Below are 143,200 nucleotides of genomic sequence, written 5' to 3' on the forward strand. Positions count from 1 at the left end.
ATGAAGTACTGCCATGTGTCCATCACCACCATAGCTATCAGAAACTGGACCATAGTTGTGACAAGCGTCATGATCATTGACCCACAATTATTTTGACCTGTCGCTCATAAAACCCACAATTAAATAATATTAATTGGAAAATTTCCATCTCCATCTCAATGAATGAAGATTAGGCCTACAAAACTCATCACCCCAATACCATACCCAATAAGAATTCAGTTGAGCTGTACTTGGGAAGGGTAATCTTTCTTTCCTTTTTTTTATTTTTTATTTTTATTGAAGCTTTTAAAGAATTGAAACCTATAGTTATGCAACTCTTTCTTTTCCAATAAAAAGATAATGTGTAATATATAATTTGAATTAACAATTCAACTTTCTGGATTCTTTTGATAAAATAAAAAAACTTTCTGGATTCTCAAAACGGAAAGAAAATTAGAACTCGCTGAACTCTCGTCTCTTTCTCCATCTCGACGCTCGTTCGCTCTGATGGACTCTCTGCTAGCAAACTACGCCCCTTCCAACGAAGAAGAAGATCAAAAACCCCACCAGCACCAACTACAACTACCGCCAAAACCCTCTTCTTCCTTTCTTTTCTCTTCTCTACCCCAACCCAAACCCAAACCTTCATCCTTCTTCAATTCCCTTCCTCCTCCAAAACAAACCCAATCAAATCTTCCCCTTCAAGAAGACCAAGACCAAGACTCAAAACCCACCTCAAGATCGTCTCTTTTCTCCTCTCTACCCAAACCCAAACAACTCGACTTTCTGGGGACAAATCTCCATCCTATTTCTGATTTTAAAAAGTGGGAATCTGAAATCTGTAGTAAAACTCCGTCATTCCCTTCCCTGATTTGTCCTCAACTTTCCCCAATTCAGGTCACAAATCTAAATTAAAACCCGGCCCTAGCCGTACGGATTTTCGCCATCCCTTACCCGCAATCCATTTTGCTAGAGAGTTCTAGTGTTACACTAATGGATGATTTAACATGCATATAATGAAATAATAACCTGTAGTAGAAGTAGTCACAGAAGCAGCAGCATCATTGTCACGGTTTGTCAGAATATACAAGAGTGTGGCAGTGCAAGCCTGCAGTGCTTGCTGGAGGACAACACCTTTGATTACTGTCCCTTTGGAGACGAGGTGGTTTCTCTTGTCTTGCTCCTCTGAGCTTCGCAGTTTATACTTAGGGACTAATTTTTCAATGGATATAACTACGGCAGCGTAAAGCCAGTACAGTATTATGGGGATAAACGTCCCCAGAATTTCATCAGAAGCTATTCCCATCAGTATAGGCTTATAGCGATCTAGTTCTGCTCTGGGTTACTAAACAGGATTGATAGTTATAATTGATTCGTATTCCTATTTATAATAGGGTGAATAGTCACTTTGGTCACTCAACTATGACTTATTCGACACTTTGGTCACTGAAGTTTCAAATATATCACTTTAGTCACTCAAGTATTACACTGTCATTCACAAAAGTCACTTTGTTGTGAGAAAAAATGCTACTTGGGTGACTTTTGTGAATGACAGTGTAATACTTGAGTGACCAAAGTGATATATTCGAAACTTAAGTGACCAAAATGTCGAATAAATCATAGTTGAGTGACCATTTGTGGAATTCTCCCTTTATAATATGATAGAACAGAGCTCTCAAAAGTTTTGGAGGCTACGTGTGAAATTGCAAATATGGCCCTCTTTACGCAATTATATATAAATATATTATTAAATTTTGTTGTCATGTACAAACAAATATAAATACAAAATTAATTATTTTAGTTTTTGTTACCTCTTATCTAATATTATTTTTTCCACTTCTTTAAAAAACAAAAAAATTTAGAAAGAGAGGACTAAAGCTTTTAAAAAAAATCCATTTACAAACAAAATGACAATTCAATTATGAATTATTAATGAAAATAAATATAATACTATCTTAAAAAATGAAAAACAGAAATAAATGAAACATGGATCAAGAATAAATGTAGAAAAGACAAGAAAATGGAGGCAGGAAAAAGGGCCCCAAAAAAAGAGAAACAAAAAGCAAATCAACTGTAATGAGAATCGAATTGGTACAAGCCTACAAGGTAGTTGGAAAGAGAGTTAGTTCCCGACTGAACTATAAGAATCTCAAGTACTGAAGGCCCTTTCTTATATTTATATAAATATTAAGAAGTATACATAGGGCCCTAAAATTTGGGGGTCTTGTTCCATCACTCACTTTGCAAAGCCTCTAAGCCGGATCTGTGATAGAATATAATTACACATACATTAACTACTAAGAAGCACCCATTCAATATGATATAATACAAAAAAGTGGCAAATCTTAAAAATTTTAGAATACATGTACGAGAAAGACACGAAGAATAAAGTTTATAAAACCTACATCCTTCGAGTGATCTAATGTTCAAAGAAATTACCACATCTATTGGAATTAACAACAAAACAATGCTATCTCCCTCCATCAACCAAACCAAACGAAAACAATCCTGCTTTAATGAATTGAAACCAACTTCTGTACCTTTTTTCTAATTTTGCTCTCTTTTAAAGTTTTTCATATTTGAATCTTAATGACTATGTTGTCCACGTATATTACTGTTTCCTGTAATTTCGATTTGATTTGAGTTTTCCTTTGGACTTTCTCATATTTGAAGTCTAATTACAACAAGATTGATGTTGTTTTCTTTTTGGTATAATTTCGATCTGCTTTATACAATTTGGAGGATTTGCTGCAATGAATTTTTCTCTTTTGTTTCATTTAAGCTGTGGACATGCAGATCTTAAAAAGTAAGAAACACAGAAGAATGAAGTTTTTCCTGAGAAGAGAAGACTTGAGAACAAGCCGTGGGGAGGAAAAAGAGTAGAAGACAAAGCAGTAAAAATTTTCTTAGTTGAAGTGGCAAATTTTCAATCGTTAGATCACTCATAGGGAGAAGATTTTATGAACTTTTATAAAACTTCACAGCCCTCTCACTATAGAGGAGCTGGATCAGATATTTTATTTATTATTTGTATATAATTAAAAAGGACAAAATACTGTTTACTCCCTATACTTATAGGGAGTAGACGTTGTTTGGACCCAAAATGAGCATTTTGGCCTGACAAGGCACGTCTTGGAGAAATTGAGCCATTGTCAGTGGCTCAAGCTATATTGTCGACAAGTTCGAAATATATATTTAGAGGGCTAAATAAAGCCTACTATGGAAGCATGAAAAGTCAACTATAGCACATTTTCCTACTTCGGCTAGGAGAAACCGAGCTAAACAGAAGGAGCGGCCGCCTGACCAAATGAACTCTAAATGAGCTGAAACTCTGCATATCCATTCTAGACAGTCCAATGATCATTTCTTATGAAGAGTGCAAGAGCTAGTTTTGAGTGGAAGGCCTTCAAACAATCAATCCAATTTTCTGCAGAAGCAAAACTGGAAAACTGGACCTGTAAGAGGTCCAGCAGCATTTCCGGCCCAACCACATGGAAATAAATTCTGAAATTTTACCACAATAATCTACATTCATGGTGGATCATTTCATATGAAGAAATCGAAGGTTGAATCTGAGTTCTTAGTGGAGATAAAAATTGAAGGATAAGGGAGCAGAAAATGACTTAAACCTAACAAATTCCATTAAGTGTTTAAGTATTCAAACCTAACATTCCATTAATGTTTAAGTGCTAAAACCTAACCCATTATGAGTTGTTTAAGGCCAAATAGTGTTGCTTGGTAGCCTATATATAGAGGCTACAACAAGTATCATCTCACACAAAAACGCAAATCAAAACATCTCTAAGATGATCTAAGTTCTCTCTAGAGCAACCTCTCTAAGAGCAACTCCTTTCCTCCTCTTTCTCTTATAGGTGATCACACTTTAAGTCCTAGTCTCCTCAATAGCCGACTATCAGTGCCACCAAATCCTCTGTCAACGTACTTCGGTCCTAGTCTCCTCGGGAGCCGATTGTAGTACCACGACCACAACGGTTACGAAACTATCCAAGCAAGGGTAACGCCCTCGCAAACCAGCCAAGCTAAAGTCACGCTTTAGCAAGTTCTCTCTACTTCCCAGTGGTTCTCACTCTGCTCGATCTACAACATCGAGTATCGATTGTGATTTTCAAGAAGCTCAGTAAAAGTCCTCGCCACGAGGCATAAAGAATCCCACGACGAGGTTGGTGCTCTCCTCGTCTACAATTGCTTGAAAGAAGTCAGGTCAAGGGACACCCCCGACGACCGCACCGGAACGGTGCTGGCACGCCCGCGCAGAAAAGAGACTGTTGACCAGCTGCAACAAAATTGGAGCCAAACATTTTGGCACGCCCAGTGGGACAACATCAGAAGTTTTTCTCTTGCAGCACATTCAACCACCGGGCTTCAAAACAAGCATTTTGGCACGCCCAGTGGGACGATCTGTGAGCCGTAAATCACACCACTATTAAGAAGTTGGGGTTAGTAAGGGGTTGTGAATCATAACGGAATAGGTGAAGTCTCTTTTATTAATATTGACCTAAACTCCTTATTGATGCCTAGTTCAGGTCCCTTAAGGTTAAGGGCGGTTTTTATTAACACTTGTTGAACTGTCTTCACACTTATGATCTTTCTCATCTTAGTAAGTATAGCCTATATGAAATGGTCTCTAGAAAGGGGACAACGTTCATAACAGGTTATTGAATCCAGAAGTGCGTACAAATGAGCCTAAACCACTATGTGGGAGTAGTTCATGCCAAAATGGATTCTGCCTCTTTTGTTCGCCCTCCCCCACCTGGCCATTTCAGTAAGGTTGCCCAAAGGATTTGAAAGAAATTTTGTGTCTAGGCGACTATACTTGGGCCGCACGTCTAAACCTTGATTCACAGTGTCTTATTGAATTCAGCTACTTTCAATTCAGACTTCCAGAAGCCATTGGGAAGTCAAGCGCAAACCCTTATCAAAAGGTTTACGTTAACTGCCCGAAACATAAGACCTCCAGTTACAGACCGCACTCGCGAGCAAACTGTCGTGGTCTTTCCGAAGAACAAGTAATCCAAAGATTTTCTCCCCACCCTCCATCGACAGAGATGTCAACTGAACGAGGAGGAAATCAACATCCTACTACTGAAGGCGATCGAGAAAGTTCCCACCACCCAGCCTAATGAGGCTGGAGGAGCGTCTGACATCACCAATACGGTTGAAGACGAGGTGAGAACAATTGACTCTGGATCCACTCTCTACTTAGAGAACATGACCTTGGAGGAATGGATAGCTATCTATCAAAAGGATACTGCCGAATATCATGAACAGATGAGGAAAGACCTTGCAGCAGACCGGGCAGCAGACCGGCGAAGGGTTGACGAGCTTTCAACTGCGGTTCAAAATATTGACGTACGCTCGCAACAAACCCAGGAACGGATGTGTTAATGTCTAAAAGTCTGGCGGTAGCTGAACCTTTGTTAACGCTGATCCGGTGAGCGGATCGATACCTGCGGTACTCTCAAAGCCTCCGCTACTTGTCAAGTAAAATACAAAGGGCATCAAAGGGAGACCGCGCTGGGCGGTCTTCAACTCTCCGATGCCTAAGTTAGTCAATGTATTTATGTTGACAAAGTAACAGTAGGTAAGTATTGAAAGCGTAATTAATGAGGAGAGAGGAGAGAACCTTTTATAGGTGAGGAAGAGGTTGATCTTCTCTTTGTTTTCGATGTGGGACTGATATGCTTCAGTTCCCAGTTTCGGAAGCTTCTGATGCTATCTTGGCGCGACGCGTGGCGGCGTGTCGGCGGCGATCTGGAGGTGATCCGACGCTGAGGCTGTAGCCCGCCTGGCGGTGTGTCTGCATGTCATTCCTTTGGTTGGAATTAGTACCTTTGGCGGTACAATGAGCGTGACCCATTATAGCTAATTATGCTTGCAAATGTACATGTATGTACAGGATGGAGCATTACCACGCGAAGAGCGAACAACACCATAAGGTGCTCGTGGACATGTTGAACAGTCAGGCTGCCCAGAGCAAACGCATTTCTTCTGACATCGCAAACCAAGCCAAACATACTGCATCTGAATTGGTAGTTATTCGCAACGAAGGGTCCAACCTTTCGACCCAGGTCGCCATGCAGAAGGCTGATTTAGACCAAGCTAAAGAGGTTCTGAATAAAACTCTCGGAGACTCTAATGCTATCCTTGGATCGCTTGGCCAACCCTCGGGCTTTGGCAAGTATGTGCCACCGAATGCTCGGGAAAAAGGAAGTAGCAGCGCTGCTACGCCTGCTACAGCCGTTAATGCAGCGGCCGCTGCTACATCCGTTAATGTCGCGGCCGCAAGGAACAAAGAGAAGACCTTGGTGATCGAAAATAAAGACAAGATTACCCCACCAGCTGCACAGCAAACCAAGGCATCAGTGACATTTGAAGAGGTTCCTGCTAGCATCGTCGGGTTTACTCAATACGACAGTGATGGGACAGAGAATACGTTCCTAGAATTGCCAGGAGACTATTACGGGATCGATTAAGCAGGGAACCCTATCAGAATAATAGCTTTGCAGAAGGCTGAAGGTGCGACAAAGGTGGTTCTCCACGAGTCGCCGGTTCCGCGAGTAGTCCATCTAGGTGGAGGAACAGTACCCACTGGTCAACCTACCCCTGCGGTACAAGCAACTCGCCCGGTTGCAGCGAGACCTCCTCTTCCAGGACTTGATTATGTGAGACGTGATGAGGTGGAGGAGATAATTAGGTTAGCCAATCCTAGGGTCCACCTCGATGAGGTTTATGAGGGGCCTTTCCCACCGCATATTACACAGGCACCTTATCCTAGAGGATACAAGAGCATTACGTTCTCTACTTTCTCGGGAGAGGAGGTCGAAAATGCAGCGGCCCATTTGGTCAGGTTTCGAGTACAGTGTGGCCAGTACCAGAACGATGACAACCTGAAGTGTAATATCTTCGCCACTTCTTTGTCAGGGTCTGCCTTCACTTGGTTCACTAAGCTGCAACCAGGATCTGTCGCGAGTTGGCCCGCGAGGGAAAAACTGTTCAAGGAAACCTTCGGGACCATCGAGCCGGAGGTAGATTTGGCTTCACTTACTCAGATGGCTCAGCAGCCAACTGAATCCGCTGTTGCATACCTTTAACGTTTCCAGATCCAAAAAGGGAAGATGAACGTGATTCTTCCGGAGAAAGAGCTAGTCAAGTTGGCAATCAAAGGCTTAGAGCCTCGCCAACGCAAGAAGCAGCATGGAAGCATGTTCAACTCTATGGGGGAACTGATCACAGAAGTAGGAAGCTTTGAGCATTTGCTTAGAGAAATGGACGCTATGAAGAACTCCTCCAAAGGAATATACATTCCGGGGAAACAGAGAACTGTGGCAGCAGTGAACCACTACTCAGGTTCCTTTGATCCTTACTATAGGAGTGAGGAATCCGGCCTGGCAGAGGCTGAAGAGTCCGAAGAGGACGAGGTAGCAGCGCTCGAGCTCACCGGGAAGAAGGCGTCAACTTTAAAGCAGTTGAAGCTGTGTAAAGAGCCAATGAAACTCAAGTCGGTGGTCTTCACCAAACCTGAATTCGCAAGTTACACCTATGATGCGAATAAAGCTCATGAGATCTTAGATGAGATGATCGCTGCAAAGATGGTGAAGACCGACTTCGGACCATTCCCCAAACCGGAGCAGTTAAGGGGGAAGAAATACTGTAAGCTCCACAATTTGTGGAATCACAACACAGCCGATTGTGTCAGGTTGAAGGATCAGATTCAGATCTGGTTGAATAATGGTAGCTTACAGGTTGAAGCGCCAGCAACAGCTGCGGCGCTGGTAGATTTGGATCCTTTCCCAGACACTAGAGTCAACATGGTTGACGTAGTTTGGGACACAAAGGATCAACAGAGGCTAAGCCCAGATCGTACCACTGGGGACTTAGAAAAGGTGATGGAGCAGTCTGTGAAGCGGAGATCAAAGCCAGCTCCACCTGTCGTGCTGTGTTCAAGGTGCAAGCAGGAATGTGATATCCAGGCATCGCACGAAGAGGAAGAACAGACCGTTCGCTTTGGTACTTTACCACCAATAAAGTTACCAGTACATTCTAGAAGCTTCCAACCAGGTAGTCCGAGAATGCACGCTGGGTCAGGAACTTTTTCTCCAAGGGACTCTAATTTGTTCAAGAAATTGAAGGTTGTGAGGGAAGAAGAAAGAGCAAACGAGCGGTCAGCCGTTATGACCAGACCGTATATTCCTCCGGCGCCGACGTCCACTATCAAGGAAAGGAAATGGTATACCCAGAAGAAGGGCAAGGCAGTGGAAATGAGCCCTTCAAGGAAGAGAAAACTCCAGCGGAGGTTTGGAGAAGCAAAGCGAAACTTGGAAGCGCTGGATCAGGGGTTGATTAAACCATCGCAGTTGGTGAGATCTCCAGAAGAATACCAGAGACAGGTAGAGGCACTGACCTCTAAAAGGTTCATCGCCCCACGGGTTCTCCAGCGGCGTCCTAAGATGTCGCAACAGGCTTCAAAAACCAGCGCTCGCCGGAAGGACAGTCAGGAGAAGTCCCTAGCTCCCGTGAATCGAGAATCGCCGCCAACCCGCAAACCTAGCGTTTGGCGGAGAATATCTCTCGAAGGAAGAGATAGCAAGCCTTCAATCTTTGACAGGCTGGGGGGCAAAGACAATCAGTCCATGACTGTGCAGTGGAGGCCTAAGAAAGTTCAAAGCATAGTGGTTGCGAAATCCAAAGAGGCTTCATCAGCGAAGTAGGGGCCACCGAAGAGGGGATGTCCTTTCGCAGCAGATCAGCAGGAGCAGATCATGGTCCAAAAAGAAGGATCGCTGGCGGCTTACGTCACAAGCAAGTTCGCAGAGGAAGTTGACCTGAGCTCCCCAGCAGCGGAATCAGAAGAGGCGGGCATGCCGGACGTTGTTTGTAACATGGTATTTGTCCTGTCATCAAGATATGCCTTGCCAGTGGCAGCTCAGGAATGTCAAGCGGAGGAAGGCGAATCATCTGACAAACTGTCGCTCGAGATCACCTCAGCGGCATCATCTTTCGCGAGGAAACCCACACCGAAGGAGGCTGAAGCAGTAGAGGCTGCAGACACCGACGCGAGAGATCAGGACATGGGTTTTAGCAAGCCGACACCAGCAATAGCGCAACACATGAGGCCATTATATATTACCGCTGATATGAACGGCACCAAGGTTGGCAAAATCATGGTAGACACGGGCACTGCAGTCAACGTCTTGACCACCAGAACCATGCAGCTATTAGGAATCAAGAAAGAAAAGATCCAATCCACGTCCCTGACATTGAAGAACTTCGTGGGGACTGTGACCAAAACATTGGGTTTGATCTTCCTACAAGTCAAGGTGGGTCCAGCAGAAGGGGTTTACGCCTTCTTCGTCACAGACTGTCATGCGGCATATAGTGCAATTCTGGGCCGCGACTGGATCCACCGGAGTTATTGTGTCCCATCCAACCTTCATCAGGAGCTGATCATATGGAACAGAGTCGCGGATAAGGCGGCAATAGTCAAAGCAGATCCACGACCTTTCTCAGTCTCCGCAGTCTACGTGGACGCAAGGTACTATTTAGAACATATCTCTCCGCTACAGGTCCGAGGAATTGACAACAAGGGCCGCCCCACAGGGGTGACGGCCTCCGAACTGGCACAATGGGGGCTCGCAGTCGCGAATGGCGACCTCGAAAGGCCCGGACATGTGGTGCCAACTGTTTGGACCCAAAATGAAAATTGGAGCCAAACACCAACTCTAGGTCCTAATTGATGGATCAAGACCTCTCAAAGGAAGAGGTGCAGGCCTTTCATTCTTTATATGATAGATTATCTTCATATTTAATTGAAAAGGAGGCCTGCGCACAAGTGGCAACATTGGAATACGTTAACGAGAATCTCTCCGATCATGAGGAGGAAGAGGAGCACATTCAATTGGCCCCAGCATCGTTAGACGATACCCCTCCAAAGGTCAGGGATCCTACAGAGAAGGTGAACTTGGGGAATGAAACCGAGCCAATGGAAGTGGCAATTAGTGCAAACTTAGAGCCCGAAGAAAAACAGGGGCTCATCGACTTACTGCAGGAGTATAAAGACTGTTTCGCGGAGAGATATGAAGATATGCCAGGTTTATCTCCTGACTTGGTCTGCCATAAACTGCCGATTATCCCAGATCAAAATCCGGTGAGACAGGAATCTAGGCGGATGAATTCGGAAACTCAGGTTTTGGTTAAGGAAGAAGTCGAGAAGATGCATAAATCAGGAATCATCAGGGTCGCCAATTACAATCAGTGGCTATCTAATGTCGTCCCAGTTCGAAAGAAGAATGGCAAAATTAGGGTGTGCGTCGATTACCGCGACCTCAATAATGCCACTCCCAAATATGTTTACCCCATGCCGGTCGCGGATATGTTGGTAGATGCTGTAGCTGGTCATGAACGCCTATCTTTCATGGACGGAACTGCCGGTTATCATCAGATTCCAGTGGCAGAAAAGGATAGACACAAAACTGCGTTCAGATGCCCAGGCTTCACCGGAATTTTCGAATATGTAGTCATGCCTTTCGGTTTGAAAAATGCGGGGGCCACATACCAGCGAACAATGAACCTAATCTTCCATGATATCCTGGGAAAGATTTTAGAGGTTTACATTGATGACGTGGTCGTCAAATCTAGGCAGCAGGGAAACCACATCGCGGATCTGCAAAAGGTTTTCGAGCGCATGCGAATACACAAGCTGAAGATGAACCCCGCGAAATGTGTATTTGGAGTCCAAGCAGGCGACTTCCTAGGATTTATTGTACATCAGAGGGGCATCGAAGTATCCGAGGATAAAGCTAAAGCAGTGATCAATGCTTCACCCCCGAGGACGAAGATGGAGCTACAAAGGTTATTAGGAAAGATCAATTTCTTGCGGCGGTTTATCTCCAACTCCGCCGGCAAGATTCAGCCTTTCTCCTCCCTCTTGAAGCTACAAGGGCAGACAAAATTTGTGTGGGAGACAAAACATCAAGAGGCCTTTAACAGCATAAAGGTATATCTAGCAAATCCACCGGTTCTTATTCCTCCAAAGCCAGGTTACCCACTGAAGCTCTACATTTCAGCGGCAGAGGCTTCAATTGGCAGCTTATTAGCCCAGAACGACGAAGCGAGAGTGGAACATGCCATTTTTTACCTAAGTAGAACGTTAACGGATTGCGAAACCAGGTACACACCAATGGAAAAGCTTTGCCTAACGTTGTATTTCTCTGCATGTAAACTTCGCCACTACATGTTGTCGTTCACTACATGCATAATTGCCCAGACCGACCTGGTCAAATACATGTTGTCGCGGCCCATTCTTAGGGGCCAGATTGGCAAATGGGTTTTGGCTCTTTCAGAGTTCTCTTTATAGTATGTACCCCAAAAAGCTGTGAAGGGTCAAGCCATCGCGGACTTTCTAGCACATCATCCAATGCTGGATACTAGCGAAATTCCCGAACTTGAAGTCGCCGCGAATTCTTTAGAAGACCTGTATGGAATACCCAGACGGGAGATCTACGAGAATTCATTGGCAGCTGTTATGCTGCAACCTTGGCTATTGTACTTCGATGGTTCAAGAACAGATACCCTGGCCGGAGCAGGCATTGCGCTGGAAAATCCATCCGGAGATCATTTTTCATACTCTTTTCAGTTGGAGTATCAATGCACCAATAACCAAGCGGAATATGAGGCCTTAATCATTGGCCTAGAAATGCTCTTAGAAATGGGAGTCACGGCGGTACAAGTACTTGGAGATTCGCTTCTGGTAATCAATCAGCTGCTCGAAAAGTTCAAATGCTCTAGTTTCTCGCTGGCCCCATACTGGGATAGAGCCCTGGAGTTGTTGGACCAATTTGATGATGTGGACCTTGAGCATATTCCGCGCGAACGAAATTTCGCCACAAACGAGTTGGCTCAGTTGGCAACAGGGATAACTTTGAAGTATGGCATTCGTGAGAGAATTCTGAAAGTGGAACGCCGAACACTCCCGTCCTGGATGGCAAGAAAAGATCCACCAGAGGACGCCGCGGTAGCAACCTTAGATTCCATTGATTTGGATTGGCGGGTCCCTTTGATCAACTATCTCAAAAATCCTGATCAGCCCACTGACAAGAGGATCCGCTACCTTGCTCTCAATTATTTCCTCTGAAACGATGAACTTCGTAGGCGAGGGGAAGATGGCATAGATTTCAAATGTGTATACGGCGGCGAAGCAAAACAGCTCATGCGGGAAGTACATGCTGGTATCTGCGGGGCTCACCAGGCAGGTCCAAAAATGCGTTGGTTGCTCAGGAGACATGGATATTTCTGGCCAAGTATTTTGAAAGATTGCATCGCATTCGCGAAGGGTTGCTTGGATTGCCAAGCTCATGGGCCGGTACAACATATCCCCAATGTCCCAATGCAGCCTATTATAAAACCTTGGCCCGCAAGAGGATGGGCGCTGGACTTAATTGGGATGATTCACCCGCATTCATCGCTTCAGCACAAGTTTATCATCGTCGCTACCGATTTCTTTACAAAATGGGTCGAAGCAGAACCTTTGAAGGAAGCATCTGGTGGTACGTTGCGACAATTCCTGTTCAGGAACATCATCTGCAGATTTGGTATTCCAGAAGTTTTCGTTTCAGACCGGGGAGCTGCTTTCATGGGTGGTGAAGTTAATAAATTGGCAGAGGAATGGGGAATACAGTTCATCCATTCTAGTCCTTATTATGCGCAATCTAACGGTCAAGCAGAGGCCAGCAACAAAATCATCATCACTTTGCTGAAGAAAATGCTGGAAGCTAATCCGCGACAATGGCACGAGACCCTTTATGAGACTCTTTGGGCCTACCGCACATCGAAGCGGAATCCCACCGCGACAACACCTTATGTTTTGATGTTTGGCCATGATGCAATCCTACCTTTGGAGGTCAACGTCCAATCATTACGAGTTCAAGAGCAGCATCATCTCATTGGAGAAGACTACGTTCAGGCTATGTGGCAGGAACATGAAAACCTCGGCGAAAAGCGCTTGGAGGCTTTAGATAGTTTGGTCATGGAAAAGCAGCGAGTAGCTCGCGCCTATGACAAGCGGACGCGGGGAAAGAGTTACAATGAAGGAGAGTTAGTTTGGAAAGCAGTTCTCCCGCTTGGTGAAAAGTTAGACGGTCGCGGCAAATGGACTCCTAGATGGGAAGGCCCATACATCATTTATAAGATTTTAGAGAAAGGAGCATTTCATCTCAAAGACTTAGATGGGGATGTCCATCACAACCCTATCAATGGCCGATACTTGAAGAAATACTTTCCCAGTGTCTGGGACTCGGAAGAGTCGTAGACAGTTTCTTCGCATAAGACATGGGGGGCAATTCTAGTGTTCCTACACTCGCGAAGCCCATTCATGAAGGCCTGTTTTTGAGGCCCATAATCGTTTCTTCGCTATGCCTAGCAACACTAGGGGGGCAACACTATACAATACTAAACCCATTTAGCCTAAAGTAAAAAAATAAAAATGAAAATAAATAAATAAATAAAAATAAAAAAATTCTAAGGGGAAAAATTCTAAGTGTTCCTACACTCGCAAAGCTACTAAGCCGAGTCAGCGGCTCCGAAAACTTTTTCCAGCTTTGCCCTCGCAGGAAAGGCTGAGCTCAAGGGAAATGTAAGAGCCACCACCGTGACCGCCACCTCCATCGGAAGTAGTCTTCATGTTGCCAAAGATGTCCTCACCATGCATGGGGAACAGAGGAAGGGTTTCAATCTCCATGTTCATAGATCCCATAACCACCATAGTTCCCCATCTGCCCGTTAAAAGCAATCACACCAGCTGCAGAAGCAGAAGATCCGAAGTTAATATACTGATCCTCAGGTTTCCAATTGGTAACATTGTCATCACCAACAAGCCCTGATCTTTGCATGGGCACATGAACATCCGAAGTGGACCTCTTCTTCTGCTTCTCCCGAGCCCTTTGGTTCACGAACCAAAAATAGACGTTCTTGAACTCGATCTTGCCGTACCATTTCACCTGGAGATAGATCCTCTGAACCTGCTCTACAGTTGGGGACCTAACTCCCTTATTGTAGAAAAGCTCCTTGAGGATTCTTATCTGATCTGTAGTGGGAGTCCACCTGCTCCGCCTACAAAGCATGTTAGCACTACTCCCGGCTGCTTTGTTGCTTCCTCCATCCTCGGTTGGTTGCTGGGTTTGTGGTTCCATTGGTGATGGATTGAGAGAATGCGAGAATTGAAGAGTGATGATGATGAGTAATTAAGAAAGATTGCTGTTAGAAATATTCGAGTTGATGATATGATTTTGGGATTGGAAATTTGGGTTTATAATGTGGAGGAAGATATAGGCATGCAAATATCCACCCTTGGATGGACGGTCAAAGAGGAGAGTCAAACTAAGTGTCAGTAAAGCGTGATTAAAGTTGCCTTAAATCTCGGAAAAAGAATGGATTATTGGCGCGTGGGGAAATCGAACGGTTGTCGAGGAGGTAACTGTTCTTTTCACGAGATTATTTTTCACGACCGTTGTTTTTCAACGAGTGATTAGTGCCTTAAATCTCGGAAAAGAAGGAATTATTGGCGCTAAGAGTTTTGAGTTGGGAGCCAGCAAGTGGATCCAAAAGATACATATGTCCTCAAAAACCTCGCCGCGAGGCTTTTTTTGATGCGGAGCATATTTTAAAAGTTCATATTATTTTCAATATACAACTATGGGGGCCTATATTTGGGGCCTTGCGAGACACGTTGACTCAGCTTCTCACGGATATTTGAATATCAGGATAAGATAATATTATTGTATTCATAAAGTGGCTTTATGGGCAAAAGCAGTACATTCATTACAAAGCCAAAAGTGGCTAGAATACAAAACAGGAACATTCGAATATCTTCTTAATTTTTTCTCAAGTGGAAGCAGCTATGGAATCCAACGTCGGGTTGAGCCGAGCCATTATCCTAAGGAGGGGCAAACTTCAGGGAAGGAAAAAGAAGAGGAACGGAGCCCTCGCGCCCCCTTTACAGGGAAGCTGCTAAGAAACCCAACGTCGGCTTGAGCCGCGCCATTATCTCCTGGAGGGGCAGAGAGTGAAGGAACAGAATATCGGCTTGAGTCTCTGCACCCCCTTTAGCCTTGGTAACCACCATTAGCTGGACGTGAAGTACAGGAACAGCCATTCTGTAGCTTGAACCCATTCCTTCAAAGAGTCCATCCCTTCTCATCCCTCCAAGAGTCTATCAAGGAGAGAAAGGGGGAGAATGAGGTGAGAACCAAAGCCCCTTCCATCTGGAGGGCACAACACGGGCCAGGTCCAGAAGGAAGGAAACAGAGGAGGAAAGACGAACCTCAGAGTGGTCGTCCTCCCTCTCCCCGTTTCGCTCCGTGTATGGGATTTTCTCAAAAAATGATCTTACATGACCGGAGATCCCACACTTGGAGCCCCCTCGTGTTTCTAAACCAATCTGAAGCCTGACATTTTCCATCCAGACTCCCAGAAGGACGAAACAAGGGATTGCCTAAGATTACGCCATGAGGCTTAACCCAGGCTTAAGATTACGCCATAAAGCCTAAAATTTAGAGGCTAAAGGTCATTTCATGAGGGGAAGATTTGTGAAGAATGAGAAAAAGAAGCAAGGACTGAAAGGCCATTTCTTGAATATTTCAGAAAAGTTGTTGTGAGTATTCCCTTCCCGAAATACAACTATTTATAGGGACTTCAGGCAAATCCCCACCCTTAGATGAAGCTCAATTTCAAAACCGATGTCAGTAAATCGAGATTAGTGATTCCAAATCTCGGGAAAAAAGGGACTAGCAGCATGTGAGGGGCGGTTTTTGAGGAGGTAACTGTTCTATTCACGAGATTATTTTTTCACGACCGTTGTTTTTCAACGAGTGATTAATGCCTTAAATCTCGGAAAAGAAGGGATTATTGACGTGTAAGGAGACCGAACAGTTTTCGAGGGGGCCTACAGAGATTGGCCCATGAAGCTCAATTTCAAGCAAAGTTCCTCCACGCGGAGTTCCGCCACAATGACACCAGCTTCGGCCTAAGTGGCCCGTTCTCTGACACGGGCCAGGTTGTGGCCCATTTCTTCAGAAGCAGCCAAAGGTTCATCGAGTTGGGCTTCTTTTGCAGCAGTTGCATTCTCAACAGAGAGCTAGCAAACAAGGCAGATACTTGCTGCTATACACATGGCGAAGCTACCACCAAGGAAGAGAAGGATCCTCATTCGCGATCAAAAGTAGTCTCCTTCGCATGGGGGGCACACTAAAGTTCTGATCTCCTACAACCTACCTAAGTTTCGCCAATTCACTACATACCAGACATCAGATACATAGGGGGCAATAAAGTTGGCAAAGAAAGCGTCAGTTCATGACAAAGACAATCCGAATTGTGGCATTCAAGCTTTATGGCCTATTTAGAGGCCTATATGGAAACAGTCAAGCCAATACAAGTGGCTTTGGAGCAACAACATTATAAGAGTAGTGCTGATTCAAGACCTCTTCAGTCAAGACGAAGACCTTTGACTTCGAGGTCTGGGGGGCAATGTTTGGACCCAAAATGAGCATTTTGGCCTGACAAGGCACGTCTTAGAGAAATTGAGCCAATGTTAGTGGCTCAAGCTATATATTGTCGACAAGTTCGAAATATATATTTAGAGGGCTAAATAAAGCCTACTATGGAAGCATGAAAAGTCAACTATAGCACATTTTCCTACTTCGGCTAGGAGAAACCGAGCTAAACAGAAGGAGCGGCCGCCTGACCAAATGAACTCTAAATGAGCTGAACCTCTGCATATCCATTCTAGACAGCCCAAGGATCATTTCTTATGAAGAGTGCAAGAGCTAGTTTTGAGTGGAAGGCCTTCAAACAATCAATCCAATTTTCTGCAGAAGCAAAACTGGAAAACTGGACCTGTAAGAGGTCCAGCAGCATTTCCGGCCCAACCACATGGAAATAAATTCTGAAATTTTACCACAATAATCTACATTCATGGTGGATCATTTCATATGAAGAAATCGAAGGTTGAATCTGAGTTCTTAGTGGAGATAAAAATTGAAGGATAAGGGAGCAGAAAATGACTTAAACCTAACAAATTCCATTAAGTGTTTAAGTATTCAAACCTAACATTCCATTAATGTTTAAGTGCTAAAACCTAACCCATTATGAGTTGTTTAAAGTCAAATAGTGTTGCTTGGTAGCCTATATATAGAGGCTACAACAAGTAACAAAAGACCAATTCATTCATCAAAACATCTCTAAGATGATCTAAGTTCTCTCTAGAGCAACCTCTCTAAGAGCAACTCCTCTCCTTCTCTTTCTCTTACCGGTGATCACACTCCTAGTCCCAGTCTTCTCAGAAGCCGACTTTCAGTGCCACCAAACCCTCTGTCAACGTACTTCGGTCCTAGTCTCCTCGGGAGCCGATTGTAGTACCACGACCACAACGGTTACGGAACCAGCCAAGCAAGGGTAACGCCCTCGCAAACCAGCCAAGCTAAAGTCACGCTTTAGCAAGTTCTCTCTACTTCCTAGTGGTTCTCGCTCTGCTCGATCTACAACATCGAGTATAGATTGTGATTTTCAAGAAGCTCAGTAAAAGTCCTCGCCACGAGGCATAAAGAATCCCACGACGAGGTTGGTGCTCTCCTCGTCTACAATCGCTTGAAAGAAGTCAGGTCAAGGGACACCCCCGACGACCGCACCCGAACGGTGCTGGCACACCCACGCAGAAAAGAGACTGTTGACCAGCTGCAACAAAATTGGAGCCAAACAGACGTTTCAGTCCCTCGCATTTCAATTTCACCTAAAAAGTCCCTAAACTTTCCAATTTCACCCAATTCTCACACATTAATAAATACATATAAGCCCACCAATGTAAACTAAATTGAACAACAAATAGGGATTGAAAACGAACAAAATGTTCCAATTCAGGTGCGAATTTCTGCGATTTCAGTTCAGCAGCTTGCTTGCTCATTAGAAAACCTCGTGTCCTGATCAGCTGACGTACCTTGATGAACACAATTCAAAAGAAACACCACCTAATCAGATACTAAATCAATCGAAATTAAGAATTTTGGAGAAGATCTGAGTAACAACAGATATTGAATCCAATCAAAAACAAGGAAGCAAAAGCAATTCAGAATCATTAAACAAACTAACCCTAAAAAACCCGCCAGACATGATTTAGGATTTGCGATGAAAGCCGAGATTGATTTCGGCGATCAATAAGAAGAAGAAAGTTTGAGACGATTGAGAGAACAGTAAGGTGTGTAGTTTGAGTTTCATGGCATTGGCTGTAGTTATTGGGTTACTGTGAAGCTTTGAAAAGACTCAAAAGAGGGGTCGAATATGAAATTGTGGCTCAAATCCAGACCTGATTAGTATGAGTATCAGGTACATTGATGCTCCTTGAACACGGCGTTGTTCACCTCCCGGAGCCCCGAATTTGGGTCGGGTACAAGCATTTCCGGCGGATCTGCTCCGCGAAAACAGTTCTCCTTCTTCCGCTCCTTCTTCTCCTTCTCTTTCTCACTACTCTCACTCTTCTTCTTGAACATGTCCCTCCACCGCTTCGATGCGGTCAGCACCGGAGCTGTAGTTGACACCAGGGCCTCTGGTTCTGGGTCCAGAGCAGAAATCTCTTCTGATTTGGGTCGTAGGTTCTGGTCGGGCGGCTTCTCGTGGGTAGGGACGAGGCGGAGAGGGAGAATGACACCGTCGACGAATAGCTCATCAGCAGAGGTGAGATCAAGTTGCGGGCAAGATGGGTTTTGGAGCCTTCAGAAGTCAAATTCCAGGGAGCTGGAGTCGGTGCTGGTTAATGGAGGGTGATCATGTTGAAGAAAGATAATATGACCTCTCCTCTCCTCTGCTCTCTCTACCCTTTTTGTTTTTTTGAGTTTTGAATCTTTCTCTTCTTTATTGAAGGTCTGGAGATGGAGAGAGAGCTGGTTGTTTTTGGAAGAAGACGAGCGAGATAAACAGAGGAGAGAGAAAGCTAGAAGAAGAGTAGGTAAAAAGAAAAAAAGAAAAAAAGCAAAAAAGCAAAAAAGAAAAAAAGCAAAAAAGAAAAAAAGAAAAAAAGAAAAAGAGAGAGAGAGAGAAATAAATAAATATAAAAGAAAATAATAAGTGAGGGTATAATAGACATTTCAGGGTGTAAGCATTGCCACGTCAGCAGTTTAAAGGAGATTTAGACGGAAAATTGACGACAATGACCAATTGGGTGAAATTGGAGAGTTTAGGGACTTTTTAGGTGAAATTGAAATGCAAGGGACTGAAACGTCTACTCCTTATAAGTATAGGGAGTAAACAGTATTTTGTCCAATTAAAAAAGATAAAACAAAAACAACATAATAATTTATTGCAATGAACCATCATGTTACCAAACGAAATCCATATGAGTTTTTCTATTTGAACCTCCAAATTTACTCACTTGACCTCCTTGCTTTTTACACCTCTTATTAAATTTTCAAATGCTAAATTTACTCACTAAGCCTCACTCAAGTTCCTGAAATAACCTCACTCATATAATTTGCAAACATACTATTAATTACATACTCATTCCTTAATTAGATTACATAAATCTCTTATCCAATAAAAAAGAAAAACACAAGGTATTGGGCTTTAAAAATTAATTTTTAATAAAAAAGAATTGTTTTTTTTTTTTACTTTTTTTTTCTCTTGTAGATGTGCAAAAAAAAAATGAAGAGTAATTTTTCTTAATGTTTAATTATTTTCTCTATTTTCTGTACCTCATGATTAATTATGGGTGTTTCTAAATGTACCCAGCAAATTACTTAGTGAACCCAGCCAATTATTTATATTTAAATATTATTTTTAGAAATCTACTTAAATCCAACAAGTTTCCCAAAATACCCTCCATCTTTAACAAAACCATGCACCCAGCAAACATCCTTCATTAATGGTACTCCTCGAGACGGGGAAAAAAAAATTAGGTAACCCTAACTATTCCCTCTAGTCAATTGGTGATATTGGTATTAATTTTAAAACGTATGATCTTGTTCAATAAGGATAGAGACTTTGAATTCTAATCTCTTGAAATGAATATATATATAGACTTAGGATAAGAATTTGATGGAGCTCATGGATAATCATGATTATGGGTATGAACTAGAACTAGTAGAAGTCTTTTGGCTGTTGTAGAGGTTGGATCTGGGTCTCTATCCCAAATATCATCACGAGTCCCTACTCCTTTTCTTCTCTAACAACTATAATCTCATCTTTCCTCTCATTGCGATTTGTTCATATATATTCATTTAGCTGGGTACATAAACATCAAATTTGAGAAGATGAACAAATCACAGGGAATATTTTGGAAATTTTCACAACCGCAATCTCATTTAGACAACAGGGGATATTCAGTTTTCTAACTGTACTCTCATATATTGCAATTTGTTCATATGCATTTAGCGGTAATCACATCTTTCCTCTCATAGCGATTTGAGGAAGAATTGGTGGATCAAATCTTAGGTATGGCTTGGAGAAGATCATCAAATTGGTGGAATCTGACGTTGATTGGAGAGATCGGGTTTGTTTTCTTGATTTTGGGAACAAATCGCATGAGCATCAGTTTACTTGGATGGGTATTTTGGGAATATTTGCTGGGTTTAATAAATATTTTAAATATAAATAAGTAGCTGGCTATACATAGAAATTTGCTGGGTACATTTAGAAAGACCCTTAATTATTTAATAGTTTTTTAGATTTTCTTTTTAGGGCTAGCTCTTTTTTTTTTTTTTTTTTTTTTTTTTTTTTTTTTTTTTTTTCAAATATAGATATCTATTAGACTAAGATTTAGGTCATAATATGAAGGGCTAAGCACTTAAATGGCTGGGGCAAATTTACAGTATAGTACTGATTGCAAACTGCATTACTGTTTGTATTTTCGTTTTGGATTAATTAGCTCTCTTGTTTAATAAAGTTTTTCAGTGGAGAGATTACAAAAGACCAGACCCCCTAGAAACCCTAGCCCCTGTAACACCTGCCCTACCTTCACGGCGGCGGCACGGCGCACCCCCAGCCGTCACCCCACCCCCCTAAGCCTTCCTTTGCCTCCCTCCTATCAGAGCTGCCTTCCCCTCCACTTGACTTCAACATAGACGAGCTGCCCACTCCCGTTCGTGACAACGGCGTTGTCTCTGTGCAGATATCGGAGGACCCTTACCTCCGTGGATTGGAGCGTTGTAAGACCTATCTGGTTGGTCGAGTCGTCCTCCCACCAAAAACCTCCCCTCTAAGATCCCACGAGGTGACGTCCCAGCTTAAGGCTCTATGGCCGGGTTTGAGTAATTGGTCTGTCACTCCCTTGGGAAGGGGGTTCTTCATGCTTCAGTTTCAGTCCTTGGAGGATATGCAGAAAGTTTGGGCAGTTGGCACATCTTCGTTGCAGCAAGGGCTCCTACGTCTGATAAAGTGGACGCCAAAGTTCTCCCCTTCAACGTACAGGAACACGTTTGCGCAAGTCTGGGTTCGACTTTGGGATATGGGTTTTGCGTTTTGGGAGCAGCAGATTCTCTTTGAAATTGCGCGGGGAATTGGGATACCCATAAAGTTGGATCCGAGAACTACTGATCGATCTGTTGGTCTCTACGCGAGGGTTCTAGTGGATGTTGACTTATCTCAGCCTCTTCTTCAGCAGCTCCGTGTAACTCGTGCAAATGGAGAGCAGGTTCTTGTAGGGGTTGAATATGACGCTCTCCCGAGTGTGTGTTCTAAGTGTGGTCTTGTCGGGCATTTGAGTGACAAATGCAGAGTGGTGCACCCAGCTGGGCCTATTGCTTCTACGGCTACTCCCTCCCACCGTGGCCGTTCCTCCACTCGGAGGTCAAGGAGAAGGGGCGCCAGAAATTCAGGGCCTCCTTTACGTGATCAGACTGATGCTAATGTACAAGTGATCAGTTCATCTGTTGCTCCAGTTCAGGTTGATGTAGATAAAGAGACCTGTATGGTGGATGGAAGGCTTGCACATGTGCAGGCCGAGCAACAGATTTCTGATCAGGCTTCCTCCTTCGCTAGCGTACCTCCAGGCTTTCAGAGGCTTGTCCCGGAAGTTTTAAAGCCGGCAGCGATAGAAGTGGCTCAATCTGCAAGTATTAATACGTCGCCGGTGGTTGACAAAGGCAGTGGAGCTTCTTTAGTTTCTTTTGATTGTGACTCTATGCAGATAAACCGGGTGCTTGGCGATGATACTTCAGCGAGGGAGGAGGGTGAGTTCACGCCAGTTGTCGCCAAGAAAACTAAGAAACAAATTAAAAAGTCCAGCTTAAAAGTTCCTGCTCATAAGTGTGTTACTGCTCTTGTGCAAAAGGGAGCAAAGCAGAAATCTTTTTTATGAAGGTTCTATATTGGAATGTGCGTGGCGTCGCCAATGATGACACTCAGAATGCGTTAATAGAGATGGTACGTGTGCATCGTCCTTGTTTTGTGGCTTTATCTGAACCTTTTGTTCCAATTAACTCTATAAACAGGTCTTTTTGGAGGTCGTTGGGTCTCTTTCCGTTTGCTACTAATGATAGGGGTTTGCAAGCTCCCAATTTATGGGTTCTATGTCATGAAGCTCTCCAACCTACTGTTCTATCATCTACTTCTCAGCAGGTTACATTTTCCTGTATGATTGATGTCTTGTTGTGCATCTTTACCGTTGTTAAGAAAATTAGAATCCTTCCCGTCAAGGCTCACAGAGTAGACCGATAGAAAAGTAACAAACCACAAGACAAGCAACAAGAGAACACCGAGATTTAACGAGGTTCAGCATAAATCTATGCCTACGTCCTCCCGAGAGATACCTGTTCTTCACTATGAGAATAATTACAGTACAAGATACATTGAGCTAAATCACCATAACCCAAACCCATAACCCTTGTACACCCATACTCATAGAATTTCCCAAGAACTCACTCTCACCCAAGAGCTGTATTCACTCTTGACATCTCTGCTCCCTTACCCAAGAGATATACACTCTCTTGTTGATGATCGCATGCACCGACCATACCTTGGTTTACTACCCATGCCCTCTATATATAGGCACCCCAATTATAATCCAATTGGTAGTAGGAAAACCAAACCTTCTTGTACAGGAGAAAGATCCTATTCCTTATAGGAATAAACTTTGACATCAACCATGTCCAATTAGGAAGACTAACCAAGTCCAACTAGGACTTGCCTTTCCTAATTAATTCTCATCACATCCTAACAATCTCCACCTTGATGAGAATGCCATGCAAAATTCCCTTGCACCATCTTTAACCATTGGCCTTTTTTTTTTGTACCAGCAACACATAGCCTGAATCAAATTGTGGTCCTCCCTGATTCGTAACGGCCAATCCTATGTGTAAATGCACCGAATCAACAATCAACAGCTGACTCTGAAGAGGGACCTCAAAACAACCCCTTCCCTAGCAGGATTTCCTTCTCACCATCATCTGAACTCGGAAACTTGTCAACGACGTCTCTGCTGTACCCGCAAACGAGACTCGCCTATGCGCACTCCTGTTTCCCATTATCCATTGAGGTCTGACATACCAGATGATACCTACCACACTGTTCTCCCTGTATGAGGACCGTACCGCCATGTGTGATTTTTTTCGGCTCCACCTGCTATAAACACTTATAGCCTTTGGAAACCAACTAGCTCCTGAATATCAAATTCCTCTGTAACTTTGGGACATTGTCACACCACCCAAAGTACGCCAATCCCAAATCTAATATCCAGTCAAAGAACATGTGTCACCTATGGAGATTGTGAGAGCATCTCCATATGAAAATTGGTTTTTGCTACAGCAATGCCATCCAAGCCTTTCGCTTCATATGACCCTAGTCACGACACTTGTAGCATTCCTGCCTCTGGATTTAGACCTGCTATGATCACTAAATCCCCGACAGTTTTCCGTGCATTATCCGCTGTCTTCTCCGGTTTCACATCCTTTCCCTTCAACACTTTACTAAGCCCCGTTGAACTAGGATGTCTTTCACTCACTTATACCCAAAGAGTGAAACTTCCTTTTCTGTCAAACTACTCCACCTCAAACTATGAGGCAATACTTGAAGCCATGACGAACAACCACGATCAACATGCAAACCTTCGGCGAACGAATACCACGAACGACGAACAAGCACGATCGTTGACACCACGAACCACCTTAGTGAGATATACACTCTCACCAACCATCATTCCCTTGAGTCATATCCTGGTCTCTTGCAACTCCACCTTTGATTAGGATTTTTCCTGAGTCTAGCTCGCACCACCTAGCCTCCGAGTCACTCCACCTATCGACTACCTTCGATTAGGACTTTCTTGAGTTTTTGACCCGCTCCACGTTGCTAGAAATTTTCCCGAGCTGGCTCCACCTAATGCACTTTGAGTTAACACCTTAACCATCTAATTGACTCCACCTTGAATGATGAGGTGTCCCAGCCGAACCTTCGGCTCTGATACCACTTATTGTGAAAGCCCCCTTTAGGATCTTTGTGTTTTACAAAAGCAAAATCAGAAATAGATGAACTGAAAACAGAAACAACCCAGCAGATTTTAGAGTGGTTCAGCCAAAACTTTAGCCTACGTCCACTTCGTGATCTCTCTTGAGAGATTCACTAGCACTATGAAGAATTTAGGTGTTTACAAGTACTTATTGCAGATCCCTCAAACCCCTCTGACTAGTTCTTATCTCTCTATCACCTTGACTCTCAGTTTTCTGCACTTTCTGTCTTCTATATCAGAAAACTGACTGCAGCTCCTATTTATAGGGCATAGAGGCTGCTGATACAACATGGGATTAGGATTCCTAACCCTAATAGACTAAGCTTTTAATACAAATCCTAATAGAACTTGAAAGACTAACTTTCCTAGAACTTATAGAAAAGCTGCGCGCAAACCTCTTTCCTTTCTAGACTTGGATTTGAATTCTGCATCCTAATTTTCAGATTGTATCAATGAGCCAAAAACACAACAGCTCTCCAACCTACTGTTCTATCATCTACTTCTCAGCAGGTTACATTTTCCTGTATGATTGATGGCTTGTTGTGCATCTTTACCGTTGTATACGGCAAAACCTCTACAGTTGGCAGAAGGGCTCTCTGGAACAATGTTTTCAAAGGCGAAAGCGAAGGCGAAGGCGTCTTGCTAGTGCCTCACGAGGCGAGTGCCTCAAGGCGTTGAGGCGACCGCCTTTCCCGCAAATATTATTCTAATATATTACATTTATAAATAATATGAAAACACATAAAAATATAATCTAATAAATAAAGTATCAAATTATTGAATTATTTGGGCTATTGGGGCTAAATGTAAATGGGCCATTATCTTTTGCATGTTTCCTACTTGACTACCTCCATTGGATTGGCCCAATTTTTTTTTATTTTTTTTTTTTTTTTTCAGAAAGTTACTTATCAAAACGACGTCGTTTTGATCAGAAGAAATAAAAAATAAAAAAAAACCAGTCGACTTCATCTTCTACCTTCCGCCTCCTGCCGCATCAGAGCTCAATTTCTGCAAAAATGGCCGCCCCATCGCTTTTTGGTACGCTTTTCCAGTAGCACGCCCTAGTTTGGACTAGCGAGGCAATTTCCGGTCGCTTCACACCGAAGCGCGCCCCGTGCGCGCACAGGAATCGCCTTTGAAAACATTGCTCTGGAATGATCTTAGAGAGGTCCGCAGTACTTATGTTCATGGCCCATGGGTGGTCCTCGGGGATTTTAATTGTGTGCTAGGTGCTCATGAAAAGCGGGGTGGTAGTCCACCGAATTTGATCTCTTGCTTAGAATTCCAACAAATGTGTACTACATGTGAACTTATGGACATTCCTACGGTGGGCCTTGCTTATACTTGGTCTAACCGTTGGACTGATGTCAGGTTGGACAGATCTTTAGGTAACTCTGAATGGTTGGAAGCTTGGCAGGATCTAGAGTGTACTACCTTGACAAAGTCCACTTCAGATCACTGTCCGATTCTGCTATCTTTTTCAAAGTTTTCTTTACCACACCGGTCTCCTTTCAAGTTCCAAAATATGTGGTTGCAGGCTCCAAACTTTATCCAACTTGTTCGTGATTGTTGGGATGATTTACATTTCTATGGCTGCCCTATGTTTGTTTTGTGCTCCAAGTTACGCGCTCTTAAAGTTATGCTTAAGAGTTGGAATAAGAATCACTTTGGTAATGTGCATGCACGGGTGGATGCAGCTAGGCGTAGCCTGGATGCTATTCAAGCTGAACTTGCCAACTTAGGGCCTTCAGAGGATCATTTTTTGAGCGAGGATGCAACTATTGCCCAATACCAGTTGGTGCTCTCATTGCAGCATACTTTACTTAGAGACAAGTCTCGTGTGAAATGGCTTACAGAGGGCGATCGCAATACATCTTTTCTCCATAACATGGTTAAGGTGCGCCGTTTAAATAAAACTATCTCTTCTTTGTTTGATGGGCAGGCTACCTTGCAGGATCATGATTCTATTGCTGCTTACATTGTTCAGTAGTATGAAACTATGTTTACTCGAGATCAGGGTATTATTGATTCTGGCCTTGTGGAAAGAGTAATTCCACAGTTGGTTACTCTTGAAGAAAACTTGTCCCTTATTGCTATCCCAAGCGATGAGGAGATCTCTCTCGTTGTTAATTCAATGGACAGTGGTAGTTCTCCTGGTCCAGATGGTTTTGGTGGGGGATTTTTTAAAGCTTGTTGGTCTGTGGTTGCAAATGATGTGATTCTGGCGATCCGTAGTTTTTTTTAGACGGGTTTCATTCCTCAGCACTTCAATACCAATTTAATTATTCCGATTCCAAAAGTCCATGAAGCTGAGGGCATCTCGGATTATAGACCTATTGCTCTAGCGAATTTTGTGTTCAAAATAATAACCAAAGTCTTGGCTGATCGGTTAAGTCAGATTGCTCCGAGAATAATTTCTACCAATCAGAGTGCCTTCATTCGAGGTAGGTCAATCACTGACCCTATCATTCTCACTTCTGAATGCATGAATCTCTTGGATCACAAGAGTAAGTTTGGGAACATTGCCATCAAAATTGATATTGCTAAGGCCTTTGATACTGTGGACTGGAACTTTCTCCTTCGGGTTCTTCGAGCTTTTGGTTTTGATAGAACCTTTGTTAATTGGGTCCACTGTGTGCTTAAGTCGGCGCATCTCTCCATTTTGGTTAATGGTCAATCTTGTGGCTTCTTTACTTGCTCACGGGGTGTGAGGCAGGGTGACCCTTTATCACCGATTCTGTTTTTTCTGGCAGAGGAGGTGTTAAGTAGAGGACTCGTAGGGATAGTAGATGAAGGCAGGATTGATTGCATTGCAACCCCGAGTATGTGCTCCCCCCCTTCACATGTTCTTTTTGCGGATGATGTAATGGTTTTCATGCAGGCTAGTCCAGAGGGTCTTAGTGCACTTTCTCATTTTATGGAGGAGTGTGGCGCTAATTCTGGGCAGGTTGTCAACAAGAATAAATCTCTTCTTTTCATTGGCAAGCATGCTCTTCATCGGCAGACTGTTATATAGAATCTCTTGGGTATTAAAATTGGTGAGCTTCCTTTTACTTATCTCGGCATTCCCATCTTTAAGGGTAGGCCGAAGAGTGATTATTTAAGGCCAGTGGCAGACAAGATTCGGTGTAAACTCACTGCCTGGAAGGGGAAGTTGTTATCCCAAGCGGCGAGGCTACAATTAATAGATTATGTCATTCATAGTGTACTTATCTATAGTTTTCAGATATATTCTTGGCCTAGTTCTCTATTGAAGGAGGTACAACGGTGGATTCGTAACTTCTTTTGGACCGAGGATCCCCTCAAAAAAGGTGTGGCCTTGGTCTCTTGGGATTGGGTCTGTCAGCCCAAGGATAAAGGTGGTTTGGGTCTTAAAAACCTTGTTGTCTTGAATGAGGCTCTTCTTCTTAAAAAGGGGTGGGATGTTGTCTCTAAAGCGTCCCCTGCAGCTTGTTTTTTGCATGATCGTTTTCTGACAACTGGGTTTCAACCTTGTGCTTATTATAAAAAATCATCAGTTTGGCTTGGATTGAGGCAGGTTTGGAGGTTTTTGCTTACCAAGCTGCGTTGGATAATTGGTGATGGTGCCTCGGTTAGGCTATGGAAAGATAATTGGATGGGAGAGATTTTGGGGGAGGCCTTCGGCTTGAGTTCCCATGAGTTGGCTAATCTTGACAATACAGTTAGTGAGTTCATTGTTCATGGTAAATGGGCGCTTCCTGACATCTTTGGTCAGGTGTTTCCTGGGATTGCAGCGGCACTTACCTCCACTACGCTTCCTTTAGAGCCAACAAAAGACCAATTAGTTTGGTCTGACTCTTCTTCTGGAACCTTGACATCGAAGGAGGCATATTTGACTCTAGCTTTGCCATCTCCAATGGTTGCATGGGGATCTCTATTATGGCATTCTACAATTCAGCCGCGAAAGAGTATTTGTTCTTGGAAGATTTTTCATTCGAAAATTCTAACGGATGAGCGGCTTCAAAGGATGGGGATTTCACTTTGTTCGCGGTGTAGCTTCTGTGGTGTTGGAAACGAGAATTGGCGGCACATGTTTTTGGAGTGCATGGTGGTTTTGGATGTTTGGAAGTGGTGCTTTCACATGTTCAGTATTCCATTCCCTCAAGTACTCTCATTACATGGCTTACTTGCACGGGATTTACTCTCACGGTTTTCTACTTCTTCAAAACTTCTTTGGCGCATTACTGTGTGCAATGTTTTGTGGTGTTTATGGTATGAAAGAAACCGTCTACGGCATGATGGAGGTGTGTTTGTGTTGAGCAACTTCATGCATTTCCTAATCTCATCTTTGAAGGAGTCAGCTGGGTTGGCTTTTGCATCTTCCATTTCCCATTCTGGAGCTCCCATCTTTGGGTTTTTACATCTTTCGTCGCTGCGGCCTTGTGTTCCCAAATTTATTAGAGTTACTTGGATGCCTCCACCTCCTCCATGGATAAAGATCAACATTGATGCATGGGTCATTCAGAAGTCAGGATCACGCTGGCTTTGGGGGCTTAGCCCGGGATCATGACAGTGGGTTTGTTCTTGCCTTTGCTTCTCGAGTATGTGTTCCTAGTGCTCTTGACGCAGAAGTTTTGGCCTTTATTGAAGCTATTAAGGTGGCTAAGCTGCAAGAATGGCAGTACTTGTGGGTCGAAACGGACTCGGCAGTTGTCTTGAGGTATTTTGCTTCTCCAAAACTGGTTCCTTGGCGACTTCGGGTGCAATGGTCTAACTGTTTGGCTCTTGCAAGACATTTGCATCTCCATGTTTCTCACATTTTCAGGGAAGGGAATGCTCCCGCTGATACTTTGGCTAACTATGGTGCGTCTCATGAGGGTGGGAGCACGTGGACGTCGCTGCCTTCTTTTTTGGTTGCGGACTTTGGCCGTGATTATTCATCAAGGCCAGCATATAGATTTTCATAATGTTCCCAGGTTGTCCTACGTCCTCACTTTGTTCTAGTTATGCTTCTTTAGTTATGATTGTTTTCTTTTGCAATTGCCAGGACTTTTCTAGAATGTTCCTAGGTGGTGTGTTTCTTCATTTTTCCATGTACTTTGATGTGGGTTGGCCTTGGTTGAGTCCTCCATCCCTTTGTACTGTTTGTTTGAGGTATCAATAAATTTCCGAGAGAGGGCGATGAGTTAGTCCTCCTCTCGTTAAAAAAAAAAAAAAAAAGGTCATAATATGATTTCTTTTGTTATCCCTCACCAATGTGCGTTCAACCTATATGATGATAGGAACTTTTATGTCACATGATCTTGATTATAGTTTTAATTCTTATTAAATATATATAAATGCGTTAATGAGTATGTAGTGAAATTGGAAAATAAAAATAGATAAGGAAAATAATAAAGAATGTAATATAATATTATTGAATTGAAAAGTATAGAGAAATTAAATATAATTGTTTTTGGTATAATTATTGTCCTTAATAGTCATTTTATAAGATGTTATATATGTCATTTAATAATTCATAATAGGGTGTGGTCAACTGAGCAGATTTGGAGGTCCCAATAGAAACACTCTATTGTGTAAGAAGCATTGTAATATAACTCGTAGATACTACATTGCACCTCCAAAATTAACTTCCTACACTTGGCAATTTCTTAACAAATTACCCCAGTTGTAGGTAATAGCAGCTGCACCTAGGAGTGTGTTGGAGGTTTTGGTGGTGTTTTTTGTGATTTTAAGTGTCATGTTCTTTGTACTTTTGCTTCTAACATTGACACTGACATTTCTAGTTCTATAGCGGAGGTAATGGTGGTCAGCAATGTCTTTCGAACTTGCTTGGGTACGTGATTAGAAGCACATATGGTTAGAAATTGATTTGTTACTTGTGCTTGGAAGCATGAGGAGGGTGTTAGAGGTTTTGGTGCTGTTTTTTGTGACTTTAAGGGTCATGTTCTTTGTGCTCTCAAGACATTAGTTACACTTGAACAATTGGCCGGCAAGTATGTTTTTTCTTTTTCCTGTATGTAAAAGCATCTAAACCATCTAGTGGCATAAGTAAACAATTAATTTTTGTGGGTGATTGATAGCAGTGACATAAATCTTCCTAATCGGAAATTTATAATAACAATTTTCAATAGCAATATAATGGTTATTGGATTAGGCAATTAATCGTATCTAGTACAAAAAAAGTATAACCGGAAATGAATCCCTATTGGAGGATTCATTTTCCCTCATTATTCTCTTATTACAAAAAAGTTGTTCATTTTGTTACATCTACCAAATTTAGGAAATTGATTTTTAATCCTTTGCGGTTTTTTTTTTTTGGACGAGAATTCTATATGTATTTTTTGGTGTTGAAATATATCTACTACTATCAGGAAAGCAAAAGATTTGGTGTAAAAAATTTAATTAAAAAATAATAAAAAATACTCATAATAAATCATTCAAAACGATTAATAACGGTAAAATTAAAAGAACTAAAAAATTTTTTGAAGAAGTAGTTGAGGGGGGAAAGTTCCATGTCTTTTCCTCTTCACCAATAACACTGTTGCACTCCCTATATACAATAGGAGATTCTTCTCCTTTTAGGGTTAAGATTTCGGGGCATAATGGACTCCTTCAAATCTTAACCAAACAGGGCAGGGAAACAAAATTCCACTACACGAAATAAAAGTATATTGTTTCATGGACAAACTTGATCAAATTGTGTCATAAAAAAAACTTGATCAAATTCCGTGTGCTTATATTGTTTCATTGAAGGGTGTGCTTGGGTGAGTGAAAAAATGATGAAACTTAACTGAAAGTGAGGAGGATTTCATAAACGCTAATATGCCAATTCTCTTGTTTGACATTTCTCAACTTGAAATTTTGAATTTTTTTTTTTGTGAAAAAAAAAACTACGAATTCATTATTTGATTTCCAAATTCTAATTTTCACCAAAATAAGTGCCATTTTGATATTTTTAGTTCTTTATTTATTTTCAAAACAAGATTTTTTTTATTTAATTTTCTTTATTTATTTTAAACTAATTTCTTAATTGATTACGCATTCTAAACCCTAAACAGACATCGTTAAAATTCCTATAAATCTCACCGTTTTCTCATTGAAACAGACCGTAAGAGAAATTATAGCTTCTAGGTTCTTGAAGGAGGTTAGCCATTCGAATTTGGCCAAAGAACAGAAAGGCTTAAAATCATCTTGTGAATCTGCTGAGTTCACAGATCGGAAAACAAAAGTATAGTGAATTAGTATCAACCGGACCGTATGAACAAGAAGAAGGCTTGGTGGTTGATTACACGTCGATCCTTTTCCCTTTCATATCGGTTCGATCGGAACAAATTTCGAAGGCATATATAGAAAAATTGATCGACCAAGAGAGCGAGAAACAAAATAGAGAAAGACAAGCTGTAGTTTTATTTATTGTAGACCATTGGATTGTAATAAAGCCGTGTCGCAATGTTGTCAAAAGCTTAGGGAGTAGGTTGGGAGAAAAATGACTTTGCTTAGGAGAGAAGTTGCTATACTGTTTGCTCAATGTCAAAGCTCAAAACGTTAATGTTTTTCATTAAAAACGAAAAAGGTTCCTGGTTGTTTTCATGAAGATTTGGGCATTAAAGTTGTTCTCTTTTTCTAAGATTTCTACTCCTGATACTGCTGTTGGCCTCTTCTTTCAGCTATGAACATCACATTCAGCCAAGAACAAGAAGAAGAGGAAATCATCGAGCCTCCTTCCGGTGAAGGAGCCGATGAGGAGTCCAGTCTGACAATGGCGACGTACTGGTCTGCTGTAGAGCGGTTACCTACCTATTCCCGAACAAGGAGAGGAATTCTACTCGGCCAAGGTCAAGAGGAGGACGGTGAAAGCAGAGAGATTGATATCAAGAAGAATCTTGGACTACGAGAGAGGAAGACTTTGTTGGAGAGGCTGGTGCAGACTGTTGAGCAAGATAATGAAAAGTTGTTGCTCAAGATCAAGGACCGCATGAATAGGTAATTGATTAACTCTAATGAATGCTGCAAGTTTTTGACGAAATTGGATTGTAACTTGTAATCTTTAATATTATATTCGAAATGCACGCAGAGTTGGACTTGAATTTCCAACAACTGAAGTGCGGTTCGAACATTTAAATGTTGAAGCAGAGGCTTATGTAGGAACCAGGGCGTCGTCACCTACAGTGTTCAACTTCTCCATCAATATGTTAGAGGTACCATCTCCTGGATCAAGGTTATATCTATTTTAGATTCATTTTTTTATATGATGTAACTTAATAATTCACCTTAGTTTTTCTCTTTAAAATAAGGGGTTCCTGAATTGTTTTCACATTCTTCCAAGTAAAAAGAGAGCATTTCCAATCCTTCATGATGTAAGTGGGAGCATCAAGCCAAGAAGGTAACTAGACAATTACTACTTCAAACATACATACTCTTCAAACGGCACACTTCTCATACATATGAATTGCTGGTCTGTCTGATTTCTGCAGAATGGCACTTCTTTTAGGGACACCTGGCTCTGGAAAGACCACGTTCTTATTGGCGTTGTCTGGAAAACTGGGTAAAACTAATCTAAAAGTAAGGAGGTCACTATTCGTATGTGTTTCTGTTCCAATACTTGATTTCTATTGCTTAGTTCACAACATATCACTATATAATTTGGTGTAATCGCTAATGAATGACATTAGTTTTCGGGGAGAGTTACATACAATGGAAGTGAGATGGATGAGTTTGTATCAGACAGGATGTCAGCTTATGTTACTCAACACGATCTACATATTCCAGAACTGACAGTGAGAGAGACACTGGCTTTTGCAGCTAGATGTCAAGGTGTTGGACCACGTTATGGTACGTCTGTTAAAACACCCTAAAGTTAAGGTGACATTTATATACAATCTAGGTTTGATAATTTTGATCTAGAGAAACACCCTAAAGTTAAGGTGACATTTATATACAATCTAGGTTTGATAGTTTTGATCTAGAGAATCTGAATTAAGTTAATTTTTCATCTGCATTTTGGAAACTTCAGAAATGTTGGTGGAATTATTAAGGAGAGAAAAGGCTGCAAATATTATGCCAGATCTTGATCTTGATCTCTACATGAAGGTATGAGAACAGCTGTATATATAGGAAAGAACAGTATAAAACTATGTTTTATAATTCTAATTAATGCTACAATACATAAACCAGAACAATATATCTTAAAATTTTTATATCTCTGGCAATTGATGTGGAACTGTATCTTAAACTTTTTGCAGGCAGCAGCACTAGAAGGACAGGAAGCTAATATAGTTACGGACTTTATTCTTAAGGTACTGCTATGTATCCTTCGTTCAAGTTAATTATGTGCCTTTGTGTACAAAGATAAAATCTAGAACCACACACTTCCTGTTTTGATCAGTAAAAGAAAATTTTCCAACTTTTGCTAATAAACTTTTCCAGATTTTGGGACTCGAAGATTGTGCTGACATTATGGTAGGAGACGAAATGACCAGAGGTATATCTGGTGGACAGAAAAAGAGACTCACCACAGGTATGCATATATAGGACTTCCCCAACTCTCTTTTTTTCAGTTTCTTAAAGTGTGACCGGGTAGTTTAACTGCGGCTGATTCTTATACAAAAAAATGGTTGATACATTATTGCAGGGGAGATGCTGGTTGGACCAGAAAGAGTGCTTCTGATGGATGAAATATCCAATGGGCTGGACAGCTCAACAACATTGCAATTAGTGAAATCACTACAACAATATGTCCACATTCTGAACGGAACTGCATTAATCGCTCTACTGCAGCCAGCACCGGAGACATACGATCTCTTTGATGATATAATTCTCCTCTCGGATGGCTACATCGTTTATCAGGGTCCACGTGAGAATGTTCTTGAGTTCTTTGAGTACATGGGCTTCAAATGTCCAGAGAGGAAAGGAGTTGCTGATTTCCTGCAAGTGGTAGCTCAACTTACTCACACATATATATAATGACATCTCTTCCCTCTATGTCAACCTTTTGTTTTCCACAGAGATTGGATATATATAAATAAAGCTTCTCATTTATCTTAATTCTATGACAGGTGACATCAAGAAAAGATCAAGAGCAATACTGGGCTCATAGGGATAGGCCTTATAGATTTGTAACAACCAAAGCATTCTCTGAAGCAATGCAGTTATTTCACATCGGTAGAAAAGTTGGTGATGAGCTTTCTATTCCATTTAACAAGTCCGAAGGCCACCCTGCTGCATTGTCAACTAAAAAGTATGGTGTTAATAAGAAGGAATTGTTCAAAGCTTGTATGGCCAGACAAATTTTGCTTACAAAGAGGAATTCGTTTGTCTACATTTTCAAATTGGTTCAGGTGAGAATTGAGAAGTAATGAATATTACTAGTTAGTAATGGACTTTTTCCAGAGGTGGATTTAAATGCAAAACTCTTAATGTTCATTGTTCTAATATCTTAAGGAAACTGGTCAGGTGATTCCATACATGCAAAGTGAAATTTTGGATCGTTAACCTGCAGTTGGTGCAAAATCAAATTGAACGTACATTTTGTTCATCTTTCATTCAGTGAAATATAAAAGTAAATGAAATACTTCTATTGTTTTGGTTTCAGCTTATTCTAGTTGCTCTTACAACAATGACATTATTTTTACGTACTGAGATGCACCGGAACACAGTAGCAGATGGTGGGATTTATATGGGAGCTTTATTCTATACACTACTCGCAATTATGCTTAATGGGTTTCCTGAGCTTCATATGACAGTCACTAGACTGCCTGTGTTTTTCAAGCAAAGGGACCATCTGTTCTATCCTGCTTGGGCATACTCTTTACCCACATGGATGATAAGGATCCCTATAACTTTTGTGGACGTTTCCATCTGGGTGATCATAACTTACTACCCTATAGGTTATGATCCGAGCATTGAAAGGTAATTGAAAAGTGAAACATGTATTTTCGAAATTGCATTTAAAAGTTTAGGTTCAGCGCTCAGGTTAATTTTATTTGGTCAGACAGATCAAGTTAATTGGTTATCAAATATAATTATGAAAATTTGTTAACAGGTTTTTCAAACAGTTCCTTCTACTGCTGTGTATTAGCCAGATGGCAAATGGATTGTTTCGATTGATAGGGGCACTAGGAAGGAACATGACTATTGCAAATACATTTGGATTTGGTGCTTTACTTGTCATTCTTGGTCTGGGTGGCTTTGTCATATCACAAGGTGAATTCTTGCCGAAGTCTAATCTAATCTGAGAAATCATAACAGTGCTTTTATGTGTTATTGTAGTGGACGTAATTAAATTCTGATGGTAAGCTAAACTTGTGTCTTTTTTCTTTTTATTAATTTTGTTATTATTTTTTATTCAGAGGATATGAAGAAATGGCTGTTGTGGGGATATTGGCTCTCACCATTCACATATGGACTGAATGCCATCGCTGTCAATGAATTTCTTGGAGAAAGTTGGAGACATGTATGCAAGGATAACTTTTCACGATTGTGACAATAGAGCTAGAGACTAGAACAATTAGAGTAGGTGAAAATCTTCAGGAAAATGTTAATTCATGTGTCTTGGGATTTTGTAATACAGGTTCCTGCCAACTCAACAGAAGCATTAGGAGTTATGGTTTTGAAGTATCGAGGCATATTTCCGGAGGCACGCTTCTACTGGATTGGATTAGTAGCTTTGATTGGATTTATTCTTCTGTTGAATTTCCTTTTCACCTTGGCACTTCAGTATCTTGATCGTAAGTACCTACTACCTAGGCATATTAATTTCTGTCTACAGATGGATACTATCAATGCTATGTTTTGACAATTCTGACAATTTCGTGGATGCAGCACTTGAGATGCCCCAAGCAGTACTATCCAATGAGGCATCCTCCACAACAGAAGATAGCAGAGTTGCAAGCAATCCTACTAGGCAGCATGGCATGGTTCTTCCATTTGAACCCCTTTCAATTACTTTCGAGGAAATCAGATATGCTGTTGATTTGCCTAAGGTATCTTCAATTTTTGTAAAGGAAAAATAGTATTAATGCTATTTTTCATTAATTAAAATGTTTGGTGACTGGAAAGAAACTTGAACTACATATCTACAAACACTATTAATATTACCGTTAAATCAAAATCAAATATGTTATTGTAGAACATTTCAACCTTTTATAATAATTGAACCAATTACAAATGATGAATGCAATCAATGCATTTTCATCCTTCAAATTAATATATATGTCCTTGCAAATGATGAATGCAATCAATGCATTTTCATCCTTCACATTAATATATATGTCCTTGCAGGAAATGAAAGATCAAAGCAAAACTGGGGATCGGCTAGAACTTCTTAAGGGCGTGAGTGGTGCTTTTAGGCCTGGAGTTCTAACAGCTTTGATGGGTGTTAGTGGCGCTGGAAAAACCACTCTCATGGATGTCTTGGCAGGAAGGAAGACAAGTGGATATATTGAGGGTAGAATCACCTTATCTGGATATGCAAAAAGGCAAGAAACATTTGCTCGCATATCAGGATACTGTGAGCAAACAGATATACACTCCCCTCATGTCACTGTTTACGAGTCTTTGGTTTATTCTGCATGGCTCCGGTTGCCCCGTGAGGTTGATTCCCCAACCAGAAAGGTATGCTTCTGACCTATCCTTCTTTCTTGTGAAGGCCTGTCTTTAGGATGATAGTTTCTTTAATCATGGATTATGTTTAGTCAAGTCTTGTTGAGCATATCCATGCTTTAATGATTTGCAGATGTTTATTGAGGAAGTCATGGAGCTTGTAGAAATGGCCTCAATAAGTGACAGACTTGTTGGATTTCCAGGAGTGAATGGTCTCTCAACTGAACAACGCAAAAGGCTAACAATTGCAGTAGAGCTTGTTGCCAACCCCTCGATAATATTTATGGATGAGCCGACCTCTGGCCTTGATGCTAGGGCAGCAGCAATTGTAATGAGAACAGTGAGGAATACAGTGGACACCGGGAGAACTGTAGTTTGTACCATCCACCAACCAAGCATTGATATATTTGATGCTTTTGATGAGGTGATATACTGTTAATTAGTATTAGTAGCTACATTTTGGATATACTATATATTTAATGTTACAAGATTGAAAATTTTGATATTCTACTGTAGATGTTGCTTTTGAAACCGGGGGGTGAAGAAATATATGTTGGCCCTTTAGGTCACCATTCTTCCCAGATGATCGAATACTTTGAGGTTAGGTGTATAATACATAAATATATAATTATCTGCCATACTTTACTCAACTGCTAACATTAATGAGATTTTAGGAGATTTGTGGAGTTTCTAAAATAAAGGATGGTTACAATCCGGCAACTTGGATGTTGGAGGTTACTTCTCCAGCACAAGAAGCATCTCTTGGGGTTGATTTTGCATACATATACAAAAATTCAGAAATACTTAGGTAAGATATCTATAAAAATTCATGTAATAATGCTATACTTGTGTTTCAGCTACTAATTTCTATATCTGAACTATTAGGAAAAATAAGGCATTGATAAAAGAACTAAGTACTCCTGCACCAAATTCAAAGGACTTGTACTTCCCAACACGATATTCACAGTCTTTCTTCACCCAGTGTCTAGCTTGCCTATGGAAACAGCATGTATCGTATTGGCGAAACCCTCAATACACTGCGGTGAGACTTCTTTTCACAGCTATGATGGCTGCACTACTTGGATCATTTTTCTGGGATCTTGGTTCCAAAAGGTATATCAATTAACACACATGAGATACCAGTATTTCCCAAAGTTTTGTGATGCAATGTATGTAAAACTTAATGTGCAAGAGTGACATTCATCATTTCATGGTCCTTCCAGACAAAAGCAAAGAGATCTCTTTAGCGCGATGGGTTCTATGTACGCTGCTGTTCTCTTTATTGGTATACAAAATTCCTTATCAGTGCAGCCAGTTGTATGTGTTGAGAGGTTGGTCTCTTACAGAGAAACGGCAGCTGGAATGTACTCGGCTTTTCCATTTGCCTTTGGACAGGTATGCTATTTGTTACCAAGTTTCTGCAAGGTTGCTACTTCGATCTACAAAGATCATAGTTAGATCAATCCATTGTTCTGTCCTATATGTCAGCATGGGAGGGAGAGTGTTGGCTTCATATATAATCTTCACACTAAATATTATTTTTTCAACAGCACTTTCATTTTTTGGTCAGTATTAGATGGTTGTCTATAACACTTTACACTGTATTTTTGCCTTGCAACATAAGGATCTGTATCTTGTACATGAATCTAGGCCACCTAAATTTGACAAACATGAAACTTTTAATTTCTGCAGGCCGTCATTGAGATCCCATACACTTTGATCCAGACTATCATATATGGGGTTATAGTATACTCCATGGTTGGATTTGATTGGACGGTCAGCAAGTTCTTTTTTTATCTATTGTTCATGTACCTCACCTTCTTATACTTCACCTTCCATGGGATGATGATTGTGTCAATTACACCGAGCAACACCATGTCTGCTGTAGTTTCATCCGCCTTCTACCCATTATGGAATGTCATTTCAGGATTTCTCATTCCCAAAACAGTAAGTGAATATATATAAACAAATGTATACATATCAACTATTGAACATTGTGTACGCGAGTTTGTTCATCAATCTGATGGTATACACTAACATTAGTTCTATTTGGCGGTGACAGAGAATTCCAATATGGTGGAGATGGTTCTATTGGGTCAGCCCGACCTCTTGGAGCTTGTATGGATTGTTTTCTTCCCAGTTTGGAGGCCTCAAGGACACCCTTGATTCCGGTGAAACTGTAGATCATTTTATAAGCACATATTTTGGATATAGGAAAGACTTTCTAGGTGTTGTTGTAGCTGTACTTATTGGGTTTTCAGCGTTCTTTGTGTTCATCTTTGCTTTTGCAATCAAGAAACTAAACTTCCAAAAGAGATGAACCATCATACAAGCATGTATCTGAATAATGAAATATGATATACAGTCCCATTATTAGTCTCTCGTTTTGATTCCGATCTGTTATCTTGCTGAAAATTAATAGTTATATATAGGTGACATCTCCTCCTGTAGGTATCGATCATATCATAGAATATACACATATCAAAGGATGGTTTTTGATGATTTGAACTGCTGTTAGGTCCACAAAGATATTGGGATATTTGTGTTTATCTTTCATGACAAAGTAAAATTACGATGAACTGATGTTGCATGACAAAGTAAAACAACCTTTTGGTCTATGGATGGAGAAAGGAAACAACAAATTCCTAGAAGTTCTGGGTCATGCTCATTCTATTATTTTATCTATCAGCTTGATGACTCCAGATGGTATAGACCGCTGAGTTCAGATGGCATAGACCATCTAGTACTACCTATGATAGATACCCTATGTTCCTCAATTAGTTAGAACTTGAAATTGAAATTATGTTATTTTCCTCGGGTTTCATGACAGCAATATATAGGAGAATCTGACCGATCTCGGTGAACAGTATCAAACCATGGAGGATCAACTGGTTTCGAAGAAGTGAAGCAGAGAAAGAGCCGTACAGAGTTGAGAGCTAAGAGAGCAAAGAGAAAGGAAAAACAATGAGAGTGCCATGTTGTTATTACTTGCTTTCTCTCTTCTTTGTTTTTTTTTGTAATGCTTGTGCGGTACTGTTGTACGCAGGCTTTGAATATGAGTTATCAAGCCTCTGTTGAGTTACTTGCTCATTTTGATCGAGAGGTTGCACGGCTCAGGGGCGAGTTGGATGCCGAGAGGGGGCAAGCCCGTGAACTCCAGGATTTGTTGGATCGCGGTAAGGCTGACCGTGAGGAGATGGAGCAGGCAATAAATAAAGGTATCGCGAGGAGGATGGAGCTGGAGCAATCTCTTGTCATGGAAGATGCTCGTAATTGACGTGAGGCCGAGGAGGCTGTTGCTCCCTTGTGGAATTCATATTTAGATCTTACCGGGAGGTTGCAACAGGCTAAGATGGGGTTGAAGGCATTGGAGGAAGTCAGAATGCAATTTTGCTCTGTTGAGGAGCATTTGTAGGATTTGGAGAGGTAAGTCCGAAAGCGAGATGCCGAGTTAGAGCTTCGTGAGGAAAGGTTGCGTAGTTTGGCCCCTTATCCGGATCGCGTTACGGAGTTGGAAGGTCAGCTCGGGGGTTTGCAAGCGGAAGTTGATCGCTTAAAGGTGGTTGAGTGCCAACAGGAGGAAATAGAAGCGGAGTTGGAGCGACGAAGGAAGGAAGTGGCTGAAGAGCGCTCTCGGGCTAGTACCGTTTGCGGGCCGTGGCCGAGACTTATGTTGACAAGCTTAAGAAGGCCAAAAGAGACTATGCGTCTCACGCTGTGGACCACTATCTTCTATCGTCCAACTTTCAAGAGAAAATTAACCGGGCGTTTTGGGACGGCGCCCTTCATTCTATCGTGAAGGTATCGCTGGGGGTTGGATTGATCAAGGCAAGATGGCTCGCGATATGCAGGCGAAGAAGGCAGCCAGGTCGCAAGCCAGTGGTGGGAGTGGTAACCATGGAGGGGGCATTGTTTGCCTTTGCGTTTAATCGTGAATCATTGTTGTTAATTGTTACTTTATGTTGTCGTTGAGATTTAGTGATTCGCCTTTAATCGTTAGCCTTTACGGTATGTCATTAAGATTCATTAGTTGATCGTGATAGGCGACACATGGGTTTGCGAGGGATAGCATTGGCTATATCAGCAGAACCGGCAATCAGCGACATTCTTTTCACATTATTGGGAACGTGTGGGCAGTGAGTTGGGATTGCTATATAGTGTGCCTATGCCTTCTGCATACACTATGCCAAAAAGGCCTTCAGACGACAGAACAGTTCTGTCGTCTGAATGAACCAAAATATGTCGTCTAGTACGGTGTCGTGTCTTGGGAGTATCAGACGATAGAACACTTCTGTCGTCTGAAAAATCAGACGACAGAACTTGGGGGTATTAGACGACAGAACACTTCTGTCGTCTGATTTTTCAGACGACATAAACAAATAAAAATCTTGTGTCGTCTGATGAGTTTTGCATTTCAGGACCATTGCGATATGTATCTTTAAACGTAATCACACAACAGTTTTGTGTTGTATGAGAAACAAAACAACTACATTCTGATATAAATTCTATTGTGTGAAGCATATTTGCAAGACATATTTCTGTCGTCTGAGGTTATTAACATGACAAATATTTGTGGTCTGAATATCAAAGGGACTGTTGTTTTTCCATTCAGACTACAATTTTCTGTTGTACGAACGCCAAAAAGACAATACACTTCTAATTGATTTTTGTGTTGTTTGTGTGCAGTTGCAACCACACATTTTGGTGTGCTTTTGTTGTAGCTTGCAATTTGAGATAACACATATTAGTTGTCCCCGTTACAATTGGTATGCATACATTCTGGAAACTAAAATTGCCCATTCATGAAAGTACGAAACCATAAAATCTACATCCAAAATCATTCATTACAATTTCCATTAATCCACCATTGTCTCATATACACAAACCTAATCATGAATATCAATTCAAAATGACCCATATCTACTAATCTGGACATGCAGACAAGTCCAAATGCTTAAAGAATGAAGAATTTCTACTAGACACAAGTTAATAAAAGAACTAGCTAGCCATACTGCTGTACCAGTTTCACAATCTGATCATGAATGGAATCACCCGAATCATAGAAGTGGTCATCGAAGACGGAAGGTATTCCGGGGTGCGTGAGTATATATGCATAACCCTGCAGATAATATGCACATAGAATGAAGTTATATCCTTGTTTTGCTGGATCAGATATCATGCAACCAAGGACAAAGCAGTTTAGTAGAATAATAAACAAAATAGCAAAACATCAAGCCACATTACTCAAGTGTCCTTACCAAAGAAAAGAAAAGAAAAAAGCTTACCAAAGCATGATTAAATTTGTCTTTGCTATTGTGGGCATCCATGAAAATGATAGCCAGTAAATAAGGATCCATTTTCTTACAGCAAGCCAGCACAAAGAGCAAAATGATGTCTTACAGCCCTTTGAAGCAAATCAGAGAATAGATTAGAGAACATATTAGCTTGAAAGAAAACAACAAAAACCTTCAAACGACGAGCCCAATTAGAGCAAGAACATAGCAAGAAACAAGATGATACCTCATGACTAACAAACTAACTAGAAGCAAAATCTTGACATTGATTATATTTCAAACAAACATCTTTCATGGCTTTACGTGTTCCCTTATAAGAAAAGAATAAAATAAAAAATTTAAAAGCTTTCAAACACCATAGTAAGAATGCTAAAATAAAGCAACAAGTGCATATTGACCGAGAGTTGACTCTACTAGATCTGCTTTATTCCCAGCTAGTGCCATGACCATATTTGGATTGCCTTGTCATAAGAGAATGATCCAAGTAGATAGAATTAGCTATATTGAAAGACGCAAACTCGCATAGAAAGTTAGTATACAGAGTACAGCACCTAAACAAAACTGAAATTAAAGTTATAGCCTAAAATTGTTTAAAGCAGCCAAGGACTGAGTGAGTTTAGACAGCAAGAAACTGGAATTTTACCTTACGTCACGTACCTCCGCCACTATGATCGAGCTGACAGAACCTCTCGTACAGAGAAACTATCTCCTGCTGCAAAACTACATAGGTCACGCACAGATCACACATCAATGACCTAATTAGTTTACCTTTGAAATCAAAGGCTTCTTGTTTATCTGAATACTCTGAGCTATAGAATCAATGAAAGTTTTCAAATGGCCAAAGACTATAACTTTACCACAAAAACCAACCGAAAATCAAACTCAAATCAGCAAACAACTTACCTCAAACCAGGCCAATTGATCACCACGATCAGAAACTCCAACACAAACAAAACCCCTGAAAGATTAAAACCCCTGAAAGTTCAAAACCAACGGAAACGGAAAACAAAAGCAATTAACCCATGCACACACATGCAGCACAAATATTTTATGAACTACTAAAAACAGAACAGCTGATACGAGGCTGCAAATACACCACCAATATGGAGAGAAAATAAAAAGGAAAATTACCTTTTGTAATACCATCTTGAACTCCAGGAGCTCATTGTATGATTGTCGAAGTCTTTCACTATTAGAGTTCATTTCAATTAGCTCATGTTCGTGCTCACCAAGTTGAAACTGGAATTAAGAAATACAAACATGAATGTTATCAGTTTACAAGAAATTGCTCCATGGATAAGGGTGCAATTGGTTAGTGCCATTTCAATTAGCTCATGTTCGTGCTCACCAAGTTGAAACTGGAATTAAGAAATACAAACATGAATGTTATCAGTTTACAAGAAATTGCTCCATGGATAAGGGTGCAATTGGTTAGTGCCATTTTAAACAATATGTTCCAGCTTAACATTACTATTACTCTTGCAAACTTAAAACTCAGAGGGAGGGAATACAGACAGAGAAAGAGGAAGAACAATGCTAGAGCAGTGATATAGAAATAGACCTCTAATTCCTCCAACTCAATATCTGGTTGTGAAACTGGACGTATAGACCCAAGCAGACCAGCTTTACTGATTTGATCCTTAAAAAAGCGCAGCTTTCTTGACATCTCTGCACATCGCTTCACCTATGGAAATCCTCACAAAAATAGAAACAAATAAAATAAATAATATTGCTAACTGTGAACAACTTTGCCACCAACTATAGAATTATGATGATAAAACAATCATCAGTAACTTTTCAATGAAGTTGGTTTCAACTTCCAGATGTCATCAGAATTACGAATTTTATAAGTACATAAACAGTTTTCAATTAGTGTAGATTGCAGGTGGAGAAAACATACTATAGAATCATGCCCTAGTTTAAAATCCATAAATTGTTATCTTTGTTAAACAAGCACAATGGGAGCATACACAATCAAGTTTTAAATGTTGGACAACAGAGTAATCAATCGCTTACTTATTCTTCTAGATCGCTACTTAAACTTCATGTCATGCAAGTAAAAAAACTGGTAGACTTGTTACACTCAATACCAAGGAAATTGCAAAAACCGGGCATTTAACATACAAGTATATACAAACATTCTGAAAACTGAAAATGTGAAACTATTTAAGCAAGATGCTGCTGTCCAAACTCAATACCAAGGAAATTGCAAAAACCGGGCATTTAACATACAAGTATATACAAACATTCTGAAAACTGAAAATGTGAAACTATTTAAGCAAGATGCTGCTGTCCAAAACATTGACATTGCAACTGTAGTCAAAGAGATCGAGTGGATACCTGATTAACAAAGGTTAGCTGGAAAGGGCTTTTATCAGCATTTAACTGCAAAAGAAAAGGGAAAAGAGAAAAAGAACATGACCATGAGTATATCAGTGCACATCAAAGAGACTGTATTTCAAATTCCTATGAAGAAACTATTAACCAGATACCAGAAAAAAAAAAAAAAAGAATTTCAATGTTTTCTTAGCATGTTTCAAATGCAAAAAATACATGAGTTGTGGCCCTAGAAAAGGGGACAAAACTTTGTTGTTATATACCTTGTGCAGCTAGATAGCTTCCACATTTGCACCATACTCCAAGACAAACACTGGTAAAAGTAGAATATTTACAAATCACAAAAATGAAGCGACTTTTTTTATTTTGGCCAAATGATTTTAGGGACAGTTTATATTGCCTTGATATCCACCATTGAGCTAATAATATTGAGAACTTGTTCCCTTCAATTACTCATTTATAACAAAAGAAAATGTAAAATTTGAAGTCATGAAGTAGTTAGGTCCAACAGCAAGTCCTGTACATACTCAGTTTAATGCAAACTACCAGCAAAATTTTCTATATACTAGTTATAAATATTAGAATAATAAAGTTTTAAGATAGTGATTAATATCTATGTACATCAGCACCGTTCTTGTATCATTTTGAAAACTATATCATGAATGACTAATTAATCATACTCGTACACAAAATTTAATTTCTAAATAGATATGATAGTGTATATAACCCCACTTAAGTGTTCAATAAATTAAATCCGGGAACATTAAAATTGCAAAACAATCCGCAATAAATATCGATGTGCAGAATACCCATCTACTGGATGGCATAGATATGGGTGACTTGTCAAGTAAAGTGGTGCTCAAAACTCCTTCAAAAACTGATGTATGCGAATCCCAGACTCCAAAGGAGGTGATCCGTGTTCACAGAATCAAAAGGCCAAGTTTCCATCACGGCAGCACTTTGCAAACATAAGTATGGTTTTGTAATAACTACTTGAGGTTGGCAAACCTAATCTAAAACAAGCATAAAAAGAACACATTCAAGTCAAAATCAAAATTCAAACTAATAGAACTCAACCATTACCTTAAACTACCAATTATGCAAAGATTCTATACGAATATCTCTCTATCTCTGCAGCGAATTGCAAATTGTTAATCAAATCATATAAACTTGAAAAAAAAAAAAAAAGGTTCTTTTCTCCTACCTCAGAGAGTCGATTTGCGCTCTCCGATTTTCTCATTCCTCCATTATCTGTGCACAGAAAATTATGAGCGATAATAGAAGGTAAAATTCAATTCCAAAGTTAACAGAGAAGTTGAAGAAAATATAAATAACGGACCGATAGGTGGGATCTGGCTGAGATCGGGTCCCGAAGAAGTTTTGCTCAATCTTTCTGCAGCTCGCTTTTGACGAATTTCTTCCAAATGCAAAATTGAACCAAATGCAAATAAGGAAGAGAGGATATTCCGAATCCATATATCAAAAGTTTAATAACGAATAGAGAATCAAAAAAGTTGACGGCGAAGAGGTCGGTACCGTTCGGCGGCCTAGAGATGCGTGCCGAGAATCCATGGCAGAGCGAAGGTGAGGCTAAGGATCCTCCTTACAGCCTCTGCACGGCGTTTCCGGCTTTCTGTTTTTCTTTTGTTTCAATTCCAGACTATAGAGAGAGTTACAAGTTTTAACGGTCAGCAAGGCCCAAATGAATAACAGCAAAGTGGTCGACACTCCTCACCACTTTGCCTTCCCTTCGCCCCACGCGTCCAGGCCTGGTCGCACCTCCTCCAGCCACGCCTCGAAGCATTGCCTTTGCGAGAGAGATTTCATCAATTTCAATCTGCAGTAAGAAAAATCATGAGAAAAATGTAAGAAACCAGACAAACCCCAAAATCAGAAGAACCCTAAATGCCCAAATTAAAAAAACCATTGTTTTTGGGAGAGCAGCCTTCTGGGGATTGGATCTGAACGGAGGGTTGAGCCGGAAGAGGAAGAGGCGGAGTTTGGGGCATGTTGGTTTTTGATTGAGAGTGATTGCGGTGGCTGTTGGGGAGGTTGCGGGGTTTGGGGAAGGAAATGAGAGAGATGGAGAGGAAGACGGGGTTTTGCTGAAGGACAGAGAGTTTTAGACAGAATTTGTAGGAATGAAAAAAACACGAAGGGTTTATGTTATGCCAAAAGAGACCTAAAACAAAAAAAGTCAAACTCACCTTATTCAGACAACACTTATATGTTGTCTGAATATCACCCTATTAATTAGTCAACTATAAGGTTTGGGCGCTTAAGAGGGAAAAGACTCAACTTGTTGGAGGGAAATCTAAAATTTCTGCTAGGTTTTTTCCCATCTTTTCAAACAACATATAAGTGTTGTCTGAATGCTTACCATTTATCCAAATTTGAGATATGAAATCACCACCTTCTACAACTACACAAATGTGTTATCTGAATGCTCACCATTTTTCCAAATTAAACCAGTATGATTTTAGTGTATATTCAGACGACAGAAAAGAAAATTATGTCGTCTGAAAAACTCAGACGACATAAAACAAAACTTATGTTGTCTGATGCGTGTCGTCTGAAGGCCTTTTTGGCATAGTGATATGTCATTATTACATTTCAGCCATGTTGTGTCTTGGTCGCGATAGGCGATACTGGGTTTGCGAGAAGGGTGTTGTAGTGATAGCCACTTAGCGTTCATGTGACGTAAAAGAGTATGAAAATGTGGTGGTGACAATAAAGATGTTTCATTGATTGTTGCGCAAGGGCAGGTGCGATATACATTGGATAATTTAATTGAAGGAAACAAAATCTTGGTGATGGTGCGAATGATGTTGGCATGGGACTTGGTGATAGCGAGGTAGTGCTCATGGGGCCTGGGTGTGTTCATCCTTACATGGGGTAGTAGCGGAGGTGCTGAGCATTCCATGTGTGTGGTAGTATGTTACCGTCGCTTCCTCTCAGGTAGAAGGTAGCGGGCCCAACGGTTCTATGATCTCCTACTGTCCTTCCCATGTGACCTTTAACTCCGTTGGAGTTGGCATTTTTTCCTTCATCGCCCAATCCTCAACAGAGAGTGGGCGAGGCATTATCTTGGAATCGTAGTCTCGGTCGATACGCTACTTGTTGTTGATGTTGCGAAGGTGTGCTCGTTCTTGGCGTTCTTCCAGGAAGTCGGAATTGAGATTCAAACCTTGCGAGTTGGTGAGTGGGTCGAAACATGCCACCCTATCGCTTTGAATTTCCTGTTCAACAGGGATAACCGCCTCAGTACCTAAACGACATACAGAAAGGGGACTCGCCATTGCCCTTAGCTGGTACGTTGCTCCAGCATTTTTCAGTTCAAATGGCATCACCTTATAGTAGTATAAACCCTTGTAAGTGGTAAAAGACGTGTGCTCTTGATTGGAGGGTTCCATGGCGATTTGGTTGTATCTGGAGAAGGCATCCATGAAGCTTAGAAGCTTGTGTTCGGCAGTGGAATCAACGATTTGGTCAATTCTCGGCAGAGGAAATGTAATACCCCGAAAAATCCAAATTAAATTCCGTGGATTTTTTAGAAATGATTTCACGATAGTGGGAGCGAGTACGAGGCTCGGAGAAGTTGTGGAATTAGTTCGAACGATTAATTTTCGAAAACGAACGTTATTTAGGGGCTCGCGAAAGTTGACTTTTTATACGTTCAAAATTTGGGAAAACTTCCTTCATGAAAGTTGTAGAGCTTGTCGATACGATCTTGTGCATATGTGGAACGCAATATTCGGAGTTCGTATGAATACGTTATGAATATTTGAAAATTGAGATTTTTCTATAAATAGTCAAAAAATCCAAATTCTGTCATTAAGGACAGAAAAATTGGTTTTTTGCGGAACAGCCCCGGTTCTCTCTCTCTCTCGCTCGAAAACCCTTCCCAGGCCGGCCGACCCGCTGACCCGACCCGGCCCCATCTCTCTCCTCCGGCGTTCTCCGGCCACGACCCGGCACTCACTATGATCGCCGCAAGCTGCCCAGCTGCCTGGTGCCCTCCGCTTGCCCCGCCGTCGTCGCCAAAGCTGGATCGAAGGAGCCCAGCCGTGCGAAACCGACCCGATCGGAGAACCAGTTTTCCGGCGTCTCCTCGGCCGATCCTTCCTATTTTCGTGATCTCCTCCTCCCCCTGATCATCCTCATATCCTCCTTGCACGACGATTTTGAGTGTAGAGTGAAGGATCACGAATTGAAAATTCGACGTCCCTGATTCAATCTGGAAATCTGATCAGACGGCCCAGATTAATCCAACTTCCAAGCATGATCTAGGACGATCTAGGCCGAACCAGACTTAGCTCCAGGTATGAAAGTTGTTCACCCTTTTATTTTGAAGAAGTTTGTAGTTGACGACTTTTGCATCGGAGGTGGTTGACCCGGCGTTGACTGCCGCCGTTGACCACCGGTTGACCAGTAGCTTGTGGCGGCGCGTGGTGGCGCGTCCAGCCATATTTTGATGTTTTGTTTTCAGTTTATTCATCTACGCATCGATACGGTCGTTTGGATATATTATAAGGTCATTTTGGAGAAAGTTGATGCATGCTAGGGTTTCGGTTTTTATGCATTACTTTCGGTTTACGATCTGCGAAGATCTGACCGTCGGTTTTGCTTCAAATTTTAATATGTTGATCGTATGACTGTCCCGATGACTTTGTGTGGTCACGGGCGAAGATCCGACCGTTGGATCTTCGTATAATTGAGAAATGGTCATTCGGAAAGCGATTCGTGAGAATCCGACCGTCAGATTTTCGTATAATTTTGTGGAGATGTTTGTAAGGACGATTCAGGAAGATCTGACCGTTGGATCTTCGTGATAATTTTGGAGGATGATCCTGAGGGCGATCCGTGAGGATCCGACCGTTGGATCATCGTATAATTTCGATCCGACCGTTGGATCATCATTAAATTAGAATCTGACCGTTGGATTGTCGTTTGAGTATGTTTTTGAGTTGTTGGCTAAGTTAAGGTCATGTTTGATTAGGTGATTGACGGTCTCCCTTGGGTGAGCGGTTTCGGTGTGTATTGTGTTGAATTGAAGACGCAGCGGGAATATCGAGGTGAGTAAACCTCACCGTGGTTCATATTACGAACCGAATAAATTTAATTACTTTATTTTGTCGTAATTGTGTGAAAATATTTATGAAATAAATATTTGTTTTAAATCATATGGGCTTGATCAACTACGGTCCATAGGTAAGTAAAATGTATTTAAACTATAAAAATGAATTTCACGATTTTATTGTGTGGACTATAGTTGGTATTAGTGATTATCCCTGAGCGGATAATTACGTATATATATATTTATGTGGAATATATATATGGATGGTGTGGCATTGTGGTATGTGGATTATTGAATTGAATATTTACATATGTCGGAAACATATATGTATTGGTAGAATTGTTGTGATGCAAACAATATTTGTGAGTGAGTTCATATATTGTTTTTGGGTATGACTTTTCGGGAAACAATATGTCGTGGGAAATGGTATTTCTATTGTTTTGAAAAGTGTTTGAGGATTTGGGGAGTTGCAGGTTGTGATTTCTCCTTTTGGGTTGGGAAACATTTTCAGGTCCGGTATGACCATTTTAAATGTTTTAATCTGACGACCGGTGGTCTGAGGATTTGAGAGTCACAGGTTGTGATTTCTCCGTTTGATTTGTTTTAACATTTTGGGTCCAGTGCGACTCGCTTAAATGTTTTGATCTAAGGGTCAGGTTGGCCTAAAGATCCGGGGTTTGCAGGTTGCATCCTCAGGCAATATATCGTAATTACGCCTTTGGCCCGGTTAGTGATTTCGATCAGTTAGAGCTCTAGTCTGTCTGCCAACGTGTCCAGGTTGGACCGGATTTTCATAATGATTTGTTAGGTTAACATTTCCTATGATTTTGTCACGATGTGACTTGTAAGAGTCCTTTTGGTAAAAGGTGTTGAGTTTTGGATGGATTTATTAGTGTGAGTTGATGATGTTTTTAATTAATTTCCTTGTTAATTCTTTTGTTTAAATTTCTATTCTTTTTCTCTTTTCTTCTTTTTCGGTTATATTGTTTATTATCTCTATTTATTTCCTTGATCATTTCTATGGTTCGATTTCCCGTTTATTTCTCGTTTTCATTTTATTGTTTGTTTTTAATGTAATCTCCTGAACTAAATTATATGCAGGGATTACTATGACTTCTGATTTTATGCGTGTTGGTTATTTCCTGAATTAATTTTCTATGCATGATTAATGTTCTTATTAGTTTAATTGGGAAGTGATGGATGAGACTTGTAGAAAGTTGAGAAATATTATTCCGTATTGTGGGGATAAAGACATCTTGTTAAGAGTAGAGATGAGTGATTCATTTGATTTCTTTGTGTGTGATTTCAAATGATTTGGAGTTAATGATTTTGGTGATCGATTATCGAGATTGTGGTTTTCTTTGTGGATGTTGAAATTGTTGGTTGTTACTTGAGTTAAAAGTACTGTGTTATAATAAATCAACCATTCTTTCTTTTACTCATACTGGCTGTCAAAAGCTTACCGGGTTTTGTGTTGTTGCAATCCCGGTACACTATTCAAACGGTGTAGCGGATAATCCTACAGGACTGGAGAATTCAGGAAGGTGATCGAACCGTGTAGAGTAGCTGCTTTGTAATACTCTGATTTTCAGTTGTGAGGTTTGTTATGCTCATTAGAGCTTTACAATTTACTTTGTACGAGTGAGTTGTAATAATTAACTCGAGGTCTGCGAGTTTTGAATTTGAGCGTGAGTGGCGAGGTTGTTTCTGAGAAAAAAAAATTCAGAACGTTTATTTGTTTAATTCATGTTTCGGATTTGAATTTGTTATTCAAAATTCGGGGCGTGACAGGAAAACTGTCTTTGGGGTAGGCCTTGTTCAGGTTTGTGTAGTGAACACACATTCGCCAATCGCCATTTGCCATTAGGTTTCTTTACCATTACAACATTAATTTGATAGCCATGTCAGGTAGGATACTTCCTTGATGAACCCGATATCTTGGAGCTTCTTAACATCTGCTTGGATGGCTTTGTATTTTTCTTCTATGAAAGCCCTTCGTTTATGTCTGACGGATGGAGCGTCTTGTACTTACATGAGCATTTGACTAACCATTAATAGCTATAATGAGCTACGCTTACATCATCGCCAGCGTTGGCGACAACCAGCAAGAGTGTGACCTATGGGAACACAGCCAAGCGGGCTATCATCTAAGCGCTGCCTCAGCCCAAGATCACCGTTGACGCGCCGCCATGCGCCGCTCCAAGATCACTTCGCTGAAGCGTAAGAAGCTGGGAACTGAAGCATACCAGTCCCACATCGAAAACGAGAAAGAGATCAGTCTCTTCCTCACCTATAAAAGGTCCACTCCTCTCTCCTCATTGATTACACATTTACTACTTACCAAACGTTATCCTGTTAACATAAATACATTGACTAACTTAGGCATCGGAGTAGAGAAGACCGCCAACCACGGTCTCCCTCTGACGCCTTATATATTTTACTTGACAGGTAACGAAAGCTTTTAGATCTTTACAAGTAGCGGTCCACGGGTGTCAAATAAGGTTTGGCTACCGCTGAATCTCAGATATTAACATTGGCGCCGTTTGTGGGAACCCTTGAGCAAAAGGTCATCCCACCATAAATTCACCATGACTAATAGTAGGAGGGAAGTCGCCGACGAGTAGGCGGACCAGTCCGTCAACCCCCAACCCACTAACCCTGCGGCTAACGTTAACCACGTACTCTTCAACACCTCCATTAACCCCGGTGTTGAACCCCAGGTCACCCCCCAGGTTCCATGTACTCAATCGGCAGCGGAAACTCACCCGAGCAGCTGCTGCCAACCGCCAAGCCAAGACCTTGCCACCAAGTATGAGCTGGCACTGGCGGATCTCCACAAAGCGAATAGGGAGCTTGAGCAAGAACGCAAAGGAAAAAACGGCAACTCTTCTCACGCTGATGTCAAGATTCGACAAACTGAAAAAAAGCGTTGGAGGCAAAGGCTAACCCAACACAAAGTGAGCAGTCACAAAGCGCTAGGCGCAGTCACCCCAGCTCCAATCATACAGATGTAAGTACCGCTAAACCCACCTGAGCTAGCAGGACTGGGTCCTCCTCCTCCGCCATGTTTAATGATAGAACAAGAGGCGGAATCACAATGACGCAGCAACCATGGAAAAACCAGGGTAAGAACAGAAGGAAATCCACCAGCCCCCACGCAAGCGTTAGCACAACGAAACCTCCAAGCAGGACCCGTTAGTGACGCCACCATCCTAATCTTGGAAAGAATGCAACAGCTGGAACAAAGACTGATCCGGGCCGAAACAGGCGCTCCAGCCCAAGCCCAAAACCCACTATTTGCATCGAGACCAGGACTGTTCACCGCAAGAATCTTGCAAACCGTCAGGCCAGCGTATGCAAAGACGCCAAAAATTGTGCAGTATAGCGGCCTCACTGACCCCTTTGTCCATATGGATACCTTCAAGAAAGTAACTAACAACAAAGGGTTCGATGACGCCACCCTATACCATCTGTTTAGCGAAACGCTGGATAGTGAGGCAATGAGTTAGTTCTTCGAGTGCCCTCTCGGGTCCATCGACTCATTCTATGCGTTGTCAAATGCCTTCCTGTCACGATTCATCCTCTTAGCGGCAAGACATCACAACACGAGTCAGCTGTTCAACATCAAGCAGGGCACAGAGGAAACATTAAAGGCATTCGTCACAAGGTGGCGGGCTGCAGCATCTCAATGCAGCGACCTAGACAAAACAATGGCACTGGCAGCTTTTAAGCAAGGACTCCTAAAGGAACCATTCCTCTACCACCTCAATTACAATTATCCAAACGCCGCGTATGACTATGTCATGAGTGAGGCCGTCCTCCACGCACAGACATAATACATCACATATGGAGAAACACCACCGCCCCCACAAACGCCTATTAAGACGACTCAACCTTCCTCCAGCCAGCAAGAACTGCTAACAAATCTACCGCCACACCCTCAAATGACAGAAAGAGAGAGTGGCAATAGAACAACTACCAGAGCAAGCGGCAAAGGGCCCAACAATACCACAACAAGGCCAATCGATCTTTCCACGGTGACAACCGCAACAAGCAAGCAAAATCCTCCCAGAGGTAAGCTGTGTTCACAGTCCTCACAACTTCGTTTGAGGAGATATATGATCAATGCAGGGATCAAATCCCACTACCGTCCCCAGGAAGTACCTAAGGGTGGGAAAACTGAGGAACACAGCAAGTGGTGCAAATACCACGAGGACAGCGGTCACAACACTAACAGCTGCAACGCCCTCAAAACAGCAATCGAGACTCTGTATCGAGATGGCAAGCTGAAAAAATTCAAGGTACGATAGCCACCACCGGTGGTCGCCAACATCGAACCCATACATCGCATCAACACCATCGATGGCGGCGCCGCCATCAGCAGAATGTCCCATAGGGAAAAGAAGTGTTATGCGTGCACTAACCACCCTAAGGAAGTTTGCAACATCCGCTATGAAAGATCCGCTATGCTACCAAAATTTGGGTGAGAATCCATAACTTTCTCCGAGGAAGAGGAGCGTGGTGTACACCTCCCTCAGAGCGATCCATTCTTGATAGACCCAATACTCGACAAATGGTTAGTAGGGAGAGTCCTAGTTGACAGCGGATCCGCTGCAAATTTCATCTTCAATGGTTGCTACAACTAGCACCATGGGAACAGAAAGCTACTACAGGACCATGAACCGCTGCTTAGCTTCTTCGGCGACGTCATGCAACCACTAGGTTTTGACTATATGTGCCTATCCATCGGCGCTAGCCCCTGCACAGCGGAAGTACACACTGAATTCTTCATTGTAGACTGCTTCAGCTCTTACAACGCCGTCATCGGCCGACCGGCACTCAACAAATTGAAGTGCATCATTGCCGGATACATGCTTCTCATGAAGTTCCCTACACCCAAGGGCACGGGATGTGAAAGGAAGCCAACAACTGGCACAAGAGTTCTATTCAACAACGGTCACGCGCTCGATGTGTCGTCATGAGATCCTAACAGTCGGAAATCACCTACCGCTGACGGATAGAATTGACGACCCCAGAGACGACGAGAAGAAGTATGTAAAAAAGGAACCTGTCAACCCAGAGACATCCCTACAGGTCATCAGCATCTCTGACGAGCACCTCGAGCGAACAGTCCTCATTAGCGCTCAACTCTCCCCTGAGATAGCGGCAGAACTCACACAGTTCCTACGAGAAAACACCTATGTGTTAGCATGGTCTTACGCTGATATGCTAGACATCTCCCCTGACATCATCATGCACAAACTAAGCATCAAACCATCCTTCTATCCAATCAAACAGAAGAGAAGAGCCTTCGACGAAGAAAGATATCGTGCAATAGGGGAAGAAGTTGCCAAGCTACAAGGCATTTGATTTATCCGCCAAGTCAACTATCCCCAATGAATCTCTAATCTGGTAATGGGAAGGAAATCCAGCGGGAAATGGCGAATGTGCGTGGACTTCAAAGGCCTTAAAAAGGCATGCCCCAAGGATAGTGTCACGCCCCTGATTTTTAAACATAAATAAAAATCGATATATAATCCCATAATTATACATGTGTGATCGCTCAGCCATCAATACAAAATAGCTGGAAACTTTTTCCCTTTAAACTACACACATATTGATGCCCTGAACCTACTATCTCAATATTGACCCGCTCCACAGAGTCATATATTACAAAAGCTTACGAATTAAATTGTCAACAACAAGATAAAACGTAAATGCTCCTCAGAGTTTACTACAACGGAAGTCCTTATCAATAGTAAGGTCACATAAATAGCTTCCTACCGTGAAGCTGCAAAGGCGCTACCTCAGCTTCAACCATGATTATCCTAACCTGCAGGATTAACCCCTACACCGTTTGAATAGTGTACCGGGTTGCCACACAACAAACCCGGTAAGCTTTTGCAAGCCCGTATGAGTAACTCAAAACAGTTAACACAACTCACACCAGAAATAAGGAAAACAACTCACGCTTTGATTCCTTAAAACACGAAATAAAGGAGAATAACTCATACTTTAATTTCCTGCCAAATCGAAATAAAAGAAAGCAACTTACACCTTAGTTCCTTTTAAAACGAAACATAGAAAACAACTCACTCCTTGGTTTCTATCAATTGTACCAAAATCGTACCATAGAAGACAACCCACACTTGAATTCTATCAATATAACATAGAAAGCAACTCACACCTTGATTTCTATCAATACAACAAAGAAAACAACTCACACCTTGAATTCTATCAATTGTACCATAATCGTACCATAGAAAGCAACTCACACCTTGATTTCTATCAAATATAACATAGAAAACAACTCACATCTTGAATTCTATCAATTGTACCATAATCGTACCATAGAAAGTAACTCACACCTTGATTTCTATCAAATCGTTAATAAGGAAGAAACTCACACCTTATTCCCTAAAAACACGCAATGTCATGAGTTATCAATAACCAGTTCCCGTTACCCCATGAATTACCAATATGGCAGACATATTAGAGCTCTAACTGAAAACGTAACCACTCGTCCGGCCAAAGACGTGATTACCTACTGATCATCACACAGATTTCCGTGGGTCATCACACAGATAGCAAGTATCCTACAGATCATCACACAGATTCCGCGGGTCATCACATAGATAGCAATCATCACAAAGATTCATCACACAGATTTCAACGATTCATTACACAAATCGCAACGCTTTTCAAAACAATCGAAATCAACATTTCCATAATCATTGTTTTCCAAAAAGCCATAACACAAAACAATAAAGAGCATCAATTCATGCATATTGTTTTCATACCCAAATCTCAACGCTTTTCAAAACAAATCGAATCAACAATTCCACAATCATTTGTTTTCCAAAAAGCCACAACACAAAACAATAAAAAGCATCATTCATGCATATTGTTTTCATAAATCCACAAACCCACCAAAACATATATATATATATATATATATATATGTAGTCATCCGCTCAGGAATGCCTACTAATACCAACTATAGTTTATAGTTACTAAATAACTCTCAAAACAATAAAGGTATTCCGTTCATTAATGAACCTTGTGAGATTACTCACCTCGAAACTCCCGCTGCGTCTTCAATACAGAACAAAACAGCCTAACCACCAACTAACCGTCCAAGAATACTTCGTCAAGTACCTAAGGAAAGTAAAGCCTTGATTCAGTCAATGAAACACAAGGAATAATGTTCGACACCCTAAATCGAACTAAAATTCCCAAAGTGATGCCAAATGAGGCAAAACCACATCCGAGACCACCCAATGTCTCCGGAATACTTATATGATCGGACGCTCAAATCCTCACGGATCGAATCATCAAACGGTCCGAAACCGTAAAAATCACAACTTAATCATACGATCTCCAAAAATTGCATATTATATATCGAAACGCTCGTATCGACGAGTAGATGATATATAAAAACAGAAACTATCCCTTACATGGCTGGAACGCAGCCACAAGCGGTGGTGCCGCCGCCGAGTCAAACTCGACCACCGGAAAATCAAGACCAACAACCATGATCATCATGAAGAGTAGAGCAACTTTCATACCTGGAGCTAAGTCTGGTTCAGCCTAGATCGTCCTAGATCAAGCTTGGAAGATCGACCAATAGCTGCCGTCTGATCACTCTCCAGATTCACTGTGCACCGCTGATCTTCAACCCTTGATCTTCCACTCCACACGCAAAATCGTCCCTCAAGGCGGGTATGAGGATGATCAGGAGGAGGAGGAGATTTCGAAACCGAGAAGGATTGGCCGAGACGTCACCGAAAAAGTGAACTTCTGATCGGGTCCCGATCGCGTCGACTGTAGCTGCTCCGATCTCCACTTTCCGGTGAACCACCGTGCAAACCAACACCACAGAGCAAAGCACGACACTGGTCTGAGTAGTTTTCGGCTTGTCCCGTCGCCGGAGGTGGCCGGAGGTGAGAGAACCAGTCGGGTCGGGTCACCGGGTTTGGGTCGGGTCGTGCGGAGGCTGAGGAGTGAGAACGGAGAGAAAGGAGAGTTTCCGAAAATGGAAACTTGGAAAATAATTTCGGAAAATTCCTATTTATACCAAAATGAAAACTTCTTCCGAAAGCCATAACTTCCCGATACAAACTCCGATTGACGCGTTCCACATGTCCACGAATTTGTATCGACGCGCTCTACAACTTTTGTGAAGGAAGTTTTCTGAGAATATCAACGTATCAAAAGTCAACCTTTGCGCCACCCCTAAAGTCATATTTTCCGAATAAAAATCCGTCCGAAACACTTCCGCTCCATCCACGAGCCACGAAACCGTCCAATAACCACAATTTAAATTCTGGAAAATCCTCGGAAAATAAATACGAATTTTTGGGGCATCACAGATAGTTTCCCGCTACCACGCATTGACCAACTGGTCGACGCAACATCAGGACATGTGCTCCTCAACATGATGGATGCCTTCTCCGGCTACAACCAAATCAAAATGAACCCCGGGGACCAAGAATGCACCACCTTCACAACCGACAAGGGCCTATATTGCTACAATATCATGCCCTTCGGGCTGAAGAATGCCAGAGCAACGTACCAGCGGTTGATGAACGCCATGTTCGTGAAACACCTCGGCAAAATAAAATAATAGAGGTATACGTGGACGACATGCTCGTCAAAAACATCAAAGCCAGCGGACAAGTGGCAAACCTCCGCATCATATTCGCCATCCTCTTGGCCTATGGTATGTGCCTCAACCCCGAGAAATGCTTATTTGACGTCACCGCTGGCAAATTCCTGGGCTACATCATTAGCAAGCAGGGCATAGAAGCTAACCCCGACAAGGTGCAAGCCATCCTCAATATGAAATCTCCTGAGTGAAAAGTGCATGTTCAGAGCCTCCAAGGCAAGCTAACCGCACTATCCCATTTCATTTCCAAGCTCACTGACAGGTGTCTCCCATTCTTCAAAGCCATGAAGAGGACCCACAAAAAAGAAATTGATTGGACGTTAGATTGTGAGGCGGCATTCCAGAGCTTGAAGGAATACCCAGCGGCAATCCCACTCCTCTCCATACCGGTGCAGGGAGAAATACTGTACATATACCTCGCGGTATCTACATTAGCAGTAAGCTGTGCAATAGTTCGAAGAGAGGGCCAGAAACAAGATACACCCCCCTGAAATAGCTGGCCCTGACGCTCATTGTCGCCACTAGATGCCTCCGCTAATACTTTCAAGCTCATACCATTCATGTTCTAACAAACCAACCGCTGAGACTGGTAATGCAAAACCCCAAGCACTCTGGCCGCTTGAGCAAATAGGCAATCGAGCTAAGCGAGTTCGACATCGAATATAAACCACGAACAGCTATGAAAGGCCAGGCGGTAGCAAACTTCATCACTGAGCTCCAAAAGGAACCCACTCCTGAGACAGAGGAAAACAACACCTCCATGACAACCGCTGAGGAGCCTACAACCAAGCAACAGTCAGAGTGGAACCTCCATGTCAACGACTCAGCCTGCGCTAAAGCCTGTGGAGCGGGAATCATCCTGACAGGGCCAAATGGGCTAAACGTGGAATACGCGTTAAAGTTCAACTTCAAAGCCTCGAACAACATGACAGAATATGAAGTGCTAATCGTAGGCCTATTTCTCGCCATAAACTCAGGCGCCGATAGCGTCAACGTATTAAGCGATTCCCAACTTGTCGTCAATCAGGTCAACGACAGCTTCCAGGTCAAGGACAAGCAGTTAGCGGCGTACTTAGGATACGTAAAAACTCTATTGAGGAAATTCAAATTCCACTCCATCACACAAATCCCTAGAGAGAAGAACACTAAGGCAGACTCTCTGGCAAGACTGACAATCGCTCAACCCCATCAAAGTCCGACGGACACAAGGGTGGAATGCCATGACAAACCAAGCATCACCAAGACATTAGTGGAGATATTCAACATCGAGGTCAATCCCAGCTGGATGGATGAAATCATAGAGTACAAGTGCAATGGAATGCTGCCAACCGACAAAGTCGAAGCACGCAGCTTAAAAGGAGGGCAACCCGCTATAACATGAAAGATGGGAAACTATACCGCCAGGGCTTCACTCACCCAAATCTCGGATGCTTAACATCGAAAGAGGGAAGGGTGGTGCTAGCGATGATCCACGCAGGAGAATGCGGAAATCATTCCGGTGCCAGATCTTTGGCAAATCGAACCATGAGACAAGGGTACTTTTGGCCCACGCTGGACGTTGACTCCAAACAAGTCTCCAAGTCCTGCCACAAATGCCAACAATACGCTAACCTCCCACATGTGCCAGCGGAACCGCTGTCAATAATTATCAGCCCATGAATCCATTCCACCTGGGGCCTTGATCTCATTAGACAACTACCAACCACTAGAGGGCAATTCAAGTACATTATCATCTCCATTAATTACAACAGTAAGTGGATAAAGCCGGATCCGCTAACCGTAATCACAACTGCCAAGGTCACCCATTTTTTATGGAAAAACATCTATTGTCGCTACGACGTACCTCACACCATCATCACAGACAACGGAGCACAGTTCAACAACGAGGAGATCATAGCCTTCACCACTAATCTAGGCACCAAGATGCGCTACGCATTTGTGGCACACCCCCAAACCAATGGGTAGGTAGTAGCGAGAAACAAGATCATAAAAAAGTTGCTCAAGAAGAAGCTCGATGACGCGAAGGGCTTATGGGCTGAAAAGCTCCCAGAGGTCCTTTGGGCCATCAGGACAACCCCAACATCTGCCAAACGAGAAACACCGTTCTGCATGATATTCGGCACAGAAGCAGTCATTCCCATCGAGGTCACACAGCCCACCGCTAGGGTTGAAGGCTACGAAGCCAAAACCAACGACGACGACGTCAACCTCGACAAAAACCTTCTTGAAGAGAAGTGCCACAAAGCTCATTTGCACAACTTGCAAAACAAGCAGGGGAATCATGTTTCTACAACACTAGAGTCAAGGCCAGAAACCTCTACCTGGGGGACTAGGTCATGAAGGAAGTCATCCCACCACTAACGACACTTCGTCTCATTTGGGAAGGGTCGTATCAAATAGTCGAAGTTGTCAGCCCCGACACATTCTACTTGAAGAACAAGGATGGTGTCACGTCCACCCACCCTTGGAACTCCGAACACCATCGATAATATTACAAATAACACTACCGCTGACCCACGAGCATCTTGACTTAGCTAAATTTTTGTACAAGATTTAGCTAAGATAAGCTACCTAACGGGTACTCTCACTCTTTTGTAAAAGCTGACCTGTCAGCTATCAATGAAACAAGGAATTATTTAAACCATTGTTCGTAACAACACAAACAAGCAACTGGCAACGCCAGCAATGTTAGCAAACCACGTCCGCTACTTCGTGCACTTTGAACAATTTTAATTCCTTTAATGTTTCATTGAGAGACAAAAGAGTCAAAAGAAAAAGCTCTAGTGGTACACCATCAAATCAAAGAAAGATAGCAAGAAGTCGCCAGCGTCAATCCAACACTTAGAAAAATGCACAAGATATAAGGCAAAAGCATAATTTCATCCAAAAGTCAGGTTGGGACTCCCGAGCCAAAATTTTTTCTGTTACAAGTACAAACGCCTCAAAGGCAACAACTACAAAAAGAAAAAAAAAGGAGAGAGAGAACAATCTTCACGGCTTTCTTCAAGGGGCAGTGGCGCCATCACCATCAACTTGCAGAGGCTGAGCAACTGAGCGGCTTGTCTGGTCTGACCCAGGAGCAGTAGGACTCGACGTAATCATAGTGCCATCCTTCCACTCGCGTGTGGGCGCCATAAATTGGGCATTGGAGATGTCCGAAGCAGTCGGCATCGGCGTCTGTTGAGAACCCTCACCCGTACGCTGGACAGTCTCACTACTGTCAGAATGCGTACCTTCAGGCCGATCGGCAACAGGCCCACTTTGGGGGGCTAGCGGCTGACTCAATTGTCCCGCTGGTTGGGCTACCTTATCCCAGTTGATAACACTTTTCTCGTCCAACGTAAGGAAATTAAATTCGCCACAGCACCAGCCTTCGCAGCCGCCGTTAGCGAATCCTTGTAGGCCTGCGATTGCTTAAAAGCCTCAACGGCCGTGGCGCTAATCTTCTGCTTCTCTGCCTCCAACTTTTAGGCCTGACGCTGTAACTTCTTGATCTCTTTGGCTCGGGCGGCGGCCTTGCACTGCACATTGTCAAGCCGCTTCACTTTCGACGATATCTGCTCACAAAGGCGAGCAATCTCTTGCTCCAGCTTGGCCACCTTGGTGCCTTTCTCCACGTCCCGGGCAACGACGACCTCCAGTTTGCCCCGAGCATCCACCAAGTCCACCTCCGCCTTTGCCAGCTGTTGATCACTGTCACGCAGGCGTTCTTTCACCTCCGCAAGCTCCTGCCGCAAACCATCAACTTCGCCGCGTAGCTGCGCCTCAACGGCCGATGGCTTCGACACTGCCAAAAATAGCTCGTTAAGGACAATTGTGAGGTGGCCAAAGGCCTAGCTAAATGGCGACTGCTGCAGGGGGGTCGCACTAACAGTGCTGTCCATGCCTCCAAACCCGAGCCCCTCGCAAATACTGAAGAGCAGCTCCCGCTCGTTGTCTGTCAAGAATTCGGCGTACGAGACAAAGGAGTTAAGACTGCCCAAAGGTGTCTCCCCGGCAGCGGCAACTATCTGACCATCCTTCCTTTGTTTATTCTGTTGTTGGCGAAGAAACAGCGGCATGTTATCCACCGCATTGTCACCAACCTCACCATCGTTCTGCCGCCGCTTTCTCTGAATGATAGCACTCTCAGGGCACCCGCAGCAACAACCCTCGTTGAAGCATTGGGCTCTAAACCCGCTATGATGACGGGCTCATCTGCGCTGGGGTCCTTTCGCGGCGCAGTCCTCTCCTTTTGAGGCACATGTCGTGGGCCAGAAACCTTCTCAGCGGCCTTCTCTAACCGAGTGCCAAACCCACTTTCCCCGGCAGCCGCGCGCTCGAGATGGGCAGTTGTAGACAAACAACGGACGGTCTCCCCCGTGGCGGGGAGGTGGGAATGATGAGGCATCGACAGCAGTACCTCATCTTCCGCGGCGTTGACATCTTTATTCCTCGGATCGACAACCGTCTTCCGCGCATTCAACCCAGCGGCGAACATACCTTCCAAATAGTTGGTGAAGTCCGCGTTGTCCATCGCTTTATCAAAGGCCCCACGACTTAGCTTGTTGCCAGGAAGGGGATCTACAAAACCAAAGGCAAGTTATACCAATAAACCAAAATTAACATACCAAAAGGGAATCTCTCAAAGACGGATACATGGGAACCGAGTTAAACTCAACTCCACCAGCAACTCCCAGCCAATTAAGAGACGCAGGTCTAGAAGATTGCGATTCTTCCAACAACCGGTGATCCTAGCTATGCGACACTCTTCCTCCGGCGTTAGCACAAAGCGCAACCCCACTGTAAAACAAAAAAGAGAGAAAAAGGGTTATCTTCGTATACCATGGAATCAAAAGCAAGGCATACAAAAAACAGAAAATGCAACAGCAACCTCGAATAAGTTGAAATTTCGACTTAACCCTAAATGTTGGCTCCTTTTTGTTTAAGGCTGTGTCGTACTCCCAGTCCTTGATCGCGACGTAGTAGGTTATCCGCCAAGGGGACATGGAGTCCGGCGGGTTCTCGATCAGACGAGGCGCCCCGATGCTATGAGTCAGGTTCACTTGCCCGTTGCAACCCTTCCTCTTAACATACACCAACTCATAAAAGTGGGGCACCTCAGCCACAGTGGGATCCTCGTAGCCGGATAGGCTCCAAAGTGCATTAAGCCCCATAAGAATCTTCCACATGTTTCGACAAACTTGTCCAAAGGGGATGTCAAGCTCACACAACAATATCTAAAGGTTCGACAATAGCGAGAATCAGACCCCCTGGCGGAACACCGCCTCGTGCACTGTCGGGTACCCCGTCGGCAGAGAAGACGCTCTCTTATTTTTTAGTGGCGACCTTAGCTTTACCACCCCCAGAAGCTTGAAAACCCGCTTAAGTTTGTTAATCGCCGCCTGAGTCATCAGACTTCCCGTCTCGTCCACTGGCATCCTATACGACAACTCCCACGTTGACTCAACACTGATGTCATCACTAGGAGGGCAGCCTTCTTCATGTGAACCACTAGCGGCACTATGACTCACCACCCGCTCGTCCCGCTGACGACTAGCGGCCGTATCCTCCCCCGCTGCCGCTGATGTTTCCGCTTGCCTATCGCCGGCCTCCGCACCCACACCCATCATCGGGTAAATCGTTTGTAACGGTTCGATATGTAGTGGATCAGACAGTTAGGTTCCTGCAGGGGCAGATGGATGCAACGAGTCAATAAAAATCCTATCGGAACCGCTGAGCGACACGTCAGACCCGGAATCCTCACTATTTGAGATCTCTATGACGCTAGCCATCACAAACACCCTAAAATCCAAAAAGTCAGTTCCAAACGGATCTAAACTACCCCTATGTCAGATTCTATCCAAGAACACCAAGAACAAAGGGTACAAAAAAAAAACCCAGAAAGCAACACAAATAAACCAAAAACCCATTGAACCCAGATTCAACCATCTAGCACAAGACCCACCACTAATCCTCTATTCAAACACCAAAAAACCCACAATCCCCTCTAGACCCTCAAGCACATCGCCACAACATTGCAAAATTCTAGAAAATCCAATATAACCATAGATACATAGCAAAGAACACACAGAAGCACGAAATAAAGGGCAAAAGATCACCAACCTGAGATATGTGAAGCACAGCTCTCCCTATGCGCTTGCAGATGCCTAGGTTAGTTTTTGGGTTAGCCTTTTGTCTCCTGAATCGATATGCTCACTTTAAACTCGAAGCCTTGCTGCGACAAACTCTCATAAGTAACAAAGCTTGATGTACTTATATGAGCATTTGCCTAAGCAAAATTAGCTACAATGAGCCACGCTCATACTACCGCCAGCGGTACCGATAACCATCGAGGGTGTGACCCACAGAAACACAGCCAAACAGGCTATCACCTGAGCCCCGGCTCACCCCGAGGTCACCGCTGACGCGCCGCCACGCGCCGCGCCAAGATCACCTCGTTGAAGCAACAGAAGTTGGAAACTGAAGCATATCAGTCCCACATCGAAAACAAAGAAGAGATCAGTCTCTTCCTCACCTATAAAAGGTCTACTCATCTCTCCTCATTAATTACGCATTTATTACTTACCTGACGTTGTTCTGTCAACATAAATACATTGAGTAACTTAGGCATCGGAGAAGAGAAGACCGCCAACCGCGATGTCCTTCTGACGCCCTTTATATTTCATTTGACAGATAGCGGAAGCAACAAGAATATTACAAATAGCGGTTCGCCCCTCGAACCAGCGTTAACCAAGGTTCGGCTACCGCTGAATCTTAGACATTAACACTTGAAGACGAAGACTAAAAGTTTGAAACACAAAACAAAGTGTCAAACCTCTCTGGTTTCCCCCTCTTTTATGTCGACATCAGATTAATCTGAGTCATCCATCCTGACTAGAGGCTACATAAGATGTCAACACGTGCCCCACTATCACGCCCACTACCCGGATTAACCGAAGCGTTGCCTCGATTACGCAATAACCATTTACTCGCATTTATGACGAAGCGACGGGCGTGCGAAAAAGGCGTGCACCAGCACGCCAACCTAATAGGTAATAGACACATGTCGGGCGATGTCAGAGGTAACGCTTACCCAACCCAACAGTCAAAAGATTCTAATTTCTAGACTTAGAAGCCCCCACTAGCGGAACTTCTCGCCTTCAGAGGAAAGTCTCCGCTAAGCGAAACTTCTCGCCTTCAGTTCCCAAAGGAAAAAGTCTCCACTAAGCGAAACTCCGCTAGTGGGATTTCTCACCTTTAGCTCTCAAAGGAAAAAGTCTTCACTAAGCGAAACTCTGCTAGCTGGACTTCTCACCTTCAGCTCGCAAAGGAGAAAATCCTCGCTAAGCGAAACCCCCCAGCGGAACTTCTCACTTTCAATTAACAAAACAAGAGCCTCCGCAACTCGTAACACTGCTACTGGAACTCCTCATTTCTACATCCAAAAGGAGTAACTTGCCGCCAGCGGCCTCTCCCCGGGCAACGCCTCATAACCACAACGACCGCTACGTGGCGTTGGAGTCAAGCTTTTCTCCTCCGGGAAAAAGTAAAGGGACAAGTCAACAACTGCCCTGATTAGGCAGTTGACCTCGACACTTAGGTAACAAAGATTAGGTTCGCCACCTAACACCCACTGCTATATGCATCGCCCCCTCATCAAACAATCAACCATCCAAACGGAGGCCTATCTAAGCCAGGGAGTGGGGGACTCCATGGGGGGCCCAACAGGGCCCACCCGAAAGGGTATAAAGCATTTGCTCAAAACAAATCCATGTTTAACAACGCACTGGCGCTAATTATGCTTGGCAGGACTAGCAGAAGTAACGCTTCAAAACCTCTAGGCAACTCCCCAACCAAGACATCCCTCCTTGACTGGGGACTTGGGGGACTTGTACTTACATGAGCATTTTCCTAACCATAATTAACTATAATGAACTATGCTCACATCACCCCCAACGGTGTCGACAACCAGCAAAAGTGTGACCTATGAGAGCACCGCCAAGCGGGCTATCATCTAAGCCCTGACTCAGCCCAAGATCACCGCTGACGCGTCGACACGCGTTGCGCCAAGATCACCTCGCTGAAGCATCAGAAGCTTGGAACTGAAGCATATCAGTCCCACATCGAAAACAAGAAAGAAATCAGTCTCTCCCTCACCTATAAAATGTCCACTCCTCTCTCCTCATTGATTACACATTTACTACTTATCTAACGTTATCCTATCAACATAAATACAATGACTAACTTAGGCATCGGAGTAGAGAAGACCGCCAACCGCGGTCTCCCTCTGACGCCATGTTATTTTACTTGACAGGTAGCGGAATCTTTTAGATCTATACAAGTAGCGGCCCACTTCGTGGACCGACGTTAAACAAGGTTCGACTACCGCTGAATCTTAGACATTAACACGTCTGGTGAGATGGTGAGTTTGTGAGTGAGTAGGTCTGGCGAGATGCTTGGCATGTCGGCTTACGACCATGCAAATACTTCCTGTCTAGACTTGAGGAATGTGGTTAGCTCTACTCGGAAGTTTGGGTCCATGTTGAGCCTATTTTGACCTTTCTTTCTGGCAGTGTATCAGATATGGATACCGATATCAGGTTTTCCAAGGCGTCTGGCCTTGGGTGCTTGAGCTTCCTTTTGTCTTCCTTATTTTTGCTGTGTGTATCGATGTCATCCTGGGTCTCGGGGTCCTCCCTTGGGTCGTCAAGCTTATCAGATGGGGAAGGAAGGTCCATGGCCAAGAGGCTCATGTCTGCCGCGCCCTCTTGCAACGGTCAGAGAGTTATACTATCTCGCTATCTCTTGGTCACCTCTGACTGTGAGGGTACCCCCGGGAATGGGTATCTTCATCATAAACATATGTCCTGCCACAAAGCATTGAAGTCCCTAGATGGCGTCTCGCCCCAGAATGACGTTGCAGGATGAGGGCCAGTCGACAACGATGAAGTGTTGTTGTTGTGGCGATAGTGCTGCCTCCGCCGAGTGTTATGCGTAAGTTGTCCGACCCCAAGGGTTACGTGATTTCTCCTGCAAAGCTGATTAAAGGCTCGTGATCCTGGGTGAGTTTTCTTTGTCTCGTTTCAAGCCTTCGTAGCAACTGTCGAACATGACGCTAACCGCGACACCACTGTCGACCAGGACCCTATGGCATCGATAATGGTCGATAACCATAGTGATTAAGAAGGGGTCGTTGTGGTGCTTTTTTATGGTGTCTTCCTGGCGATTGAAAGCAATCGAGTCCCAATCCACTTATGGAGTGTGGCATCCATGACTGAGTCCTAGTATTTCTTGCCTTCGAGGGCATTGGTGCTTTGGCAGGTGAAGGGTCTCGGCGCAAGGGGCGCCACAATGTATTGTCAATATCTGCCCATAGACTTTGATGGCATTGGCTCCCGTTGCGGGAGTGCGATACTGTAGGAACTTACCATTTTGGATGAGGTGTTCGATGGCATTCTTTGACGCCAAACAGATGTTGGTGGGATGGCCAGCCTCATCGTGGTAGGTACAATACTTACCGTTGTCTCACAGCTTCTCTTGCATGTCCAGGTCTGCGCTTTGGTGAGCGTGAGATGATATCTTTATGGCTGTTCCAGATGTCCTCGTAAGAGGTGGTAAGTGTGGTATAGAGCTCGTACCTGGGTGCATCATACTTTGGGATTTCTTTGTATCAGTTGCTGCTATATGGTACGTCGTGGTATCGGCTGCTTGACGAAGTGTGCTTGGGTTTCTCGGGGCTTTTGCCATATTGCTTGTCTCTCTTATCGCTGTAAACGGGCCTCTCTCCTACTGTCATCCATGTTTCTATTGTCGGTGTTTCGGTTAGGGTTATTGAGTTGGGGTACACTAACAGGGTTTGTACTAGCCCCCGTATCGCTACCGAAAGTATCGTACTCGGCCTGAGCAAAGGCGGTGGCAGCGTCGAGTAAGTCATCATATGTTGCGGGAGGATTGGTGTTGATCTGAAGCAAGAAGTGTCCTGGCTGGAGGGCTTGCTTGAATGCCGATGCTGCTAGGGCCGGGTCGAGAGAGCGACATTGCGTAGCCTGCTTCTGCCACCTTCGAACAAAGTCTCTCAAGCGCTCATTGGGTCTCTGCTTGAGTCTGAACAGGTCGAGCGTTGTGCGATAGCCATTGCCGCATAAGATGAATCGCCGAAGGAACTTGTCCCCTAGTTCCTGGAAGCTATCTATGGAGTTGGTGGGTAAGTTGAGGAACCAACGTAAGGCCTCATCCGTTAAAGTTTCCTCAAATGCGTGGCAGGCCATGGCGTCAGTGTATCGCGTCCCATGCAGCAGGGATTGGAATACGTCTAAGTGGTGGTATGGGTCCCGCGTGCCACTGTATTTCGAGATGTAAATGGTCCCATCTTTCCTTGGAATCCTGCCGTTATCAGCTGCCAGCCAGATCTACTTTCTGCGTTCTCGATTCATACCTGTAGGACAGCAATAGTCTCGCTCATTTGGATAGCCATCGTATGTTGGGATCAGGTGGGGGCACAGCGGCGGTCACCATAGCTATGTTGGTGCCCGATGTGCCTGCCGTGTCGACTACAGGTTGAGGTGATGGTGCTGTACCTAGCTGGTTGGGGAAGAGTTATACTATCTGTGGCCTTGTGCCTGTGCTCCCTGGTGTAGGGCCTGCGAGACTTCCAGAAGTTTCTGCTAGCGGGTGTATTGACACCGCCGATGGTAGGTATCGGGGTTTCCTGTTAGCGGGCCCTACCGAGTGCTTCGTTATTCGCGACTCTCCGTTGGAGTGCATCGCAAAGAATGCGGTTCTGATTGGCCATGTTTTCAACCTCCCTACGGTCTGCTGCAGCTGCAGTGCGCTTGGTCTCTGCTTGCGCACGCGATTCCATGAGGTCGCGCATTGCGATCTCGAGAGCGGTGGTGGCGTCGGTCGTCAATAAATAAACTTTATTGCCCCTTAATAAACTTTTTATTGCCTCCCAATAAAAATTTAATGAGGGGTAATAAAAGTCTCCGGCGACCTCTTTGCAAACTTCTGGCGACCTCTGAACCGGTGACCTATTTTATTGCCCCCCAATAAACTTTATTGCCCCCAATAATACCCAATAAACATTTTATTGCTCCCCCAATAAACTTTATAAAAATTTATCCAACCTCCGACGACTGGTGATAGGATTCCGGCGGCCGATGACCAATGACCGGTTACCGGATTCAGGTGGCCGGTGACAGGAGTCCCGCGACCGGAGTCCGGCGAGGTCTTCAATGACTTTTTAATTATTTAAAGGGCAAACTTGTCTTTTTACATTTAAATTGGGTAAGTGGGCACACAAATTTTTTAGTGGAGTAAGTGAGCATTTATTGGACCCAAATTGGGTAAATGGTCAAGAGCCCATATTATTAACCGTTTAGAGATTGAAATACCTATTTCTAGCTCCACTCACATAATCATAATATTTTATGTGCGCATTCATAAAATATAAACATGCAAGAGTTATTTGTAAAGTAAAATCAAATAATCAAATTCATAACAAAGCAATCACGAAACTAGGAATCAAAATATTGTCAAAAACATATCTTAAGGGCTTTGAACCTCGCCCCTAACAATTTATTTTTTATTTTTTAAAAAAATAAATAGAGAATTAGGCGATATTAGCTCCTCTGCAACAGCCAATTTGAGGTGACTAGCGGCTATCCACAATCCCGGAGGAAAAGGATTAGCCACACATCGTCTTAAAATCCACAATTGAAAATATAAAGAGTTGAATTACAGAAAAGATAAAAACTGTAAATAAGGAGGTGAATGCCACGGTTTCACTTTTACGAAGCCTTGGACGCAAGAACCTCCTCCAAGATGCAGATTGTGGCTAAGCTTGATGGTGTTGATGGTTGTACGAATTTATGAACTTGTAAGTCATAACTCATACGTATTATAGATTTCCTTGGTGTATTAGGGAAGTAAGCATCAAGATTTCGGAATCTCTTTACCGGACAATTATTTAGGGTATGTGTAAGCTTGTCTGCTTCTTCCTTCATTGTTCTGTCTTCTGTTAGGAATCTACCTTGAAACTAGGATCAGTAGTGTTCATATCGCAAGAGATCACAATCATCACATTCAAATGAGTACTTCACTCTTGAGATCACAATTATCCACAAGCCACAAATGACTGTCGGATTAGAACTGAAAGCATTTCGTTCGAGCAACATATATAACGTATGTCGTATTATATGGTTAGGGGATATTAGTGCAAGAAAAAAGTTTGGAATTGCTGGATTGTTCTTTCACTTCTTTAATTATCTAGCAAACCATTATTAATTAGTTAATAGGCATACGAGTTTAGGTAGCTGACGATGTTCATGAGACATGGAAAACAGTACTGCAAACTAACTATGATTGATTGATTTTCACACTTATTTATGTTTTAATTTTCAAATATTGAATCTAAGTCCAGATTAATCATCCGAGAATGATTAAATAGGCATCAAGTATCAACTGGAGACTGCACATCGTGTCAGATCGATTTAAGTTACAAAATGAATCAACCAAATCTAGGAGATGTACTTTTGCAGAACCTTGCCTAACATCAAATTAACGACAGTGATTACTAAGGAGATGACCATGATCACCCCTGAGAATTTACAGATAACCAATACGTGATGAAACATGCAATAACAGATTTTTAAGATCCCACTCCCATTTCATTCTCAAATTAACTGATATTTGATCAAATACTGTATCTCCAACAAAAAAAAAATCATGTTAGATATACTAAAACACAAACGAGAACCAAAACCCTGATTACAATACGTAACTAGAGAACATCCTGAAATACTATCATGAGTCTCTACTAAATAACTGTATTCAACTAAGCACCAACTAGCAAAGAGCGCTCTACTGGCGACTCTATTTGCTTTGACACAAGTCACACAGCGGTGACACAATGGAAAGATAACTCGATTACAGCATAGCATAATTTCCATACGCACAGCTTTCCCATCATGTTGCCACTGGAAAATACATCATGTCCCCCCTTGTATTCGACAGTTTTATTAATCAAGGCTTGAGGGCTGCCGCACCACCCTTTATTCAAAAAAAAAAAAAAACACAAATGTGAATAAATCATTGCGGTCTTACTAAGGCGTAAATCCCTGCAGTAACCAATATATATACAAAAATAATTATTCTTCGTCACAAACATGTATAAATCAATACCAATATTTTATGTCAAATTTGGAATTGATATTCAAAATAACTTAAACATTTGGATCATAAGAACACAATATTGCCGCAATCAAATATGAGACTGAAATCAGAAATTAAAAGTAGTATGTGATACTGACATGATGGAGTGCATGTGTCCATTGCTCTTCTCCAAGATCCACCCTTTAGTCTCAGTTTTGTGATGGGACAAAAGAATATGAGTTATGGTGTTCTTGCAGAGATCAACACAGACGTTAAAATCCTTTTTATATCAGCAAAAACGGTTGAGATAGTTTCTTCCATCAAGAAACCGTCAAATAACCTCTTTGTTTGTCTGATAAGGATTGATGTGGATAATCACACAATTTGAATTTCAAATTCAAAACAGATTGCTTTAAATAAAATATTTTCAATTACAACTTTATTTAACTCTCTGATGTTACATATTAAATTCTAAAACTTATCCTCAAAATGTCAGCTTGCAGAACATGCTGATATCTGGTTCAATAAGGTTTTACATATCATCTTCACCCAAAAACGCATTTTTCTAATTAACCATACACTTTCATAGAATAAAAAATCTAGGAGGCCTCCGAATTTCTTGGAGCGACCTCGGTTTACGAAACCTAGGTTTCGTGTTGCTGGCGGCGGTGAAACTTCACTCCCCAGACCAAGTGTCACGCCCCTGATTTTTAACACAATTAAAAATCGATATATAACCCCATAATTATACATGCGTGAACGTTCAGCCATCAATACCAAATACCTGGAAAACTTTTTCCCTTTATACAATATACATGTTGATGCCCTGAACCCACTATGTCAATATTGACCCGCCCACAGAGTCATATATTACATAAGCTTACGAATTAAATTGTCAACAACAAGATAAAACGTAAAAGCTCCTCAGAGTTTACTACAAAGCGAAAGTCATAACAATGGCAAAGCCAAACAAATTTGCTTCCTACCAGTTCTGCTGCCAACAAGATACCTCAGCTTCAGCCACGATTTCCCTGACCTGCAAGATTAACCCCTACACCGTTTGAATAGTGCACCGGGTTGTCACACAACAAACCCGGTAAGCTTTTGCAAGCCCGTATGAGTAACTCAAAAACAACTCACACCAAATCACGGGATAAAAGCCCGCACAACTCACGCCAAAACACGAGGAACATCTTTCGACTCGAGAATAAGGAAACATACCATGCTTCCCAAAACAATACTCTTTTCCCAAAAAGGAAATCACAAAAGTCACACCGTGACAAAATCATATAAATCGTTAACCTAACAATTCAAATATGATTAATCGATCCAACCTGGATAAAACACATAAGCACATCAATCATACCTATCGTTAATCTAACAATAGCATATGATTCACAAGTCCTCCCAAGACATTTAAAAGAAAGAATCCCCGAAACTCTCTTTTAAAGACACGTACTCATGAGCATCAGATAGCTCCCCGCTACCCCCCATGATATACATATGTACACACATAGTCATACACTCAGAAATGTCACTAATACCATCTATAGTCACAGTTAATCCCATAACTCCAAGACAATATGGTAACTAGGCTCGCAACCCAGATAAATCATTGGTCACCATCTGCAACCTATCACTATCTGTGACCTCTTGGTTTTCAGACCCCGTCTGGTCTTAGAACCAACCGTTGGTCACCATCTGCGACCCATGCTTTTCAGACCCCATCTGGTCTCAAGTCAACGTTAAGTAAATCACACCTGACCTAAAAACGTTACGACCATCTAGTTCCGGCTTTCCCCATCCCTGCTCACCATCTGTGACCCTTGGTACAAGGACCAATACATTTAAAATGAGTCACGCTTGACTCCAAAATGTAACATCAAACTCAATACTTTTCAAACAATAGAAAACATCTTTTTCCACAATATCGTTTCTATGAAAAATCCCATTCAACAATAATATGAACCCATCATGCATATTATTCATCACACATCATCCACAAGAATATATATTTCACGTAAATATATATATACGTAGTCATTCGCTCAGGAATGCCTACTAATACCAACTATAGTTTGCAGTTAAATAATTAACACCAAAACAATAATGGTAATTTTGTTCATAATGAACCTTGTGAGATTACTCACCTTGAATTCCCGCTGCGTCTTCAACCAAGAACAAAGCGGCCAATCCGCCAATTAACCGTCCAAATACTTCGTCAAGTACCTAATCACAACGGTATCCACTTAGCAACGATTCACATTTGATTTAAATCCGAAACCCTTGTTTTGGACTAAAATCCCCAAAGTGGCGCCAATCGAGGCAAAACCACATCCGAGACCTCCCAAAGTCTCCGGAATACGCCCACGATCGATATGACCCAAACACAAGTCGATCGGACGCTCGAATCCTCACGGATCGAATAAATTCATCGATATGAAACGATAAAAATCATAACAAATTCATTCGAACTCCAAAACTTGCATATTATATATCGAAACGCTCGTATCAACGAGTAGAAGACATATAATACCAGAAACTGTCCCATACATGGCCGGAATGCCGCCACAGACGGAGGCGCACCGCCGCCGGCCAAAACTAAATATTTCACAAAACTCCCAACATCAAAAAGCTTCATCTAAGCATGCTTGTGAAATCTCATAACTAGCTCGAAGTCAGAAAACAACCATAAGGGATCGAAAACTACCTCACAAGCCGTGAACAGTAATCCAAACTGAGTTGAACCGATTTCCATGTAAATCGATCGAAACAAACACCATAGATCGATCAAGGAGGCTGCTCTGAGCTCCCCAAGCTTGCCCCGAAGCCTCACCGACGTCGGAGCTGCGTTTTCCGGTCGGGTTGAAAAACCACGAACTGCACCGCCTTGCTGCGCTTCCTCCACCGAAAATCGCCGCTCGAGGCCACCACAGAGACGACCGGAGCAAGGAGGCGAGTCGTTCTGGGCTGGTTTCACCGGAAGAGGTCGCCGGAGAATGGAGTTCCGGCCGGGTCGGAACACCGGGTTCGGGTCAGGTCAGCAGGATATTTTCGTTTCTGAAGAGGCCGACCGAGAGAGAAGAGAGAGAGAGGAGAGGGCTTCCGGAAAAGGAAAGGAAAAAATGAAAATAATTTCTGATTTTCCTCTATTTATACTAAAACGGAAACTTCTTCCGCTAGCCATAACTTTCTCATACGAACTTCGATTCCCGCGTTCCGCATGTCCACGAACTCGTATCGACGCGCTCTACAACTTTCGTGAAGGAAGTTTTCGAAGAATCTCAACGTATCAAAAGTCAACCTTTGCAACCCCCCTAAAGTCATCCCTTTCAAATAAAAATTCGTCCGAAACAGTTCCGCTCCGTCCACGAGCCACGAAACCTTCCAACCACCACTAATTAAATTTCCGGAAAATCCTCGGAAAATAAGTACGAATTTCCGGGGCATCACACCAAGCAAGGCTGCGGCGCGCTCTCGGGTGCTACGACCGCGTGGCGCGCGGTGCGGAGTTGGGCTGGATCGTGTCTGGTTCGGCGGCGGCGGATTGGTTCTGGGTTTATTCCAATCAGGTTCTGTGGGTTGGTGTAGATCAGGATCTACAATCGATCGTGGTGGTGTTTTCGATGTAGGGCACGGCGACAATCCTTGCAGGCTCTGTCGAATCTAGCAGTAGTGTCGCTCCCAGAGCAGAAGTCGATTGGCGATTGGTGGATCATGCTTGTTTGGGGCGGTGAACTGATCGTGTTTGGTGGGGCGGATGGGTCTTAGAGTTGCGGACAGATTTCCGATCGCTGTAGGGGGATCTGTTGAAGGGTAGTAGGCAGAGGCTTCGGCGGTCTTTGCTCGAGATGGAGTGGCATGGTTGGAGAAGTCGGCCATCAGAGCTACGGTGCGTGGCCGAAGAACATACCGGCGGTGGCGGCAAAGGAGTAGTGCGCAGGGATGCTCCTCCCTTGTTGGCTCGGGTTTGGGCCTGTGTTTCTGGGCCTGGGCTCAACCTTGGGCTGATGGGGCAGGGGCCTATTTCTGCAAGGCAATATTTGACTTGGGCTTGGGCCTACAGGTTTCTTGTTAGGATTATGGGTTGCTGTGTTAAAGAGGATGAGAAGTTACTGATTTACGAGTTCATGCCAAACAAAAGCTTGGATACTTTTCTGTTCGGTTAGCTTTTTAGTGCTTTATGTTCAATTGCCCTGAAAACTCATCTTCCCCTATCTTCTTATTTCAATGAAAGTATCTTTGCTGTTTGTAAATGTCGAACTTGGGGCAACCATGAAAATTTCTTTGAAAAGTAAGTTCTCACTTATATTTTCATATTTAACAAGAAAAATATTAGAAAAGTCTGAAGAATTGAACCTCAGTATAATTTGGGTTTTGGAATCACTCTGCATACTAACATATAGCTATGAATAGATTTACATGAAATAAATTACCCAACAGACAAATAATCCATTGACTGCTTTCAGATATTAGATATTGATTATGTCTGTCATATATAATGCAGAGAACTATTAGATATTGAATGTGTCTGTACGATATACTCTCTGCTGTGTGTTCACTTCTGATCTTTATGATGCATTCATTACTACTTTTCATACAACTATGTCTGCATATCATAGCAATTAAAGAAGGCTAGAAATCCGGTTTTAACCAAATTTTGAAAGGGTAGCAGTCTCATGATATCTCATTGTTGCCTGCATGGGAGTCATGATTTATGAAAAACCATTACTGATTACACTCTACATAAGTAGGTGCATTGATTTTTCGATCAGATACGAGGAAGAGAGCAGTGCTTGATTGGGTGACATGCTTTAATGTTATTTAGGGTGTTGCTAGAGGGCTTCTTTATCTCCATCATGATTCGTATGTGAAGGTGATACATGGGGATCTGAAAGTCAGCAACATTCTCTTGGATGAGAAAATGAATCCAAAAATTTCAGATTTTGGATTGGCACGCATAGTTGTTTGGCTCCAATTTTGCTGCAGCTGGTCAACAGTCTCTTTTCTGCGCGGGCGTGCCAGCACCGTTCGGGTGCGGTCGTCGGGGATGTCCCTTGACCTGACTTCTTTTCGAGCGATTGTAGACGAGGAGAGCACCAACCTCGTCGTGGGATTCTTTCTGCCTCGTGGTGAGGACTTTGCTGAAGTTTCTTCTTGTTCACAAGTCGATACTCAATATTGCAGATTGAGCAGAGCGAAATCACCGGGAAGTATTGAGATCTTGCTAAAGCGTGACTTTAGCTTGGCTGGGTTGCTAGGGCGTTACCCTTGCTTGGCTGGTTCTGTAACCGTTGTGGTCGCGGCACTACCGTCGGCTCCCGAGGAGACTAGGACCGAAGCACGTTGACAGAGGGTTTGGTGGCACTGAAAGTCGGCTTCTGAGAAGACTAGGACTAGGAGTGTGATCACCGCTAAGAGAAAGAGAAAGAGAGGGAGAGGAGTTGCTCTTAGAGAGGTTTGCTCTAGAGAGAACTTAGATCATCTTAGAGATGTTGTTGTGTTGTGAATGTGTGTTTTAGAATGAGAAGAGAAGGTGTTTATATAGGGAAGAAAAAGAAGAGTGAAATGATGAGTGGAAGAAAAATAATGAAAGTGGAATATGAAAGTGATTTGTAAAATATGGAAAAGATAGAGAAATGATGAAATGAAAGCAAGGCATGAAGGTGCAACAACATGGAAGTGATGATGATCTATTAAAGAGATTGTCTTGAAAAATATATCCAAGGAAAAGAAGAAAAGCATCTAGCTTTCTTCATGTGGGTAGGAAACATGAACATGTGAATATTGAGCTGGTTTTAGGTCAGTTTCTGCCCCTTTATTCCTTCAATTATTTCTCCAACAAGCATTCCGAATTTCACTATGACCTCTTCATAAAAAATGTTCCATTATGAGTGTAGATCACCCTGGAAAAATTTCAGAATTTTTGGTATAGTGGTTGGGCCGAAAACGCTGCTGGACCTCTTACAGGTCCAGTTTTCCAGTTTTGCTTCTGCAAAAGATTGGACTGATTGTTTGAAGGCCTTCCACTCAAAAACATCTCTGGCACTCTTCATAAGAAATGATCCTTGGGCTGTCTAGAATGGATCTGGAAAGTTTCAGCACATTTCGATTTCATTTGGTTAGTCTGCCACCCCTCCTTTCTTGTCTAGCTCGGTTTTTTCCTAGCCGAAGTAGGAAAATATGCTAAAGTTGACTTGTCATACTTCCATAGTAGGCTTTATTTAGCCTCTAAATATATATTTCGAGCTTGTCGACAATATATAGCTTGAGTCACTGACATTGGCTCAATTTCTCCAAGACACGCCTTGTCAGGCCAAAATGTTCATTTTGGGTCCAAACAATAGTTAAAGGAACACAAAATTTAGAAAATACACAGAAAGTTGTTGGAACTCGGTAAGAATCATTTCCTTCCTAATCTCCAACATGGTCAATTGTTACCTACTAATTAGTTTGCCATGTAGTGGCTATATGTCTCCGAAGTATGCCATGAGAGGGATGTTTTCTGAAAAATCTGATGTCTATAGCTTTGGGGTATTGGTCTTGGAGATTATTAGTAGCAAGAAGAATGCCAACTTCTATTTATATGACCAACAGCTAGGCTTTCTAGCCTATGTAATTAAGTTCTTACTTACTTCTAATGTAAAATGTGAACTCATAAGTAGTTTCTTTAGTATAAACCATATATATGAACTTTTACAGGCATGGAACTTGTGGAATGAAGACAAGAGATTGGAGTTGGTAGATGAAATATTAGGCGATTCATATTCCTCATTGGAAGTACTAAAATGCATGCATATCGGGCTTCTGTGTGTACAAGACAATGCTGTGGATAGGCCAACCATGGCAGATATAGCTTTGATGTTAAGTAGTGAGAAAGATGGTTCACAACCTAAGCTGCCTGTATTCACTATCCAAAACTCAGCTTATCATCCTTAACGTACCACACACTGAGAATGCTAATTCCTCCAATAATGAAGCTAGCATTACAATGATTGAAGGTCGATAAGTGCTAGCAAATTGTTACACCACAATGCAATGCCTTTTGGTCATTCTCAAGGGGTTCTTATAAATATAAAATATTGAAGGTTTTCTTTTTGGTTTAAAAAACAAACCCTTTCTGTTGGGTTAGGTAGTATATGAATTATGAAGGTCTTTTCATAAAGGAGATGCGCATACATTGATGTGTTTACACTTTGTGTTGACAATTTTGTATAAAAAAGTAAGGCTTCACTACGTTATATATTTTCGTCAAAAGAATTTCAACCTTTGATATTGGTTCCTCTAGATTATCATGATAAAATTTGATATACATTGTTGAGTCATTTCTGTGCAACACTGCACTACTTGTCCACAGTCCATATCCACAATTCTTTGTTTATCTTTTTACCGCCATGTGAGATTAAAACTCAGGTAATTATGAGATGTTACTTGTGGATGCCAATCATTATAGATCAAAAACTAGGTCAATTACTGGCCAACCAAAAATCCCATTCCACAAACAAAAATGAAGAAGAAGGAAAGCCGTCAATGGCGGTTGTTGGGTCACCGGCAGACGTTTTCCCTTGACTCGTTTCAAGTACTGAATTGTTTCTGCTGTAAATTTCTGATGATTAAAGTTTCAATCTTTTACATCAAGTTCTTATGTATTCCAGTTATTTTTCATGATGATGACGATGATGATAGGTGTTAATTCTTTCATGTAAAAATTCATTGGTTTTAGGGGGAGAAAAGTCATGGGTGATATTTACCAGTTTCATTTACTTTTTCTAAATTTCTTGGACTTGAATTTCCCTATCAGATGATTTCTTTGCATGTAATCTGGGTCTCTCTTAAGATGAAACTATCATACACTGCTCTGCTTCCTTCACTTAAAGTTAAAATTCTTTTTCTCAATGTTAATTGTGTCCATGGTTGAAAACATTCACTTAAAGTTTGAATGTTACTATAAGTCATCAAATAAGATAGTGAGATGTGGACTGTATCAATGATGTTACAGCTCAGGTATATATCCACAGGCTTACTTGCCCAACACGCTCCGTGTTTATGGAAAAACTGAAAGTGGCCATAGAAGGTACTGAGATGTCATTTTTTTTTTTTTTTGATCCAAAGAAATTTCATTCATAGAATGGGGTTTATCCCAATTGCTTACAATCATGCTTCAGTAACTCCATAATTAGAGCTGGAGGTTGGGTCTGCCAAACACGGGCATTGCCCACTTCATAGACCGAGATTGCTAGACAGTGAGCAACTCTATTACAAACTCTGGAGGTATGCTGCACTACGATGTCGCTCCTTTGCTCAAGTTCGTGCCTGATGTCGTCCAGCAGACCTTCCTCATGCAAATACGTGGACTGCATGTCTGCAATGCTGGATACTGCGTCCAAACAATCAGTTTCGATGACAACGTTGCCAACAGTTGCCACCAAGTTGAGACCCTCTTTGATAGCCCTAAGTTCCACCTGTTTTGCAGAGGCCACATTAGAGATAGGTATCGCAAAAGCAGCGCGAAAGTTACCTCTGTCATCTCGTAAAACACCTCCCACACCACCCAGAGTGGTATTTGGAATGAAACTACCATCAACGTTAAGTTTCCAAGTTCCCCTTTCCGGAGGCCTCCAGGTCTTTTGCAGTTTTGAAGGAGCCAACAGTGCAACTCGGTTCGCTTTGGTAAACTCATCCAACCATGCAAGCGAACTGAGGACTAGTGCATCCGCTGACTGCTTTGTATTATTCCACAACACGTTGTTTCTATTTCTCCAGATTGCCCACATAACCATCAAGAGTTTATCAAACAACTCCTTCTTCAAGTGCACCGCCTGTTCAAGCAACCATTCCTTGAGGTCCATACGAGGCAGTATAGTACTTGTAAACTGGAAAGGTGGTGCAGCTAGAATAGCAGCTGCAGTTGGGCACGTGCAAAAGATATGGGAGGTGTCCTCATACGGATGAGAACACAGTAGGCAATGGAGATCTCCCTCATATCCTTTAGTCAGCAGTTTAGCTCGTGTAGGAAGCAGGTTGGAGCATGCTCTCCATACACAGATCTGTACCTTCCCCGGAACTTTGGCACGCCAAAGTCTTTTCCATAGTTCCCGAAATGGATCACCACTAGATGTAGAGACAAGAACATTCTCTAGAACCCGAGTTCGAGCTATCCAGTACGCTGTTTTAACGGAATAGAAACCTCTTTTCTCTGGACTCCAACAAATTGTATCACACCGAGTACGACGACTGAGAGGAATACTAAGTACCTTGTGAGCTACGTCAGGTGGAAAGATGGCAGTTACTGCCTCTGGAATCCATTGTCTTGTATGTGAGTCAATCAAATCCGAGACAAGCTCAAAAACACAATTCCTAGGTTTGTGGATCATATATTGCTGGCAATTAGGAATCCATTTATCATTCCAAATATTGACTTGAGTGCCATTGCCAATACACCCCAGCCTTTAGCACTGGTCTACCATTTAGAATGCTTCGCCAAGAAAAGGATGGCGAGTCTCCCATTTCAGCCTCCCAGAAGGAGCAGTGTGGAAAATACTTGGCCTTGTATAGTTTGGCAATCAAAGAATGAGGGTTGGAGAGTATCCTCCACCCTTGTTTGCCAAGCATGGCGAGGTTGTACGCATAAAGATCCTTAAAGCCCATTCCACCCTCATGTTTGGTGAGGCATAATTTCTCCCAACTCCTCCAATGGATCTTTTTCTTGTCATCGGTGTCACCCCAGAAGAACGAAGCATAGAGCTTATGAATGTCATCACACAGAGTTTTTGGTAGTAAGTAACAGTTCATTGCGTACAATGGCATGGTTTGAGCTACTGCTTTGATGAGAATTTCTTTCCCTGCCGAGCTAAGGACCTTTGCCTTCCAGTTTACTAAGGTCTTTGTCAGCTTTTCTTTGATGTACGCAAAAATTGCAGATTTGGATCTCCCCACCCTCATAGGTAAACCCAAATACTTATCATGTTCCTTGACACATTGGACCCCCAAAATAGCTGCCAAGTGATGTTGCCTGTCCTCCAGAACATTGTTACTGAAGACTACACTACTTTTCTGAAAATTCACTTTTTGTCCGGAGGCCCTTTCATACGTATCCAGAAGTAACTTGTAGTGCAAGCATTCTTCATCTGTGGCAGAACCAAAGAGTATACTATCATCTGCAAAGAAAAGATGGTGCAATGTAGGGGCTTGAGGACACATAGTGAGTCCCTGAATAGTTCGTTGACTCACAGCCTGGGAGATTAAGGCTGATAAACCTTCACCACATAAAATAAAAAGATAGGGTGACAAAGGATCACCTTGTCTGATGCCTCGTGTAGGAGTAATCGGAGGAGACGGCTCCCCATGTAAGAGAATGGAATATGTCACAGAACAGATGCACTTCATGATAATGTGAATCCATTGAGATGCAAAACCCAATTTCGTGAGAATAGCAGATATAAACGACCAATCAAGTCTATCATATGCTTTAGAAATATCAAGCTTAAGGGAGAAGAAACCTTCCTCTTGATTTCGGAGTTTGTGCATAAAGTGTGCTGCCTCATTTGCTACTAAAGTATTATCGGAGATGAGCCTACCCGGGACATACGCACTTTGTAATGGAGATACAATTTCAGGAAGCCAAACTTTCAACCGATTAGCTACAACTTTCGAACCAATTCTGCAAATAACATTACACAACGCAATTGGGCGAAAGTGCATTGCTTCCTTTGGGTCCTTTATCTTGGGTATCAAGCAAAGGTATGTATAGTTAGACTCCGGCCACATCTCCCCATGAGTCAACAAATCCCGCACTGCCAAACAAACATCATGACTAACAATATCCCAATATTTCTGATAGAAAAATGGAGACATACCATCGGGTCCAGGACTTTTTGAAGGATGCATTTGAAAGAGAGCGGTTTTAATCTCTTCGTCTGTGTACGTAGCCATCAAAGCATTATTCATGTCAGTCGTCACCTTGCATGGTACAGCCCCTATGACAGTATCAAGAGCCTCCCAATCAATTGGTTCAGCTGAAAAAATCTGCTGAAAATACGCAGAGAAGAGTCGTTTGATCTCATGCTCACTTGACTGCCACACATTGTTTTCATCCACTAAACCCCTGACCATATTCCTACTTCTTCGGTTACTTGCTTTCCGGTGAAAGTAGGCCGTATTTCTGTCCCCATCTTTCAACCAGAGGGCACGGGATCGCTGCTTCCAATACTTTTCCTGAGTAGACAGTAGCTGACTAAATTGCACATGTAGCTTCCTTTGCTCTTCGTATCCCTGTATGGAATAGGGTTGTCTCATCAAGTCTCTGAGTTTTTCTTGAATGATTTTCATCTCATTCTGCTGACTGGTAAACTCAGTTCGATGCCATGCACCCAACCTACTTCCCAACTCTTTTGTCTTGTTACCAATCTGCTGAAGGCCTTTTCCCGTCGTAGGCAGTGCCCAACCTTGCTTGACAATGTGTGTACACTCTTCCTTCTCAAACCAACACTCCTCGAACCGGAATGGTCTGTTAAGCCTTCGCTTCACCCGTGGTGCCATGTAGGCTTCAATTAGTAAAGGACTATGGTCGGATTCCGATGGACTGAGGGTTAACACCTTACTATATGGAAAGCGACTACGCCATTGGTTGGTTTGGAAAGCCCTATCCAGTCGTTCTTTTGTATATCTATTCGACCAGGTAAAACGACTCCCCACAAAACCCATATCACGGAAACCACACCCTGTCATCGTTCGTCGAAACTTTGTCATCGCTGCAAGAGCCCTAGGAGGCCCTCCGGACTTATCTTTTCGTGCCCACACCTCATTGAAATCGCCTGCCATCAACCAAGGCAGAAAACATGTCTGTGCAGCTAGGGTTTCTATCAACTGCCAAGTTCTATCTCTGCCTCCCCGTGCAGCGACCCCATAAATGCCCGTGAACCTCCAAAGATCGGATCCCGGCTTCCCAACCTCGACATCAATATGATTGGGCGAGTGGCTTCGCATATTTACATGTGTATCATCCGTCCACAGAATTGCGAGGCCCTGCGAGTCTTCCTCATGCGGAACACAAAAACTATCCTTGAATCCGATGCGACGTGTGATGGAGTCTATCGTATGTTTTTGGGCTAGGGTTTCCGACAGGAAAATCAACGTAGGTTTCTTTGCCAAAACAATATCAACGAGGGCCCTCTGTGTTTCAGCGTTGACTATGCCTCTGCAGTTCCATACCAAAATGTTGCCTTGTAACATCTCTGGTAAATTCGGTGCCGGCCTCAAGCGGCGGCTTTGGTGGCAGCACACAAGAAGCGGCGGTGCCTTAGGGTTTTTTTTCTTAATTTCTATTGCCTGTCAATATGTGTTACTGAGATGTCATTTAGTCACATCAAATACTGATATATGCTTTTTTGGTGGTTGACAATAAGCCAATCACAGTTATAAAACCCAGGTTTGATTCGAAAATGATTTGGATCCTCTAAAGTTAATAATCCTCCTAATCCAATGAGTTTAACTGTGCCACATAAGCTAACGATCTTTTTTGGATTTTCGTGTTTCTCAAAACAATCTTAACGTCGTTAAGATACCATAAGAAAAAAAAAAACTAGTCTTCGAACTAAATTCAGAAGTAAGGGATTTCTAATCATTTTTATTTCTCCTCTGCCTCCAATTCCTTCTTTGTGCTTCATTTGTTATTTATCTTGACATCCATGGCTGCATTAACCATGAAACTGACTTCTTGCAGTTCTATTAATTGGAAAATTCATCAAGAAATAATGATCCTATGCTATTTAATTGGTTTTCATAAATACAAATTCGATGTATTCTGTTCAACATAAGTTTAGGGCTCCCGAAAATTTTGATTTGAAGATACCCAAATTAAACATACGAATCAATATATTTGAATAGGAAACTGATGGGAGTGTGCATCGATATTTTGGAATCTCTTCACTTGACAATTATTTAGGGTATGTATCCCTTAACCTTGTCTACTTATTCTTCCTTCATTGTTCTGCCTTCTGTGAGGAATCTACCTTAAAACTAGGGTCAATCGTGTTCATATCGCAAGAGATCACAATCATCATATTCAAATGAATACTACACTCTTGAGACTTCAAAAAGAGATCCACAGCCACAAATGACCGTCGGATTAGAACTGAAAGCATGTCGAGCAACATTTATAACGTATGTCGTATTACGTACATGATCTATGGATTTTTTTTTTTTTTTTGACCCAGATCTAGGGATATTAGTGCAAGAAAAGTTTAGAAATGATCGTTTCTTCTTTCGCTTCTTTAATTATACAGCAATCCGTTATTAGTTAATAGGATTCTGAATTGCCTCATACAAGTTTAGGCCAGCTGATGTTCATGAGACTTGGAAAACACTGCAAACTATGATTGATTGATTTTCACACATTTTTATGTTTTAATTCTCAAATATTGCATCTAAGTCCAGATTAATCATGCGAGAAAGACTAAATAAGCATCAAGTATCAACTGGAGACTGCACATCATGTCAGATCGATATAAGTTATAAACTGAATCAACCAAATCTAGGAGAGGTACTTTTGCAGAACCATGCCTAACATCAAATTAACGACAGTGATTACTAAGGAGATGACCATGATCACCCCTGAGCATTTACAGATAACCAATACTTGATCAAACAATAACAGATTTTTAAGATCCTACTCCCATTTCATTCTCAAATTAAATGATGTTTGATTAAATACTGTATCTCCAAAATACCCCCCTCTCTATCGTCTTCACCCAAAAACACATTTTTCAACTTTGGCATCCGAAGATACTTGAGAGGCATTGTTTCCATGTCTTTCCCATCACTACTATACTAAGGAACTTCAAGTCGAATTGAATGCATAAACGAAGATATCAACAAACCACTAATAGTAGAAGCTAATTCATTCACAAGTGAAAGGACTACAAACATTGAACCCACAAATATTATTATTCCCACACGACCATAGCATTACAACTAAAAGCATATCGAGCAAAACAATGTACGCATATTACATCAGGGGATGTAAGTGCACTAAAAAAAATTGTCTTTACAGTTTGTTAACATGGAAATAAACTATTGGAGTCTAACTAAACGATAACTATATATCTCCAAAGGGAAGGTGTTGAACAAAAGAATTTGAATCCTCACCCCGTGGCTTGGTCTTGCTTCTGCTTTCTTCACAAAGATTTGATTACTGAAATCAAATGACTTTGCACAATCGAACCAACTATCAGTCTCACCTTCAGACCAGCTGGGGTGGGGATATCTTATTTTCCTTGAAATTGTCGAGGCTTTTGGTAAGCATCAGAGCAGTGACATAACTGTCTCGTCCTGAGGAATTTGAAAGCTTCAATCACTACCAGTATGAGTAGATGATGACATCAATTTGTTTCTGAAGGAAAAACCTTTTCAGCAACGACGAGTATCACTATTGCATTCAGCTTTTGTTGGCTACTTTTCTTTGCCCTGTAATCGTTAAGCAATTTGACAAGAATGGCCATTTGTGAAGGAGGTAAGAGCCTTGTGAGCACGGTCAACAGCAGAGGAACATCAACTTTTTGAGTAGCTGTCATTCTCTAAAAGCACCGATAGCAATAGTACAGTTCTCCCCTAAATAAACGCACTAGTAAAAGCGCTACCTGTGTAGATGTTGGATAATCCTTCAAGAAAGGAAAGGCCTTGAAGCTTACAGCATAAGTAGGAAAAACGTGGGAGTTCATGAAAGCAACATATAATATTAGAACCCTTCAGAATAATTTTGTCCTTGGCTGCACATGCTTTTCCTCCTTAAACCATACTTGAACAGCATGTCTTGGGAGGTATTGATTTTTTTTTTTAATGATTTTTTTTCTCTATATGGTAAAAATGCTAGTTGTATCAAAAGCTAAATTTTCAACCAAGAGGTAGTTGTCAAAACAAGTAAATCTTACCAGTAAACCTATTACCAATTATTTCCTAAATGAACTTTACAGAACATATCAAATGAACATTACGAAATGATGTGCACGAAACATAGTTTGTGATTAGATAGCAACAGAACAAAACCATATATGGTCACTAACCTCTTGACAAATTATTCTGGCCAGAAAAGTTAAAGCCACGGTCAGTTTGCATTGATCCTCAACGAATGAAGTGGTATTTTGCAGAAAATGGAATGGGATATTCTTTTCCTCTTTTCAAGCAGTCTCAACTTCTTCCAAGAGGCCTAACACATTACAAAAAATGCACAGTCCGCCATCTTAGGCAGATCACCGGCTTGATTTGGTCAAGAAACTGTTTCCAGGATGCCTAACAACCTTCAACAATTGTTTCCGAACAGTTCTTACACATCCCTCACATCTACACCAGAAGGATTTCTGGCTAGTTCATCACAGAAGATACGGCTGATTACCTTAAGCACTTCAAGAAGTGCTGCAAGATATCCACATTCATCAGTCTTTAACTCAGCATAAGACTTCCATTTAGCTAGGCCCATTTTGTCTTCTCGACAACGATTAGATTGTCCCGGCTTTCCTTTGTCCATGCCTCTTCTGTATCATCAAGGATCAAAACATTAGAATAATTGCAGCCAATGGTTTTCATGTGGACTTGATCCAAATTTCTAGTTTTGCCACATGGCACAATTTTAAATGTCTCCCAATGTCTTTGCAACTTCTTCCTTCCATTCATCAGCCTATCTATGTCCAAGTACCCTTGCAGCTTCTTTCAGTGCCTTTGGGAGACCAGCGCATTCTCTAGCTACCTCCCTCGCTTCATCATAGGAATTGGTAGATTCATGAAAAGACTTCCCTGAATTGTTCAGGAATAAATTCCAAGAATCTTCCTCTGGTAGACTGTTGAGAGGGATCAGTGCTTGGTGTGAGAGGGATCAGTGCTTGGCACCACATAGCATGGCAGACATTCATTATCCTTGGTGAGTAGGACTTCTGAATTGCATCACCGAAGCTCACTCTGACCAGGAATTTCAATGCTTGACAGATCTATTATCCCCAAATGTCATCCAAGATTATAAGGATCCCATTTTCAATCATGATCCTCTCTTTAATCTTCTGTCTCTTCCAAATTCTGTCTTCTCCACCATTTCAATCCCAGCAGATCTGCCAATGTGCTTTGAATTTTGTGCAAATCAGGGCTTTGGGATACAACAACCATAATCACATAAGCAAAAAGCCCATCCTTTTCAGCTTGTACACCGACATGTTTCACCATGGTTGTCTTGCCAACGCCTCCTCTTCCGTGCACCCCAATCACAGTGATGTTATCATCCTCCAGTATTTTATTGACTTCAACCATGGCTCGTCTTGTTTCTTCAAATTCTGTGACCTCCCATGGGTACTTCAAGTACTTTGTTGCACACAAACTCCACCATGTATTCAACAAGTTCAATTTCAGTCCTACAATGAAGTGGGTCATGAGTTAATTAGTCAAATAATAAATACAAAAGTACAACTCTTGTTGAGATAGTTTATCATGCTTGCTTATAATTCCTTGAATCCCACCCAGAGAGACCGGCTACTTCTTTCAAAGCAACTCTCCACTGCTTCACCTTCTGTTCGTCTTCCCCCAATGATTCATGCTTAGTTAAAGCTTATTCAAAACTCTTGTTTTCATGTCGAACATCAGAGGGATCCACATAATCGGTAAAATTGTATCCTGCACTTCCCTGCATTGCAAAGTCTTTGTAAGTTCATCCAAACACCATAGAAAAAGCATAGTTTTCTGACAGAACAATGACAGCAAACCTTGATTCTTCAATTGCAGTTAGCAGACTGAGAGAAATATCCTCCCCATTTACAAGCTGTATGTCATCCTTCAATGTTTTAATTACTCTCGTGTTTTCCAATTCATGGTACAAATGGGATAAAAAAACCCCTACGGGTGTCTACACCTCTGAAACTTGAAAACACATCATGCTTCCACTGAGTAGACGTTTCAGCTGCAGTAAGAAACCAACCAAAAATGAAACAAGAACAGGTCAAGAAACCAACAAAAGACGCAAAGCAGAAATCACAATGAAAAACACACGAAGCAATGGAAGGGAGAGAGTTTGAAAACCAAGTAACTGACAAGTCCAACAGGCAGCTTGTCATGTTGCTTCAACTGCTTCAAAATCTTCGATGGAATTTGACATTGTACGCTCAATTTCAGTAGTGTCTTTTCTTGTTGCTTCAAAATCTCCCTTAGACATCTTAAACTCAATATCAGTGGTCGTACTTTACTGCAGACATGCATGGGAAACATCTAAATACAAATCTTGGAGGTTCTCGAGGAGACTGAATGATAGAAGTGATGTCATGTAAAAAGTTTCTGTGATCTCATGTAAATCAGCATTCTGTTTTGGTAATAAAATCTGGAGTATTGGACATACCAGCTTTTCAGGTAGCTTGTGGATTTAATTTCATTACTGAGATTGCAAAGTACCTCTATGTGCATTAATGTTTGAAGTGCAACACTCAACAAACCATTTATAATTGTACACTGAGCTTGTATTATATTGGTTTTTCATGTAAAGGGACTTAACATACTGGGAGGGTGAAAATCAAGGACAGCATCAGGTCTTTGAATCAAAAAGAAAAATACCAGATGACTACTATTACACCATAGAGATCTATATATAAAAAAGAACAGTTGAGAACTATATATAGACATACCCAGTGGCAAGAATTTGCTCAAACATAATCCTGACCATGTCAACTGATCTCTAACTGTCACAAGGTATGAGATATGGCTGCTGGAATCTCTTTGGGCAGTTGCTTTTAACATCATGATATATTAGCACATCTGCTAGATCAATCAACTTTTTGCGGCCTCAATTGCTAAATCAACAACCTTGAATATAGTTACACATCAGTGAAACATGTCTCAATACCCACATAATCCAAACGAAAAGATGACAGTTGTTTTTGACCCCATGATCCAGCAAATGATCGAAATTAGACATACTGACACATCGGCTAGATGAATCAACTCTGCGGCCTCAGCTAGACGACCAACCTTGAATATATTGACACACCAGTGAAACAAGTGTCCATACCCATGTATCCAAAACAAATGACAATAGAGAGTTCACTGAGGTTGATGCAATTTTATCAGAGCTAGCCGAGTGCTAGGACAACATGCACACGCTATACATAAGCTAATTTTCAAATTAGCTGAGTAGTAGGACACAATGTGCTAGACAGAAGCTACCACAAAATGAACTACACTAGAAAGTAATGAAAAACATAATAAGCTAGGCAATATTAAATTCAGAAAAGAAGTTTCGCTAAAACCTTCTGCCTGCTCAAGTATGTTCAGAAATCATCCTAAGCATGTCGACTGAATGCTTCACTTGGAAGAGTTGCTTGAATCACTACAAGAAACCTTTGCAACAATCCGATTAAAGTCACAATCAACTGAGTTTGCACCCACTGCAAGTTCGTCAAACTGCACCCATATCCATACAAAATGAAAGAAGAAATCAATAGAAAGAAGAACTGAATCCAAGTTTTGTATAATAGGAATACACAAAAGCAAAGGAACATTGTGGAGCTATGGAGTAAACAAGTGACACTAGTGAGAGGAAGTTGCCGGAATTTCAAATATTGAATTTAAGCCCAGATTAATCATGCGAGAAAGACTAAATAGGGATCAAGTATCAACTGGAGACTGCACATCATGTCAGATCGATATAAGTTATCAATTGAATCAACCAAATCTAGGATATGTACTTTTGCAGAACCTTGCCTAACGTCAAATTAACGACAGTGATTACTAAAGGAGATGACCATGAATCCATGATCACCCTGAGCATTTACAGATAACCAATACGTGATCAAACAATAACAGATTTTTAAGATCCTACTCTCATTTCATTCTCAAATTAACTTATATTTGATCAAACTGTATCTCCAAAATACCCGCCGCCCCCCCCCCCCCCCCCCTATCATCTTCACGTGATAACCAATACGTGATCAAACAATAACAGATTTTTAAGATCCTACTCTCATTTCATTCTCAAATTAACTTATATTTGATCAAATACTGTATCTCCAAAATACCCGCCGCCCCCGCCCCCCTATCATCTTCACCCAAAAACACATTTTTCTACTTTGGCATCCGAGGGTACTTTAGAGGCATTGTTTCCATGTCATTCCCATCACTACTATGCTAAGGAAGACTTGAAATTCAATGCATAAACGAAGATATCAACAAACCACTAATAGTAGAAGCTAATTCATAAACAAGTGAAATGATTACAAACATTGAACCCACAAATATTATTATTCCCACACGACAATAGCATTACAACTAAAAGCATATCGAGCAAAATAATGTACGCATATTACATCAGGCCGGGGATGTAAGTGCACTAAAAAAAAAAAAATTGTCTTTACAGTTTGTTAACATGGAAATAGGGAGAGAGTCAAGTTTTGGGCATCCTTATGGGTTTCTATTGCTTTTTTAATAAAAAGCTGTTTCTTCTCAAAAAAAAAAAACATGGAAATAGACTATTTGGAGTCTAACTAAACGATAACTATATATCTCCAAAGGGAAGGTGTTGAACAAAAGAATTAGAATCATCACCCCGTGGCTTGGTCTTGCTTCTGCTTTCTTCACAAAGATTTGATTACTGAAATCAAATGACTTTGCACAATCGAACCAACTATCAGTCTCACCTTCAGACCAGCTGGGGTGGGGATATCTTAGTTTCTTTGAAATCGTCGAGGCTTTTGGTAACCATCAGAGCAGTAACATAACTGTCTTGTCCTGAGGAATTTGAAAGCTTCAATCACTAGCAGTATGATTAGTTGATGACATCAACTTGTTTCTGAAGGCAAAACCTTTTCAGCAACGACAAGTATCACTATTGCATTCAGCTTTTGTTGGCTACTTTTCTTTGCCCTGTAATCGTTAAGCAATTTGACAAGAATGGCCATTTGTGAAGGAGGTAAGAGCCTTGCGAGCACGGTCAACAGCAGAGGAACATCAACTTTTTGAGTAGCTGTCATTCTCTAAAAGCACCGATAGCAATAGTACTAGCAGTACTTTCTCCCCTAAATAAACGCACTAGTAAAACCGCTCCCTGTGTAGATGTTGGATAATCCTCCAAGAAAGGAAAGGCCTTGAAGCTTACAACATAAGTAGGAAAAACGTGGGAGTACGTTCATGAAAGCAACATATAATATTAGAACCCTTCAGAATAATTTTGTCCTTGGCTGCATATGCTTTTCCTCCTTAAACCATACTTGAACAGCATGTCTTGGGAGGTATTGATTTTTTTTTTTTAATGATTTTTTCTCTCTATATGGTAAAAATGCTAGTTGTATCAAAAGCTAAAATTTCAACCAAGAGGTAGTTGTGAAACAAGTAAATCTTAGCAGTAAACCTATTACCAATTATTTCCAAAATGAGCTTTACAGAACATATCAAACGAACATTACGAAATGATGTGCACGAAACATAGTTTGTGATTAGATAGCAACAGAACAAAACCATACATGGTCACTAACCTCTTGACGAATTATTCTGGCCGGAAAAGTTAAAGCCACGGTCAGTTTGCATTGATCCTCAACGAATGAAGTGGTATTTAGCAGAGAATGGAATGGGATATTCTTTTCCTCTTTTCAAGCAGTCTCAAGTTCTTCCAAGATGCCTAACACATTACAAACTGCACAATGCGCCATCTTAGGCAGATCACCGGCTTGATTTGGTCAAGAAACTGTTTCCAGGATGCCTAACAACCTTCAACAATTGTTTCCAAACAGTTGTAACACCTCCATCACATCTACACCAGAAGGATTTCTGGCTAGTTCATCACAGAAGATACGGTTGATTACCTTAAGCACTTCAAGAAGTGCTGCAAGATATCCACATTCATCAGTCTTTAACTCAGCATAAGACTTGCATTTAGGTAGGCCCATTTTGTGCCTAAAGAAACAGTACTTCTCGGCAATGATTAGATTGTCCCGGCTTTCCTTTGTCCATGCCTCTTCCGTATCATCAAGGATCAAAACATTAGAATAATTGCAGCCAACCACAGCATCCAGACTCTTATATCGCCCCACGATTCCGTGATCCTCGCAGGATATGACTCTAGAACTGGAAGTGAAATACTCCTTCCTAGGATCAAGCAGGGCAGCCATTAGACCCGCATAGTACCGGTTACCCTTTGTGTATATGTACAGCTCAAACATCTTGCTGGCTTCATCCAAGAATCTCCAGACAAAGGGCCTGAGCTTGGTGATCACAGTTTCAAGCACGAAAACATCTCGATGAGGATGGGTTCCGATCTTGAGATAGTCTTCTTCAGGTGTCAGATTACAGAGTTGAGTGGTGTGGAGGAGTGTGTGATCAAGATCAAGAACCAAGTGGAGCTTTCTGGAGTTGGAATTGAAACATGAAAAGAACAATTAGGGTGAGAAGAACAATTTGAAACATGAAAAGAAGAAGGAAATGAAAGATTACCGTTGAGATCAAGATTTTCCTTCTCCTGAAACAACGTCGGTTGAGACAGAGTCGCCATCTCCGGCGAGTCGCTCCTGCGGGCAAAAGAAACCCTAGAATTGAGATCGAGACAGAAAGGGAGAGGGGAATGCTTTTAGGAGAGAGAGAGAGAGAGAGATAACGGCTATAAATATCGTACAAATATTGAATACGCGTTGAAATGTTTTTTTTTTTGAATAGAAGTTTAATATCAATAGATCAAACAGCCAAATGGCTATAGTCTACAAAGCTTACATAAGAAAGCCAAAGTCAAAACGACTACCCTATCTAAGCTAAAGCAAACTACTAGAGTCTCTGATGCGCTCGCAAATATGCAAGCCTATACAAAGTAATCAAGCCTCGCCTCCTACGGAAGAAATATTCAACTAACCCTTGCTTGCCAGGCACGCAATTGTGGTACAAACACTGATTAGAAACGTCATAGCAGACATATAGAAGCCTCATCACCTTGCAATAGACTTGAAGGAAATAAAATGCAATTAGTAAATAGCTATCTCCTTCCCTTTCGGGTTGGAGCCTGCTCCAGCACCTGCCTTGTCAAGTTTGGGGAAGAGCCTTTTCTTTGTTGCCCTACTCTCTTCTCCCTGCTTTGCTTTCTTCTTTTCCCCATAGGGTAGTTTGTTTCTACTACCTGCAGGTCTCCCTCTTTTTTTCTTTACCTGGAGAGGTTGCTCATCAGTTTGCTGCACTGGTACCAAACCGAGCTGTTCCGGTTCCAAGTTCAGGTTCCTTTTGCCAACAGCTAAACTCAACTTGAGCTTTTTCGGAGAAATGGTGATGTTATCATCCTCCCTTTGTCGTCTCTTCCCCATGATGCGGTCAGGTACAGTCAACATCTCAGACAATTCACGAATGTGAGCTTGACGTCGAGGTCGAGTCATCAGGATGGCCGGATTGTGGAGCAGCCGCTCCGGCAGTTGGTTGGGAAGCATAGTTCGGAATACCACCTCCTGTCCTCCCATGGAAACCCTAGACCGGATTCCTGCAGTCACTGTGCTAACCGACGTCGAACTCGAGGTCGGAACATTGCTCCCAACAAGCTGCATCTCCGGCACAGGAACAGCAACCTCCTGTGGGGCACCTAAGACCGTGCGTGCTGCACCGTCGGTCTCCTCCAACGGAGGGCCAGAGCAGGGAAGGCCGACATGAGTAACCAGGCCGCAAGTCGAGCAACGCCCAAACAGTTTGTCAAACCTAAATTTGCATAAGAACTCGACCTCATCCTCCACCCAGTACCAGCGTTGGAATGGCAGCGGCCTGTTGAGAGGGATCTCCACCCTGATGCGATATTTTCCAACTTTCTTGGCCTGTTTGTCGATCTCCTTGAAATCTCCAAGAGTAAATCCGATCAAGGACATCACCCTCTCAGAACGGAATGCAGGCGGGATGCCTTGCAAAGTGATCCAGTACGAGGCTGTGGTGAAAGGGACCGAATCAATGGCAGCCACCCCATCATAGTAGGCTAGGGCAACCGGAGCATGATTGTACCCCCATGGCGCTCCCTTCCATATCCGATCCCGATCGGTAGCGTCAGAGAGGGTGAACAGAACCCTCAGTCCCTCCGCCTCCTCTACACGGAGTGATCCATGCACCCGCCAGGCATTCCGGAACATCCCCAGAAAAGATCGATTATTGTACTCTCGAGCAGTGAGCAGCTTGCCCACCATAAACACGTCTGCCTGCCGCAGACCCTTTCCTTGTTTTGGTCGCAGATCAACCTGCTTCCTTCCCTCAGCAATCGCAAGAGATGAAGCCAGTCGAGCAGCCATGGCATCAACAGAAGACATTGTTGATGTTTGCACAGAAGCACCGCCGAAAACCCTAACCCTAGAGAGGAGGCGGCTCTGTTTTCAGAAAATACGCGTTGAAATGTTGAATACGCGTTTTCATACAAATATCGTAACTGTATAAAGCGTGATTATACAAAAAGCGTAAAAAAATAATAGTTTTTTTTTTTCAAAAAATATTGAACTTTAAGAAAATGAGGATTAAATTGCAACTGGACGCGGTTTTTTTTTTTAATTTTTATTTTATTAATAAAATAAAATAAACCCAAGAAGGAAACTTTTGTCTCAAAATTTTGGGTTAGTTTTTCAAGGCAAGATGGATGCATGCTTGTATTATTGCAATATTCTATCTTCTCTATAAATTTTTTTGCACATTAATATATGCCTAAAACAAATGTATAATATTTTTAAGATTCCTTGAAGGGAGCGCATCACGCGTATCTTAATTGTAGGTACACAAAATGCATTGTCAATGAGTTAAGTTTACCTTTAAATTAGGTACAAACAAGCTTAATGGTAAAGTTCAAGCTAGAGTACTTTTGAATTGCTATAAATATTGTGGGTTACTGACTTACTGGTAGGTTCATTAGTAGTGGTATAATGTGAATAAGTTGTTTCCTTTCATGTATATATGTATGTTATATTACGTGAGTGGATGATGCATGTAAATAACCTACCTAGTCTAAAATTCTTGCCTGAGTGAACTACCAGGTAAAAGTAGAAGTGTCATGCATTAACAAACTTGTTCCAATACATCCACTAAATAAACGATTCACTCCCTCAGCTCCTCATTCTATCTTGCTCTCCATCAACTTTCTTTCTATACATCTATATATGTGGCATTGTTACCTATCTTTTCGTCTTCCCTTTCTCCTCTCATTACTCTTCCTTACTATTCCTTCAATCACCATGCCTCTTGGAAAGCCTCATTATCATTTTCTCCTTTAGACTCTACAAGATCCTCACGATATATACAGTGGCGGATCTAGGATTTGAATTTGGGGTGGGCTACATATTCAAGTGTCTTCTTTTGGGCGAAGCCCAAAAATTTTTTCGGTACAACTATGCACAAATGTAAGAAATATCATTATGTATTGTCGTCGACGGAAGTCAGGAGGCGAGAATATTTGGAAAAGAACAAGCAGTGACTTATTGGCTATGATAACGAGAGTGAGAAACCTGCTGAGTGAAGAAGAAAACGATGACTCAATCGCTGATTAGTGATGAAAATGACTGAGAGGAGACTGAAAACCTATTCCTAATTATTTTCGGATGGGCTTTAACATCAAGACGACAACATTTTGTTGACACTATATATAGAATTTTTTTTTTCTTCAAAATTTTCGGGCGGGCTTGAGCCCACCCCATGATGTATGTAGATCCGCCAGTGGATATATATAAACCCATAGGCAACTGAAGAGAAGTTCACTTGGCCAAAAATATATAACAACTTCTCTCGGCCCTTCTTTGTGTTACATATTCTTGGCATGTTGAACATGGTTTTCAGTAGCTGGCAGATGAAAGGTACCAAAAAGTCTATCCCAAAACACAAAGAAGGGCTGAGATGGAAAAATTCATGATGCTCTTCCACCATCTTCTGAAGACGAGCTCAACGAGGCCAAGAATAAATAAGTTTTCCTTATCATAAAAATGTTAAAAACTCTGCGCTTCAAATTTTGTATTTTGGAAATGATTTTTCCATAGATGAAATGAGGACGGCAAAACACTTTTCTCAGCCCTTCTTAGTGTTATATATGCTTTGCCTGTTGATCATGGTTTTCAGCAGCTGGCATATGTAGGTAGCAAAAATTCTGTCCCAATGCAAAACACAAAGAATGGCTGAGAGAAGTTGTACTTGGCCTGTGGACAACTTCAAAGCAAAGTATGAGTTCGTGGACAACTTCTATAAGGAAGGTGGTGAGAATAAACTCTACACGGTCGGCCTAATTAAACTCTATATGGTTCATATGGATGAGTCATATAATTTTGTAAGAGCAACTCCAATCATGGAGTTAAAAGCCAAAATGGATCCCCCAATCAAAATCCACCATCTCCAACAATAGGCAATATGTAGTCATTTTGACTTAAAAGCCAAAAGTCTAGTCAAATTGGCTAAAAATTGTAGAACGAAAGCCATATTGGCTTCGGTGGGAACAGATGTGGGCCCCAGCGTCCACATGCATGTGGGCTACCAACATTTAAAATCAATGGCTCCATGTAATTCAATTTAAAATGAAAGGCCAAGATTAATTTGTTCTAAAAATAAAACTGATAATATATATTTACAATCTGACGGTGGAGAAAATAATATGGATTAAAATAAAGGTTAATAATAAAGTAATTGCGTTTTAAACCCAAAAAACCTTTAAAATACAAGAAAATTTTCTTAAAAATCAGAAAAATGTTGCTTAATTGATACGTGGCACACATATATAGATTCCCAAAAATAAATAAAAAATTTTAAAATTCAATTAATGATGATATTATATAATATGTATGGTATATAAACTCATATTGTAGTTAAATAATTGTCTAAAATGATTAATTTATGAAATGACTTTGGTTTTTGACTAAATTGGGACGGTGAAATAATACAGTCCAACCGAGATTTCAATCAATTCGCTATCACTTTTGGCACAAACTTTGCAAGCAACTGACGCAGTCGGATTGATAACTAGGTTTACCAGCAATAAACCTAACAAAAGGGTTATGGAGTCCACCAGAGATAAAAGAGAAAATTCTCTATTTTATTGATAAAAGATGAAAAGATAGGTTCTGCAGCCGCTTGCGGCTGCTTAAATAAGAGAAAAGTACCCTAGGGCGACTAACAATGAAACCCTAAAGCCCATGGGTAAAAACGAAAACAACCCAAAAATAACTAGGAAAATCAAAACTCTGAAAAATAGAAAAATGCAGTTTTGAGGCCCTAAACGACCCCGAAAGCCCGAAAAAGGCCACAGCTTATAGCAAAGCATAAGTCTTGTTTCTGGCGCGATTCCCTTTCCGGAAAGGTAAGGCACGTCCCAATCGGACACCGAGCTGTTTCGTGTCTACTAGTCACTTTTCGTTTTCCTCCTTTAGCACGATCCAACTGTTCTTCAAATTGGGCTGCCATCCGTTCTGCATCAGCAACAATCTAGAGGGCAACAAGGCGTAGCTGAGACGTAGAAAATGCATATTCATGAAGGTTAGGACTATATGTTTCAGACGTTTTCTACACTCATATGCTAAACAGAGGCCAAAGGCGACGTAATATCCCACCGACGAGTAACACCTGATTTACATAAAACATATATAAGGTAGAGCATGCATGGGCCTAGAAGGTTTGCATAGCTTGAAGAGGTAGCTTAGGGTAGGTATTTTATATATTGTTGGGCACAAGAGGATGATCCTATAATATTATGACTTTGGAAATTGTCTATTAGCTACTGTATTGCTTCCTTGGTGTTGAAAGCTCATACATGCTTAGCATAAGTATTGATCTATATACCTATTCCGATACTAGTGATGTATACATGCCTTGTCACTTTCTAAGCGTGCGTATGTGCATGCCTAATGATATTGATCGATCAGATCCTATGCATCAACTCATTCTTTTTGGAATGCAAATTTTTGATTCTTTATCCCATTCCTAAAAACTTGTATGTTTGAACTTTTTTATAGAAATAATTCAAGCTAGTCATTCTTCCATCTGTCTATATTTTGTAAGTTTGGCAGTGTGCATATACACATGCAAGGATCTCAGACCTTCTGAATTGGCTGAAGCTGGTTGTACAAATTTATGAACTTGTAAGTCATAACTCGTACGTATCATAGATTTCCTTGGTGTATTAGGGAAGTGTGCATCGATATAGGGAATTTGGTTTTCTTTTTCCTCACTTTTGTTAGAAATTTAAATATTTATTTATTAAATATTTAATTTTATTTGAATGGAAATTATAGGCAGTTAAATATCTTGTAACTGTCATCAAGAAGTGACAACATATCTGTTGAAAGAGTTCTACTGAAACAATGTAACTGATGCATTTAAATCAGTAAACACGTTCTTTCACGAACAGACATTTGACTCCTATAAAAAAAGCATCAATTCCATCTTTCTACAATAAATTGATCTTGGAATTCCTTTCCATCAAAAGTTTCTCCTAAAACCATTCTAGCATACAAGAGAGTACCACACAATTTGTGTTCGTCCGTTTTCTAGATTGTAGTGCTTCTTCTGGAAAAAGTTAATCGTTGAATTCCTGGGAGACGTTTGCCAATTCCAATTACCCTTCAAGCACCGATGAGGGAGGCAATTTCGTCTTAAGGAAATAGAACCAAGTTCTAGCCTCGATTAGTATCAGAAAAAGGGTTGTCTTAATTTTCTATTTGTTCTCTATCTGATTTGATATATCAGAGAATAATTGCAGCAATATTTCTTTTCAAATTTTCCAACAATCTTAAGACGAAATTCTCTCTTAGTTATATCGTATTGCTGTAATTTAAACTAGTTGTGATAGTTTCTGGTAAGTTACATTAATATAGGTTTTAGCTTACTGGTTTGTTTCTTTACATCCATATTATTTGTATAAAATTGTAAGTTGGATTTTCTTCTATAAAAGGAAGATGAACGGTGACAATTCAAATGTTACTAGGGATATATGATATGGGACAAAGCGAGGCAAATCCTATATCTGTGGTGATATCAGACTCCTCTAAACATGGAGAGAAACCTGAGAAGTTCAATGGAACAGACTTTAAGAGGTGGCAACAAAAGATGCTCTTCTATCTGACAACCTTGAGTTTGACAAAATTTCTGAAGGAAGATGCCCCTGCTAGTGGCTTATCTGTGGAGGCTGCTGCGGCTGCAGATGCTTAGCATCATTCTGATTTTCTGTGCAAAAATTACATCCTCAATGGATTGGACAATGCATTATACAATGTATATAGTCCAATGAAAACTGCTAAGGCCTTATGGGAGTCTCTTGACAAGAAATATAAGACCGAGGACGCTGGAAAGAAGAAATATATTATTGGGCGTTTTCTTGATTACAAGATGTTAGACTCCAAATCAGTCATGAGTCAACTCCAAGAATTTCAATTAATTCTACATGAAATGCAGGCTGAAAAAATGGATATGACTGAAGCTTTACAAGTTGGATGTGTGATTGAAAAATGACATCCATCTTGGAAAGAGTTTAAGAATTATCTCAAGCATAAGCGCAAGGAAATGGACCTTGAAGGTTTGACTGTGAGGCTAAGGGTTGAGGAAGACAACCGTATTGCTGACAAGAAAAATGGAATTAATTTAATGGCAGCAAATGCTCATGTTGTTGAAGATGGACCAGAGAATAAAAAGAGAAAATATTCTGGTGAAGGCAAAGATGAACAAATCAATCACTCATAAATCAAGCTTGCCAAAGAAGCTGTGCACTCCAATGAAAGAAGTTCTTGTTTTTAACACAAACTATGAACATAAACATCAAAGCAAACACCTTTCTGCACTCACCCTAAGAAATACTTTGTACGGCCCAACACCGGTGTTATATAGGCTTGGGACTCATGTGTAAGGTCACCCTCCAAGCCCAACGAGAATATCCTCCAGACATGCAGTGCAAATAAGATAAATTTCTCCTGCAGAGTACAACGGTGCCTCCAAATTCTGATGTTGATGAACATCCACAAGATACTTTCACCAAAGAAAGTGGAAGGACAATAGAGGAGTGCAAGCTTAGAGCTGTCTATTTAACTCCGGGTTTAGGTCAAGGAAACTCAGAAGACGAAGCTTCTATGCGTGGTCTTGATACCAAGTCCAATCAGGCTTTCCAGCGCCTCAAGGAAGAAAGAGATTTAGCTGCTAGACAAACACAGACACTTCAACAGGAACTGGGCATACTGAAGAAGCAGAGACACCTTTTCATCTCTTGCAAGCCATAGAAAAACAAAGAAGATATTCAAGTTATTCATTGCAGCTATTGTCTTCCAGAGTGAAAACCAAGGGTAGAACAACCACATTACTGAAAGCAATGAACACTGTAATCCTCATCTTCAAAACCTGGTGCATAACAAACCCACAATTCTTCAACATGGCTCTATTCACATCATATAATTTGGCCTCCAACTCTTCTGCATTACCCCAACATGTACTACATAAATTTCTAAGCTACTGCCTAATGTTTTTCCATCCACTACCCAATTTGGATTATGACTCACTGCAAGAATTTCTTTTAGGAGAACAAGACATCATCAAAGTTTTGTTATACAGAGGACAGGACACCTCCAAAGTTATGTTATACCACAAAGATTATGTTATACGGAGGACATGACACCTCCAAAAGTTATGTTATACAAAATCCATCTCCAAAAATTTGTTATACGGAGGACAACACACCTCCAAGGTTTTTGTTTTGTTTCATAGCTCGTAAGTCAACACACTTAGCGGTAGGAAAAACACTAAACAACAGCATATCAGCCTTATGACACCAAAATATTCATCACTTAGCAGTATAATGTGGCAAGAATATAGGCTGATGAGACAATTCAGAATCGCCAAGAAGAGCACAAGATATAGGAAGCCGCATAACAGAGAATTAGACATCTTCCTTCTCAAATTTGCCATATCAGACCTTAGTGATATGAGAACCCCCTAGCCATATAACACCAAAGGTTGATTTGCACAGTTTTGAACATAAAGCTCGATCATCCAAAATACAAGATAATAGAGAACTCTCAAATATCCATATTCATCATCTTCAGCACACAACTTTCACCGAATAACTAAATAGCAACAATTATCATTACATGACAGTCAATTCCATCAATTTTTCCATATCAACACAGGAATAACACCATGAATAATAAATCATATCCACTAAGTGCAGTGCAAACGATTTAGAATTACCGAATTCCATCAAGACTTAGATGAAAGAACGCCCACCAGGTATTCAACAAAATGTTCACTGATATGAGAGAGTGATTCTGTATTACCGAGTGAATAACCGAAGCAACCTCAATTCAATCACAGCAAAAAGACAAATCCCCGGTGTCCGATGAGTGAACCAAGCAAATACTAGACTACCGACGAAGCAAACTGGAGCAAACGGTACAAACTACAGTAATAAAACTTCGAATCATAGATAACGGATGATGAGATCATGCTCAAGCTTTGAGTGAGAATCCATGGCCAAGGCTTCAAGATTTAGGTGAAATTGAATTTTTGGGATTAGGGTTTGAAAAAGGGGGGTACACATTGAATTGAAATCTAATGAAGCTGATAAAAGCGGAAGCTAGAGGTAGAACGAAAGCATCTACAAGCATGAAATAGTCCACAGGATCAAGAGCCGTAGTTTTGATACCATGATAATATTCATGGTTTATTGAAATCGAAACAGAAAGAAACAAGAAGAAGGAAAACGAAGAAGAACGTGGAGAGAATTTTATGACTACATTGTTACTGACCTTAATTGAAAACCGAAAGAAACAGCCCATTTATAGGCAACAATTACAAAAGACAATACTACCCTTTTCATATTCCTAACATGCATCAATTTTTCAAAATATAAATCGTGTAAACGGCTATAAGGACTATTTTTTTTAGAATACACGTATATGTTACGCAGTGGTATACGCGTGAGGCTGTCAGGACTAGAGTACGCATATATGTTACGCAGTAGTATACGCGTGAGGCTGTAAGGACTAGAGTACGCGTATATGTTACGCAGTGGTATACGCGTTTAATACAAAAAGCATGAAAAATATACTTTAAAAAAAAAAAATATTAAACTTTTTTTTTTTTCAAATGCGGGCAAAAGAAATAAACCCTAGAATCGAATCAAGTAGGCAAAGAATTGAGAGTGGAATTGAAACCCTAGGAGATTGAGACAAAAAGGGAGAGGGAAAGCACAATTGATTTAGGAAAGAGAGAGAGAGAGAGAGCCAAGTCAGCTAACAGCTATATAAGGAGTAGAATAGACGCGTAGGTGTTACGCGGTTGAATACGCGTTATCGTAACTGTATAAGCGTGTTTCATACAAAAAGCGTAAAAAAAAAAAAATTTAAGGAAATGAGGATTAAATTGCTACTGGACGTGGTTTTTTTTTAAAAAAAAATTTTATTTTATTAAACCTGATTGTGGAGATTTTGCTACTGGATTATGTTGGCTGAATATATGTCGTTATACCCAAGATACAGAACTCCTAAGCTAACATCATTGAAGCCTATTCAAAGGAGGGGAATTGAAAACAGAGTATCACACTCGGAAGCTCAAAACCTTCTTTTATATATGCGTTTGTTTTAGATTTTTAAACTGAAACCCGCTCTAACTTGTCCCTCGATTATCAACTTGCCATATTAACTTATCAATTTTACTCAATTGCACCCACTTTTCGAAATCTTGCAATTGTCCCTTCATTGATTGAATAAACTTCCGTCCAATTCTATCACTAAATGTCCTTTCACACCAAAGATCGACATTTTCATCTCTTTACATTCTTTTTTCATGGAATAGAAGGTAGTATTTAGCGCTAGGAATTGGTTTGTCTGGTACATCTGTAGTTCTGAACAAGTGTCCATATGTTCAGTCCCTCCATTTTGTTGAAGAATGTCGGGACATAATACTTGTGGTCTGTAATGCAATTAAAGTTACACTTGCTGCAATATTTACCTTTACAAAAATATCTGAATTGAAAATGAAAAAATAAAAATAAAAAATCTAACAGGGTACAATAATCAAGAATATCTAATGGGTATAGCTATTGCCACCCTACCATATGCTCAGTTCACCATACATCTAAAATTTGCCACCCAAATTTCCAATGCTATCCCTAGTTACCAAAAACAAAAAATAAAGACTGAAAAAAAAAATGAAGAAGATGCATACGCCGTAGAGAATCGATCACTACCGCTTGAAAATCTCATGGAATATGCCACCACTAATTGAATTCCCTGTGTCCTTCAACGGTTGGTCTAGGGAGAAAAGTTCTGGGTTTTTATGTATTGCTCTCATGGATTGTAGGGGTTCCCTCATATTAAGAGAACAACACAAGGACTAATGAAAGAGAATGATGGCATCTGAGTTGGGTGTTGATAACGGTGGCGGCAGTTGAGGCAAGGATCGCCGGCGAGGGAGGTGCAAATATTGATCTTCATTGTTTTTTATTCGTTTATTTTATTATTATTATTTTGATCGAGGGTAATACGAGAATATTTGGCTAATTCTTGAAAAGAATGTAGAGTGAACTAAGTATATGATAGGGTGGCAAAAGCCGCACCCTATCTAATTCCATTAAAAGATTGTATTTGAATTGACTAATACTGATGCAAAATGACAAGCGTAGAAATCAAATAGAATTTTGCGATCAAGAAATCAAGTAGGAAGTGGAAACGGCAATGTATGATTGAAAATAGATTGAATTGGGAGCTTGGTATATATACTGAAAAGAAACAAATAAGCAGCATGCAAAGTATAGCAACAAAATTTCCTCAAAGAAAAAAAAACGTATAGGAACAACTAAGATTCCTTTGAATGTTTGCTGGAGTTGTCTGAATAAAATATGGATGTTACAGCAATCAAGATGGCTGAAATTAAGGCAGCAATAAAAGTGAAGATGGAAACAATTCGAGCATGTGCCTTCATCCCAGAAGGTATGTTCCAGACAACCGTACCAAATGTTGAATCGGAACCATCAATATCTGGTATACTATATAAACAGCTTTGATTATGTGACTTTCCCACAACACTGCAACGCATGAAGAAATCAGGTGTACCAAATTTGACTTCCCAATAGCCACTTTCATCTAGAGGCTGCAACCAGAAAAGAACAGTAAAATAAGGCAATGCAGCAGGCTTTCTACAGGCAAAAAATGGTGATATTGTACAATGTATAGTCCAGAGCACAAAAGATGGTCCACTCATATTTTAATTGTACTATAACAACGGGGAGGCATATGTATATAGACAGCTATTGTTAGATCTGCACATGTTTATTAATCAAACTCAGCCTTCATACTGAAAACATTCTTCTTACTACTCTCAATGCATTTGCTGTCATTCATAATAATCTTATTTTGAAATATACTTGGCCACACGTTCCTATTCTGACAATAAATGTGTAATGCTAAATGAAAGTCCTAGTTCAGAAGTACGAGTAGCCCAAATAAGCCAGATACAGTTACAATTTCATTGGTGTTCTTCACTTACTGGATATCGTGCATGTAGGGGAAGCTCTAAATTGATGGTAGACTCTTTACTTGGACCCAGCAAGAGATCATGACCAACATCCATGTGAACCTCTACAGCAGAACGATTGGAAAGAAAAGAAGGCAATTCCAAATTTGCATCTCCAAAGACAGCTATATTGCCGTACACTGCATTAACGGAAAAAAAAAAAAAATCCAATTACCAAAAATTAACATCAGTGCCATATGGCTATACTCAGGCCAACAGGTTATGGTAGTATCTAGGATGAAAAAGAATTACCACCACGCTGAAGGAGATGTTGAAGCTCAAATGGATCGGCAAATACCCCAGATGGCAGTCTCTCAATGACTATGACCTCACAGTGGTGAGAAGGAAGCTCAAGTATGGATTCTTGTTCAATCTTAAGTCTAAAGGACGACGTAAGATGACGATGAGAACCATTCCCTATCAGATTGCGATGCAAAATGGAGAGTCTTAAAGCAAGACTCAGATTATGTGGCAGCACCTCACACAAACCAATAGGAAGTTCTTGTGCTATAAAATCTTGGAAATTTGAATCTAGTAGGTCTTCATATTTTTCATAGTAAGACTGCAAAACATAGTTCTTGGAGCTACAACTAATACTTGAGTCACTATCATTAGAGTGTGGATCACACCTTTTTACCTGAAAAATGAAGGATATCTGTAAGAGATCAGAGTCTTTAAAGTAACATGAAGAGGGAACAGGAAAGTCAGTAAACATCATAGTATTTACTTTTTGTCAATATGGATACAACTGCTTAATGAATGAAACAAGTACATTAGAAAGAGAGAGGAAAAAAATTACTATTTAGGTAGCCAGAATAGGTAATTTCTACTAAAAGTTAAAAGATTTATTCATTTCCAGAAACTTGTAAGGTGATTTCACATCATAACTCTATAAACTCGTTGGACACAATTACAATCTATAATAGGTAGGGGTAAGGGCATTGTGAATGTTGATGAATTTTTAATGCTTCATTTCAATCAAAACACTATTACTCAAGACATCTGTGAATTCCAAAATGTGAACTTTATTGTTGTTAGTGTCAGAATCCATACTCTCATTCTATATATGTGTTTCGGCAGTAAGTTTTTCTCTTCTCAGACAATCTGGCATGTCCAACATCATCAGATTGTGAATCATAACTGTTGATTATGTCAAATGGTCTTGAATGTTCAGTCATAATTCACTTTGTAACAACATACTATCATAGATCTGGCAAGCGATCATTCCTACTGTTTCAGGTATATCATTGATGATGCAACTGAACAAGATCATCAGAATTATAGTTTTAGTAACATACATAAGTATCCAATATCATTAAACACTAATACCTGATAGCAATTGGTGGTTCTAGACAATGGGGAGGTAATTTGTCAAACAGGGGTATGGCTGTTTCTAGTACTCAGATCAAGCAGGCTTCTGAGACCAAACTAATATTCCTATAATTGATTGCAGAAGTGAAACAAGGAGCTTGTGAGCTACACGCACATGCCCTTGATTGATAATCATAATAGTTATAGCAAAAAAGATTCATTTGCAAGATTTCGACTATAAAACCAGAATTCCCCAGTTTCTAGCACATTCTTTAATGATGAAGCCTAAGAATCTCCAAGGGAAGAGAACCTCAAATTTTCAAATTAATAGCATCCAGAACATGGTAAGTCAACCGAGAGAAACAATCATTAATTTCAAATAAAGGGATTGGAGCAGAAGATAGTGAAGATTAGATGCCACTGGGGTGCTCTGCTTTAAAAAATTCCTAAAAATTACAAATACAAACATACTACCAAGAAAAGACACATGGATACCTATTTAAGTCCCAAAATGATTGTAAGTGAGCATCCCAAACCGAAAAACCAAAGATGTTCACCCCCTTAGTCCAAAGCTTCATTGGAGCGGCTCAATACAACCAATATAACTCTATTAGAAACCAAACTGGGATATATCAAACAATCAAGAACCTTCCTAAACAGGAATGGCAAACCCAAATTTAATGGCCATATACACTCTTTATAGACATCATAATTTCCAGGGAATTATCAGCTACAACCATAGAACAAGAAAATGGAAACAACTCCAATGCAACAATATCCTATAGATTTACAAAACTCCATAAAGGTAGAGCACTGACCTCATTTGAAACTGCAGAAGAACCAATGCCAGAGAATAATACCAAGAAAACCCCCACTAACAGGGAATAGCACAACCCAAAAGTTCTCCTCTGAGTTTCCATTATACCAAGGAACTGAAACAGAGAAATACTCTAATAAACACAAAAACCCATGAAAATAGAACAATCCTTAATCCCAAAACTAAACACTTGCATCAGAACCAATCATAACATAGATGTAATTTCTGGGTTTTAAGGGGTATTTGCAAAGTATAGAAGAAAAAAAATGAACTTGCAGAAAATATATCACTAACCTGAATCAGCAATAGCTATCTATGCAGATCTTCTTACTCTGTTCTGAAAGAAAAGCCATGAAATTCTCAGCTGGGTTGGCTTCAGCAATATATAAAGGTCCACTTACACGTGTCACCTCTCTGAGGGTGGAACTGTAATTTTAAAGATTCGAGCTTTCCACAATAAAGTTCAAAACTTTGGGAGCAAAAAGAGCCAAAATTGAAAACCCTATTTGTGTTTGGAGGAACCCACAATCAGATTTGGGGATTTTCTTCCGCAAAAATTAGGAATGAGTAGCTCGTCACCGGCACATTCTTCGATATCGACGACGGCGATTGCCGGAGAAAGAAATGGAGGCAGCAATGGGAGTGGTGCTGCTGCTTTGTCCGCTGACGATTTCTACTTCCCATCTGATCTCATTTCGATTCAAGATCGAAAAGATGAGGCAATGCTTGGTTTGTCATAAACCCTCTTCCTTTTTATGCTTTAATCTCAATTTTTTTTTTTTTTTTTTTGTTTACTAGTTTCTCAATTTGGTTCAGTCATTCCAATTTTGTGGTATAATGGAAAATTGGGTCTTGGATATATTGGTGTAGCGTTTATATATACTAGTTAGAGAAGAAAAGCCAACTGGGTGTTTTGTTTGGGGTCAATTACACTTGAGACTACAGTAGTTTGGGTCCAGTAAATGCTTTGGACATTTGGCTTTTCCATTTGTAATGTTAAACAGGACTGTACAATTTGTTGCAGTTTCAGAAAAGAATTAAAGGGATGATAGTCTAGGTTAAATTCAGTTGTATACCTTCTACTCGATTATCAAGTCAAGCTTTATTTATCATGCATGTTAAGACTTCCCTTACGATAATAACAAGAAAGGTGACAGGGGATCACCTTGTCAGATGCCTATTGTAGGTTGAAAGGATTTTCCGGGTCTTCCATTCAATGGAACTGAAAATGTGACAGTCTTCGAGCACAGCATGACCAAATCCACCCACTTTCTTCAGTATAACATCCTCCAGAAAGTGCCATTCAATTCTATCATTTGCCTTAGTCACATCCACCTTCACGCCCATATCATTCTCATAAGTCATTACTAGACTTTCTCTTTAGGAAATGATGCGCCTCATAAGAAATAACTATATTAACTGGAATCTGTCTGCCATGTATGAAAGCTGCTTGATTAAATGAAATCAGCTGAGGTAGTAGAGGTCTAAGTCTGTTTGCTAATACTTTAGAGAAAACCTTGTCAGAAAACTTACACAGACTGATTGGTGGAAATTGAGAAATGACCTCAGGACTAGCAACTTTAGGAATCAGGAGAATGCTTGTTTTATTAGTAGACAGCTTCTTTCACTTCATCCATGGTAATAGATTTCAACAAATCACAGTTTCTGATGTCACCATCCCATCCATACACCCCAATACCCCTCATTGCAGTCTCTAGGGCCATGAGTATAGATTAATTTTGTAAAGTAATCATAATATCCCTGTGCAACATGATCTAAATCATCAAGCCAGACTAGACTAAAAAAAAGGAGAGAATTTTGATTTATTTATTTATTTAATCTATCCCCAATACCCCTCACTATTTTTAATCATCTCCACATGATTTCTCGTTCTTCTCTGACTAGTACTGATGTGAAAAACTCTTTGAGTTTTTATCCCCAGCCTGTATCCACCTCACCCTTGACCTTTGATGCCAATGAATTTCCTCCCTGGTCCAAAGCTCATCAAGTGATAAATAATGGCCTCCATCCTGTCAGAATGTTCGTTATAAGATCCTTGATTATGAAGAGAAACCAATTCACTCATTAAAGAGTCAATTTGTTTCTTTGAATTGCCAAACTTCTGTTTACTCCGTTCCATAAGCCATTAAGCCCCTCTTTGCTGAAGTTCAGCTTCTTTCTCCATTAAGTTGATAACCTACAGTAGTATAGTTTCCCCAACATCTTGAACCACTTCAGAGTGTTCTGGATCCCTTCTCCATTTCTCCTCAAACATAAATAATTTGGGGAATTTAATATCCTTTTGCAAACAAGACACAATCACACGTCAATGATGTAGAATATATGTACTAGGCCGCCATAATTCTCACCACTCCATATTCATGAGAGCACTGTCCAGTCTCTCCTGTAACATTCCACCATCATTGAATTTCCTAAGTGAAAGAAGGACTGTGTATCTTACTGACATGTCTTTAGTGTATCGATAAAAGTGTGTCTGGGGGTCAGTCTACAGTTGTGGAGCTTAAAAAGCCTTACTGGATTATTCTTTGTTTAGTGTTAGGAATGGAGAATATGAAATATGTTCTTTTCCAGGAAAAATAAACTCAAGTAGACCAGGCACCTATGAAGTTTTTATTTAGATCAGGGAGTTGAAGAATCAGTATTGGGATGCCTTTTTCTTATGCTTGCTTGGCTATCAATGCATATTGCTTATGTGAAATGAGTGTTTACTTTCTCAATTGCAGTTTTAAAGGCCAATCTCATGGTTGCACTTAATAAGGAGGTTAAATCGCTTGATGAAGATAACTGGATGTTTGAAGGGCCACGGTCCCGTATCAACTTGATATCTAGACAAGGTTAGCCCGCTAATTGCCTTGTTTGATGTTTGCTTTTACCTTATCCCGTGTGCCTTTTGGTTTTGTGTCATCCGTAGTCTTTACTAAGAAAACAATAATAAACAATAATGCCCTTAGTTTTAAGGTATTTGGACCATTTATTGCCTATCATGAATGTTGTTGCTAAAGTAGTTTTTCAGCACATTTGCTTCAAGTTCATAGACTTCTTATGGTCAATTTCTGGGGACATCCCAGCACTGGTAAAACCATCTAGGCAATATTCTTCAAAAAATAGTAAAAATTATGGAGGGGTTGGTATTGCTGGTACACAATGGTATCTAAAGCATTCAAAACTTCAAACAATAGTTCAGATGCAACATATATGAAGGAGGATTTTCTTGCTCCCAGCCAAATTAGGGTTCGATTTCCACTCCATTTATTAAACCTGTAGCAAATAATTTAGACATCATGATAAAGTAAAACTGGTGGCAACCTAAATGCTGTGTAATGCATTAAGGTGCTTGGAGTTGCGCATTCAAACCTCCATCCACCATGTCGGAGTTGCATATTTGGCACACATATAGTGGGAGTGGATTGTTTTGTTGGTTACGCAACCACAGAACCTGGTCTGGTTAACATGAAGTACTTGATCAAACCTACAGGGTGTCCAAAATCTGAACCAATCTGGTCAGTTTGAATCAGATTATTTGAACACTCCTAGTATGCCAAATTTAAGAATCTTCATAAGCTGCAATTATCTATGAAGAAAACTATGCTAAACCTTGGAAGTAGGAACCTGGGGGACAGTACTGTGAACCGCGTAAAGCTATCAGTGAGAACTGCATGGGAAACGCGAGTGTGTTGGTTGAGAAACATGTGTCAGTATATACTGTTATGTCTTGCAACAAATTTTATTAACAGTTCTGGACATTTAGATTCACTTGTTGTCAGTTGCAACACCAGATGTATGAATATTGCTAAGTCCGTTGGCTCTGTTGATGGGAGAAGAGAATGAGGGAAGAAGTTTGTTCTGTGTTCCCTTTGTTTGTTTTCATTTTTTCTTGTCTGTGGTTGTTGGCTGAATTGATAGGGTAACTATCTACAAATTATCCTTTTAGCTAGCTTAACTTGTTAACTTATCAAATTTCTACTGTTCCACACTCAGGGTAAGTAATAAATTGAATTAACGGACATATCTAGAAATCATCATTATAGCTACCTTAGTTTTCAAATTTCTATACTTGCCTACATGCAGGGAAAGTAGTAAATTGAATTAAGGGTCACTATCTATAAATTATTCTTATAGCTAGTGAAGTTATCAAATTTTTCTACTTTCGCAGATGCGGGTAAGTACTAAACTGTATTGCATACGAATATTTGAGATCCAACAAAAGAACATTTAGAAAATGACAAATATTTGTGTTGTGAGTTGTGACATTTGACGTTCATTTTTCTTATTCAGGGGGTTTTCTCCAGAAGCGACTGGGAATTTCAAAGAATTGGAATTTGGCGGGACCAAGATGATTTTCAGCACCTCATGCAAGATGTTGTATTTCTTTGTTTATACTTTATAGCTTTGTAGGACCCGTGAGGATCTTGAACCCACATTTTCCTTTTTCATTTGTCACTGTTTTCGAGGAGTTGACATGTAAATGAAACAATATCAGCATCTGCAATTTTATCAAGTTTGTCCATGAAACAATATATTTTTGGTTCGTGTAGTTGAATTTTGTTTCCCTGTGCCGTTTAGGTAAGAATTTAAGGATTCCACTATGCCCCGAAATCTTAACCATTGTCTATAGTTGAATTGTATGATATTTATTGTTTCTTCGGTTAATAATAACAAAAAAAAGTTGGATAAAGTTAGTTGATATTAATCGATCCATGTCATTGTTCATGTTAGTGAGTATTAATCAATTTTTCTGTTAAATTCATAAATCGGATGACCGACTGCCATTGAGGATTGCCACTGGTGCACTAAAAGGGCGACCACAACCTTCAAGCGTGCCCGGAGTGAATTGATGGTGACCATGGACATATGTACATAGAAATAGTATTTAATTTAGTAAAATTTTTGGATGGATGTCTTCGGTCTAGGGATTTTATGGATATAATTGATATAAACAATCCATAGCATTGTCATAATTCATCTACACACCACCGGTACTAATTATGAAGTAAGAAAACAAAACTCCATTATTAATTTCTAATCTTTGGTGCAGGACTCAAAACAATCATGTGGAATAAATGAATATAAATACCCCACATTGTTATCATAAAACTAACTTAAGGGCGAGAATGATGTGTGGCCCCGTAAAACTACAATGTAATGAAGAGAAAAATCATGTAATAAGGTACAATTTGACGGTATTCTGGGAGCATAATACAGTTTGTTGTAGGATAATGTAACATCATATAAGTGAAGAACAAACTAACAGGAAAGCTGTGGTACCTCCCTTTCAAATGTCACATAAAGCTTTCTGTAGCATCCCGAAGGGAGGTGCCACGAAAGTAAGTTCTTGCAACTTGTCCGTTAGTATTCAAAACATTTGATCATTTTGAAGAAGCATATTTAACATTAATTAAAAAGATGATTCCATTATTTACCCTTTTCCGTTTTATTCGTTAATTGAAAAAAGATGTCTACGCATTTTCTGTAACTACATGTTCGTTTTTAGTCTAGTTATTCATTCTTTGACTATACCTATAACCATTTTATTTTGACTGAATTTTAACAAATACCATAGTAACCTTCTTTGTACGTTTTTAACGATCTCTGAAAGTTATTTAAGTTGTGTAGACATTCTCATTTTTGAAATAACTTTCCTCACACCCATATTTCTTTCGCTTTTTCACAAAGACCTGCCTTGAAATCTACTTAACTTTCTCATTACAATGGAAATTAATCTCAAAGTTCTTGAAGGCCAAGACAGCCCACCCCAACTTCTAGCTTCAAATAACCCTAATTCAAACCCTTATGTTCAGAGGACTATGAAAGCACATTACATTTCTGAAGTTAGAATTGTCCACCTCCTAATTCTAATGGTTACATTTTGGGCAGTCTTGTGCTTGCCTTTTTTTTTCACCTCCATGTCCTTGGTTCCTCAGACTCTGAGTTTCCAACTCGACTCTCTTTTCCTTTCTAACTTTAACATCTCAAACACAACCATCAGGGTTGACTGGGATATGACCCTTCAAATAGAGAACCCCAACTCGGTCACAAAGATTCACTTCAACATCATAAATGGCTTGATTTCGTACAAAGACAACTCTCTTGCAATGTACTCGATAAAGCCATTTGAGTTGGGATACAGGGAGCACAGACTGGTGCACTTGAAGATATCAAAATATCAGACAATGGAAAAGAATGGATGGGTTTTGAATGAGATCAATATGCAACGAGATGAGAATGGAGCTGTTAATTTCAGCCTATCACAATGTTTGTTTCGGCTACATATACAACCGGCTGGTGGGGAATCAAAAAGTTTGTATAGAACCCTCAGTGTTTGGATTTGAGGGTTGCCTTCCTTCCTAAAGATGGGTTTGGAAATTGGGTAAATGGATGGCCAATGAAATACTCACTTCCTATATTAATGTGACCTAACTAAACCATATTTCCCTTTTCTTTTCATCCTTGAAGTAAGAGCAAGGATTTTAGTTTGCGATTACAACACGACGGGTTGTCGAAAATTACATATATAATAAGATTTTTGTCAATTACGCACTCAAACAAATCTTTTGTAGTGTATTTGCCTATTAGGTCTTGTTTAATTTACAAGCATTCACAAATAAAATTCACAATTGAGACTGAGGTGAAATCAACTCTTTGCTATATGAAGGGCCCTTGACTTTTTCTAATATAAAAGAAGGGTCTCTTGTCAGAGGAACCACTCAAAAATGCAGACAAAGTAAGCATGAAATTTAGAAATTACTATATATTTGTTTCCTTGCAGACGGGTTTGGTTAGTTTTACTTTGGATCTGTAGAAATGTTTCTCGTTTATTGATAGAACTTCGACTATCCATGAATATTGAGTCACTAGTTAAAACAACGAAAGAAAGTTCAAAAGGTTGTGGACATTTTGTGTTTGTTTCCTTGTGTACTCCGACGTTTTACAGCAATTGAAAGCTCAATCACTTACTGAGAATGGACGAGGCTCACAAAAAATGATGTTTAGATGTTTCTCTAGTACTAATAATATTATGTTTCATTGAAGATAGAGTTTCAGCAGCTTAATTTAATGGATATTAACAACATCAGTGCTAGTTGTTTCTTGGTATATCGATATGTGATCATGGACATGCACATAGAAATAGCTTTAATTTAGTAGAATCATTGGATGGATGCATGGTTTCAGTTTAGATTTTTATGAATATACCTGATATAAGAACCACATAGCATTGTCTTAATTCATCTACCCACCACCAGTAGTAATATGAAGTTAGAATAAAAAGGTCGATTATTAATTCCTAATCTCTTTGATGCATGACTCAAATCAATTGTGTGGAACAAATGACTACAAATACCCCACATTGCAATCATGAATCTAGGCAAGAATGATGTGTGGCTCCGTAAAACCACAATTTTATGAACAGAAAACATCACGTAATAAGTTACAATTTTACGTTATTCTGGGAGCATAATATTAGTGCACAATTTGTCCTAGGATGATGTAACATCATATAACTCAATGCAACTCATCTAGGTGAAGAAAAAACTATCAAGAAATTAAGCAAGTACTTGCAACTTGTCCACTAGTATTCAAAACATTTGATCATTTTGAAGAAGCACTATTTTAACATTAATTAAAAAGATGATTCCATTATTTACCCTTTTCCGTTTTATTCGTTAATTGAAAAAAGATGTCTACGCATTTTCTGTAACTACATGTTCGTTTTTAGTCTAGTTATTCATTCTTTGACTATACCTATAACCATTTTATTTTGACTGAATTTTAACAAATACCATAGTAACCTTCTTTGTACGTTTTTAACGATCTCTGAAAGTTATTTAAGTTGTGTAGACATTCTCATTTTTGAAATAACTTTCCTCACACCCATATTTCTTTCGCTTTTTCACAAAGACCTGCCTTGAAATCTACTTAACTTTCTCATTACAATGGAAATTAATCTCAAAGTTCTTGAAGGCCAAGACAGCCCACCCCAACTTCTAGCTTCAAATAACCCTAATTCAAACCCTTATGTTCAGAGGACTATGAAAGCACATTACATTTCTGAAGTTAGAATTGTCCACCTCCTAATTCTAATGGTTACATTTTGGGCAGTCTTGTGCTTGCCTTTTTTTTTCACCTCCATGTCCTTGGTTCCTCAGACTCTGAGTTTCCAACTCGACTCTCTTTTCCTTTCTAACTTTAACATCTCAAACACAACCATCAGGGTTGACTGGGATATGACCCTTCAAATAGAGAACCCCAACTCGGTCACAAAGATTCACTTCAACATCATAAATGGCTTGATTTCGTACAAAGACAACTCTCTTGCAATGTACTCGATAAAGCCATTTGAGTTGGGATACAGGGAGCACAGACTGGTGCACTTGAAGATATCAAAATATCAGACAATGGAAAAGAATGGATGGGTTTTGAATGAGATCAATATGCAACGAGATGAGAATGGAGCTGTTAATTTCAGCCTATCACAATGTTTGTTTCGGCTACATATACAACCGGCTGGTGGGGAATCAAAAAGTTTGTATAGAACCCTCAGTGTTTGGATTTGAGGGTTGCCTTCCTTCCTAAAGATGGGTTTGGAAATTGGGTAAATGGATGGCCAATGAAATACTCACTTCCTATATTAATGTGACCTAACTAAACCATATTTCCCTTTTCTTTTCATCCTTGAAGTAAGAGCAAGGATTTTAGTTTGCGATTACAACACGATGGGTTGTAGAAAATTACATATATAAGATTTTAGTCAATTACGCACCCAAACAAATCTTTTGCAGTGTATTTGCCTATTAAGTCTTGTTTAATTTACATGCATTCACAATTGAGTTTGAGTTGAAATCAACTCCTGCCCTTGACTTTTTCTATTAAAAAAGCAGAATATATCTGTCTTCAGAAATCACACAAAAATGCAGATTGTTGATAACAAATTACACGTAAATTTCAATTCAAAAACATTATTGAATCTACAATTAACCTGTCAACTATTAGTACGTTCTTCTCAAATTTTGTAAAAATACTGAATTTTGATGATGAATCACGTTGGACCATTCGCTGGAATCCTAGGAATTGACGTCATTGGTATTCTGATCATCTCATGCGAGTGCGGCCCTTTACTTCACCTGTAAGCAATTGGAATTGATGTTATAGGCTTATAGCACACCACAATACTAGCATATCAAATAAAAATCAGTTTTTGTTTCCATATGCCCAGTATTAATTATTTAGAGTCTTCACCGTTTTATCATTTTATATATACGATTTTTTTTTTTTACCCTTCTTATTTTTATTAATTAAATCTTTTTAACATAGGTTATTATTTAAGTAGAGACAACTTCATATAGTCAGTCCCGCTTAGATTGTCAGTTGATTTTGTATCCAGTCGTGCTCAATTACATTGAATTTAAATTTAAAGTGAAAAATAATGAGGTTATTAACAAATTAATTTGTTTGTCTCATTATTCTCCTTCTTGATGCCGTGATTGTCACTGCATGAGGTTCCTATTGACTTGGGTAATACATATTCGCCACGTAGAGTATCTGAGTAGCTGGCAGTGGCATTCCTCACATGCATGATAACAATTAAGTTGAAGTACTAAATGGATCTGCTCCCCACGTACAGCAACCGCAGTGAGTACTAATAAAATCACATCTCAGAAACTCCGAGGACGATCGAAGAAGAATGGAGGAGACGCGAAATAAGGTGCTCATCACCTCATCATGTTTTCTTATTCTTGTTTCAGTTTCCAGTAATTCTGTTCATGCCTACAAGAACCACACAGTGGGCGACTCCTTGGGTTGGTACGATAACCTCCAAAAGCCTGATCTTAATTACCAGAAATGGGCTGCAGCCAACAACTTCAGCTTGGGAGATTTTCTCAGTAAGCTTTTTATCATCACTTTTATCCTCCATCTATATCATTTTCATCACTAATTACGTTTCTAGTACTTTTGAATTGCGATTTTCTGAGAATTTTCATCTGATAAGTCCTTGTGTTTCTAAGTAGATAATAATTAGTACAAACTCTTAACGTAGCTGCGCGCTCGTTCTAGAAATTGGTACGTAATAGAGTCGCTCCATTACAATCATGAAGCTTTTGAATACCCTGTTCTAAAATGTATTTCATCCCATTTATCTGGGTCAGAGATCTTAGTGGAAAAGCAATAGCTAGTTAATTAAATAATTAAGCTGAAAGAGGAAGAATTAAGAATAGGACAAGGTGATCGAGGTTGCAATCATGGACGTTTCCATAAAACGGCATGGCCATGTGTGCTTCACATGTAGCCACTCAAAACAAAGACTCCCACCGACGCCTTCTCCGTTTATCCTCTTTAAGCAGCTCCTAGGTATATGTCGACAGCTCATCTACAAGGCCAATTATTCTTTTCTTCTATTCTGTCTAAACTTCTTCTTTTTTCCTTTTTTCCCTTTTGGACTAATTTTTATTTTTTTTATGGCATATTTGGTTTTTCTATGGTATGGAATTAATTATGGCTGGCCATGCAGTTTTCAATACTGATACGAACCACTCGGTCGTCCAAACCTATAACATGACAACGTACAAGCTGTGCGATTATGACGACGCCGAGGAGAAGGATATAATTCAATGGTCGGAAGCGAACCCGTCAAACACCGCCACACACGATGTGTCGGTGGCAGTTCCTTTGTTAAAAGAGGGCATCACATATTTCTTTTCCGGTGATTATGATGGCGAACAGTGCCAGAATGGGCAGCACTTCAAGATAAATGTTACTCACGGACAAGGCTTGCCAAAGAGTTTAGACGATTCCCCGGCAGGACCAGCAAGCAGTCCACAGTCAAGCAATGGAGACGATGAATCAATCCCGGACACAATCGTCCCTAATTCCAACTTCAATGACCCCAAACAAGAAGATGACAATGATGATAAACAGCCATCTGGATCCGTTTCATTTTCAGTTTCTCATGTACAAGGCAATCTGATTTTCGTTTTGCTAGGTCTTGTCTACTTGTTGTACTCATGATTTATTTACTCTTCTTTCCATTTTCGATCGTCTTCCTTATTCTGCTGCTTTTAATAACACATGAAATTATTTGACTTGTTGATCCGAATAATAAATCTGTCTTTAGTTTCTTTTTCTTGTCTTCATGTCTACCATGGACAGAACAAATCACCAAAACTGAAGTTCCAATCTCACAAGAAAAGCAATCAAGTGGGTTTCACTTTACAACAATTAACCATGTAATCATGGAAGTGCATGATAACCAATAAAAAAGAATGAACAATTCTCAGGTTCACCCCTTGGGGTGAAGCAGCATATTCACTCTCTCTTATGATTAACGCATAATAATTTTTTAATTTTCTAATCCAACCATTCAAGTTGTATAATGTAATACAAAGATTAGTTCTGTAAAAAAATCAATCAAATTGAAGACCTTTTAATTATTCATTTATATGAAATACATGGACGGTTCATCATAATAGCAGTAAGTGTTGTTAGAACCGTCCATTTATTTGATTCAATTAGATAATTAAACGATTTCTGATTCGATTGATTTTTTACAGAGATGATCTTTAAATGCTAATTTAAGATATGGACCGTTGGATTATAAATTTATTACGTAAAAGTGAGTTAATCGATAATAGGGGTGAATATGCTTGCTCACCCAATGGTGAACCTAAGAATTGTTCAAAAAGAATTACCTGTCTCTTCTCCAACCAAGGATCTTCCTCTTGTCCTGTTCATTTTAATTTAAGTGGCATCAATGGCTTCTTCGTTCTTTCTATTTCTCTCCTCTTCAACCCTTATTTCTTTTCTCTTCTAAATCTCTTTCTGAATTTCTTGCATTAATTCCTTTTCTGCTGCTCCATCGATCAGCAACATGCTTTAACCAAGAACATCCAAAGAATAGGAGAAAGAGGATAAATGCTAAAATATTCTGGTCCCCCGATAAATTTTGTTCAGATCCTATCTAATTGTGATAGTTCATTTGGTACAGAAGCTAGAATATCAAACTGGTTCATTAAAATATTTGGTTATGCCACATTATTTATCACATAAAACGGGATGTATGTAAGATATAAAATTATGATTCACTTATCATTACTACCTATATGAAGTTCTTGTATGTTGATTTCATCTAAATTTTAGATAATAGCAATAGCAAATTATTATCCGTTGATTTCATGTACATTTGTTATTTTTGTTAGTTGAGGTTGTAATTTGTTTCGGGTTTGGTTTTGACATAATCTCCCTATTCTTTTTTGTATCTTTCTTGGTTCACTCAACAAAATTTCAAGTTAAGGCAGGGAGCCCTTTACCTACTACTTTCAAAAAATAGAAATTAAAAAATAAAAATTCGTTTAAAGAAAAGAACAAAAATCTACATTTAGCTAGTTCAGCATCAAAACGTTCTCAGTTTCTCATATATTACCATATTAATTAAACAATCATCCTAAACCCTAATCAAAGTTCAAGTACCACTGCCTTGTTCTCAATTTCATCATAATACCATATAAATTAATCAAGATCCGCATACTATGTATCTTCAACCAAAGACCAAAAGCCAGGCAAAATGGTTCAAAAGTTTGGAAAAGAAGAAAAAACCTAACGTGAGTGTAAAAGGAAAAAAAAAACGAAATTAAGAAGGAACTCAATCCACAGGGAAAACAAAATTAACGAGCTCTTGATCCGTAGAAGCGCAACAAGTTTTATTCACAAAAGGGTGGTCAAGAAGCTCATCAACTTTTGCTCTCTTCCTCCAATCCTTCTCAAGACACCTCCAAATGAAACTCCGGAACTCCGGCGTGGCCGTTTCGGGCATCTCCAGCCTCTCCCCAAAGCAAATCACACACATCAACGTCGGCCAGTCCGGTTTCTGCCCCGGTCCAATGAGCGGAAACCGGCCAACGTAGCATTGCAACACCACTAATCCAAGTGACCACACATCTCCAGCAAAACCATCTGCATTGCGGCCGCCCCACCTCTCTGGATCAAATCTCTCCGGGCTCATGTAAGCGTACGTACCCATGTGCAAGTCACACGCCTCATGGGCACCCGCAACCATGTGACTGACCCCAAAATCTGCAATCTTTATCTCCCCTCTACCGTTTATGAGGAGGTTTGAAGGCTTTATGTCCCTATGCACTATCTGCATGGCATGTAGATAGCGCAGTCCTTGGAGGACACATTTTGCCACGCGAGAGATTAGCTGCTCGGGTAATCTCTGACGTGCTCGCAGTACATCGTGCAGTGAGCCTCCTTCCATGTACTCCATTACAAAACACAAATCTCCTCCACCCTCATTATTACTATGATCCGGACTCATGAACGCCCCACTGTCAAAAATCCCATGACATCTTATAACGTAGGGCGAATCAACCAGTTTCAGGATCTCCGCCTCACGCGCCACCTGTTGCAAGATACCGGTGGCGGCATTGTTGTCGAACCGCAGAACTTTCAAGGCGTAAATGCATGAGCTTTTCTTGTGACGTACTTTATAGACAGTGCCGCCATCCCCGTGGCCAAGAACCTCAACTTTCTCGAGATCGGAGAGGTTTTCAATAATGGCTGGAGAGTCAGGACTGGAGGCTGGGGACAGTGCCGGAAAAAAGCTCCGGTGGGTGAAGTCAGCTGTTGCAGTCACTGGTGGTGGCGGTGGAGAGAGCCTTAGCCCTTGCTGATGCCTTCTCTCTCTCACTAATGTCATTTACACACTAACTACTCTTCCTTATCAAGATCTGTTGTTTCTCTTTTGATCCTATGCTCTACTTAAATCTGTAAAAAATAAATACTTAAATTCTAAAATCTAAAAAAATAAAACATAACCAGTTGGTTCTAACTCATAGTTGGGGCTGACAGGTGGATGTGTGTATCCCCAAATTAACGGGCGGGTGAATTTTGTGTGGAAAGTCGGTGCTGTAAAAATGTTGATCGTTTTAACCTTTTGAGGTGAATACTATTTATCTCGACACGTATGCTTTCTTGTTGATTACCTATCCATTTTCTTGTTAGGATCTGTTTGAGTTTACTCTTGTATTTGCAATACATGGTTAGGATTGAGATAAGCAAAAACAATTACCAAACAGAGCGCATCCAAAAGTCTATGATTCGAAATAGAAATTGTGATCATCTTAGTCGTGATTTTTTGACTATCCGATGAACTACTCTAGCCCTATATTAACATTCTGGATATGATCGAAAACAATGAATAAGTGATGGCTAAGTACCATGGATGCAATTAGCTAACAATTAGAGCAAATAATTGATTGAAATGAATTAGTTGCGAGTGGCAAGATAAGGCAAAGATCCCAACAACAACAGCAAAAGAATACACTGCCAGGATCTCTGAATATCGGGGTTTTAGGATGAGAATCCGATATGGAAGGCGGAGCCGTGTGTTAATTAAATTTGCGCCTATTTTCATTAGAGTGAGAGAACTACGTACCCAATGGTCACTAGAACAGAATCAACTATTTTGCAAGGACCATGATGGTAGATACTTCAATACGCAGATATGCCCACACGGTGCATCAAATACTTCAAAACTCCGATTCTTTATCCGTACACAAAAGGTGGGATACTCGTATGCATATTCAACAAACAGACTGTCCATAAAGGCATAAACTACCTGTATCAAAAGAGCACGGTTTCTTTTCTACTTTTGGTGATGCAAAAACAAAAGGGGCAAAGAAGCCATGTTTGCAATATCACTGGATCAGAAATTATTCTATAGAGCTTTTCCCTTTCTGTTAAATTCTCATTTTATCAAAAATATAAAATAAAAAAACAATCTGGATTCTCATAGTATAAAATCTAAAACATACAAGTTGTAAGCGCATATAAGAATACTTTGCAAAACAATAAAATTAATTTCCAGATGCACAAAACAGTATTATCATTTCAAGTGCAAAGGATGTGATAACATGGATGTTAGTGCAACCAAAGTCTGTGAAGGAACAATCATGAACTTAATAAGAAACCAGCCTCCCTTACGAGCAATTCCTTTGAAACAAAGGCTGTGTCCCACTATACCTAGAGCAGGACATCAACCTGTACAACTAAGATCAAAGATCAAAAGTTTTTGCCTCTAAGACAACTATGTCCGCTGCGTTCATTCAACACTGACTACCACAATGACTAAAGAGACTAAAGGGGTAATGACAACAAGAACTTGTGTCCCATATGTGCAAAATAATGCCAGGATGAACTGATACAGAAGTCATAGCTGCTTTTCCAATGGCCATATAAGCGGGACCAGGTGATTGATATGATCTACTTAGTATGTGTTTGGGGGGGTTTACCTCGACCGATGTTTGTAGCTAATGTACATTAGTAAACATGATCAAACCCCTTTAGTATTTGATTTAAGATTTCCCATTTGCTCAGTAAGCTTATCCATATGCTGGGTTTTATCCCACCCATTCTCTGTCGGCTGCACTTCATTTCCCACAGGCATGCCTTCTGCAGAGGTCGAATCCATTTCATCTGGCACAGGACTTTGTTCAAGAAAATCCCACAAGTTGGAATTGTCAAGCAATGCTTCAATGTCAGCATCAGGGGGAAAACTATCAACATCTAGGGACATAAAATCAAATGCCGTGGAGTCGATAAATCCATCACCGGCTTCAGGTGCCATATCTTGAATAAATCCAACATCTGCCTCAGGTTTTGTGTTTCCTTCAGGAATATCAATTAAACCTCCATGTGCCATACCTTGTACCTGAGAAACCTCAGGGATTACATCTGCCTGAGAAATAGGAAGTGCTGGTGCCTCTTGCGCTCCAATGAGGACATTAATATCTGACAATGGATCTCTCATAACTTCTCCAGAGGTTGTAGCCTTAAGAGAAGATTCTATTTCTGAAATTGCAGGTAACGGTCCACGCCCTGAAGTAAGCGGGACCTCTTGAAGTGTAGCTCCCGAGACATGGCTTGAAGAGCTACCACTGTCTACTGCACTGGATGATGATGAACCCTCACCAATCAAAAAATTCTCAAGATTGTTGCTAAAAGAATCCAGCTGGGAAGAAGTATTTGTTTTCATCATCTGCCTGAGCATTGCCTTTGCCGCTTCATTCATCGGAGGCTGATACTTAACAATCTGTCCATCAGGAGTATCAGAACGCTCGTTTTCAGCAATTCCTTCCTCCCTGAGTCTCCTTTTCTTATTGGCTTCAGTTATGCGCCTATTGCTATCATTTTGCTGCTGTACAAACTGATTCAAGAAACCAGGGCTCTGAACAGCCTTTGCAAGGAATGACATCATCTGTTGCTGCCGCTGCTCCATACCTTGAAGACGTTGGACCATTGTTTGCAGCTGATTATCAGTAGACTGTTGCTGCTGCCTCAACCTGATAAGTTCCTGCATAAGCACATTCTTGTCCCTTTTAAGCCTCTCAACCTCTTCCTCGAGACCAAACTTCCCAACCTCTACACATGCAGCTACTGAACTCTGTCCATGTGATGGCTGCTGTGGCTGTTGATGACCATGTCCATGGGCAGGTTTTCGCCGGTTGATACTCTTTAGAAGATGTTTTTGACCCCTCAAAAAGCCCTCATTTGCAAATTCCCAGCGGTCAGGATCAACTTTCCTAAATCCCTGTTAGCCCCAAAATTAATAAAGGGTTAAATCACCGTAACAAAAGGCAAAGAGAACTGCACGATTAAGAAAAAAATGAAAGCAAACAACAAATATAACGATGAACAGACAGGCAAGCATTCATGAAGGGGTAAAAAAAAGTCATATCAACACTCTTGAGAAAACTACAAAATTTGACCAATATAGCTTCTGTTTATTATTAAAGAAAAACAAAAAGCACACACGCGCGCGCGCACACATATATTAAGAAAACTGCAAGAGCCTAAGCTCACCACTGAACTACAGGGATTATCATTCAACTTGAGTCCCTCCATTTGCAAACCACCTTTCCATCAATATTCTTAGGAAAACAAGATGTTGCATCACTTCCCAATTTCACTCAGAGATGATTAAGGAGATCACCAAGCTTTTGCAGTAACCAAAAGTACATATTTAAATTTTAATAAAAACATTTGAAATTGAGACCAGTAACACAAATGAAATGAGATAAGGTAAACTATGTGACGACTACATCCAGTTAAGATATAAACAGAGCTATCCTTCAGGTAGGGCCTAGCCAAAGCTCAGTCCTAATCCAACCGTCTAGTCCGCCTAGAAGCAAAAACCAAAGAAAGACACGAGGGGAAAAAAAAAAAAAAAAAAAAAGGTCGTAACTTGCAACGTTCATACTTTCTATATGAAATATGAGCACAGCACCCCTAACTAACCACATGGACACCCTCAACATCTCAGGCACCAAAAGTGTGCTTACATCCACAGTAGTCTCTATCTCACACTATTGACAGTACTTAACAAGTGCACTCCCCATTCAATATGCACATGAACATCATCCATGTCAAGCACAAAGTAGTCATAAGAAATAAGAAAACAAATCCAATCATTTTCCAAAAGCCATAAATCCTATGGAGAAAACAGAACAAGGTATCAGACAGCATCAAACTCCCAGTAACAAGATTCATAAGTTCTGTAATGCAAAACTAAACCTTTTAACTTGCATTTTCACAAATGCTATATGGGTCAGTAGCATACCCTCCATAGATTACATTACATGTCTTGCAAATATCATGTATTCATTATTTCAGAAAGTATACCTCTAAGGCTCTAATTAATGCATTAGTGATTGGTTTAGTATTTACAATCATTCAAAATTTCCATGTTTCAAAGCAGATATTTCTAAACTTGCATTAGTTCAAATAACTTTAACCGATATTTCTATCCATAATTATATTTCAAGCAACATTTCCCTAAACCTGAACTACTGGTTTACAGGTATTTCCACGATAACATGACATATATTGCCCCGTGACACTAACAGAGATCCAATACATTATGTACCACATTTAAGGCACAAATTTCTAGCATGACACAGAATAACCATCAACAGCATACAAGTTCCAACAGCTTAGCAATTTTTTAACCAAAACAAGGATCAATATAAGTATAGTGTTGACAGATGTTTAGGAAGTAACTAGACCATGCAGTACGAGTACCCACATGGATGAACTGATACCGTTTAGGTGAGTATGACTATATCCCTGAATAACTATATTAGATAAAGTCCTAGCAGTACCGCTGTACATTTCACCCCCACTTACATAGAGTAATAACATACTTGATAGTGTTCCTAGGTCCAAGAACAAGTAGTCAAAAGACACAGAATCTTTAGATACCATAGATGCTCCACAGCCAAAGAACTTATCAAAATTGTTCACAACTATCCAGAATACTACATAATCAGAAAACAGGTTGCTTTACTAAGAAATTTTTGCAATTCCGTAAATGCAAACTACTGATATTTTCTACTGGCATCCATATTTTTAGCCTTAATAGCATGGCATAAACAATACAGGTACTTACAAACTCACTAATTTGTGGTAGCAATCCAATACAGTAGTCGCCCGCGCGCGCGCGCGCGCACACACACATGCAAATAACTAAAGTTTTGACAAAACTGCATGTTAAGTTATTTACAGAATCAACAAAGATATAGAGTAATGATTTATTTGATCCGAATCATATGCTTGTTTGAAACGTTGAAGTGATATGCTGTGCAGATTGTCAGAAAACCCAGTATCCAAAAGGTCAGATTAAGTTGCTGAAAAACCTCATCCAGCCATCCAGATTTCGAACAAGTGGTAATGATAGCACAACGATCATGACAAGCCACAAAATTTCCTTCAATTTGATAAAGCCAGATAAGCCCTTCCAAAAATAATAATAATAAAAAATAAATAAAGCCAGATAAACATCTGGTAGTTTATCTATTAAAATGTTGACCTTTCCAACATCAAAGACCCCTTAGTATGGTGAGAGTGAAATAACTATATAAATAAAGGAACCATGCAATGGACTAAATCCAGTAACCTCAATGCGTGATCAGAACACAACTATCCAAAATCATCAGGAAACACTTAATCAAAGAGAGACAATAGCATTTCAAGGAAACCAAGAAAGGAATTAGGATTTCAACAGCCCTCTCTCACGTAGAGAAACATATCCCTCTGCTCTACATATATCAGCTCATATTTTTGACTAGTTGATGTCAATATTACAAACAAAACAACAAAAAAATTAAAATCTAATTTATCATTAACCTTGCATTCTGGCACTCAATTTCTTTCCCTATCAACTCTCAATCCAAGTGCTTGGTAAAAAAACAGATCTAACACTTCGCACTTGAAGCCTATTTGCCTGAAATCTCTTAACAACCTACTTGGAGATGATATCGAAAAGGATTTCAGGATCCACACTCAAACAAAATTACCACTGACATACTAATTTCTCTTCTCTTTTCTCAAGGTTCTCCCATCATCCATACAATCTTGGTTTCTTTTCGGCATCCTCATACACTTATCTGGATTACATTCGAGTAAATCATTATACCAGAATGCAAAGATAGACTTAAATCATTAACAAAATCAATCACCAAACGAAAAGGCATAAACCTTGAGCAGCTAAGAAAGATAGAGAGAGAGAGAGAGAGAGGGAATGAAAACACATACATAAGTGTTCAACTGCCTGACGAAACTGGAGAAGTTATTGTGCTTGAAGTACTTGGGCAGAAGGTCCCTGGCGAACTCCGGCGGGTTCCAAACCACGAAGCTGTTGTTGGTGGCGCTCCACGACACAATCGGGTCCGTCGCCGGGTCGTCCACCATGTCGTACGTCTTGCTCAGGAACGGCGGCGGCGCGTTCGAGTTCAGTAACGGCGTCGGCGCCGGAGCCGATTCCAAACCTCCCCCCGCCGCCGCCGCAGCAGCCTGAGCCGGCTGGGCCCCACCGCCGGCTGCTGCCTCGCCGGCGTTGCTATTAGCACCGGCCATGTGCGTTGATAAGAGTAGTAGCAGAAATTTGAAAAGGGATAATAGGCTAGGGTTTTGCAGAGGACATTTCGTAGCTATTAAACCCTAATTGATTGGAAGGTAGAGATAGAGATGAGTAGGGGCAGTTGGGGAGGACGAGAGTGATGAAGGAAGGGGGGAAAGGAAGAAGACCGACGCAGGAAGCGGGGATGATCCGGTAACCTCTTTTTGGGGACAAAATGACGTCGTTGTGCAAATCTGGATCCGAACTATGTACGACTGTACTCCCTTTCCCCTTTTAGATTTTCTTGGTCTGCACTTTTAAAACAAATTTTTTTTTTTTTTTTTCCTAGTAAATATTTGAAAGCACCTCTTTTGGAATTTTTTTTTTCTTTTTATAAATTTTCTTTTATTGAGAAAAAATATTTTAAATTAAAGAAAAATTGTCTCTATTTCAAAAGTAAAAAATTAAAGAGAAAAAAGATAATTATGAATTTATAATATAAATTAGGATAAATCTATATACCTCCCTCTTTAATTACACGCTAATTTACTCGAGCTTCAATACTTTTAATTTTAGGGTTTTTGTCAATTTACTCCATTTCTAGATATTTTTTTCCCACTTATCTCATTTAAAATTCTCTTTTACCTAAAACACTCTAAGGAGATCTTCCCTAATACCCCATAAATTTTTTTTTAATACAATTTTACCCTCACATTTTTATTACTTAGAAAGAGAGAGAGAAAAGCCATAGGAGATTTCGCCGGAGCTCCGTCATCGACCGCCGGATTCCGGTCACCGGCCGCCGCCCACCGGACTTTTTTGAAAACCTCACCAGTTATTGCCCCAATAGAAGGGCAATAGAGGTCTATTGCCCCTAATAAACGTCTATTGCCCCCAATAGACGTCTATCAGTCATGTATTGCCCCCAATAGACGTCTATCAGCCATGTATTGCCCCCCCCAATAGACGTTTATTGCCCCTCAATAGACGCCTATTGCCCCCCAATAGAACTTTCAGTAACCGCAATGGAAACTAATATTCTTAAAATTAGACAAATAAAACTTTAATTAAAGAAAAAAAGAAGAGATTATATCAATTTTAAAATGTCTATTGCCCCCTAATAGACAATCAAAACTTTTCTTTGCTCTTCTGTCCGATGACTTAAAAAAAAAATGTCCCTTCAATAGATTTGGGCACCCATTTTGCAAAAAAAAAAAAAAAAAATTGATTTGGGCACCCATACACCGTCCAAGCATATTCCCTTCGACACTGAAATGCACCGGCACTGTGAAATTGGTTGTCGCCGATGGCAGCGTTCCTTCCAAGACGTTGTGGTCCATCGCAGAAGCTCGCCGGAACCTGACCTAAAAAATGGCTACACGACAGTTGATGAGCTGAAGCTGAGTCAGTTGGGGATGTTCCTCAGATTCTCACCGGAGAGAGAGAGAGAGGAATAGAGAAATCGGATCTGGAAGGAGGAAAGAGATAAAGAGGGACTAGAAACGAATTCGGCGTCGAAGATGAGGGACTGGAAATGAACTCGAGTCGAACTGGTGACTGGAGAGAATTGAGCGTTGATGACTTCAAAGGTGGCTATAGAGAAACGGGCGGCTAGGTCGACGGAGGGCGTCGTCGCCATCATTGCACCAGATATGGAGATCGGAGATCAGATAGATAGAGAGAGAGAGAGAGAGAGAGGATCTGAAAGGAGGAGAGAGATAAAGAGTGGCATGTTGTAATTTCTTAATTAAGTTATGGTCAAAATGGTCATGTTTTGTTAAATTGTGTAGTTGGGAATAAAAATTTGTTTCTGGGGTAAATGGGGTAGAGTCTTAACTTATTTTGGTGCTTTTGGTCAAGACCCCTTAATTTTATTTGAATTACATTTTCGCACCCCTCGACCTAGCGCTTTGCTAGGGTTTATCGTCGGCCTCCTCCTTCGAAAACATTCCCAAACTTTCAAACTTCAATGGTCATGGTCATTGGTAGCCTTGTGGCTAATTGCCTTCTTCTTCTTGCTGCGTTCGATTTGGCGCTTGGAGTACCACCATGGACAAGGAGCCCTGTGGTTTCTGTCAAAGACGGTCATTGTGTTTTCATGACTGATCTGAGGCTGAAATCCGATGGTTTGAAGCTGTGGTGGTCTGCGGCAGATCGGCGCGTCTGGCTCTTGGACCGAGGTCGTGGGGTGGGCGACCGTGGCGAGAGTATCACAGTTGGATTTGATGGTGTTCTCTATCCCAAAGGCGGGGCCTTCCTGGATCATGGCTGGTTTACAGCGGCAAGTTATGGTGACCCTGTTCCTGATCTGGGTCTTGCATCTAAGCTCTGGGTTGGTGGTTGGCGAGCGCGTTACAGCGGTGGGAAGCTCGGTTTACATCTTTCTACTTGCAGCGACGATCCTTTCTGGCGGGGCTGTGCTGGGTTCCCATGTATGATGTGGTGGACTCGCGGCGGCGGTTGTGGGGTGTTCCCTTCTACTGGCATCGGCGACGGCACATCTGGTGGTAGTTGGGTGGAAGAACACGTGTGGGCTCAAGGGGCTAGGGCTTTGGTGTACCCTACTCTTTGGGCCTGCTCTTGGTGCTGCTGGGCCTCCTGGGCCTTGAACTGGTTTGTGACCCTTAGATTTAGGCACACTGGTCTAGGGTTTCAAGCGAGCTGGATTACCCTTTTGCTAAGGGGTTGGATGGATTGGGTCTCTATGGCCCATAGTGTTATTTAATTTTTGTTTTGGGTCGCAAAAACCAGTACCTTAGTTGGAACCATTTTATGAAAGCTTCGAGGTTTCTAGGTTTTTGTTAGAATAAAAGTGCGTGAATTTACCAAAAGGTGGGTGTACTCGGGATTGTTTTGGGATTTTATTATTCTAGAATAGGGTTTCATGAGGTTCTAAGAAACGATTGCTTTCTGTCGACCCCATAGGGGTGTTTCGTTTTTGTACTGCTTGCTGAATTATAATAAAAGGGCTGACCTACTTCCTTCAAAAAAAAAGACCCCTTAATTTTAATCAATTTTAGGTGTTTTGGTTTATTCGAGAGCTCCGCAAAAACATGAACTAGCGTTTGGCAGTTAACAATTTAGTTTCTTTGCTTGTCCCGCGGCGCCTATACACCGACGTTGGCTTCCAGCCTGACTTGGGTATGGTCGGACGGGTTAGTTTGTTTCTCCAGCCGATGTTTATGTAGTTTGGTTGCAAAAGTTGGTTGCGTTCTTCTTCTTCTAGGATCACATTTGGGAGCGGCTGTGGTTTCGCGATCCAATTCACCAATGGAGTACCAATGGATAGGGTTGCTCGTGTTCTTCGATGAAGTTCTTCGAGATCTGGTTTTTCTCTTATCTCTGGTCGGAGATCATTTCTCTACCTCTAATGATTTGGATAGGGTTGCTCAGAGGCTGGGCTTGGGGATTCGAAGTGACTTGAATTTTCTGATTTTGACTTATGGCAGTCATGGGCAATGTTTCAAAGCGGGTTATTGGATTGCTCCGGTGGCGGTGGAATGGGGGCTGCTTGTGGTCTTGGTAGGTTTGGAGGAATGGTGGGGTACGTCAAAGTCAGATTCTTGATGTCTTTTTGGAAATGGGTTGAATCTCTACTGATTGTTGTTCACTGTCCGATGGTAATCATCTCTGATCCTATTAGTCATTCTATATCTCTTACCAATTCAGATAGAGTTTACAATATTATTTATAGAGTTAAATACTATTTACTCCCTATACTTATAGGGTTTCATCATTTCAGTCCCTGACCTTCGAATTTCACCTAAAAAGTCCCTAAACTCCCAATTTCCTCTCAATTGGTCCCTGCCGTCAAGCATCCGTCAAAGTCTCCGTTATCTTGCTGACGTGGCGGTCGTTTCCCCCCTAAAAAGTCTATTATACCCTCACTTACTTTTTCTTTTTCTTTTTAAATTAATTTTATTCTTCTTTTTTTTCTTTTCTTTTTTTTCTTTTTACCTCTTCTTCTTCCACATCTCTCCTGATCTCCGTCTGGTTAATAGAGGGTCTTTATCCGGAAGCTCTCATCCTCATCTTCTCGCTGGACCGAGGATATGCATACCCATGACCAGAATCATCACTAGATCCCGGATTTCGTTAACTGCAGCAGAACCATGTCCGATGATTAATAAACTATAATTACTTGCATGCAACTTTCATTACATCAACACTTTCCATATAATCACAAATAACAAATACCAACCTCCACCTAATTCAATTCCATTTTTTTCGATTCATTCACACCTTAGTGAGCTCAATCAAATACAGTTCCATCACTTTCTTCATTCCAAACCACACCAGACCCAATTCCAATCAAAATGTGTGCCCCAAAACTAACATAAATCCAAAAATTCGATCTTGATAGAAAACCTCACAAAAACTCAAATACCCAAATGAGATTTTGAATCAAAACACTTCACCCATCAAAATCTTACCAAAAACTCAAATACCCAGAGCAGATAGGTGGGTTTCGGCGGGTGCTGGGCGGCGTTGGTGTTGGGCTGGGTGGGGTACCCAGATTGCATATGTTCTCCTTTTGCCTCTCTCTCTCCTTGATGGCTTCAACTTGCTCAAGATTGAAATGAGTACTTCATGAATTGAATTCAATCTCAAGAGAAAAACTTGACCCATTTCGAAGAGGGACTGGATCAGACATGTAAATACGAATTGGAATCAATTCATCATTTCATCTCAAAACAGAATTTTGTATGAACAGTCATTGGTTTTACCTTGATTTTGGATGATTCAACCGTTGGATTTTCATGAAATTTGAAGACAGTTTAGAAGACTCGATTTTGAACAACTTTTATGAAGAAGTCGTGACTATCTGAGCAACAGAAGATGGAGTTTTTAGACGCCGAAGTTAGCTGACGAGCAGAGTTTCGTAAGAATGAAAGAGTTGTTCATTCTCCACTATGTATTTCCAGATCAGGCCTAGTAAATCTAAAGTGATGAAGTGGGTTTTCTGAGAATGTAAAGGGTAATTTCATGAAGATATGAAGGCATTTAGGCTTGGTGTTGATTGCAATGGGATTGGTGGTTGGGTATGGAGAGAGAGCTCAGTGGTGGTTATGGTGATTAATTTGGGTGTGAAGAAGAAGAAGGTAGAGAGAAAAGGGGCATCTTCGTCGTCTTGGGGCAAAACCAGTAAGCTACAGGGGTCTGGTGCGGAGCGGAGAGCGAGAAGGGCGGCGCGGTTGGAAACGTCACCGTTTTGGCTGACGTTGGTGTCGTCGAAGGTCTAGAGATGGAGAGAGAGAGAGGTGGGTTTATTTTGGGTTTGTTTTTGGAAGAAGAAGACGCTCTATGTGGAAGAAGATGGAAGAAGATCGAAGAGGTAAAAAAGAGAGAGAGAGAGAGAGAGAGAGAATAAAATTAATTAAAAAAACTGAATAAGTGAGGGTATAATTGACTTTTTAGGGGGAAAACGACCGCCACGTCAGCAAGATAACGAAGTCTTTGACGGCAAGGACCAATTGGGAGGAAATTAGGAGTTCAAGGACTTTTTAGGTGAAATTCGAAGGTCAGGGACTGAAACGATGAAACCCTATAAGTATAGGGAGTAAACAATATTTAACTCTTATTTATAAGACACTGACCGTATGAAATATCCATATGAATAATGTGGCTTAAGTGATCTACAACTGGTGTCCTTAAGAAATTAATAGGTATAATGGTCATTTTCATCATTCAAGTATAACTCATACAACAAACTAAGAAATGTGTTGATTCACATTTCCAGATCCCATATTCCTTTTTCATCATCCACCCAACTGGAATTCACAAATTGTGCAGAAGGGATGAGCAAGACATGAATCATGATAATCAGTTCAAGGATCGAAGGTAAACCTTCAAAAGCATAAATACGATAATACTCCGACAAATTCTCATTCTCTTCACGTTTAATTATCTTCCTCAACTAGAGGACTTCGGTTAGCTAAGAAACAAAAAAAAAATCTTTGTAAAACTTGTTTGAACCCAAAATTAACATTTTTTCCTGACGGTTCATTGTTTTTTAACAAAGTTAATACTGAGCCAAAAATTTTCTTGACCTAGCGCTCTGCTAGGGTTTACTCGGCGGTTTTCTACCCTCGACAAAATTCCCAAAAATTCCAAGCAGTGATGGCCATGGTCATCACCAGCCTTGTGGCTAACTATCTCTTCCTGATTGCTGTGTTTGAGTTATCATATGGAGAGCCGCCTTGGCTTGGGGCTTCTCCTTCTTCTTCTGTCGATGATTTGGATTGCTCCCCGGTGCTTCAACTGGAAGCTGGTGTTATAGTGGAGGATTTGGTTTTCGAACTCTCTGATGAGCGTCCATTATGGCTGGGCTCGACTTCAGGGTGTAGATTGATGGAAGATCCATCGGTGCGTCAGCTAGTAAGGGCTTCGCCGGAAGTTTTCGCCAGCTCTCGATGGAGACCAATCACGGATCGCGGAGGTTGAGGGCTGCCTCTACTGGAATATTTTCGGGCCGCTGCCGTCGGTGAGACTGATCGGGGAGATCTGATCCGATTTGCATCTGATGGCGGCTGGGACGGCATCCCACGGGGACACGGTGGTGGAGGCTTCACGGCGGCTGTACAAGTTCTTGATGGCGGAGGCACTGCAGTAGCAGCGCAGGCTGACAGTGCTGATGGCCGGAAATTATTTGGAGGTGGTGTAAGGGTGCCCATGTGGTGACCCGAGAGGGGGGGTCCCACAGCGCCGCGACTCCGAGCCAATGAGGAACCGACATGTCACGAATGACATCCCGATAACTCATCAACCCGAAATCGCAAGGCCTTTTGGGTTTAGACTGTTGGTTTACAAAACACTTTCTTGGACAAATCACTCTAGCAACCGAACAACATATTTTTAAAGGCGGAATTTAAAGTGGGCTAAAGGATTTGGGCCTACAATAGGAGCCCAATTTGGGAAATAACAAATCACGAAGTAAACACAAGTATGAGAAACGCGCCCCAGGGTTACGGGTCTCTCGAAATTTTGTAAAGGAGCGAATAGAAGACAAATAAACAAATAAATTAGTAAGAAAATAAATAACTAAGTTACTTCAAAATCCGATAAGGGACCAAAACCTTCCTTTTGATAAAACTAAAGAGAAATGCGCCAAGCCGTGCCATGTGCCTCCCCTGTACGCTTCCCGACCACATGCTCGAAACCTGCACACTATAGTAGGGGTGAGCTTTCGTCCTCGCATGCCCAGTAGGGGCCGACCCAACCATGCTAGGTTTGAAAGATAATATACTTTAAAATATTTACTACATAATATTGTGCACGTTTATCGAAAAATGCTTTAAGAAAAGTGGCAACCACAAACATTTATTTCTTTTAATAAGCATATACAGTATGCTTCACACAATTTGGAGCTCCGAGATACTTACCTGCCGGCTGATATAAATCAAATCGGTGACCGACCTGGTTCGTCCTGAATTCGAGAACCGGCCAACTACTCTGTAGTACTTCCGACTACAAGTAGTGAAAGTGTCCATTTCCTGGCCCTGAGTCTCCTATGACTGGTTCACTGTCTGTACTCACTCTTCCTCGACAAACATAGGAGCACGACCCCCTCCGGAGGTTTACAGTTATCGACACCGTGGGATCCCTAGGAATCAACGCGTCTAGGTCCCATTCACTTTCAGGTCACAAGTACACACATACAAGGGTACATTATCTCAACATGCAAGTCTAGCCTCGGTTTTCACAATTAGCAATTATCAGTTCTGAAAACACATGTATCACGAGGCATCGACTGATGAACAACCAAAAACGTTCTTGCAGGCAACATACTATCTTAGTATAGCATTCCACATATACTGAAAAGCCTCTAACAAGGAAGGGACAGCTCACCCTACCTGGAATTGGAGTGCTCGCCCAAACTTAGTTTCGTTTCTGACTTTGGATACTTCGCCCAATTCCATGTGCACACGCTCGAGTCCTTTGAAATAAATTCAAACTAATGAGTAACTTCACATTATCATAGCGTATTAACCGAACAACCAAAACTTTGATTTAATTTCTTTGAAGTCTAAGGAATTCCTCTTTAATAGATAAAGCCTAATATCCATTCTCAAATAATTCAAATGATATGGCATTTGAACCATTTAAGATATGGCCATTATACTTAACACTTTGACCTTCATTTCTTTAACCTTTTACTTCAAGAAAACAATTGACAATTTCCATTCCCGAACATTCCATTAAATAAATTTATCTCAATTTTCGGGACATGGATAATTTAACAAAGCAATGATCCGTAATTAAATTTTTAGGTCAACTTGTTAGACCTTTCTATTTTCTTGGTTACCTTAGCTTCCTTAATTTCCCTTTTTCATGGTCAATGTACTTACAAAACGGATTTCTTATTAAGTTCAGCCCAATGATCAATAGCCAATATAACTTCATTTCGGATACCAATTCCTTATGAACTTGAGTAATTTACATTTTCGTTAACAATAACTATCTTTCTTCTTTTTTCTTACTACCGTGGTATCCGGAATGATAGTTATAGACATTGTCATTGTTTACCGTCTGGAGCAACTACTCTTATTCATCACCAATCCAACATTAATATCTCTACTAAATTAAATCAACCAAGGACAATTTCACATCAATCCCATTCCACTCAACAACATATCAATATCACCACCAACTCAATATTTCGTTTAACCACAACATTATAAGATCACCAAACCCAGGCCCTTACCATTCCTCACTTCCAGACTAGTGGTCGATTTAACATAGCTGCACTTCACCACCATCAACAGTCATGTAAACACCTAACAAATAACAGATCATTAGTAACCAACCCTTAATCACTTTCGTATTCCAAACAGAACCTGTGCATAGTCCTTACCTCTTCCTGTTTCAATTGAAACTGACCCAGCAATCTTCTCCTTCCCCAAAACTTCCCATAATGCAAAAATCCACCGAATCTCAATCCATTTTCAATGGACACCGACCCAACACTTCTTTTCTCCAAAAATCCCAAAATTTGCAGACTCCACAAAACCTCACATCGCAAATCGAACAACACAAATTAGAGTTTTCAATCTAAATCGAATGGAGGCTTCAACCCAGACTATGATGACGTAAATTACCTAACAGAGACGATCCAGTGACCGTGAGCGGCGGAGCTAGCTTCTCCCACGCACCAGTGGCGGCGCGTGAAGCGCGTGCGGCGGTTCTGGTCGGAGTCGGAGGTCGGGAGCTTGGGTTTCAAAGGATAGTGTAGCTTCGACTCCGTTTATGGAAGTGTTGAAGCTCGATTCGAGCTGGAGATCGGAGAATGAAGGCATGCAGAACTGGAACCTCCGACGATGTTTGTACGGCGTCATCAGGCGTCGGCGGGCAGAGGGGTTTCCAGGTTTTGCTACGCTTTGCTTATTGAGTAGAACGACGGTGGCAAAAGGGCGTGGAGATCGCCGGAAAATCGATGAGGGTCGAGGAACAGTGGCGCGCAGTCTTGGTTGTCGCGTGCGAAGGAGGACGGTGGTGCATAGCCGTGATTTTGGTGAGGTTTAGGTCGAAATTGGGTTCTGGTTTGAAGGGTGGAGGCGGTGTCAGGAAGTGGTGGCCAGAACCGGTGTTTCCGGCGATTGCAGAGGAAGAAGAGAGAGGGAGTGCGAGAGGTTGGGGAGAGAGAGAGTGTAGGACGCGGCTGCAAGGGAGAAATAAGAGTTTTGGTTTTTAGGGTTTCCAAGTTTTCTATTTATACTTGTGTACGTGAAATACCAATTTTGCCCCTACGATGAATTACGGAACTCTCCTAGCTAATTTCCTTCGGGTTTTGGGCTCGAAACTTTCCTTTCTCTCGTCCTTAGTAATTTCTCGACTTCGCCTAGAGTCCAAACTCGATTTCGTAATAATCCAAAACTTGGTTACAACTCAATTTACTTTCCTTTCAAATTTGCTTCGACGACCATTTTGCTTCAATGAACTTTAGTAACCTTCTAGGCCCAAAACAAAGGGCTCTGGCCCAAACTTAAATTATGAGGCCCAAATCGTGATCTCGATACCAAAATAATTTCCAAAATCACTTCCTTCATTTAAATCACCTTGCGAAAAATCTTATTGGCGAAAAATTACCTTCTAAAAATTAAACAAAATTTTCGGGGGCTCACATCCCATAGCAGTTTCCTTGCATCGGGCTTGTTGGGCCTTAATCTGGGTAATGGGTTGTTGGACTAAAAATTGGGTTCCAGAGTTGTTGGGCCTGAGATGGACTTTTGTGTCCAAGGATGCTGAGTTTGTTGAGGTTAAGGAACTGGAGAAGGAAGCAGAAATGGAAGGGGAGCCTACTCCTCTTCCGAAAAGTATTTAAGTTTTTATAGGTCGCAAAGATCATAATCTCTGAGGGTTTTTTATTCTTGCTTCGAAAATTACTGATTTTTGTTTGGAATAATGGTGCGTAATTTATCTAAAAGGTGGGTGTACTGGGAGTATATTGGGTTCTTGTTCTTGTTTTAGAATAGGAGTCTCAGGGTACTCTGAGGAACGATTCTTTCTGTCGACCCCATAGGGGTGTTTCGTTTTTGTACTGCTTGCTGAATCTATATAATGGGCTGACCTCTCTTGATCAAAAAAAAAAAAAAAATCTTTGTCGCAAAGCTCACTAAATAAAAAGAAGAACAAATGAACCAACACCAATGGAAATCTATTGCTGAATTCCAAGTCCACAAGATCTATTTGCAAGTTTCTTTTGTTATCACAACCATATGAACCTCAACTTCTGCAATTATCAAAAGACACACAATTAAGAGGTAAGGCTTTGTCATCGTCTACTGAATTATTGTTGTTGAAAATCTCAACCAAGTCCTGATCACCATTACGTCTACCAATATCAATCACGTACCAGAAATATCACGAATAGAATAGAGAAACACATCTAACACAAAGTTCTTATACTTTATTTCCCAGTGCATATGTGATTGAAGTATCAACCAAACATCTCAAGGGAATTAGTATCACTCTGAGGTACTCATAAGCGTTGGATAATATTCGATTAGCCAAAAAAAAAAATTCCAACTTGACTGTCTTAAAAAATAATCTCATAGAAATATCTCAGCTCCTAATTTGATTCATCATATCCTACCAACTTTTTGACCTTCCGTATATAATCATCTTTTAATTTTGGATCACCATTTTCTTTAGGTAAAAAATCAATATCTACAAAATCACTTAAAATTCTTATTTGGTTGATTTTGCCCCTGCATCTTTTCCTGGCTTGTCTTTTTCTCCAAAAAAACATTACAACATTATTTTTTTTAGAAGAAGAACAAGAACTATAACTAAAAAGATCCTCTTGATTGTACAAAACATTACGATATTGCATTTAAACAAACAAACATAATTAACACAAAAAATTACATTACATTACTCGAACCAGAAACACACAACTAAATAACAATGCAAACAAACATAGAGAAATACAAACACCACACTTAGGGATCCTGAATTAAACACTACTTAGAGGTCAGAGCAGCCACCACGCACTAAAGTGTCACATATCCCTGGGAGTTTCCCCTCCTCCTCAGACTGAATCAATGGATTATTACCGCCGGAGTTTTGATTGATTGGCCATGTATGTGCAGTTTCTTTCTCATGACATCCTTGTTTTGGCTGTAGACATGGTTGTTGTTGAGGAACGCCCTGGTTGTCGTTGCCACCGTCGCCATTACCACCATTGTCACCACGCCACCGTTGTTGTTCTTTCTCATGACATCCTTGTTTTGGCTGTGGGCATGGTTGTTGTTGAGGAACGCCCTGGTTGTCATTGCCATCGTTGTCATTGCCACCATTGTCACCACGCCGCCGTTGTTGTTCTTACTCATGCTTGAAGTGGCGAAGTAATAAACAATAATAACTGGAGTGGAGAGTTAAAAATCTACAAAGCAAGGCAAGAGAGCAAGGAGATGATGTCTGCTTTTATAGGAAAAAAAATTGGGGACTTGTGGGAATTGAAAATGATGCAATGGCGTAAAAATGCAACTTCACCCATTAATTAAAACGGAGTTGGGCTGTCCAAAATTCAGGCATATCTCACAAAAATGTCATTTCCGACGTTTTGCATGACCCTTTCCAGGGGAATTTAGGTCAAGATGCAAATGAAGTTATTAACAAGCTTACAAAAAGAGATGTGAAATACCAATTAAAAAGATATTACCAAGACGAATATCAAAGTCAAGTAATTTTAATGCATTTAATATCATTCTTGAGAAAAAAGGAAAAGAAGACTGAAATAAGAATTTATTTATTTACTTTTTTTTAATGAAAGCTTTAGATTTGAGAAGAATATAGAGTTAAAGTTTAACTTAATTGTGATGTTGTTTCAAGAATTATAAGAGATGCTCACACATTTTTTAAAAAAATTCTATTATATATAAAGCATAACTATATCAATCAGTTTCATAGAACAAATTAAACTATTCATTCTTTACATAATGTAACTCCTTCAAAACTAAGTTCAATCATTCAGGGGTAGCAGACGTTTACCATGTGTTTTGGTTGATATGGCGTCCACAAATATTAGCGGCCACATGCAGCAATAAAAAATAAAAAAAATAAAAAAAACTGGAATAAAAAAATGTTAGTTCACCTTTGAGAGTGTCCCTCAGACATTTAAGAAAGTTATAAATGTTTCTATTTCTGCAAAACCTCATCCTCACAAAAGACATTTCATCATTTGCGTACACTACCATAAAGTGTTCGGATTATGACTTGCCTTAAATGGTTTTTGGATCCAATCTCTAGTGGTGTGCTTATTGCCTTTATCATGTGGCAGATGCCATTGGTTAAGAGTATACGTGCAATGATGAGATGTCTTTCTACCACGGATCATATACTCTAACACCCTTATGGTGAATAAATGATCATATTCAGACTTATCAACATCCTCAAACATCAATTGCATATTTGACCTATATATAGAGAATCGATCCATCGTTCTTTGTTAAGAAAAATCGGATGATTGACAAAATTGAGCATATAAAGAGTATTGCAACAATCTCATGGAAGTCAACAAAGAATTAGAATTCTAATGACCTATTTGTAAAATTGATAGCTAAATTAAAAACTATTGATTTTCCTTATTTTTCTGCAAATATTTCAATCGTAGTGTAGGAAGTAAGGAACTCCCGCAGAGGATTAATCTAAACTAAAAACTTAAACAAAAGTCACAAAAAGTGACTACTGCTCCTATTCAACAGCAGTCGAAAAATAAATTAAAATCTCAATCAAAACAACTCATAGAAATGTAAAATTTACAGAGGTGTACTAGACAAACAGAATGTTCAGCATACAAAATTTGGTGATTTTTGGACGTCGTTTACTATGCTAAAAAAAATCATAAAAACAAAGAATAGAAAGTAAAAAAACAGAAAACATATTTTGATATGGATGAGATCAAGATGATGAAAGTAGCCCCCCTCCTGGGAATCACACATAACATATTTTGTCCTATTCCAATCCAACTAACTTAGATGAAGACGCTCAGGTTGGCTCGGTACGCTTGACCACTACCTATTACTCTTTCTTACTTCGTACTAGGTAAGAAGTGCTTTACACCTAGCTATTCTCTAACATGCAACCTAAATGTATGCTTATTAGATTTGACAAGAAGAGATCATTAAGGTTCAAAAGAGTTTGAGACATCACAACAAACTAAGCGTCTTGTTTAATCTAGGGTTTTGTTTACTCGCTAGTGAAAACTAACGATTACTTCTCTAGATAGTTTGAGCTAGGAATCCAACTATCGACTCAGGCATCAAACAATCAAAGTATTAGAACCTTAGCATACATACTAAGTACACCTCCAAAGCATACAAACATAGCATTTATCGATGAGAAATCGGTAAACTAAACCTCATCTTTATTAATTGGAAAACAAATCGAATGTCAAAGCATATTATGGATCATGTCTAGGGGCTTCAACTGCCCCCTAACTACTGGAATTTTAGTTACACATAGTCTTTAATAAGAAAGCAAAGAACTTCATGGTAGCATAAGACAACAATAACTGGAAAATAGGAAAAATTAATGTCGGCAATCGTTCTCTTCTAGCATGTGATCGAACGTCCAGACGGTCTGTTGCGGCTCTTCTTCTTCTTGAGTTCTTGTGCTTCTTCGTATGTGAGACGATGATTGACTCCAATGTCCCAAGAGAGTTTTTATAATATTTCTAGCACTTTCCTTCATTCCTTTTGGGTCCTCTAACTCCTTGGCTTCAAGGGAAATCTTCCTTGTGAATATTCTGGTTGGTTTAGGTTTAGTTGTCATCATCCTATCCAATAAGTGCTTGGAAAGTCATTAACTGCTGTTCATCCGTCATCTCCAATGCAGCTCTTATGCCTTAGCCTTCCTTGCTTTGTCAAGAATTCAAGATTCTCCAAAAATTGCACATATCTTCTTCCTTTTGCTCCAATATCATTCTTTGCTTTGGAAAACCTAATAAACAAGAAAACAACTAAATCGAATGGAAAATAAGATAAACCAACAAAGTAAATATGAGAATTAACCATAATATTGTTACATAATTATGCTGCTATATATCAAAAATCACTTCCGAAAAACTCCGCACAAATCACTACTATAGAAATTGAATCAGACGACACCTTTCAGATGACGGTATGCAATTATTCGTCGTGTGATTGAATTTTTTTTCAGACGTCGTTTTTGAAAGAGCCGTTGTCTGATAGGGACTTAGAAGTTAGTTCATAAGACGTTTAAGATAAAAACTGTTGTGTGACGCTGAAAAAAATTGAACGCCAGGTTTCCCACCATGTTAGAGGTGCCAAACCTCATATGAATCCCCAAATTTTCCCCAACATGTATTGAACATACGATGAGAAATAATAAAACTGTGGTCTGATTAATATGTTTGACAGAAAGGAGGGAGATTTCGCACCACCATTTTTCTCTAACTCCCCAAAGAGGGAAGTCAAATTGATAGGAGACAAACTCCAAATTCAAATGGCTGCATTAAGAGTTTCAGACCACAATTTTATAAAATTCTATTGTGTGAGTACTTATCTAAATTGACCGAGCTTGTCCCAATTGGTAGGGCCAGGCTTGAAACCCTAACACTTGAGCAAAAAAATAACAAGACAGGACCCAAAGCCAAAACCCTCTCTCGACAGCGCCTCACTCTCTCTCGACAAAGACCCAAAACCAGAATCCTCACTCTCGATAGCTCGTCACTCTCTCGACAAAACCTAAAGTTAAAACCTCACTCTCCCAAACCCTCGCTCTTCGCTTGCGCCTCACTCGCCCATTACACTCTGCTGAATTCAAAATCTCCAATTTTCAATCTCAAGAGAAAAATATTGAAGCGGAAGGCATCATGGAAGAGGATGTTCTCCCTCACCATCTCCTCAAGGCCATCACCGACCATAATCCAAGCGGCTGTCATCCTCTCCGTCGATCTGAGAGCATGCCCGGCAACCGCTACTACGGCGGCAACGAGTACATCAACCAGAAGTTGGGGTTTTTATACGAATTTCTTTTTGAGATTTGGATTTTACGGGCCTAGGGTTCTCTTTTCATACCATTAACTCGTCTATTTTGTGCTTTATTTGTGATTCTTCATCGCCACTCTCTTCTGAATTGTTCAAGTCCCTCAGTTTCCTCATTTGGGTCTCATTCAATTTTTTCTGTTCTTCAATCTTCTGGGCCGGTGAGTTTTCTCTTAGCTTCCTTGATTTTTTCCATGTTTTCTCATCTAGGTCTCCCTTGATGGTGTGCGTTGTCTATTTTTTAGGGTATTCCATCACAGCCAAACGACAAACAGTGCGGCTATTTTGTGATGAGATATATGAGGGATATCATCCATGATACAAACTTGTCTTTTGCAGATAAGGTAATTAAAACATCTTAATTTGGATGTTTGCTGTTAGTTTTTCAAAATAGTTTTGTTTTAGTTTATCAAATGGCATTTCTTTCAGTGTTATTTTCAAACTATTACAGCGGGCTAGGAGAGCCAACCAAGTTTATGGTCAAGTGGACATTGATGAAGTGCGTAATGAGCTCGCAAGTTATGTGGTGAAGAACATCCTCAAGCTGTAAAGTATGTAGTTGCTCATGCCCTAGAAGCTGTGAAGTGAAATAGGCTAGAAATGTGTTTTTGTGCTCCGGAGTGACAATTTAAACATT

At 40.8% G+C, this 143,200-nt stretch overlaps 12 protein-coding genes, 1 long non-coding RNA gene and 1 pseudogene across 25 annotated transcripts in view; 6 read left to right on the forward strand and 8 right to left on the reverse strand.

The window, feature by feature from the left end:
- LOC133744709 (sphinganine C4-monooxygenase 2-like) overlaps positions 1–1,285 on the reverse strand; it is a 1,703-nt gene extending 418 nt beyond the window's left edge. The window contains exons 1-2 of the mRNA XM_062172775.1: positions 1,028–1,285; positions 1–44 (exon numbers count right to left, since the gene is read on the reverse strand). The exon at positions 1–44 is cut by the window's left edge and continues 418 nt beyond it. Coding sequence (XP_062028759.1) covers positions 1–44; positions 1,028–1,285 — 302 coding nt within the window. The remainder of the gene's footprint in view (positions 45–1,027) is intronic.
- A 16,738-nt stretch (positions 1,286–18,023) lies between these two features.
- Positions 18,024–19,895, reverse strand: LOC133744710 (uncharacterized; annotated as a pseudogene).
- Positions 19,896–32,911: 13,016 nt separating this feature from the next.
- LOC133743870 (pleiotropic drug resistance protein 1-like) lies at positions 32,912–39,356 on the forward strand. Its single transcript, XM_062171938.1, has 20 exons — positions 32,912–32,998; positions 33,109–33,268; positions 33,450–33,526; positions 33,679–33,732; positions 33,863–33,953; positions 34,068–34,369; positions 34,492–34,773; positions 35,028–35,344; positions 35,559–35,638; positions 35,785–35,888; positions 36,006–36,162; positions 36,257–36,417; positions 36,716–37,048; positions 37,170–37,460; positions 37,553–37,636; positions 37,711–37,844; positions 37,922–38,149; positions 38,260–38,431; positions 38,729–38,983; positions 39,099–39,356. Exons 1-20 carry the CDS (start codon positions 32,912–32,914, stop codon positions 39,354–39,356), a joined length of 3,627 nt encoding a protein of 1,208 aa, XP_062027922.1.
- Positions 39,357–41,848: 2,492 nt separating this feature from the next.
- On the reverse strand, positions 41,849–42,955 carry LOC133707499 (uncharacterized). Its single transcript, XR_009845137.1, has 2 exons — positions 42,322–42,955; positions 41,849–42,155 (listed from the first exon to the last, which is right to left on the reverse strand). It is a non-coding gene; the product is annotated as an uncharacterized LOC133707499 (long non-coding RNA).
- Positions 42,956–43,296: 341 nt separating this feature from the next.
- On the reverse strand, positions 43,297–46,228 carry LOC133744711 (V-type proton ATPase subunit a1-like). Its single transcript, XM_062172776.1, has 7 exons — positions 46,204–46,228; positions 46,007–46,084; positions 45,477–45,918; positions 44,671–44,715; positions 43,892–44,014; positions 43,462–43,569; positions 43,297–43,305 (listed from the first exon to the last, which is right to left on the reverse strand). Exons 3-7 carry the CDS (start codon positions 45,492–45,494, stop codon positions 43,297–43,299), a joined length of 303 nt encoding a protein of 100 aa, XP_062028760.1. The 5' UTR covers positions 45,495–45,918; positions 46,007–46,084; positions 46,204–46,228.
- A 31,789-nt stretch (positions 46,229–78,017) lies between these two features.
- Positions 78,018–78,485, forward strand: LOC133744712 (cysteine-rich receptor-like protein kinase 19). The gene is made up of 2 exons (XM_062172777.1): positions 78,018–78,161; positions 78,249–78,485. Exons 1-2 carry the CDS (start codon positions 78,018–78,020, stop codon positions 78,483–78,485), a joined length of 381 nt encoding a protein of 126 aa, XP_062028761.1.
- Positions 78,486–85,420: 6,935 nt separating this feature from the next.
- LOC133743116 (RNA polymerase II C-terminal domain phosphatase-like 4) lies at positions 85,421–93,144 on the reverse strand. Of its 13 annotated transcripts, none has more exons than XR_009862965.1 (8): positions 92,991–93,144; positions 92,036–92,903; positions 91,110–91,654; positions 89,816–89,969; positions 89,195–89,372; positions 88,611–88,761; positions 88,286–88,479; positions 85,421–88,206 (listed from the first exon to the last, which is right to left on the reverse strand). XR_009862965.1 is itself a non-coding variant. In XM_062170901.1 (2 exons), exon 2 carries the CDS (start codon positions 92,717–92,719, stop codon positions 92,270–92,272), a length of 450 nt encoding a protein of 149 aa, XP_062026885.1. In that variant the 5' UTR covers positions 92,720–92,903; positions 92,991–93,144; the 3' UTR covers positions 91,677–92,269. The 13 variants fall into 13 exon arrangements, 1 of the variants encoding a protein (XP_062026885.1); XR_009862967.1 differs by having other exon boundaries at positions 89,195–89,537; XR_009862968.1 differs by having other exon boundaries at positions 85,421–87,937; positions 88,043–88,206; positions 89,195–89,969.
- An 11,041-nt stretch (positions 93,145–104,185) lies between these two features.
- On the reverse strand, positions 104,186–107,579 carry LOC133746218 (uncharacterized). The gene is made up of 5 exons (XM_062174394.1): positions 107,443–107,579; positions 107,150–107,263; positions 105,273–105,657; positions 104,994–105,160; positions 104,186–104,597 (listed from the first exon to the last, which is right to left on the reverse strand). The coding sequence occupies exons 2-5, from the start codon at positions 107,249–107,251 to the stop codon at positions 104,304–104,306; spliced, it is 948 nt and encodes a 315-aa protein (XP_062030378.1). The 5' UTR covers positions 107,252–107,263; positions 107,443–107,579; the 3' UTR covers positions 104,186–104,303.
- Positions 107,580–107,711: 132 nt separating this feature from the next.
- Positions 107,712–111,703, forward strand: LOC133746219 (protein SAMBA). The gene is made up of 3 exons (XM_062174395.1): positions 107,712–107,877; positions 109,893–110,003; positions 111,445–111,703. The coding sequence occupies exons 1-3, from the start codon at positions 107,712–107,714 to the stop codon at positions 111,504–111,506; spliced, it is 339 nt and encodes a 112-aa protein (XP_062030379.1). The 3' UTR covers positions 111,507–111,703.
- A 1,174-nt stretch (positions 111,704–112,877) lies between these two features.
- LOC133744714 (uncharacterized) lies at positions 112,878–113,498 on the forward strand. Its single transcript, XM_062172778.1, has one exon. The coding sequence runs from the start codon at positions 112,878–112,880 to the stop codon at positions 113,496–113,498; it is 621 nt and encodes a 206-aa protein (XP_062028762.1).
- Positions 113,499–115,100: 1,602 nt separating this feature from the next.
- On the forward strand, positions 115,101–115,721 carry LOC133744715 (uncharacterized). The gene has a single exon (XM_062172779.1). The coding sequence runs from the start codon at positions 115,101–115,103 to the stop codon at positions 115,719–115,721; it is 621 nt and encodes a 206-aa protein (XP_062028763.1).
- Positions 115,722–116,799: 1,078 nt separating this feature from the next.
- Positions 116,800–118,249, forward strand: LOC133707440 (early nodulin-like protein 18). The gene is made up of 2 exons (XM_062133006.1): positions 116,800–117,047; positions 117,674–118,249. Exons 1-2 carry the CDS (start codon positions 116,849–116,851, stop codon positions 118,168–118,170), a joined length of 696 nt encoding a protein of 231 aa, XP_061988990.1. The 5' UTR covers positions 116,800–116,848; the 3' UTR covers positions 118,171–118,249.
- A 1,318-nt stretch (positions 118,250–119,567) lies between these two features.
- Positions 119,568–120,870, reverse strand: LOC133743493 (mitogen-activated protein kinase kinase 10). Its single transcript, XM_062171447.1, has one exon. It carries the CDS (start codon positions 120,854–120,856, stop codon positions 119,801–119,803), a length of 1,056 nt encoding a protein of 351 aa, XP_062027431.1. The 5' UTR covers positions 120,857–120,870; the 3' UTR covers positions 119,568–119,800.
- A 1,145-nt stretch (positions 120,871–122,015) lies between these two features.
- LOC133743494 (heat stress transcription factor A-1d) lies at positions 122,016–127,347 on the reverse strand. Its single transcript, XM_062171448.1, has 2 exons — positions 126,751–127,347; positions 122,016–123,748 (listed from the first exon to the last, which is right to left on the reverse strand). Exons 1-2 carry the CDS (start codon positions 127,069–127,071, stop codon positions 122,492–122,494), a joined length of 1,578 nt encoding a protein of 525 aa, XP_062027432.1. The 5' UTR covers positions 127,072–127,347; the 3' UTR covers positions 122,016–122,491.
- Between the last annotated feature and the right edge of the window lie 15,853 nt (positions 127,348–143,200).

Source organism: Rosa rugosa, chromosome 4 (assembly GCF_958449725.1).
Source record: "Rosa rugosa chromosome 4, drRosRugo1.1, whole genome shotgun sequence".
Taxonomy (NCBI): domain Eukaryota; kingdom Viridiplantae; phylum Streptophyta; class Magnoliopsida; order Rosales; family Rosaceae; genus Rosa; species Rosa rugosa.

Excerpts from the sequence above, each read along its gene's own strand:
- LOC133743870 (XM_062171938.1), top strand. The coding sequence starts at position 32,912 with ATGGCACTTCTTTTAGGGACACCTGGCTCTGGAAAGACCACGTTCTTA. Across the intron at positions 33,527-33,678 it reads ATCTTGATCTCTACATGAAG|GCAGCAGCACTAGAAGGACA; the intron begins GTATGAGAACAG and ends AACTTTTTGCAG. Across the intron at positions 37,845-37,921 it reads AAAAATTCAGAAATACTTAG|GAAAAATAAGGCATTGATAA; the intron begins GTAAGATATCTA and ends CTGAACTATTAG.
- LOC133744711 (XM_062172776.1), bottom strand. Across the intron at positions 44,015-44,670 it reads AGCTAACCTTTGTTAATCAG|GTGAAGCGATGTGCAGAGAT; the intron begins GTATCCACTCGA and ends GGATTTCCATAG. Across the intron at positions 43,570-43,891 it reads TTGAGTTGGAGGAATTAGAG|TTTCAACTTGGTGAGCACGA; the intron begins GTCTATTTCTAT and ends TCTTAATTCCAG.
- LOC133744712 (XM_062172777.1), top strand. The coding sequence starts at position 78,018 with ATGTCTCCGAAGTATGCCATGAGAGGGATGTTTTCTGAAAAATCTGAT. Across the intron at positions 78,162-78,248 it reads AGCTAGGCTTTCTAGCCTAT|GCATGGAACTTGTGGAATGA; the intron begins GTAATTAAGTTC and ends GAACTTTTACAG.
- LOC133743116 (XM_062170901.1), bottom strand. The coding sequence starts at position 92,719 with ATGTTTGAGCTGTACATATACACAAAGGGTAACCGGTACTATGCGGGT.
- LOC133746218 (XM_062174394.1), bottom strand. The coding sequence starts at position 107,251 with ATGGAAACTCAGAGGAGAACTTTTGGGTTGTGCTATTCCCTGTTAGTG. Across the intron at positions 105,658-107,149 it reads CTTCTGCAGTTTCAAATGAG|GTAAAAAGGTGTGATCCACA; the intron begins GTCAGTGCTCTA and ends TTCATTTTTCAG. Across the intron at positions 104,598-104,993 it reads CCCTACATGCACGATATCCA|CCTCTAGATGAAAGTGGCTA; the intron begins GTAAGTGAAGAA and ends TTCTGGTTGCAG.
- LOC133746219 (XM_062174395.1), top strand. The coding sequence starts at position 107,712 with ATGAGTAGCTCGTCACCGGCACATTCTTCGATATCGACGACGGCGATT. Across the intron at positions 107,878-109,892 it reads AAAAGATGAGGCAATGCTTG|TTTTAAAGGCCAATCTCATG; the intron begins GTTTGTCATAAA and ends TCTCAATTGCAG. Across the intron at positions 110,004-111,444 it reads CAACTTGATATCTAGACAAG|GGGGTTTTCTCCAGAAGCGA; the intron begins GTTAGCCCGCTA and ends TTTCTTATTCAG.
- LOC133744714 (XM_062172778.1), top strand. The coding sequence starts at position 112,878 with ATGGAAATTAATCTCAAAGTTCTTGAAGGCCAAGACAGCCCACCCCAA.
- LOC133744715 (XM_062172779.1), top strand. The coding sequence starts at position 115,101 with ATGGAAATTAATCTCAAAGTTCTTGAAGGCCAAGACAGCCCACCCCAA.
- LOC133707440 (XM_062133006.1), top strand. The coding sequence starts at position 116,849 with ATGGAGGAGACGCGAAATAAGGTGCTCATCACCTCATCATGTTTTCTT. Across the intron at positions 117,048-117,673 it reads CAGCTTGGGAGATTTTCTCA|TTTTCAATACTGATACGAAC; the intron begins GTAAGCTTTTTA and ends CTGGCCATGCAG.
- LOC133743493 (XM_062171447.1), bottom strand. The coding sequence starts at position 120,856 with ATGACATTAGTGAGAGAGAGAAGGCATCAGCAAGGGCTAAGGCTCTCT.
- LOC133743494 (XM_062171448.1), bottom strand. The coding sequence starts at position 127,071 with ATGGCCGGTGCTAATAGCAACGCCGGCGAGGCAGCAGCCGGCGGTGGG. Across the intron at positions 123,749-126,750 it reads TCAGGCAGTTGAACACTTAT|GGATTTAGGAAAGTTGATCC; the intron begins GTATGTGTTTTC and ends TGGGGCTAACAG.